The sequence below is a fragment of the Schistocerca serialis genome, chromosome 10 (genome assembly GCF_023864345.2).
Source record: "Schistocerca serialis cubense isolate TAMUIC-IGC-003099 chromosome 10, iqSchSeri2.2, whole genome shotgun sequence".
Taxonomy (NCBI): Eukaryota; Metazoa; Arthropoda; class Insecta; order Orthoptera; family Acrididae; genus Schistocerca; species Schistocerca serialis.
In genome coordinates this window covers 171,918,654-172,062,832 of record NC_064647.1, presented here as the reverse complement: position 1 = coordinate 172,062,832, position 144,179 = coordinate 171,918,654, and the positions used below count along the sequence as shown (strand labels likewise).

General features: G+C 40.9%; 1 protein-coding gene across 1 annotated transcript; it reads right to left on the bottom strand.

Moving 5' to 3' along the window:
• Positions 1-59,425: 59,425 nt before the first annotated feature.
• LOC126424920 (uncharacterized) lies at positions 59,426-143,203 on the bottom strand. The gene is made up of 12 exons (XM_050087761.1): positions 143,174-143,203; positions 137,161-137,478; positions 131,420-131,582; positions 123,148-123,353; positions 113,542-116,214; positions 96,865-97,059; positions 90,302-90,765; positions 84,741-84,968; positions 80,000-80,104; positions 77,606-77,796; positions 66,218-66,442; positions 59,426-62,450 (listed from the first exon to the last, which is right to left on the bottom strand). The coding sequence occupies exons 1-12, from the start codon at positions 143,198-143,200 to the stop codon at positions 62,359-62,361; spliced, it is 4,887 nt and encodes a 1,628-aa protein (XP_049943718.1). The 5' UTR covers positions 143,201-143,203; the 3' UTR covers positions 59,426-62,358.
• Positions 143,204-144,179: the final 976 nt, after the last annotated feature.

Below are 144,179 nucleotides of genomic sequence, written 5' to 3'. Positions count from 1 at the left end.
TAGTGGTGACTTGTTGGAACCATTTTCAATAGTCAAACGACTTTACCAAGGAGCGATTACAGGACCTGCTAGACAGCTTTTTTTGAATAGGACAATGTTCCTGTCCAATAATTTTTAGATTAGTTACAATAAGCTTACGCTGCAAGAGAACTCGCTTGTATTTTTCAATATGTGGTCTGTTGTCGGTTTGAAGGCCTTACATTGCATCGGCAACTTAGTGCAACTCCACCGAGGGCTGTCTGGAGTAGGGTGGAGATAGCAATGTGAAACTTGCGAGCTGACGAAGACGATCTTCATATTCCTAATGCGATTAGGACATCGTATACTCTTCACGACGTTTAGCACCTGTGCGGTCAGTCAACCAATTTCAGAATTCATGTTGAGTAATCCTGCTAAATTCCTATAATATTGTCTTTTTATATTGATGAGTAATATGGATAGTCGTCACGTTCATGTGCCGTCTACAACGCAAATTTAATGTTACTATCCTAGAAACTAACCTGCAATACGTTTTGTATTTCATAATCGGAACTATCTGCATTAACCGTCATCAGAGCAATGTCAGGGAACAGAATGCAGCAGTGCCTTGGTACCTACTTGGGGACCTGCTTGAGTCGTGTTCTAAGGAAAGGGTAGTTGCTGGTTCACATTATATTACACTAGCGAGAAGTACCGACTTTTCCTTTTCTCTGCAAACATCCCGAACTAAATTCAGTAACTAAATGCTAAGAATATATTTGCGTTGTGCCAACTCAAAGATCAATAGATATGGATATAGATATAGATTTTTATATTTAAAGCCATTCTCGTTCTGCGTTGGAATAAACAACATTCATTATTTCATTGTTCTTGTTACGATTGTTATTGTCATTCTCTCACTCGCAAGAGTTTTCACATTCCTATTTGGTATCGATGCACATGAAGAGTGGCTATGAAAGAAGGGAGTACTGAATGTTACGTCATGCAGAATACACTCATTTACTTCTGCTCCTCGTGATCAACGCTACAGGAGAAGTGATATACATAAAGTTGACAGTGTGAGGACAGACATGCTGGCACAACTCTGCAACTACACAGTGTTACCAGATAAAATGGTGCTGCGGAATCGAAAGTGTAGTACGGACTTTGCCACAGTAGCAGACAGCTGCTAATTTCGGACCATGACCGTGGATTACACTTCGGTCAGTGCTGGTTATGTGCAGCATATCTTTCGTGTTAACGAAAGTAATATCCCGCTTTAACTCTTCTTACGTCTCAAATGAAATGAATGCCATGAGGAATCGAATATTTGTTGACTGTGTCTCTTCTTGCTTCCATCCGTACCAACATATTTCTTCATTCTCGTGGTAATCATGACATTCTTTTTGTATGCTGCAAAAGATTGCACGTGGACAAATTCGACATCGAGGTGCAAAGCGTTTGGTATCTTACATTATATTCAATTCGAATAAGCTTCAGATGTATTTTTACTTCGTTTGTATTTTTAGATGATTACGAACGTTACGGAAAATTATCTCACATGCTTTATGTTGAATGAGAAACATTGAATGACCCGTTTTGCTTTCCCTACGTTGAAATGATATAATGTCGGTGTCAACAGCCTTCTTCCACGCCGGAAGCTGAAACTTGTATCATTCTGGATTAATGATAATTGAATGTCTCAAATGTAGACATAGCCCACAAGGCGACGTCAGAAACCATCAGGGGAGAACGCCGCATAAAAACCAAACGTGCGCGCGCGTCTCCACTCTGAAGGACCGTATCGGAGAATCACGGCAAGCATTTCGCTGAAGAGCTGCCTCGTAAGAGAACCGAGAAATGGCAGCGTCGTAGCAAGTATTTGTCAACACTCTGATAGTGCATTTACTTCCGGGTGTAGGCCGGCGTTACCTCGCTAAATTCACTTGACATTCGTTTTCCACGTAGAAGACTCGTACGATAGAATCCACTGTAAGATGAGACACTTAGAAAGTATAATTAATTTCTGGACTCCAAGAACGGCGTTCTTCACATAAGTAACACCTGTTTGTGTGTTTTAAGGTTGCGTTTTGAGGCTCAGGCAACATCGCAGTGACTATAGTCCGTCTGTGGTCGCCAGTGTGTCGTTAGCTCAGAGGTTATTCGTCATATTGTGGCTTTTCTAACGCGGGACATTCTGAATCGGAATACTCCCCTTTCATTATTAGTTCCGGGACGTGACTATTTTCCTCGGACAAAGACCAATGCTGTGAATTGGATTCGCGGACATGCCATTCACTACCTAGTTGGACAAACTGTAGACTCTGTACTCGATTTTTGGACATACCTCAACGACCGTCATTATGTCGTTGTCCGCCACCCAAAATACAGACAATTTTTCTCGAACTTCCTTGGGAGTGCTTTCCACGACCCGCCTCGCAGCTGGGATGTGTTAAGCCAAGAGTGAAGAAGGTTTCCAGTTTGAACCAATGGACATTTCTGAACTACTGAACGGAACACACCAATTTCGAGAAGACGTGACTCAACATATTACCAGCGGGGCGCAGAAGGCGTCTGATCAATTACACAACAAAAATAAACAAAACAAAAATCAAAATCAAAATAAAATTCAGAAAAAGGAAGATTTTGTTTTGTTTGTAATGGTAGCCCTAACCTTGAATTCCCATATTTCCCCTGGTATATAGGCAGCTCTTGGGGTAGGTTTAGTCAGGAGCCAACGCCTGAAGTGGGCCAGATATTTTTTTTTTTTTTTGTTATAGGATGAAAAGTGGCGGTGGCACTTAGTTTCTTTTTTTATTGCCATTTTCCTAAGGGGCTTTAAAATAAGAGAGAAGAAAAGGGTTAATCGTCAAAAAAAGTAAAAGAAAAAAAGCAAAATAAAAAAAAATAGAGGTTCCCTTGTGCGTTGCGGTGGTCATACTGTATGACATAGCAGTTCCAATCTCGGTGGAAGCCGCTGACTACAACCTTTTATTTTCCATTTTAATTAATGGAGTTGCAAACGGCTAGTAAAAATTCTTTATACGAAATCTGAAGAATGCCTTTAAACATCAATCTTCGTCCGATTCGACTTAGTAAATTAAGTTAATATCATGGATGTCTGCTTTGCAAATGCCAAGGTGCTCCACTGTAAAATAGATCCTGAAAAGATTCAAAGCGACTGTCAACGATATAAATTTGAGTTTTGTTCGTCATATAGGTCTAACATGTCAGAAGGTTGTTTATGAAGTGCACATGTTGATTAATATAGTTCCCCTCTTCTAAATTTCTGCAATAGCATTTAACTGTAGACTTTTTCTAACATCAGCGTTAGCAATTCCTTTCCGTTCTCTGAAACCTCCAAAACGACAAATTTTTCTGGTCTAAATCTGATGACCTTACGTGTCACTTCCGATCAACATTAAATACTTCATGAACCCATACATGGAACTCCAAATGTGCAGTGTTCCTGCACTGCTACAGAGCATGCATTGCAAGGTATTCACACAGTTTATCGCATAGAGTTACCATAAGGAATGAAACAAGAACTGTAATACACTTTACACCACAGACGCTCACCCCAGCTTGACGAAAACATCCGAACATTGACCAAAAGTTGCACAAATAATTGAGTTTGAAAGGAAAAGAAACGAGGTATGAAGCATTTATAAATTCATCGAATGTAGCGAGGTGGTTTAATTTCGTCCCAGTCTATAAAATTAATTTCGGGCCATACTCAGCTCTTGCCGATTAATGTAATATAATACCCGCCTACTAATCAGGGCGTCTGTCTCCGTTGCTTTTGAGCGTGAATGGAAATCGTAGAAATTTTCTGTGGAGCAACATTTAATAATAAAGCGTTTTAAATCATCAAAAGCGATGAGCGGGAGCAGGCGCTTTCGATAAAGAAAGGGGGAGTGCAGCGCTGCTGCTGTCGCCACGGCCGCTGCCGGTAGCCAGCAAATGGATCCCGGAGCTTTGCCGCATACGGCGTCCAGAGGAGGACAGTCTGCAGGAAATCTGCCGCAAAATCGTTACTGGATAAAATTTTGATATCGGTGTGTCAGAAAGCGAAATAGATTGAATCTGCGCTACCATTACATTCACGTCTTCAGCATTCAGACAGAAGAGGCTATAAAAATAATTTATGCCAGCTGCTCTCGATCCACTGACATTACGAACAGAAACAACGCACGCTACCGCTAGACCACAGGCGTAACCAGCCTAGTGTTTCTCTATCATGGGACAAGTTTTCCTCCAGGAATTGCCGCAGTCTGCAGTGTTGCCAGATTGTGCAGATAACCGGACTTAGAGAATTAGCGAGTTGGCCAGTTTTATTGTCCCATGTCGCGATCGGCGCGGACTTAGCCTCTGAAGCGGCCGGCCGCCGGTCGAGTTTTATGTCAAAGAGTGTACGTTGCAGAGGCCTGGTGCTTCTCTGCCATGGAGGTCCTGAGGGAAGCATGTGCTGTACTCAGCAAGCCCTCTTCCCAGAGGTGTGGCATGACCCCAGAAAGCTGCAGGCCTTGGTCCGGCAGAGGGGTTACTTGGACACGTACCACCACATCTACCAGGTGAACAATCCGTCATGGACAGTTGGGAGCTTTTATGGAGAAGTGGAGGTAAATTAAAGTATATCACATGTAACATGATATGTAGTGATAACTAATCTCAAAATTTCTTTCAGTGGTAAACAGCCTGCCAATGCATAACTTCTACCTGCAACTTTTGCAGGTAGAGGGTGACAATTATTGAACTATATGGGGGCAAAAACGTAAATTAGTTACAAACTACGACGTGCACACACTTTAGTCAACATGTGGACGTCACTACAGATATTCGGATTAGGTTATGACATGTTCGATATGCCTGCTGTCATTGGCGATGGTGTGGCGCAGACGAATAGCGGAATTCTGCATGGCCTGCTCAGGTCTCAGAACATCGATGCTGTCGACGACCTCCTGAATGGCTGTTGGGGTCATTGCTGGACACCTTGTCTTTGATATAGCCCCACAAAAAGGAGTCGCATGTGTTCAGATGAGCCGAATATGGCGGATAATCGACGCCTGTGCCAGTGGCCTCTGGGTACCCTAGAGCAAAAATGGGGTCCCCAAAGTGCTCCTCGAGGACATCAAACGCTCTCCTGCTACGATGGGATCGAGTTCTGTCTTTCATGAACCTCATCTTGTCGAAATCAGTGCCTCTTTGGAAAATGGGGATGAAATCATCATTCAAAATCTTCATGTACCATTCGATAGTCACCATGCCATCGAGGAATATCGCACCGTTCGTTTCGTGACTGGACATTGCACACCACACAGTCACTTGTTGAGGGTGAAGAGACTTTAAGATCGCGAAATGCGCATTCTCAGTGCCCCACATGGGAAATTTTTATTGGAGATTTGTGGTAAGCTTCTATGGGAGCAAACTGCTGAGGTCATTGGTCCCTAGGATTACACACTAATTAATGTAACTTAACCTAACTTACGCCAAGGACAACACACACACCTATGCCCGAGGGAGGACTCGAACCTCCGACGGGGGGGAGCCGCGCGAACCGTGACAAGATGCCTCAGACCGCTACCCAGCGTGACCCCAAATGGGCGAAGTTTGGTTATTGACGAACCTATCCAAATGAAAGTGGGCTTTATTGCTAAACCAGACCATACACCGCATACTAATTCCCATCACACCCCGCTGCCAACTGAGAAGTTTGAACGTCTTAACGCAACGGATTCAGAAGTTTTGACGGTTTTATTTCATATAGTTCAATAATTGTCACCCTGTGTATGCTCTACCAACTGCGCTGCCTAGGCATGTCTGATGACCCACCTTCACAACTACAATTCCTCTCTCTCATTTTCCATCTTCACAAAGTGCTCCTACATGTATTGCGGAACTAACACTATCGGAAGAGACAAAGATTCACATCAGTGTACAGTTTGGTAAAGAGTGGGAATTCATTCTGGAAACAATTCGCTGGTCTGTTGCTAAATCATTTCTCCTACAAATACGTTCTTCCGGAAGTGGTAGTACGACAAGGTATGCAGGAGAACTTCTCTGGCGTTTGGAGAGTGGGAGAGGGACAGTGGGCAGCTCAGTAGCTAAGATATTTTGTCCACAAATAGCCAAGGTTCGAGTCCCAATCCGGCACGTAGTTTTTCTACTGCCAAGAAGTTTCGACATGGCGTACACTGCAATAGTGACAATTCATTCACATAGTCACTCTTCTTGCTATGTGTTATGTGCTATTATGCCTGTACAATTAGCATGTTTCCACTCAGTTTGACCGCCCTGTAATAGTGGAATTAGAATGTGCCATTTCCGTTAAAAGGCTTGACACTGTAATAGTATGAAGGGCATTCAGATGAAACCCGATCACTGCTGTACAGTAACGGTAACGATTTTATTAACTCAAAAATGTAGTAATACAAAGTACACATACTCAAAAACAGTCGCCAAAACTGTTGGCACATTTATTCCATTGCGACACAAGCCGGTCGATTCCATCCTTGAAGAAGCTGGTAGGCTGCTGTCTGTAATGGTACTTGAATTACGTAACCATTATGGTACCTCACCTGAACCTCTCAATACCAGCAACATTTTACTGTGTTTCTATAAAGTAGTTGACATATTTCTGAGACAACATTCAGATTTGATTTCATTAAAGAAGAGGTACTTTGATACATCGATATGTTTATATTGCAATGATATTATTCTTATGTGTATTCTTTCTTTTGTCACTATGATCTTTGACGTATTTGTAACTCTGATTTTTATTAGTTGTTAGAGAGTCGGACCTTGAAAAAGTCAGGTCTTGGACGTCATGTTGGAAAGACGAATATTGTAGATGGCTTATAAAGTGTGAGGAAGATGTTTTCAAGTATGTTTTGTATTGTGAAGTGATGTTTTGTGTGTTACGTGATATCGCAACAAAAGCAATAAAAAAAAGAAGTGTAACTTAAATTCGGAGTGCTGAATATTTTTTTACATCACTATTGTGCTAACTTTGAAAGGTTTAATCTTCAAGAATGGTTTGTGAAGCGCATCTACTAATCTTTTGAATATAGCAGAATAAAACCTAGGCCTTTTTGCATCCGAGCTTGGAATCATCACCACCTAGATTTTCGACGATTGAGCCATCAGTTTACAACGAGACAAGCGTGGGAAACACGAAAAGATGAATACCTAGTTTATTCATTATTACATGAAATGACTTTATTAACTGTGCTCTAATGACACCTGCCACATAATAACTTTGTTGTTGCCCGAAAATGCAGTATTTAGCAGCGTGAGCAACACCACAATCATTATCAAATTTTGACCTTTGTTGTGGTAGGGTTGTTAGATGTCGGATCCAGGCCTGGACCCAGTCACACACTTCGTCGTCCGTTGCGAATCCATGTCCGATAATACCCAGAACCGATGGATCTCGTCCACGGTGATTCTGCGGTTCTCCAAGACTAAAGCATTTACTTCCGCAACCATTTCCGTTGTGATGACACGATGAGCCTGTCCAGGACGAGCATCGTCTTCCAGTGACTCGCGACCCTCCAGGAATCGTTTGCGCCATTCCACAACACTTGAACTACTCAAACTGTAGTCACCGTACACAGCCTTCATCCGTCGATACATTTCGCGTCCTCCAACTTCCTCCGCCGTCAAAAATCGAATCACTCCTCGTTGTTCCTGTTTACTCGCCTGCATGTTCGGTAGTGGACGATAACTTGTGTGATCACCTTCTCTTCGGCGTGAAGCCACACTGGCGCTATGCGCCATCAAACAGTGCGCACGCTTCAGTCTCTCTACCAATAGATGGCGCCACCATACCCGCAGTTACCTGGTGCCACCTTACGTGTAAGCCAAAGGTAGACGCGCTGACCTGTTTCATTTAAATTAACCTCGCAACTTCCGAAATCTGAATAAAGTCCTGCCACCGAAAATAGACACTATCTTTAGCAGTCGCTAAAAGTCCTCGTTATTTCACACTAAACCTGACTTGAAAGTATCAAAGAACAAGCGCAACTAGCCATGAATGCCCGTCTGTTGTGCAGAAATTCCTACTGTATTGCTGTTGTTGTTGTTGTGGTGTTCAGTCTTGAGACTGGTTTGATGCAGCTCTCCATGCTACTCAATCCTGTGTAAGCTTCTTCATCTCCCAGTACCAACTGCAACCTACATCCTTCTGAATCTGCTTAGTGTATTCATCTCTTGGTCTCCCTCTACGATTTTTACCCTCCACGCTGCCCTCCAATACTAAATTGGTGATCCCTTGATGCCTTAGAACATCTCCTAGCAACCGATCCCTTCTTTTAATCAAGTTGTGCCACAAACTCCTCCCCAGTTACATTCAATACCTCCTCATTAGTTACGTGATCTACCCACCTTATCTTCAGCATTCTTCTGTAGCACCACATTTCGAAAGCTTCTATTCTCTTCTTGTCCAAACTATTTATCGTCCATGTTCCACTTCAATACATGGCTACACTCCATACAAATACTTTTAGAAACGACTTCCTGTCGCTTTAAACTATACTCGATGTTGACAAAATCTCTTCTTCAGAAATGCTTTCCTTGCCATTGCCGGTCTACGTTTTATATCTTCTCTACTTCGACCATCATCAGTTATTTTGCTCCCCAAATAGCCAAACTCCTTTACTACTTTAAGTGTCTAACTTCCTGATCTAATTCCCTCAGCATCAGCCGACTTAATTCGACTACATTCGATTATCATCGTTTTGCTTTTGTTGATGTTCATCTTATATCCTCCTTTCAAGACACTGTCCATTCCGTTCAGCTGCTCTTCCAGGCCCTTTGCTGTCTCTGACAGAATTACAATGTCATCGGCAAACCACAAAGTTTTTATTTCTTCTCCATGGATTTTAATTCCTACTCCGAATTTTTCTTTTATTTCCTTTACTGCTTGGTCAATATACAGATTGAATAACATCGGGGCCGGCCAGCGTGGCCGAGCGGTTTAAATAGTTTTAAGTTCTAGGAGATTGATGACCTCAGAAGTTAAGTCCCATAGTGCTCAGAGCCATTTAAACCATTATATATATATATATATATATATATATATATATATATATATATATATATATATATATGTGTGTGTGTGTGTGTGTGTGTGTGTGTGTGTGTGTGTGTGTGTGTGTGTTATAGTTACACTGATCGGAAAACCTATTTTGTGGTATTCTGAATGAAGTGTAGCATACTAAGTTTTGGATTTTTATCGTACAGTATTCCATATGAGGCACTGAGAACCATAAAGCACATCATCGTCAATTGTGAGACTGTAGCGTGTATTCATGTCTCTGACATTTGTTGATGTTATCGTAGGTTTATCTGTTCTGTAGGCCCATATTTCACGTACATACACTATGTGATCAAAAGTATCCGGACATCTGGCTGAAAATGATTTACAATTTCGTGGCGCCTTCCATCGGTAATGCTGGAATTCAGTATGGTGTTGGCCCACCCTTCTTAGCCTTGATGACAGCTTCCACCCTCGCAGGCATACGTTCAATCAGGTGCTGCAAGGTTTCTCGGGGAATGGCAGCCCATTCTTCACGGTGTGCTGCACTGAGGAGAGGTATCAATGTCGGTCGGTGAGGCCTCGCACGAAGTCGGCGTTCCAAAACATCCCAAAGGTGTTCTATAGGATTCAGGTCAGGACTCTGTGCAGCCCAGTCCATTACAGGGATATTATTGTCGTGTAGCCACTCCGCCACAGACCGCGCATTATGAACAGGCGCCCGTTCGTGTTGAAAAACGCCCACAGTGGGAAGCAACAAGGTGCTTAAAACATCAGTGTAGGCCTGTGCTGTGATAGTGCCGAGCAACACAAGAGGTGCAAGCCCCCTCCATGAAAAACACGACCACACCATAACACCACCGCCCCCGAATTTCTCTGTTGACACTAGACACGCTGGCAGATGACGTTCATGGGGCATTCGCCATACCCACACCCCGCCATCGGATCGCCACATTGTGTACCGTGATTCGTAACTCCACAGAACGTTTTTCCACTGTTCAATCGTCCAATGTTTACGCTCCTTACACCAAGCGAGGCGTCGTTTGGCATTTGCCGGTGTGTTGTGTGGCTTATGAGCAGCCGCTCGAAATCCAAGGTTTCTCACCTCCTACATAACAGTCATAGTACTTGCAGTGGACGAATTCGGCCTGAACGCTTTTGTGCTGTACGTGTCCCTTCACGTTTCCACTTCACTATCACATCGGAAACAGTGGACATATAGATTTCGAAGTCCGTGAGTTCCGCGGAGCGTCCCATTCTGCTGTCTCACGATGTCTGATGACTACTGAGGTCGCTGATATCGAGTACCTGGCAGTAGGATGCAGCACAATGCACCTAATATGAAAAACGTATGTGTTTGGGGGTGTCCGGATACTTTTGACCACATTGTGTATGAACATTCACGAAATGCTGTCTTACTGGTTTCTCCGAGATTCACTTACATGTGGGGTAGGAGACGCTCTGCTTTTGGGCCTTAAGGTTCTCAGTACATCATTTGTCTTCTGGTGAACTGACCTTGTTGGTAAATAGTACTACCTGAATTGTAATAATTTCTGCAAACGGCAGTTTGTATTTGGATTTGGTTGTCTACAAGTTCAGCAATCCGCTTTCCTGTACTGTGTCAACATAAATTCTGTTGAACTTGTATTAAGCGCTAACAGAAAAGAAAGTTGCCAGGAAAAGTTAGCCACAGAGAAATTTGGGCCTCCCCGACCAGGTTCGTTGTCTGAGGAAGTAACGACATCAAATAAGCATGAGTACAAGCGAACATTTAACAAAGAAGTGTGTAATAACCTAAGTTCTTGTGTGAGGGAAACATAAGAATGCTTGATTTTCAGCCCAGAAGTTAATGCGTTAACTATTACATGAATTATGGCTCTTGTACATTTGCCCAAAAAAATAAAAAAGGACGAAAACACCCACTTACACAAAAATGCGAAATGCAGTAATGAAAGCTTAATCATTATTCGTTCTTCCCATTAACTGTACTTCATTATTTACAAAACTGCGTTTTCAGACAAGTTAGTTACTTTCATCTTCCATGGATCATTTTGCACGATAATTCGTCGTGATGCTAAAAGAGTCAATTTACATTCATATTTCAAATTAATTTGTACATCTATTTGTACTTTAAACATCATTTTTTATTTTTTTTTTCTCCGAAACGAAAACAAGATATGCAGATTGATTTAGCAATGCCTACCCACCACCTTTTACACATTACAAACATATAAATTCTTCTACGGAATAGAATGAGTTGACAAGCAGAAACTTTTTCAATTTGTTTTAAAATCGTACCTTGCTGTCTGTCAGATATTTTATATCACTGCGTAAGTGCTCAAAAACTTTTGTTGCGGCGTTGTGCCTCCCTTTCTGTGCCAAAAACAACCTTAACGTTGAGTAATGAAAGTCATTTTTTCTTCTAGTATTGTAGTTATGTACCTCAGTGTTCCTTTCGAATTGTAGTAGATTATTTACAACAAACTTCAGGAGGAAACAAATATACTGTGAGGCAGTAGTCAGAATGCCCAACTCCTTAAATAGCCACATCAACAAAAGTTTTGCATCACCTCGGTTCCGAGATTTCCGGAACCTGTACAGAAAATTGAAACAGAGATCAACATAAACATCATTTCCGCCCGTTTTATTGCTCTTGAAAACCACACATTGCATTTTGTACCACCATACAGTGAGACCTTCAGAGGTCGTGGTCCAGATAGCTGTACACACCTGTACCTCTAATAGCCAATAGCACATCCTCTTGCATCGATGCATGCCTGAATTCGTCGTGGCATACTATCCAGAAGTTCATCAAGGCACTGTTGGTCCAGATCGTCCCACTCCTCAACAGCGATTCGGCGTAGATCCCTCAGAGAGGTTGGTGTGTCATGTCGTCCATAAACACCCCTTTTCAACATACCCCAGGCGTGTTTGATAGAGTTCATGTCTGGAGAACATGCTGACCACTCTGCTCTAGTCGAGCGATGTCGTCATCCTGGAGGAAGTCATTGACAAGATGTGAATGGTGGGGGCGCGAATTGTTGTCCACAAAGACGAATGCCTCGCCAATATGCTTCCGATATGGTTGCACTATCGGTCAGAGGATGGCAGTCACGTATCGTACAGCCATTCCGGGCCTTCCACGATCACCAGTGGCATACGTCAGCTTCACATAATGCCACCCCCAAACAGCAGGGTTCAAATGGTTCAGAGCACTATGGGACAACATCTGAGGCCATCAGTCCCCTAGACTTAGAACTGCTTAAACCTAACTAACCTAAGGACAGCACACACATCCATGCCCGACACAGGATTCGAACCTACGACCGTAGTAGTTGCGCGGTTCCAGACTGAAGTTCCTAGAACCGCTCGGCCACAGAGGCCGACAAACAGCAGGAAACCTCCACCTTGCTGCACTCGATGGACAGTGTGTCTAAGGCGTTCAGCCTGACTGGGTTGCCTCCAAACATGTTTCCGACGATTGTCTGGTTGAAGGCACATGCGACACTCACTGGTGAAGAGGACGTGATGCCAATCCTGAGCGGTCCATTCGGCTTGTTGTTGGGCCCATCTGTACCGCTCTGCATGGTGTCGTGATTGCAAAGGTAGATCTCGCCATTGATGTCGGGAGTGAACTTGCGCATCATGCAGCCTATTGCGCACAGTTTGAGTCGTAACATGACGTGCTGTGTCTGCACGAAAAGCATTATTCAACATGGTCGCGTTGCTGTCAGGGTTCCTCCGAGCCATAATCCGTAGGTAGCAGTCATCCTGAGCGAGGCATGTCATCAACAGTTCCTGTGCCTCTGTATCTCCTCCATGTGCGAACAAGAAGCGATCGAAACGCGGTATTGATCGTCTAGGCATGGTTGAACTACAGACAACACAAGCAGTGTACCTCCTTCCTGGTGGAATGACTTGAACTGATCGGCTGTCGGACCCCCTCCGTCTAATAGGCACTGCTCAAGCATGGTTGTTTACATCTTTGGGCGGACTTAGTGACATCTTTGAACAGTCAAAGGGACTGTGTCTGTGATACAATATCCACAGTCAAAGTCTATCTTCAGGAGTTCTGGGAACCGGGTTGATGCAAAACTTTTTTTTATATGTGTAGATGTGTACAAGATGATAGGGGGTGAGCACCACATATTATTCTTACAGCACGTGTTTGGGCAATGAAAACCTTCTTTCTTAAAGTTGAGTTACTCCAGAACATTATTCCATATGAGATTACTAAATGAAAATAAACAAAATATGTCAACCTACTGCCGGCCGGAGTGGCCGAGCGGTTCTAGGTGCTACAGTTTGGAACCGTGCGACCGCTACGCTCGCTGGTTCAAATCCTGCCTCGGGCATGGATGTGTGTGATGTCCTTAGGTTAGTTAGGTTTAAGTAGTTCTAAGTTCTACGGGACTGATGACTTCAGAAGTTAAGTACCATAGTGCTCAGAGCCATTTGAACCATTTTGTCAATCCACTGATTTCTCTCCCCCCTCTCTAAATGCAAATGTAGCCGAACTAAGTTAATTTAGGAGTTCCAAAATGTATTTTTTCCAATTTAAATTCTCATCAATATGGACAACTAAGAATTTTAAAGTTTCCACCTTATGTATTATTTGGTCATCAAGTGTTACACCTATCACTGGTGCAGTACCCCTATGGGTGTAGAAATGAATATGATGTGCCTTTGTGAAATTCAGGATGGGACCATTCGCAGAAAACCACTCAATGATACTTTTGAGAACTTTATTTTTTCCATTTCTGTAAGTATACTTTGAGTGATTACAATACTAGTGTCACTGCAAAAAGAACTAATTCTGGTTGTTGTACGTTAGTTGGTAAATCATTTACATATCTGAGAAACAGTAGTGGACCTAAGACTGAGACTTGGGGAACCCCATGCGTGATTTCTCCCCAGTCAGAATCATGTCTCTGGGTTCTGTTGGTTGAATTACTGCTAAATACGACTTTCTGCATTTTTTTCGTTAAATATGACATGATCCATTGGTTGGCTATGCCATCAATTCTATAAAACTTCAATTTATCTAGGAGTACACTATGATTCACACAATCAAATTCCTTGGATAGGTTACAGAAAATACCTAGCGGTCCTATTTCGTTATTTAATGCTTGTAATATCTGGTGTGTGAACATGTAAATGGTCTTCTCAGTAGACGAACCCTTCTGAAACCCAAACTGTGATTTGCTGAGGATATTATTGTTGCCAAGGTAAGATACTGTTCTAGAATACATCACCTTCTCAAAAATTTTGGAAAATGCATCATATTATTATTATTATTATTATTATTGTCACTGTTATTGTTACTATTGGTAGTGGCTGAAGTTGTATATGTTGATAAGCATAACCGTTATACAGCAGATGTTATTAATTTCGTACTCTCCTATTTATCTGAATTTAAAAATTTGGCAGCACCCAGAAAGTATACTTAGAAGTTGCCACTGTGGCTAACGGATCTAAAATTGAAGTAGTACTAGTCATTGTATAAACGATACCATGTAATAGACAACTATCATGACCAGCAGATTCACAAACTCATAAATGAATTATTATTGCGCAAAAAGCATTACATGTGCTCGAAACAGTATTTGTTAACACATGCTTACAGAGAATATTTCCCAAAACAGGAGTCTGTGTTACCCTACATTCTTCCAGAATTCGTTATCCAAATGCAAATGTGGAGTTTGAATGAAGTGATTAAAACACAGAGGAGTGGCGCATTGTGCATACCTGACAGTGCCAACATATGGACATGCTGCATCATTCTTGGTATCTGTGTTGCAGTTGTCCAGCATAAAAAGTTATACTGTTCCCTTTACTATCCAGACCTTATCGATTTTTCCATACGAATGTGCCACACATGCCATGTCAGTTCAGAGGTTCTTTGTGATGAGTCTGGACTCAAAATTTATTTTCATTGATGGAAAAAAATGTACCCATATGAAACATCTATATAAATTGTTATTCTGCAAAGTACTGCATAATGCTGTTTTTTGTTTATCACCAGTAAGACTGCAAGATTAGATTAGGTTAGATTAGATTAATTATGCAATCGATAGACCCATAAAAGAGGGAATCCTCCTGGGTGTTGAACATGTCAAATAAACACATTACAAAAATGTAATTAAAAAATCTTGAGTTTCATTAATTTTAATGATTCTCAGTCAACAAACAGTAAAATTATGTACATGAATTACATTTAAACTTCTTATATTTACAGGTTTAATACTTAGATCTGCTTTCATTAAATCCATCATTCAGATATTTGCTAGTTTCTTGGCTATTACAACCAAGTATTGTCAAAAATTAAAGTAAATTATTCACTTCAGTGATCCTCAGTTAAGAACAGTCAGATTATGTACAAGATTTAAAATTGAACTTCCACTATTTACAGACTTAAGACTTACATCTGCTTTCCATACATCCATCATTCACACAAGTATTGTCAAAAATTAAAGTATAATAAATTTTCATTACAGTGGTCTACTGCACTTGTTGAGAAACTCATGGATGGAATAGAAGGTGTTGGCCACCAAAAATTCTTTTAAATTATGTTTAAATTGTGCCTTGTCTGAAACTAAACTCTTAATGGTTGCTGGTAAGTTATTGAAAATATGCGTTGCTGAATACTGGACTCCTTTCTGGACAAGAGTAAGTGATTTTAAAACTTTATGTATATTGTTCTTATTCCTAGTATTGATACTGTGTACTAAGCAGTTAGTTGGAAAAAGAGATGTATTATTTACAACAAACTTCATTAAGGAATAAATATACTGAGAAGCTGTGGTTAATATGCCCAGTTCGTTGAATAGGTTTTGACATGATGTTCTTGAATTTACACTACTCATTACTCTTATTATACGCTTCTTTACTCTAAAAATTTTTTTCTCTGTTTGTGGAGTTACCCCAAAATATGATACCATATGACATAATTGAGTGAAAATAAGCAAAATATCCCAGTTTTTTTACATTTATATCTCCCATATATGACATCATTCACATTGCAAACACAGACTTGTTTAGGCGCTTTGGCAGTTCGTTAGTATGTTGTTCCCAACTGAATTTATTATCAAGTTGTAATCCCAAGAATTTTACACTCTCAACTTCTCCTATTTGCATGTCATCATATTTTGTACACACACAGTTTCATTGACAAAGTCTCCTGTCTGCAGTTTGTCGCATCCTTGATCTCTGCAAACGTGCCAAGCGAGTTCCTCATGGTCGTGTTTCAAAACGCCTCGGACGAAGGCCAGGGGATGGTAAGTACGAGATTGTTTATGATGACTGTTACCTTAACTATAATGGAGGTCACACAATAAGGTACGTGGTTTGTTTTTCTTTTTTTTTTGGGTGACTGAGCGACATTGGTTATTTGCATCAGAGTGGTATTCTGATTGTGCTTTTACACTACTGATATTGCTATGTGATTGTTCATTGGTTCATACCTATCGAAAATTTATAATATTTTGTTTGGGTTTCACTATAATATGAAAGGAATTTGACTGTTGAGTTTATCTAGTGCCACCGAAGAGCCAAATTTCAGAATCTTAACTTCATCTTCAATTGATGTACAATAAAATATCAACAACAAAACGATGTTTTCTGTGCTCACTTATACTACCTAAGATGCTAGATGTGGGACTACTGAAGGACAGTATACAACACGTGGGCTTTGACCAATGACGTCAGAATTTGCCAGAGATGATTTATTACACAGATTTAACAGCAAAGACGAGTGTTCATAAAGAAAGGAATGAAGGAGAGGGAAAACAGATGGTGGACATATATCACGTGCATTAATATTTCGAACATAACGTTAAGGATATCGCTTGTTTGAGTCCTAGTACTTCCGTAAAAAAAAATAAAAAAAATAAAATAAAATAAAGAAAAAAAGGGGTAGAAGTAACGTTAGCATGGAATACCTCAGTTGACATATATACGAGTTGTATGTGGAACTTCAGTCGATTTGTATAGGTCAGCTGCACTACGGGATACAAATTTAACGGACGTCGATTTCTTCGTTTTCGTTAGCATTAATATCCTACTCTTCAGTTGACCTATATAGGTAAATGATAGCAATGCTGCATATGTCGCTTTTTTCGTCTAGGAATCACCAGTATCCCGTACTTCAGTTGACCTGCATACATCGACTGAAGTACCGAATACAAATTTTACTTATGTCGGTTTTTTCGCCTTCAGTAGTACTAGTATACACTCAAAAAAATCGTTGTGATACTAGTACTAGGAAAGGAAAAGAAAGCAACAACTGCAAAATTTGTATTCCGTACTGCTGCTGACGAACTCATACTTATCGCAGAACAATATAATACGACAAAGAAATACATCAAAATATACAAATTCAGTAAAACGAAAATAAAAGACTAAACTTAACATACGCAAACTCCTCCGCAAAGAACCAAAGCTCGCCTTGAAAGACGTCAAGGAAAATCACATACCCATATGCACAAGAAACACATCACAAAAAAACACACATACATACAAATATATAAAACGAGAAGTTCGCATCAACGAAATGAAGTAAAATAATTTTAAAAAATATCTACAGAAGAAAATTCCCTAATGTAAGTAAATGAAGAATGACGGATCAGCCCCAAAAAATTCAAATAAATATTTTAACAACCCGACCAAACACATCCTTTTCCTTCATTATCAGTTCCCCCTCCCAAACTGAAATTAACTAACAAATTTTGGAGAACCCATTTGCCCAACACCTTTTAGGAAACACTTAAACGGGCAATATGTCACGTGTACTCTACGCCTCAATGAATTTTCATCATAATGTCTCTGTAGTCTCGACAAGCGTCGTTTTCCCCTCCCTACAACAGATTTTATGACTGACCAATAACCCTCTATACTACTGGTGCAATCCCCAGTTGATGAAGATCCGAATTCAGTATTATGATTGTCGACAAGATGGTGAAAGCCCCTATTCCCCTAATCCGTATATGAAGAAAAACATCGGAAATAACTACAGAACCCTCTGCAATATGATCTTCAATTAATTTCACCCACATTTTCCTCGTTCGATTAGGAACTGCTTCAAAAACTACATCATCACATTCTGGGCCTGAAATTACAGCACACCAAATTCATAATCCCACCGCAGGTTAGCCAGCCGGAGTGGCCGAGCGGTTCTAGGCGCTACAGTCTAGAACCGCGCGACCGCTACGGTCGCAGGTTCGAATCTTGCCTCGGGCATGGATGTGTGTGATATCCTTAGGTTAGTTACGTTTAATTAATTCTAAGTTCTAGGGGACTGATGACCTCAGCTGTTAAGTCCCATAGTGCTCAGAGCCATTTGAACCACCGCAGGTTCCTCCCAGTTATACTTGGTTTTGCCAAAATGAGACTCATCGATTTCGACTATAACACCCGGCCCCCACAAAGGCCCCCTTCCCCACAAACTACCCTAACAGTCTAAAACGGTACGCTCACTCACATGACATTCGTGCACACATAAACCACACAGGATACCTCAATTGCCGGCCGGAGTGGCCGTGCGGTTCTAGGCGTTACAGTCTGGAGCCGTGCGACCGCTACGGTCGCAGGTTCGAATCCTGCCTCGGGCATGAATGTGTGTGGTGTCCTTAGGTTAGTTAGGTTTAATTAGTTCTAAGTTCTAGGCGACTGATGACCTCAGAAGTTAAGTCGCATAGTGCTCAGAGCCATTTTTGATACCACAAACAGCACGACGAGCAGACAAACTTATCATGCGCGTATGTTCGCCGCACTCACGACATCGAGCGTAATCAGCAAGAAGACCACACATTTTACAAAAATCGAATGGTTGCCATCATGTCTACGCACAAAGCCTGCTTTAAGTCTTTCATATCCATGGGAGTAGATAAATTCATACCTACAAACGAAAATCAAAAACTTAAAATTTTTGTAAATAAAAAACTATTCTCCCAAACTCAGGCTCACTAAGACTGAATTAAACGGAAAAATATTGTTGCAGTCATCAGTCCACAAATCCGCTAAAAAATCCGTTGACGGCTAAATGCAAAATTTTACCTGCTGACAGTGTGTAGAATCCGTCAAACTTAGCGGAAATTCCGCTAACTTAGCAACACTGCGCCATTGTTCGTGGATCGGACCATAGCAGCGTCTAAATAAATTGTCGTTGAAGACTGAGCAATGTCTAAAGGCCACGCGAGCGTTTGTGGAAGTTAAATTTCTGATTACCCAAATTGTGAAAGTGAGGTGAATATGATACAATTACTACAATTCTACTATACAGTTTGTATTATCTTTTTAGTATGCATCGATTGTTTGAAGGCATTTTTGCAGTTCAAGTCATTTCTTATGTGGGATGGCGGGTTACATAAATAATGTGGATGAACAAATTCAAACATGGCTGCCGAGTGATGACGGCGACGTTTTGAGCGAAAGTGAGGAAGAAGAAAGGTTCATGAAACAGAACGTCCTGCCTACGTTTCCTCACAAGTCTGATACGGAACAGGAAAGCAAGATGACAAAGATGGACGTATGGCACTGAGATCATTGGCTACTTACCAGCCTCGGAATGACACGAAATGGAGTATGCTTCCACCATTCACTCCAAGAACTAGATTTCACAACAGCTTTGCTCGTCCACCAGACCTAACACGTGTGGCTAAAGACGCTAAACCAGCTCGTCTGTCATTTCTGCTGTTTTTCGATGCTGATGTTTCGAACCCCTTGTTGATTCAACAAACATCTACACTGATAGCATTAAAAGCAAATACGAAAGAGACAGAGGTGCATCTCATACCGACCTGACAGAAGTCAAGGCCCTTCGAAGCATTTTGTTAGTAACTGGAACTGTGCTGGCCGAAGAAATCTAAAGGACTTTCGGATGAATGCGAAATGTACTATGATTCGATTAGTGTGAACACCTATGTGAAAGAGTAGATTCTTACTGTGCGCTTTGATGATGTAAGATATAGGCAGGATCGTGAAAGAATCGTCCAGTTGGCTGCAGTACGCCAGATTACTAACATTATGCTTCAGAACTGTAAGACAAATTACACTCCCAGCCAAAATACGACTGATGAACAATCAGTCGCTTTCAGTGGACTCTGTGGGGTCGTGTTCTATATGCCGAACAAGTCGCCAAAGTTCGGTATAAGGATCATTACGGTGGTGGACATAAAATATTCATATGCCTATAATCTTGAGATTTACGTATACACGCTAATAGAGGGACCATTTAGAGAATCAAATAAAGTGCCTGACAGTGTACATTGAATTTTGACTCCATTATAAGGCCTCAGATGCAATATCACTTTGGACAACTGGTTTATTAGTGTGCCTACATGCAAATAACTGTTGATTATGCCAATAGGAACACTAAAAAAGAATAAACTAGAATACCTAAATTAGTCTTCTTCTTATTCTGCTTATATGGCCTCATTGGACCACTTCAGTCATTTTCTGGTCATCTCCTTCACTAGCTTTTCTTTCTGAACTGCCCAGTATCTTTTCATTTGTTCAATTTTTTTTTTGTCGTTCCTCATCTGTAAATACCCTTTTCATTGTCTGTCGTTTGTCCATGTTTGGTTTAAATCTTATTTTTATGTTTTTCAGCTTCTTTAAATTTTCTATTTTGTTTTGCATATCGCTCAATGTTAATACTAGCTCTTCTCATATCCTCCCTGATTTTCTTTACCCATACTGCTTCATGTTCCAAAGTTTCTTTATAATTTTTCTTGACAATTTGATTTCTTGTGCCCTCACAAAGCGACCAAGAAAAGAAATCCTTGTTTTCCATATAGTATCTATAATGGGTTCCAGTTTGCTGCGCACCACTTCATTTGGTACTATCCACCATTGTCCATTTTTCGATATTACTTATTTATGCAAGTTGTTGCTATTCTTCTCCCTACTTTTAGGATTTTGTCGATTCTGTTTCCCTGGGAGATTCTGAAAAGAGTTTCACTTCTGTATGTCACCTCTGGTTGAACCATCGTCTTATTATGCTTTAATTTAGTTTTGGAAATTGGAATTTTGTGGTAAGGTCTCATGGGACCAAACTGCTGAGGTCATCGGTCCCTTTGCCTACACACTATTTAATCTAACTTAAACTAATTTACGCTATGGACAACACACACACCCTTGCCCGAGGAAGGACTCGAACCTCCGGTGCGGGCAGCCGCACGGACCGTGACAAGGCGCCTTTAGACCGCGCGGCAATTTAGTTTTGATTTATTATATATAGACAGCGTTAATTGTTTAGCTTTTATTATTATGTTAGTTCTTAGTTGCCATGCAGGTTTCTCGCCCAAGTCACATGTTAAAATTACTCCCATCTTTTTTAATTTTTTCACTACTTTTACTCTCCTGTTATTTTCTGTTATGTGCTTGATTACTAGTGGATCTGCTATCATTAACTCAGTCTTTTCAAATGACTTGCGGAGTACTGTTTTTTTGTTATACTTTATGGGCTTGTTATTTGACTTCTGGCTTTTTGAATGTTTCTGGTCTCACAGGAAAGGATCAATGCACAGACGCTAAGAAGTCTCACTCTTCTTGCACTTAAGGCGGCATTGTGCCTTTAATGCTAAGTCATCTGGGAATCACAAGCACTTTAAATTTATTTTATCTTTCTTGGCTCCAGTTCTTAAGTTTCAGTATATTCCTTGTACCATTCCCTCGTCACGTACTCTAGTACACAGTTGAAAAGTATCATCGTTAAACGATCTCCCTGTCTTAGCCCTTTTTTAACCGTAAATGGTTCAGATATTTCTCCTCTGAACTTTGTGGTTAAAATTTTTATTAATTTAGGATGGAGGCCAAAAATTGGTCAGTATCTTCCTCATTGATTGGTCGAAACAGCACGAGAACGAGAAATAAAAGAATCCATTTTCCGGTTTCAGCCAGAGCGTACACTAGTCAGTTACGTGTCTAAGCGCAATAAAGTAGTATTTTTGTTATCTACACTTAACAATCGCGCCAAAATCGATGGTGCTTATGGTGATGCCATAGGACCAGAAACCATCACATTTTATAACCACACAGAGTATGGCGCCGACATTTATGGTAAAATATACAGACAATATGACGTTACTCGAAATAGTTAACGAAGCTGTTTTTTTTTTTTTTTTCAATACGGCAGGCATAAATGGTCTTGTGGCATATATGGGATGAATGACTCTGAAACAAAAGTTGTCCGCCATCACTAACTGCAAGAAGTCAGATTAGCACTTGCAGGACGTTCTATTGACCGTCGCATACCAGAGCAAAACATTCCCACATGTATCACACTCACAGGCAGACTTCTTCTTGGACTTCCAGAACTACACCTGTAACCTATTATGCCTATACATAGGGGAGTAGGCCGTTGTTCTCTTTGGAGGAGGACTCGTGATGCCAGCACGGTAAACAACGGAACAAATGCACGAGGCGTACAGGGATGATAATGTGAAGACCTGTACTTACTTGGGAATGGTTTATTAATAAAAGGTTGGACCCACATTTGGCTGTAATACAGCTGCGATTCTTCTTGGAATATTGGCATACAATGATTGTATAGTCTGCAGTAGAATGTTATGCTACTCTTCCATCAGAACCTCTTATAACTTCTGTAGTGACGAACAAGGTGTAAGTCTGCCCCGGCGTCTACGCTCCAATACCGGCGACAAGGGTTCGATAGCCGGCCGAAGTGGCCGTGCGGTTAAAGGCGCTGCAGTCTGGAACCGCAAGACCGCTACGGTCGCAGGTTCGAATCCTGCCTCGGGCATGGATGTTTGTGATGTCCTTAGGTTAGTTAGGTTTAACTAGTTCTAAGTTCTAGGGGACTAATGACCTCAGCAGTTGAGTCCCATAGTGCTCAGAGCCATTTGAACCAAGGGTTCGATAATGTTCTAGCCCGGGGACTGTGCTGGCCAGGGAAGACGCTGCAATTCAATTGCATGCTTCTCATACCTTGTACTGTCCTGGCTGTATGAGTGGGTGCATTATCGTCCTGAAATATGGCATCATTGTTGGGGAACAACATGTGAATCATAGGGTGCAAATGACCACTTAAAATCTTCACAAAACCGTTGGCTATAACAGAGCCTTTGAGAGTAATGATGGGACAAGCTGAATACCATAATATGGTTGCCCACACCATCACACTTCCACCTCCTTGCTTAACCGTTGGAATTACGCAAACAGGACTGTAGGCTTCTTTTGGCGTTCTCAAGACGTAAACCAGGCCCGATGTTGGAAATAAAGAAAACGTTGACTCATCGGACCATATTACGTGTTTCTACTAATCAGTCGTCCAGGATTGATGCTCTTGGCACCATGTTTTACACTTCTTTGCGTTGGTTGTCGTCACTAATGGTTTCGACATAGAAGCTCGTCCATGAATGTTCGCTTTGTGGAGTTTTCAGTGGACAGTCTCGATAGATAACGGGGTCTAGAAGGTGGCTACTGAGCTCTGAAGTCACTTTAGCCGCCGTAGTTTTGTGTTGTTTTGATACAATTCGTGTTAGTGTAGGACGATCTCTGTCATTCAGTTTCAAGTGGTTCAAATGGCTCTGAGCACTATGGGACTCAACATCTGAGGTCATCAGTCCGCTAGAACTTAGAACTACTTAAACCTAACTAACCTAAGGACATCACACACATCCATGCCCGAGGCAGGATTCGAACCTACGACCGTAGCAGTCGCGCGGTTCTAGACTAAAGCGCCTAGAACCGCTCGGCCACAATGGCCGGCCATTCAGTTTTGATTTGAGCCCTCTATTACATTTACACGATGATTTCACTCCGTATTTTGCGTAGGCTTTCATGACTGTTGACACAGTTACACTTGAAACATTCAATAAGTTGGCTGTCTTGGTTACTGATGCTGCAGTTGCAGCTAATCGGTCCCCCACAATCTGCCCTCAGTGGAATTCTGTTAGGTCTTTCATTGCACGTCAATCTCGGCCTCTGAATGCAAATACGAAGTGTGTATCAATCGTAAACAACCTGCACTGATAGTGAGTCCGTACTCAACACCTACAGTCCAACGCGACACTTGCCTTACCACCGTTGTTGACCGTCTAACACAACTATCCCATTACTACCCTGTTCACATTATTTTGCCTATTCCCTGTATGTATAGCAATTTTCAGGCAGTCGTGTGTTCGAAACGCATGCCAGCAGAGTAAGGATGATTACGAAAAATTGATTATTGATTTAATTAGACGACCAGAAACCAGGAAACTAATAAGTATTACTTTCGAAATTATAAATATGTGAACATATGAACCTCATCTAAACCTGTGCTTGAACATTGCTTTTTAAAAGAGGCTTTTGTTTGTTTATAACTCAAGTTAAAAAGATTTTTTCTTTAATTTTATAGTCAAATGTGATAAAAATAAAGATGATTATACAAAGCGTTTTACTCATACACTACTGGCCATTAAAATTGCTACACCACGAAGATGACGTGCTACAGACGAGAAATTTAACCGACAGGAAGAAGATGCTGTGACATGCAAATGATTAGCTTTTCAGAGCATTCACACAAGGTTGGCGCCGGTGGCGACACCTACAACGTGCTGACATGAGGAAAGTTTCCAACCGATGTCTCATACACAAACAGCAGTTGACCGGCGTTGCCTGGTGAAACGTTGTTGTGATGCCTCGTGTAAGGAGGAGAAACGCGTACCATTACGTTTCCGACTTTGATAAAGGTCGGATTGTAGCCTATCGCGATTGCGGTTTATCGTATCTCGAGATTGCTGCTCGCGTTGGTCGAGATCCAGTGACTGTTAGCAGAGTATGCAATCGGTGGGTTCAGGAGGGTAATACGGAACGCCGTGCTGGACCCAAAGGCCTCGTATCACTAGCAGTCGAGATGACAGGCATCTTATCCCCATGGCTGTAACGGATCGTGCAGCCACGTCTCGATCTCTGAGTCAACAGATGGGGACGTTTGCAAGACAACAACCATCTGCACGAACAGTTCGACGACGTTTGCAGCAAGTGTGGACTATCAGCTCGGAGAACATGGCTGCGGTTACCCTTGACACTGCATCACAGACAGGAGCGCCTGCGATGGTGTACTCAACGACGAACCTGGGTGCACGAATGGCAAAACGTCATTTTTTCGGATGAATTCAGGTTCTGTTTACAGCATCATTATGGTCGTATCCGTGTTTGACGACATCGCGGTGAACGCACATTGGAAGCGTGTATTCGTCATCGCCTATCACCCAGCGTGATGGTATGGGGTGCCATTGGTTACACGTCTCGGTCACATCTTGTTCACATTGACGGCACTTTGAACGGTGGACGTTACATTTCAGATATGTTACGTCCCATGGCTCTACTCTTCATTCGATCCCTGCAAAACCCTTCATTTCAGCAGGATAATGCACGTCCGCATGTTGCAGGTGCGGTACTGGCCTTTCTGGATACAGAAAATGTTCGACTGCTGCCCTGCCCAGCACATTCCCCAGATCTCTCACCAATTGAAAAGCCTGGTCAATGGTGACCGAGCAACTGGCTCGTCACAATACGCCAGTGACTACTCTTGATGAACTGTGGTATCGTGTTGAAGCTGCATGGGCAGCTGTACCTGTAGACGCCATCCAAGCTCTGTTTGACTCACTGCCTAGGCGTATCAAGGCCGTTATTACGGCCAGAGGTGGTTGTTCTGGGTACTGATTTTTCAGGATCTATGCACCCAAACTGCGTGAAAATGTAATCACATGTCAGTTCTATTATAATACATTTGTCCAATGATTACCCGTTTATCATCTGCATTTCTTCTTGGTGTAGCAATTTTAATGGCCCGTAGTGTGTTATGTCCTGATTTGGGAGAAACTTAATTTCTTGTTGGGCTATGTATGTAGTTCGCATGAGCACTGTATCGGCACATATACTCTAGTATTCACAACATTGTGACAGGTGATGAAGCTGGGTTCACCATTCTGACCCAAAAACAAGAGAGCAGCGACGAAATTCCACCTCATAGGATCCCCGACGCCAAAAGAGTTCAAGATGGCGCCATCGCCAGGCCAAGTCATGCTCACAGTGTTCTGAGATGTTCAAGGTGTGGCGCATTTGGAATTCATGCCTAAAGGCATGAACTCTGCAAAGTACTGTGACGCCCTCATAAAACAAAGCACGAATTCAAAAGAGTTCATCCACACATGGAGCACTTTCTTCTTCAATATCACAGTGCCAGACCACACACGAGCTTTGCCACCAATTATTCTCCATACAGTCCCAACTTGGCCCTGTCCGATTTTCATCTGTATCCAAAACAGATAATCCTTTGGTGACTTCACTTTGATAATGATGAAGCGGAAGTGACACAATGGCTCTGTCAACAAAATCAAACTTTCTACAGTGACACTATTAACAAACCGGTCACTCGTTGGATTAATGTCTTCGCCGCCAGGGTGACTATGTTGAGATACAAGTACCTCTCATCCAGCTCACGTTGCTCTACCGATTATTCATATGATTTTGACACGCATCCCAGTTGGTTTTTGAACATTTCTGAACACGTTCTAAGTTGATTTCTGAACGAATCATAAGTTGATTTTTGAACGCGTGAATAATGTACGTGACGTCTCTGCCAGGGGAATCCCCGTTACATCTAGAAATAAAAAACTTTCCCACAGACGGAAGGAGACGGAGCTATATGAGCTGAGCCGAATAAACCGGAACGAGTGAATGCCAGTTCCGCCCGGGTTCCCGGGTTCGATTCCCGGCGGGGTCAGGGATTTTCTCTGCCTCGTGATGACTGGGTGTTGTGTGAGGTCCTTAGGTTAGTTAGGTTTAAGTACTTCTAAGTTCTAGGGGACTGATAACCATAGCTGTTAAGTCCCATAGTGCTCGGAGCCATTTTTTTTTTTTTTTTAATGCCAGTTGCTGTTTGTTTATGTGGTTGATTGGGTGAGCGAGTGATCAGCGTTAATCCATAGATTCAGATTACCAGAGTGGAAATAAACGACTAACAGGAATAACAGATAAGAAATATTACATACTATATTCTCAGTGTATCCAAGAAAATGAAATTTTGCCAGAAAATTTTTACCAGGTCGGCACACTACCAGTTGTACAGTCCTCGGTTAGCAGCCACTTGAAGTTCTATTCTAGGAACAGAAACGTGTCGTACGAACACGTAATAACTCCTAAACGGAGAATAAACGCCGGATAACTGCGATTCTGGCAGGGTTAGTGAAGTTAACAGGAGAAAAATTTTGACAATGGCAGGAATAGTTACAGAATGGGTGGTGACAAGATTTTTTTTGTTAGAATGGGGAAACAGAAGAAACGGCGACATCACACAAATTATATGGAAGAATATGACGTTTCCAAATTTATGTAAAAATTTCGTACTAATACTTTTCGATCTCATGCTTCAGAAGCTGCAGTTGATGAATTAAATGTGAAACTGTTTCCTGACATAACTTTTAGCTTGTAGTAGGCCTAATAGGCGTTTGATATTGGTATTTCGTGAATTACGTTCTGTCGTTTCATTTGTGTAAATGAGTTACGTAAAAATGACCGTTTGTGCCAAACAGTCTCGCTTATTTGGCGTGTGTTACAAATCCTGCAATATTAGAGAGGCCTAATTCGTTTTATCTAGAGCACAGTGGCAAAACAGACGTTGTTAAATCGAGAAATCACACTAGTCTTTGGTACTATTCGCATTAACAACTTTTTCAGTATTAGGAAACGACAGTTTGGTTTTTCATGTAGCAAAACGTTTAACGAACTTTAACGAGGTAATAGATTCTTTGGAAGGAAGGAAAGCTCGACGTGTAAAGCTGTAGCAAGATTAGAGAGAAAAAATGCTGGGACCTAAGGATTGAAGAAATGTGTACTGTCTTGCTTGTCTCTTGTCTTTACTGGTTTTATGTTTCCTATGTTTAATTTTATGTTACACAAAAGAAAAAGTTATTAGCTAATAGGCAATAAAGAGTGCAAATTTTCTGAAAAGTTCTTATTCTCCCTGTCACAAATAAATCCCACCCAGTATTGATTGTGAGCCTTTTTTTGTACGGAGGGTGGGACATCAGACAAGTCGACTGGGACCAGACGAGGCACCACAGGACGTTCTAGATTTCCACTGTCCTCATGGCTTCCACTACAAAGTATACACGTTTGAATTCAACAGGACAAAATACAGTGAGGTGCTATGGAACAATGCCGTGTGAAGAGGCCTGGCACTGCACTTTTAGGGGGACGCCACTATCAAGTTTTTACTCCTGTTAAGAAATATCGTAGACCCGGGGCTTGGGAGGGCATTGCTTTGGGTGTTGGCTGGAAATGTTGCATTATGTGAGCAAAAGTAACCGGACACCCCCAAAAACATACGTTTTCCACATTAGGTGGATTGTGCTGCCATCTACTGCCAGGTTCTCCATATCAGTGATCTCAGTAGCCATTAGACATCGTGAGAGAACAGAATGGGGTGCTCCGCGGAACTCACAGACTTCAAACGTGGTGAAGTGATTGGGTGTCACTTGCGTCATACGTCTGTATGCGAGATGTCCACACTCCTCAACACCCCTAGGTCCACTGTTTCTGATGTGATAGTGAAGTGGAAACGTGAAGGGACACGTACAGCACAAAAGTGTTCAGGACAACCTCATCTATTGACCGACGGAGACCGTCGACAGTTGAAGGTCGTAATGTGTAATAGGCAGACATCTATGCAAACGATCACAAAAAAATTCCAAACTACATCAGGATGCACTCCAACTACTACAACAATTACGTGGGAGGAGAGAAAACTTGGATTTTATGATCGAGCGGCTGCTCATAAACCACACATCACGCCGGTAAATGCCAAACGACGCCTCGCTTGGTGTAAGGAGCGTAAACATTGCACTATTGAACAGTGGAAAAACGTCATGTGGAGTGACGAATCACGGTACACAATGTGGCAATCCGATGGCGGGGTGTCGGGATGGCGAATGCCCAGCGATTGTCATCTGCCAGCATGTGTAGTGCCAACAGTAAAATTCGGAAGTGGTGGTGTTATGGTGTGGTCATGTTTTTCATGAAGGTATCAATCAGATCTTCGTGCAAATGTTTGTCAGGGTGTGTGTGTACTTGGCGTTATTTCCTCTGATAAGTTATTTTAAATGTTATCGGCGCACTGGCTCCGAGAGGTCAGTCGTCTCATTGGGCGACGTGTAACTGGTCCTCCGAGCGCTTCTGGGCCCCTTCAATTACCATCCATCTTGTGGAACTTGGCTCGGTACTTTCCTGGTGCAGGGATGTCGTTTAGCCAGTGGGTGTGTTTCCTCTGCATGGTTGAGCTCGAGCCTATATTTCCGCCATCGTGTGTCTGGAAATGAGTGGGAGACGCACCAGTAGTGCAGTCGCGATGGATCACCAGTTGCAGACGGACCAGCAGACAGTCGGTCGATTGTGGAGGATGAGGGAAGTTATCTACATGCGGTGCAGTCCGCTGGCAGCCAATGCGCAGTGTCAGAGCGAGCGTGGAGCTCTCCAATCACTACGAGCTTCGTGGTTCGCCGACCCAGGACGTCAAAGTTGATTAGTGGTTTCAACTACCCAACCCACATCTATTCATCTTGTGGTGGTTCGCTTCGGTGGTTTGCTGTTGGGGAGGTTTTCCAGTGAGCAACACCGTGTGGTTATACTGCTCAGATTTAGCCGCCATACGGTGCAATTAACTTTTTTGGTCGACTTCGATTTGAGTGTACCAGTGGAATTTTCTGCCTAGTTGCCTAGTGGCCGTTACTGTTCCAATTAACTGCCATGGCCACTACCGTAATTTCAGGCAGCGTCCTTTCCTCACCTCTTGTCCAACATGGTGTGTAATTTTGACAGCTAATACATACTCCATTGTCGATTTTCATGTTTGTAACATTGCCAGTTTGAGTTCTTATGTACTGATTGACGGGAAGCAAGTCGTTGTGCCGTCGGTCCGTGGCTGTCCCCTTGTTGGGTTCCGACGGATCAAGTGTAGTTGGGCTCACCACCTGTCTCGCCTAAGTGAACGAGGGCAGATCGACCTCCCTGGAGGCCTTCTGAGTGCCGCCGGTGTTTAATTATCTGTTGTCAGCTATTTTAAATTTTAGGCTTATGATTATTTGTTTGTTTTCTTAAAATTTTGCAAAATTAATTTTTAAATTTATCTTTCAAGCTTAAACACTGCGGCCTTCTGCCTTTAAATATGGTGGTAATATATTTTAAAATTTTGAAGGTTGATTGAGGCCCTCAGCCATTGGTATTGCACCTTGCATATGTTGCTTCTCTAAATTATTTTATTGCTATCTTAATTGGATTTTTATCTTGTTGATGTTTAAGATTTCTTGTTGTTAAACATGCTGGCCTTCTGCCTTTAAAGGTCTATGGTAATATATTCTGAATTTTGAAATTTAATTGTGGCCCTCAGCTATTTTTGTTGCACCTTGCATATGTTGCTTTTTTGGGTTTTAAATTATTTTATTGCTGTCTTAATTGAAATTATGTTTTTTTAAGATTTCTTGTTGGCCTTCTGCCTTTAAAGATCTATGGTAATATATTCAAAAATTTTGGAATTTAATTGCGGCCCTCAGCCATTTATATTGCACTTTGCGTATGTTGTTTTTTGAATTATTTTATTGCTGTCTTAATTGGATTTTTATCTTGTTAAGATTTCTTGTTGGAGGCCTTCAGCCCTGAAAGAGTTGCATTCGGTAAAGATTCAGGTGTGTGCTGCTTTGGTTGTAAAGGTTATTAAATCACAATAAATGACAGTAAGAAGCAGAAACTGACCTCAACCCTTGGCCTTTCCACAATCCTATTACCTGTTCTACTCAGTGGGTTTAGCGGGCATTTCACTATGGTTCTCCTTTGACTGACAGGTACTTAACCTATTGTTCTCATTTGATTGACAGGTACTTAACCAATTGTTCTGTTAAGTGGTTTTCCATGTCACTGCACTTGACCTATTGTTCCCCCACCCCCTCCCACTCCCCTCCCCCCTTAGGAAACTCCCCACTCCTCGCTGCTACAGGTACTCTTTCAGGTCTGAGTTAACGTCTTGTAGTGTTAAGTGCTTTGCCCTGTCACTCCAATTTCCTTTTGATTGGCGGGCACTTAACCTATTGTACTGCCCCCGCCCCCGCCCCTCCTCTCCCCCAATCCCCTCCCCCTCGCTGCTACAGGTACGCTTTCAGGCCTGAGTTATTGAAATAGCCTCCCCACTCTCACTCTTATCAATTTGATTGACTACTAAATTAAATTCATCAATTAATTAACCTCTCTGGTGGGAAAGTGCCACGCCCCCCTCCACTCACCCAGAAAAAATGTCAGGAAGTTCAAATTCCAACAGGATAATGCGTCATACCACGGTTATCTCTAGTAAACTAAGAGAATCGCAGAAAGATAGGCCACTAGGGCTACCTCCACTAACCTAAGTCATCCGACTGCCACCTCTTCCTAGGATGTGGCTCACAGTTTGAATACTGCCACCTCTTCGTAGGTACTGGCTGGAAAAGGACTCAGCCTGTGCTGGATAGGATGGACATAAGTCTTATTTAACCTGTTGTCCTGTTAAGTGGTATTCGATGTCACACCCATTTCCTTAAACTATTCCACCACTTTTGATACCGAATTAAGTAATTAGTTATGTCCTCCCACCATTTTCTGGTACACTTTTCGAATTTCACATGCTTTTGAACGCCATTTCTGGCGCATTCTTTTTTGTCATCCACCCTCTTAAACTATAGCAAAAAATTTTACATAAAAAATTATTCAAGTTAACTTAGTGTTCCGCACTTAACCTGCAGTTCTGCTCCATGTCACCCTCCTTAACTATTGTACCACTAACACCACATTGTTATAAGAAATTTATACAAATTAATTAAATCGATATTCTTTGCATGTATGGGGTAGTTTTCTTTAATTCGCAGCATCTTATTGGTCGGTGAAATATATGGGATACAGTTTATACAAAAGATCACTAATAAAGAACACATCCCACAAGCCTGACACCTGACACCGACGCCCGGGTCAGGGTGCACTGATGGCCCCGTGAAGCTATGATGCAACCCTTCGGGTCCGGCAAGCATGAGGCGCCAACATCTCTTTCATACTTGACACCTGAGAAATTCCTACCAAAATATGTGTTCACCCAGCTACCGTTGCTGGCGCGATGACGCATAGCTGCAATGCGGGTCCAGTGCCGAGAGATGTTGCAATGGTTTCCAGGATAGCACAGGGTGTATTCTTCCTAGCGATTGTCTCTGAATTTACCAATAAAACTTCAGCTGCTGTCGGTGTGGGAGCACCCTCTCAAATGACATTAGTGTCTGCTGAAGATGAGTGCTATTAAGTAGGTGAAGTTTAAGATGGAATATAACAATATATACGAGGGCGGTTCAGAAACTAACCTCCGATTGGTCACAGTGCGGGTTGTGGGGGGAGTAGCGACGCCATCTGTGCGTTCACGCACTCAACAGGTCAGTCGGCATCAAGCCGTGGTCGAGTGAACGTCGTACCTGCGCTAGTTTAGTTTTTGTGACAGTTTGAAATGTGTGCTGCAATAGAAAACCCCGCCAAATGTGAAGTGCGTGCTGTCATAAGGTTTTTTACAGCCAAAGGATATTCTGCAGCAGCTATTCATCGTGAGCTTTGTGCCGTGTACGGACCAAGAGTTATGAGTGAAGGAGTTGTCCATGAATGGGTACGTTTATTTAAAAGTGGATGAGAAAACGTTCATGATGAAGAGAGGAGTGGTAGACCATCATTGGTGACTGACGAACTCGTTCAGACAGTTGATGCAAAAGTTCGTGAAAATCGACGTTTCTCAATGTCGGAGTTGTCTACTGGTTTTCCACAGATTTCTAAGACTCTCTTGTACGAGATAGTGACAGCAAGATTGGGTTACCGTAAGTTCTGTGCACGATGGGTGCCCAAAATTCTTACCGACCACCACAAAACTCAAAGAATGGCCTCTGCATTAGACTTTCTGTCACGTTATGAGGACGAAGGAGAACCATTGTTAAACAGAATCGTGACCGGTGACGAAACCTGGATTAAGTACGTGAACCCTGAGACAAAAGAACAATCAAAGATGTGGGCACATTCAAATTCACCTACCAAACCAAGAAAAGCCTCGCAAGATTTTTCTGCCAGAAAACTGATGGCAACGGTGTTTTGGGATGTCAAAGGGGTGTTGTTGGTTGAATTCATGGAACGTGGTACGACCATTAATCAAGACGTGTACTGTGAAACAATAAAAAAGTTACGACGGGCTATACAGAACAAACGCCGTGGTATGCTGACTTTCGGTATCATTTTTTTGCACGATAACGCCCGTCCTCACTCTGCTCGCAGAACAACGGCCCTTCTTGAGTCCTTCAAGTGGGACGTTATCAACCATCCACCTTACAGCCCAGACCTGGCGCCAAGTGATTATCACCTCTTCATGCATTTGAAGAAATGGCTCGGGTCACAGCGGTTTGATGACGACGAAGAGCTCAAAGACGCAGTCACAGGCTGGCTCCAGGCACAAGCGGGTGATTTTTATGCAGAAGGAATTTCAAAGCTTGTGAAGAGATACGATAAGTGCCTCAATCGCTATGGAGACTATGTAGAAAAATAGTGCAAAGATGTAGTTGTAAGATGTATATATTAAAATATTTTTATTTAACTTGGTGTATTTTTTTAAATCAACCGGAGGTTACTTTCTGAACGGCCCTCGTACATAACAATTTCGTGGAATTATCCCATCATGTAGCACGAACTGGGTTATGTGAGCACAAGGCACGTGACCGTGTCCACTTCCAAAGATATTTAGCGACGCATCTAAAATTATATCTCCTGTACTTGTAGAAAACCACAGACATAGCATGTGGTTAAAAAAACTGTACACTGTCACAGTGGGAGCAGGGTTGAGAAGAACACAGAGGTTGTGAGGTAAAAATTGATTTATTTCTGATCCAACTTAAAAGTAATTTTACATTTTCATAAGCTGAGACAGCAACACTTTTTTCATACATTTTCTTGAGTCAATGGAGAGAAGAACACCCTTAGAATTCCAGGTCTTGAACAGCAGCAAACTTCAAGATTTGATGCAGCCATGAGATCTTCTCATTCCCCTTCACATAGACGATGGTATCCGTGTGATCGAATAATTTAAGCGCCATCACCATATCTTTATAGTGTATGCTAGGATCATACCAGTGAATTCCATGGTAGAAATGCGTTAACCACTTTGCACTCTTCCGTGTCTTAGCACACTTCACGTACTTGAAAGGCCTCGATGATGCAGTGTTTGCTGAGAAGTCTCCATTATTCCAGCATCTTGTGTGTATGCTACAAACGCAACATCTTTAAATATGAACTGTTCATGCTCACCATCATAGAAACCCTGAGAGTCTGCAGTGATGTTCACACCTTGAGATGCCATTGTGAAATGCTGTAGGTATGGTGCAGCACCTATTCATTTATACAGCTCGTTGCACAACACCTGTGAGCGGGCAGTATTTGGTCACACTGTCATGTAGAACTGGAGCATACACAGCAGTGTGTTATGGGAAATTTGTCAAAGATTCAAACTTAGTTCGCACACCTAGAGGTCCAGACTCAAATTATCTCGTTCTGTTTCTAGCAGTCTATTACAATGATCGGCGAAAGCTCCTCGAACTTACGTGGACTGAGTAGACACCCTTCTCCCTCTCCTTCGCCAATTTCATAGTAAGAAGCACGAAACCTTGAATACATGTCATAACTTTCGTGGACTGAGTAGACACCCTTCTCCCTCTCCTTCGCCAATTTCATAGTAAGAAGCACGAAACCTTGAATACATGTCATAAGCTAGAGTGTGCACATTCTGATTCCACTGCAGGTACAAATTGTCATATGGGTAGAATTCTGAATTAGGGTAGACTTTGGCATTAATTAACTTGCAGTTGTCGAATACGGTGGAATAATTGACTATATTACCTCTTCTATCAGTCTGAAATGCAAGTATGATGAATCTAGGTGTTTCTAGCTAGTTTAATAGCTCACGTTTGTCTGTTCACAGTCAGTAACACTGGGTTCTCGAAAACCTCCCATGAGTGAAATGTACTGGAATTCAGGACTTTTAAAAGCTTCAAACGTTCCTCATCGGATACAGTGATGTAAGGCATTTTCCATATTACCTTGCTGATTGTGATCATATTCTCCTCTTGAGCTCCTTGAATGTATGATTTATTATCCGTCGCACTTCGCACCAGAGTTTGCTCCTGTTTAGCGTTCGTAATAATCTGTCTCATGTCCTCAAAGTACCCCATAAGCATTTTTAGTGGTATGCATGCAGTAAATCGCTTGTACTTCACAACTGTTCTATCCTCTGGATTGTCTATAACCATCCCGCGTTTTCTAAACTATGCAAATCTGCAGGTGATGCAGAGACATATGTTTTAAGGGTCGATGTTATGCCAACATTGCGTGTACGGTCATTCTCAGACCCATTGAGTTCATAGCGTATCTCTTTGAACAGGAATGCTAAAGCGTTACGTGTAAGCTTGGATCCCACTGCATCGCTGCCATCGGTTTTCTTGAATGACCCTCTACATATATGAAACTCTCTCATGGAAGTGTGAGTGCATCTTGGTGCTGAATGACAATGCTAATTTCATTCTTTTTGTTAAATGTAGTAGAATCATAAGGTTTATGAGAGAAGTATTCCTGACGTATAATTCTCTCATCATATTCTACCGGACTGGTTACACTGAGTGAGGATGTCATTGCGCGGGTCAAGCCAACTACTTTAAGAAACTCGTAGTTTGCACGTGTTATCACTTTGCTGTTTGGTAGCAAACAGGCATGCTGTGGATTGTGTGCACTTGTTTTATACCGTACGCCCGTACCGCCTTAGTTGTAATCGTACAATGATCTCCTCACCGTGAAAGTCAACAAGTTGGTTATTCCGGTCCACAATATGCAGCTCCAAATAATCTAATGTCTGAGCTACCACTGGAAGGTATATTGCATTGGCAGGGGTCTCAAGAAACTTGTACCCCGTTGCAACTGAGGGGAAGAATCCGTAAATAGTATGAAAAAGACTATTGTTGAGACAGGAGTTCGTTGCAATGTTACACTCGTCTTGGACTGTGCTGACGGGAAGTATGTCCACATTCTGATCTGACCTGTAATATTTACTTGGATCCTTCTTCGAAACCTGCCCTTTCGTGAAACCCAGCAGACACCCTGTTGAACCTTTCTGGTTAAAGTCAATCGTTGCATTTACAGTCCTTATTTCAAATTTAAGTGTATTGATGTTTGCATATAATTCAATACCTTTTCCAGACTCTTTTAAGACTTCGTTTAAATCGTCAATATCGTATGCACCCGGTTCTATTCCCACAATATCTTTTTCACCATTAATATCCAGATGCAGTTTGTTGTTAGTCTCAGTGATATTTGGGATGCTGTTGTACGTCTCCAGTCTAATCAGTGCAATACTCCATTTATCAATGTTCAAATCAATTGGCGGGAAGTAATTTGCATGCAGTACAGATGACCGTTCTTTTAACGTCAAAGTGTACGACATTGCATCTGAACTCAACTGATGAAGGAATGTTTAAAGCTCCTCCTTATATAGCATGCTTCTTCTTCTTCTTTGCAAATGTCAAGAGAAACATTATGCATAGGTGTCCACAGAGTCATACACAGGGTGTCCAGAAAATGACTCTCTGATTTCAAAATTAAATATCTGGAAAACAAAGATCGGTAGAGGAATGCAGTAAACGGTATGTTTATTGTGAAAGCTGTAAGAAGTTTATACAGCAGTTTGAAATAATAGTTACAAAAGCTGCTAACAGATGGCGCTGTAATCGCCTTACGTAATGCCTAGTATAAATAGTGATCCGAAGCCCATTGCCCTGTGGAAATTTACTGCCTCACCAACACAGTTAGACCGCAATAGACCGGTCATGCTGTATTGTAACATATCACCCCGGACTACAAGTCCATTTTAAAAAAAAAAAAAAAAAAAAAAAAAGAAAAACAGAGCGATCAGTTCCACTATTGAAACGTGAAAGGAGCTTAGCGCACCGAAGGAAGAGATTAAAACCATGTACTCCATTGAACAACGCGTTTTTCTGGTGTTAGAGTACCACAGGTTAGAAGAGAGTCCTACGGCAACAGGGCGAAGTTTTCAACCACGATTTAATGTTCCAAAAGCACCCGATGCGAAAACCATTCATAGGCTCTTCGCAAAATTTCAACGAACAGGCAGCGTAACTGATGATCTAGTGGGGCATGTTGGCCGCAAGCAAACCACAGTTACGCCTGAAAATATCGCCACAGTTTCTGGAATTATTCAGCGAAATCCAATGTCATCCGTCCGTAGAATTGCATCTGAGACTGGTTTGAAGCGTTCCAGCACGCAGAAAATACTGAGAAAGAGCCTACACATGTTTCCATTCAAAATTCAAACGCACCAGGCCATACCCGTACGAGCTGTGGAACAAAGGGTTGCCTTTGCTGATCAGATGCTCACAATGATTGATAGTGAAGGATTTGATGTTGGCTCCATCTGGTTTACAGATGGAGCACACTTCCACCTGAATGGATCGTGAATAAGCAGAACTGGCGATTTTGGGGTTCCGAAAGGCCATATTGGTGTGAAGCAAAACCCCTGTATTCTCCTAAAGTTACTGTGTGGGCTGCACTATGCAGTAGAGGCATTATTGGCCCTTTTTTCATTCGAGAAACGGTCACTGGTGCACGTTACGTTGCAGTTTTGGAACAATTTGTCGCCACACAGCAAGCGTTAGAGGATCGACCAGGTACTGAATGGTTTACGCAAGATGGAGCCCGACTACATCGGACCAAACAAGTGTTTCGCTTTCTTGAGGAATACTTCGGGAATCGAGTCATTGCTTTGGAATATCCCGAATTTACTGGAGCAGGCATGGATTGGCCTCCATATTTGCCGGATTTGACTCCCTGTGACTTTTTTTTGTGGGGCACAGTGAAAGACATGGTCTACCCGAAGCATCCCGCCATGCTGGACGAGCTTGAATCGGCGATCTCTGTGGCATGTGAATCCATTTCGGTTGAGACACTACGAAATGTGATGGTGAATTTCATTCTTCGTTTGCACCATCTCTGTAGTGCCAATGGTGAACATTTTGAAAACATTGTGATGTGATTGTTTGCAAAGATTGTTTTCATATGATTATTTGACTTATGTATGCTGATATGAGCTGTTGCCATTTTTCGGGGTGCACTCAGCCTCGTGATGCCAATTGAGGAGCTACTCGACCGAATAGTAGCGGCTCTGGTCAAAGAAAACCATCATAACGACCGGGAGAGCGGTGTGCTGACCACACGCCCCTCCTATCCGCATCCTCAACTGAGCATGATGGTCCCGATGGGCCACTTGTGGCCTGAAGACGGAGTGAGTGCTGTCATACACAGGGTGGCTTATTGTCGTAATTACTTTATTTTCGTTAGGTCCACCTCTCATTCTTTATGACTCTACAATGGATGGGTTTTATATATAGTTACTTCTGTATAAGTTTTAATATAGATGTGTTTTACTTTGTTTCTTCATGAAGTCATACAACATAGAACCAGTCCCCTCCCACTATTTATTCTTAATGGATTATTTTCTACTTTTTAGACAACCTGATGATGCCCCAAAAGGGTGAAACGAGTTATTGAAATTACATAGGTTTCAATTGAGACGAACGTTATTAATATTCTGTTGCATCCAGCGAGTGGTCTAGACACTTAGTGGCATTGGAGACTGTAGAAGGTCTATCTAGTCAGCTAACTTGGTGATGACTAGCTGGAAGTTTGAAAGAGTTATGGAACTCGGTCGGCAGTTAACCAAATAAAGACAAGACTTGAATAACTAAAATCTTTAATTGCTTGATAGAGCTAGAACTGAATAATGACTCAAATGAACGTACACAACTCGTGATTGCAAAATCCCATGGAGGGAGGTGCGCAGCTAAGTATGAGTGCGAGCAAAGGCAAAGAGAATACTGAAAGTCCATACCCCGGGTCAGACCTACACGGATGTCCTCCTGGGCCGCTTTTTGTAATAAACTTTCTCATGGCCTACACTGGTCCACGTTTTATCTGTGTGGCAGTCTGTGTCACCTCTTCCATGCTGGCACTTCCAGACACTGCTGTGCAGGGCCTTGTGTGGCCATATATGGTCACCGCCGATGCATTGCTGTGCCTTGCGGCTCTCCACGTGAGTCTACGTACACTATGTGATCAAAAGTATCCGGACACCTGGCTGAAAATGACTTACAAGTTTGTGGCGCCCTCCATCGGTAATGCTGGCCCACACTTAGCACTGATGACAGCTTTCACTCTCGCAGGCATATGTTCAATCATGCACTGGAAGGTTTCTTGGGGAATGGCAGCCCATTCTTCATGAAGTGCTGCACTGAGGAGAGGTATTGATGTTGGTTGGTGAGGCCCAGCACTAGGGGGGCAAAAAGGACGCCAGGCCATTTTGTTAGAGAGGGTTGCCTACATCAGGGGCAGGTGGGCCGTGGGTCTGGAGAAAATGATTCGGAAATTAAAAAAGACGAGTTCTTTTGGTGTGTAACTTGGTAGAGGGAAGAAAATCGATTTGACGTGGCCATTGCAATGCAGGAGGACACGAGTGGTGGTGCGCAAATGTGTAGTGCATGGAGAGTGGCCCAAACATTGGACATACCTGTTAGCATGGTGCATAAAATCCTACGAAACATCCTTCTTTGCTATCCATTCAAAATTACCCGTGTGCATAAGTTGCTTCCTGTTGACCTGCCATCAAGAGAGACCTTTTCTTTAGAATTTCTTGCTCTCATGGAAGTGGACAATGGTTGGCTGTGGAAGATTTTGTGAACAGACGAAGCCCACTTCCATCTGACAGGATATGTCAATACACAGAATTGTAGTATATGGGCAATGGAAAATCCACACTCAAATCTACCAGTACCACTTCATCCTGAAAAGGTCACTGTGTGGTGCGGGTTCAGGGCATCATTTATCACATGGCCATATTGTTTCGAAGATACAGGTGCTTCTGGTCCTGTTACCTGTACTGTCACTGGGAAGCACTATGTGTGAAAAGACACTCACAGCCAGATGCACAACCACGTCATTCCAGCTGTCCAACAGTGTGTATGGGATCATTTTTATGCAAGATGGTGCATCTCCAAACACTGCAACTCCAGTTAAGCAGCTGCTGAAGCGCCATTTCGGAAATGCTAGAATTATCAGCCACCGTTTCCCTACAGTCTGGCCGGCCTGATCACCTGATCTTCATCCGTGTGACTTCTGGCTGGAGGGCTATCTGAAAGATGTGTTCAGTGTTCCGACTGCAAAATTAGCTGCACTGAAAGCATGCATCACGCAACACATTCTGAATGTGACCCCGGAAACACTTCCATCAGTTGTGGAAAGTGCTGTTTCTTGATTTCAACTTGCAGGAAATGATGGACAGCATATTGAACATGTTTTGCGCCAGTCACATGGAAATTAATATTCCGATTTGATTTTGACTGATGCTTTTTATGCAGTTTTTGCCATCAGAACAATTAAAAACTGATGTGGTTGATGCCTTTATGTGGTTTTTGGTCTGGGACAGTTAAAAACCGATTTGAGTGATGCTTTTTAGGCAGGTTTCGGCCTCAGGACAATTGAAAACTGATTTTTCCTATCTGCTTTGACATAACCTTGCCATGGTGGATGGGCTTATGTAACTAACAGTATCACACCTGTACACCTATGCACACTGTGTAGTACAGTTTGTTTAACGTGAAACGTACACCTTAGGCATTGTTGTATAATTCATTTGTCATTTGTAGTCGACCACTATTAAATTATGATGCTTACAGCGCCCTCTATTGCTACATTTTCTAACTATTTATGTTTCATCTGCCACACATTTTCCTCCTTCTCTGATAATATTCCATTGCAATTTGACGTCATTCTGACCATAGTATTATTTCTACAGCAGTTTGAAAGTTTAACCTTAATCATAATCACCCTGTATGTATCATGGGATCACTGCTGTTTGCTTTTATTACAAAGACCTTAATGAGTTTTAAAAATGATTTTACTACCTTAATGATTTACATTTTATATTTTTAGATGAGTGGCATTGAATAGGTAATGTGACACTTTTTTTCAGTCCAATTTTGGTAAAAAAAATGCAAAATTTGTTGCGGTACATCATTGAGTATTCCCACTCGTGCCCCTATAGTTTGACAAACTTCTGGTAGGTTGTGACACTATACGTAATATTCAAAATGGTATGTGTAAGGGAAGTGTGTTCAAAGCAAAACACTCTTATAAAGTTTCTTTTGGACAAAAACCAAAGCTTCAGAGATATTCATAGGCACTTGCAGCATTTCTTTGGAGACCTGGCAGTAATCAAAAGTGTGGTGAGTCATTGGGTACAGTGTCCATCTTCACGACATCAAGGTTGCACAAACCTTTCTCATCTCCCATGTGCAGACACTCTCATTCCGGGTGATCAACAGATCACAAACACCTCACTGTCCAACTGGACAGTAGCATTGACACACTTGTTCACTAGTCGAGGTACTCAAAGGTGTGTGCCTGCTGAGTTCCTTACTGCCAAACAGAAGACCATAAAGAGTAACAAATGACCATCTGTGCCAAATTGCTTGTGTGTTTCAAGGCTGATGGTGACAATTATTTGTCAAGTATCTTCACAGGTGTTGGAACTTGTGATCATCATTCCAAACTGGAAACAAAATGGCAATCCATGGAGTGATGCCACACCACCTCTTCTCTGATGAACCCTGAAGTGTATTGTTCTACCCTCAGGAAATTGAAGAAAAGACTGCAGCCTGTTTGGTGTCATAAAAGTGCAACAAACCTCTCCTCCTCCATGACAGCAACTTTGGACAGTTTATGTCTATCTTCAAGAGCTTTTCAGTTCAGTTCCTTCAGTATCTCTGTGACACTCTCCCATCAATTAAATAAACCTGTGACCATTTGTGCTGGCCTTCTCTGTACACATTCAATATCCCCTGTTACTCCTATCAGGTATGGGCCCCACACTTGAGCAATATTGTAGAATAGGTCACTCGAGTGATTTGGAAGTAGATTGAGTGCACATCCCTAGTATTCTACCAAAACTACCATCTGCTTTACCCACGACTGAACCTATTTATTATTCCATTTCATATCCCTATGTAGTGTTACACCCTGGTATATGTATGAGTTGGCTGATTCCAACAATGACCCATTGATGATAAAGACATAGGATACAATGTTTTTTCATTTTGTGAAGTGCAAAATTTTACATTTCTGAACATTTAAAGCATGTTGTCAATATCTGCACCAATTTGAAATCTTATCAAGGCCTTACTGAATATTTATGCAACTTCTTTCAGATGGAACTTCATTATAGATAAGTGCATCATATGCAAAAAGCATGATTTTAATATTAACATTGTCTACAAGGTCATTAACATACAACATGAACAGTAATGGTCCCAGCACACTTCCCTGGGGCACACCCAAAGTTACTTCTACATCTGACAATGACTCTCCATCCAAGATAACATGTTGCATCCTCTCTACCAAAAAGTGCTCAATCCAGTCACAAATTTCACCTGATATGCCATATGATCCTACTTTTGACAATAAGCATAGGTGTGGCACTGAGTAAAATGCTTTTTGGAAATCATACTTGACTGCCTCAATCCAAAGCGTTCAGTACGTCATGTGAGAAAAGTGCGAACTGGATTTCACATGATCGATGTTTTCAAAAACGGTGCTGGTTGGCATTGAGGGGGTAATTCTGTTCAAGATACCTAATTACATTTTAGCTCAGAATATGTTCTTTACAGTTTTCACATTTAAAGATTTGCTGCATTAGATGACACATGCATTTAGCACGAAGTGTAGGGAAATCTTGGTCATGCCTACATATTTCCATGTATTATGTTGTTAAGTATAGTCCGAAAAAATGTAATGAGTGTTTTGTTCATCAAATGCTGCCTGAGACCAACAGGTATGAATTGTAGATTTTTCAGTTTTACTTTCCTTAACTCACAAGTAACACTGGCGAAAATTTTTTGCTTGTTTAACATATTAATACAAGCTTTTCTCTATTTTTTCTGATTGTAGCATGTAAAGTGCATCATTTACATTGTCTGTGAGCTTTAAACCTTCTTGTTATTTTCATCATTTTTATTACCTCCAGAACAACAAACACTTGACTTCACCACTCCCATTTTTTCTATTTAAAATTTCTATGAAGGTGTTCTGAAACTGCTTTGCAGCTGTTGTTTTCATATTAAGACACAATGAGTCAAGGGAATTTTGAATTATTTTGTCTCACAGTGTATAAAATCTAATCATTTGGTTCAGGCACAGGGCGCAGTTGAAAAATTTGTAGTAAAACTTTACCACAGAACAACCTATGCTAATAACAATCAAACAATTGAAAATCCAGGATGGAATGTAATAATACGAGAGAAGGAAAGTTGCTACTCACCATATAGTGGAGATGTTGAGTCGCGATAGGCACAATAAAAAGATTCACACAATCACAGCTTTCTGCCATTAAGGACTTTGTCAGCAGTAGACACACATACACGCACGCACACACACACTCACGCAACTTGCACACATGTCTGCAGTCTCAGAGAGCTGAAACTACACTGCGAGCAGCAGCACCAGTGCATGATGGGAGTGGCGACTGGGTGGGGGTAAGGAGGAGGCTGAGGCAGGAAGGGGGGAGGGATAGTATGGTGGGAGTGGCAGACAATGAAGTGCTGCAGTTTAGATGGAGAGCAGGAGAGAAGGTGTGGAGGGGGGAGGGGGTAAGTAGCAGAAAGGACAGAAATAAAAATGGCTGGCTCTGAGCACTATGGGACTTAACTGCTGAGGTCATCAGTCCCGAAATAAAAATAATAAGAAATTAAAAGTCTGGGTATGGCAGTGAAATGATGGCTGTGTAGTGCTGGAATGGGAACAGGGAGGGGGCTGGATGGGTGAGGACAGTGACTAACGAAGGTTGAGGCCAGGAGGGTTACGGGAATGTAGGATGTATTGCAGGGAAAGCCCACCTGTGCAGTTCAGAAAAGCTGGTGTTGGTGGGAAGGATCCATATGGCACAGGCTATGAAGCAGTCATTGAGATTAGGGGTATCATGTCTGGCAGTGTGTTCAGCTACAGGGTGGTCCACTTGTTTTTTGGCCACAGTTTGTCGGTGGCCGTTCAAGTGGACAGACAGCTTGTTGGTTGTCATGCCTACATAGAATGCAGCACAGTGGTTGCAGCTTAGATTGTAAATCACATGACTGGTTTCACAGGTACCCCTGCCTTTGATGGGATAGGTGATGTTAGTGACCGGACTGGAGTAGGTGGTGGTAGGAGGATGTATGGGACAGGTCTTGCATCTAGGTCTATTACAGGGGTATGGGCCATGAGGTAAGGGATGGGGAGTGGGGGTTGTGTAGGTTCAGTGGACAGTGGAATACCAAGGTAGGAGGGGTGGGAAGGATAGTGGGCAGGACATTTCTCATTTCAGGGCATGACGAGAGGTAATTGAAACCCTGGCAGAGAATGTAATTCAATTGCTCCAGTCCCAGATGTTACTGAGTTATAAGGGGAATGCTCCTCTGTGGCCAGACTGTGGGACTTTGGGAGGTGGTGGGAGACTGGAAAGATAAGGCACGGGAGATTTGTTTTTGTACAAGGATGGGAGGATAATTATGGTCAGTGAAGGCTTCAGTGAGAGCCTCGATATATTTAGAGAGGGAGTGCTCGTCACTGCAGATGCAACGACCACAGGTGGCTAGGCAGTATGGAAGCAACTATGCTAATAACAGTATCTTAACAATATTGCAGTTCCATTATAAAAAGAAAACTAAGTTACACCATGCACAAGTGATCAGTTCATCCACCACAAATTCTTTTACCAAATAGCAGCATTTCTCCCACAGAATCTCCTGTCGCTTCATTTTTAGAAGCCCTGGCATCATATTAAGTATTTTTGCCTATTAATTTATTGTATATTGTATTTTCATCCCATAGTGCATATAATTTCAAACGGTCTGTGGGGATCATAAAATTCTTTGTTCCTCCTGTTGCATGCATGACTAAAATGATCCTCCTCAAATAATTTTTGCCTGCTGTTGAAAATTGTAATTTCATAAATGTATAAGAAGGGGACAGTTACAACTTGTTATTTCCTAAATAATGGGCAACAAGATTCTTTGAGCCATGCAGTAGACCTGTACCCGACTATTATCTTCCGCAGTGTCAGCATCCAAGGTCTGCTATTTGAACTTCCTCACAAAACAGTATCAGATCTAATGACAGATTCAAAATGATATGCTGTTTTCCATTTACTCTTCTCAGTAACATTTTTTATTATTTGCATTGCAAGTGCAAAACTGCTTAACGTATTTGACAGGAAATCAACATGTGTCTTCTAGCTTAACCGCTTGACCACAGTTGGTCCAAGGAATCTGTCAGAGTCACTACTCCCATCATTTGACTATTATGCTGTATTTTAACCTCCACACATTTTGAAATGTTCAAACAATGGAAAATCCAGGATGGAATGTAACAATATTATATATAGGGTAGTTGCTGCTCACCATATAGCAGAGATGTTGCATTGCAGATAGGCAATAGGCATATCAAAAAGACTGTCAGAAAGTGAGCTTTCAGACAACAAGACCTTCGTCGGAAATAGAAAACACACACACACACACTGAGCCAGAGACTCTGTGTGTGTGTGTGTGTGTGTGTGTGTGTGTGTGTGTGTGTGTGTTTGGTCTTTTTGCTGTCCCTAACTGTGACTCAGCACCTCTGTCACTATATGGTGAGTAGCAACTATCCTTTCCACAATAATTTTGAAATGTTCAGTTTCAGCTAATTGAATTAGAACAAGTCATCTAGGGTACAAAGAGTACTCACAATAAATCTCAGAATTTTTTCGGAATCATCAACTTCAAATAAAAAAGAAGAATTGTCTGCAAACAGAAATGATGAAGAATCTATACTTACTGGTAAGTCATTTATGTAGATAACGAAAAGACTTGTGCTAGAATGAAGCCTTGAGGCCTACCTTGTGATATCATACTGCATTTAGAATAGTAGTTTACTGAATTTGAAGTGACAGTTACACTTTGTTTTCTGTTCTGGAAGTATGCTGTAAACCATCTCAGAACATAGCCATTAAATCCAGCTTTATTTAATTTGTAGATATGCAAGATACATTTTGTTGAATAAAATGCTGTTGTAAGATCATTGACGATACTTCCAACTTTACTCCTTTGATCTAATGCTTAGCTTATCTTTTTAATAAAACTGATCACTTGATCCAGAGTGTCTTTTCCTCGATGTGCTCGCTTATAGTTAGGCCTCGAGTCACCCAGTAATTTTGCATATAACTGTAGGCATGAAGCAGTACAGACCCTACAATGTTGAAAAAGGGCAAACCCACATTAAGACTGTTTTCTCAGTGGCAGTTTAGCTCACTGAAATTTGTGACTATCACAGGGTTGAGCCATTTGGTACATGACTGAACTGTGGCAAACATTGTTTGTTGGATTCTGTTGCTTTTTGCTGCATTGCTGAAAAGGAAACACAGATGCCCCTGATGATACTGTAAGTACTAGATTCCTCATGTGGTATTTACGCCACATTGTTGGTCACCATTTGTTGTATGTATAGCATCATATTTGCCCCTATATCTGTGCAAGCTGGTAGAGAGACAGGTTACGCACTGCACAAGTGACTGATGGTCACGACACCTGGACTTGGGATTGTGCGTAAGCTCTAGCAGTAGGATGCTTTGCACTCAAGTGACGGGATGTCAGAGGAACTCCAGCATCAAAATTGGCACCAAGAAGCATCCAGTAATAATATTTGTATTTTATGTTAGACTTATTAAAAAACCAAAGTAACAATGTTGAAGTCTACACCCATGCTAAAGCATAGTAATTGCAATTTCATCTATTAAAAATCAGCCTCAAAAAGATACCAAATGAATTAGATTGCTATAGCAAATATTGGCAGAAATGGTCAAGCTGTCGTAAAAATGTGTCTTGCTTGGGCAGGCACAAAATGTTTAAGCCTATAACCTTTGCCTTTCACAGGCAAGTAATTTACCATCTGAGCTACACAAGCACGACTCACAACCCATACTCACAGCTTCAATCCCACCAGTCATCAATCAGCCATTGAGATGTGAACATTAAAGGAATCATCAGCAGCATCCAGATTTTTGTGTAATTACATATTGTTTTCCTTTGCTCCTAGGCACATTAAAATCGTAAATGTTCATGATGGTCTGTGTGTTGATATACAGAGGGGTCCAAAAAAATGTATCCACTATTTAAAAGTCCATAACTGGCAAACTAATTGACGGAGTTGTCTCATCTTTGGTAGTGTAATAGTTTGAAGTTCCACCAATTGCCACATAAGCATTGTATTGTGTTGTTTTGTTTTGTCAGATGACAGTCGCCAGATAGTCAGTGTTTTGTTCTTAGTTGCACCTAGTTACTCGAGTAAACATGGCTGACACAAGGCTTACATTCGATGAAAGGAAGTCAGTTTTGAATTGATATTTTAAGTACGAAAACATTAATGAGGTTCAACGGCAATGGCAAAATGAGTATCAAACAGAGCCACCGACACGTTTAACGATTCGTCGCATTCGAGACAAATTGGAAGCTGAAGGCTGTGTTAAAGATGTACACAAACAACAATTTGGAAGACCTGTAACAGTAACAAGTCCAGCTAACTCCCGTCGTGTGTTACAACAATTCACTCGCTCACCACAGAAGTCTGTGAGACAGTGTGCCCGTGAAACAGGAGTGAGTCGCTCAGTTGTTCGACAAATTTTGAAGACAGCAAAGTGGAAGTACTACATCCCACAATTGGTACACAGAATGAAAGAGGACGACCCAGATCATAGAATGGAGTACTGCGAGTGGTTTACTAACATTGTGCGCAACGATGAAGAGTTTGCAGAGATGATTGTATCGTATGATGAGTCGCAGTTCAAACTCAATGGTACAGTAAATAGCCACAATTGCATCTACTGGGCCACCGAAAATCCGAATGTCCATGTAGACAAAGCCGTGAATTTGCCAGGACTAAATGTGTGGTGTGGGTTGTCTTACCGGGGCTTGATTGGGCCACAGTTACCGGTGAGGTGTACCTTCAGAATCTTCAGACATCCATTTTACCTGCCATCCAAGACTTGTATGTTGATGGAAGAGTTTACTCTCAACAAGATGGTGCCCCAGCCCACTACCAAAATCATGTTAGTGTGTATCTCGACGAAAATCTACCAGGAAGATGGATAGTCCGTAGAGGTGCTGTGGAGTATTCACCACGTTCCCCAGACCTAACTCCTCTGGACTTTTACCTTTGTGGAACACTAAAGGATGTTGTTTATTAACAGAAGCCACACACATTGGATGCACTTCGAGAATCCATTGTACATTCATGTGCAAATATTCAACTGAACACGTTGCAGTCAGTAGTTCGTGCTGCAGTTCAGTGGCATTGTTTGTGTGTGGATGTTAATGGTGACCTTTTCGAACACCTACAGCGATGTCTTTAAGTTGGACTTTAAGCTACACTTTCATCAAAAATGAGGCAACTCCATCAATTAGTTTACAAGTTATAGACTTTTAAACAGTGGATACATTTTTTTGGATCCTTCTGTATTTCATATCACTACATATTTTCCCATACTTCACTATAATCACACAGTTTTGCATACTCCTCTTAAGACCAAAAATGTGCTGTGGAGGAATTATCCAAATTGGGCAGAAACTGGTAGATATGATGTACATGCACAGACAAACAAATGTTTGTGGTCTTCAGTCCTGAGACTGGTTTGATGCAGCTCTCCATGCTACTCTATCCTATGCAAGCTTCTTCATCTCCCAGTACCAACCGCAACCTACATCCTTCTGAATCTGCTGAGTGTCTTCATTTCTTGGTCTCCCTTTACAATTTCTACCCTCCACGCTGCCCTCCAATGCTAAATTTGTGATCCCTTGATGCCTCAGAACATGTCCTACCAACCGATCCCTTCTTCTAGTCAAGTTGTGCCACAAATTTTTCTTCTCCCCAATTCTGTTCAATACCTCCTCATTAGTTATGTGATCTACCCATCTCATCTTCAGCATGATTCTGTAGCACCACATTTCGAAAGCTTCTACTCTCTTCTTGTCCAAACTATTTATCGTCCATATTTCACTTCCATACATGGCTACACTCCATACAAATACTTTCAGAAATGACTTCCTGACACTTAAATCTATACTCGATGTTAACAAAGTTCTTTTCTTCAGAAACACTTTCCTTGCCATTGCCAGTCTATATTTTATATCCTTTCTACTTCGACCAACATCAGTTATTTTGCTCCCCAAATAGCAAAACTCCTTTACTATTTTAAGTGTCTCATTTCCTAATCTAATTCCCTCAGCATCACCCGACTTAATTCGACTACATTCCATTATCCTCGTTTTGCTTTTGTTGATGTTCATCTTATATCCTCCGTTCAAGACATTGTTAATTCCATTCAACTGCTCTTCTAGGTCTTTTGCTGTCTCTGACAGAATTACAATGTCATTGGCGAACCTCAAAGTTTTTATTTCTTCTCCATGGATTTTAATTCCTACTCCAAATTTTTCTTTTGTTTCCTTTACTGCTTGCTCAATATTCAGATTGAATAGCATCAGGGATAGGCTACAACCCTGCTCACTCCCTTCCCAACCACTGCTTCCCTTTCATGTCCCTCGACTCTTGTAACTGCCATCTGTTTTCTGGACAAATTGTAAATAGCCTTTCGCTCCCTGTATTTTACCCCTGCCACCTTCAGAATTTGAAAGAGAGTATTCCAATCAACATTGTCAAAAGCTTTCTCTACGTCTACAAATGCTAGAAACGTAGTTTGCCTTTCCTTAAACTATTTTCAAAGATAAATCGTATGGTCAGTATTGCATCACATTTTCCAACATTTCCACAGAATTCAAACTGATCTTCCCCAAGGTCAGCTTCTACCAGTTTCTCCGTTCGTCTGTAAAGAATTTGTGTTAGTATTTTGCAGCTGTGACTTATTAAACTGATTGTTCGGTAATTTTCACATCTGTCAACACCTACCTTTTTGGGATTGGAATTGTTATATTCTTCTTGAAGTCTGAGGGTATTTTGCCTGTCTCATCCATCTTGTTCACCAGATGGTAGAATTTTGTCAGGGCTGGCTCTCCCAAGACTATCAGTAGTTCTAATAGAATGTTGTCTACTCCCGGGGCCTTGTTTCGACTCAGGTCTTTCAGTGCTCTGTCAAACTCTTCACGCAGTATCGTATCTCCCATTTCATCTTCATCTACATTCTCTTCCATTTCCATAATATTGTCATATTGTCCTCAAGCACATCACCCTTGTATGGACTCTCTATATACTTCTTCCATCTTTCTGCTTTCTCTTCTTTGCTTAGAACTGGGTTTCCATCTGAGCTCTTGATATTCATACAAGTGGTTCTTTTTTCTCCAAATTTTCCTGTAGGCAGTATCATATGCCTCTAGTCCTTACATTTTCCTCCAGCCATTGCTGCTTAGCCATTTTGCACTTTCTGTCAATCTCATTTTTGAGACTTTTGTATTCCTTTTTGTCTGCTTCATTTACTGCATTTTTATATTTTCTCCTTCCATCAATTAAATTCAATATATCTTCTGTTGCCCAAGAATTTCTACTGGACCTCATCTTTTTACCAACTTGATCCTCTTCTGCCTTCACTATTTCATCTCTCAAAGCTACCAGTTCTTCTTGTACTGTATTTCTTGCCCCCATTCTTGTCAGTCGTTCCCTAATGCTCTCTCTGAAACTCTTTGCAATCTTTGGTTCTGTCAGTTTATCCAGGTCCCATCTTTTTGCAATTTCTTCAGTTTTAATCTGCAGTTCATGACCAATAGATTGTGGTCAGAGTCCACATCTGCCCCTGTAAATGTCTTACAATTTAGAGCCTGGTTCCTAAATCTCTGTCTTACCATTATATAATCTATCTGAAACCTTCTAGTATCTCCAGGCCTCTTCCATGTATACAACCTTCTTTCATGATTCTTGAACCAAGTGTTAGCTATGATTAAGTTATGCTCTGCACAAAATTCTACTAGGCGGCTTCCTCTTTCATTCCTTATCCCTATTCCGTATTCATCTACTACGTTTCTTCTCTTCTTTTTCCTACTATCGAATTCCAGTCACCCGTGACTATTAAATTTTCGTCTCCCTTCACTATCTGGATAATTTCTTTTATCTCATCATACAATTCATCAATCATCTATAATATATTGTATTGGAATCCCGAATAAAACCAATCTGGATTCAGGAAAAATAGTATTGCATCGCTTATTGAACATCTCTTGTAGAAATCAGTAGAAACTGCTGAGAATGTCAAATGCAAGCTGACTGACATTACAGCTGATATTGGGCACAGAACAGTGAATACATTTCACACTGTGTTGGCAACAAATCTAGGTTACTCAACATTTGCTGCAATTTGCAGTATCCTCCAAGGAAGCGAAGATGAAATTCAGGTAGGCATCTCCCCAGGAATATTTCATCTCCTAAAAGTTGCATTAATAACACCCTGTCATATGCAGATATCATTTTCCTTCCACAAAAACACTCTTTCTGATGGGTGACAGTCTGTGACTATAACACGTTTGGATAAGTTCCTGGATGTTCATAGTGCTTCAAAATTTCAGTGAAGATGGGCATTTTAGTAAACAGATATGGTCGAAAATAATTTGTTTTATTAGCACAGCAGAGACTTTCAAATTAAAAGAGTAAGTACTGTAAAATGTGGCTTCTTGATGTACTTTCCACAAGTCAGTTATGTGCAAGTGTATATCAAAATAACATAGTAGGCTGAGGACTAATTCAGAAGACGATTTCACTTGAAATTACCAGTTTTGTTAAATATTTAATAAAATATTTCTCATATATTTTATCCATTTTCTGTACATAAAAATGCAGGCTCTAGTCATGTATCATGTATGATGACATGTATCACTCATGATATAATGGGTTGGTTATTCTGAAGTAAGTAAAAGTGATATAAGCGATAATCTTGCCTCGGGAAACATTAATCTGATCTAAAACTTGCTGGACAAAAAGACAGTTAAGTTACATTTAATATTTGATATGATTATCTGACACTCTCAGTGGAAATAGTAGGTGGTCTTCTGTATTTCAGAGTCTGGTGTCCTTTCAAAGCACTTTGTTGCCTAAATTGCAATGTCTAATACGTTGCAAGTTCTGGGATTAGGGATCTGAAGATGCCCACTGAACTGGCTGAAACTGGTTATCTGCGTAACAAAACTTGTGATTTACACAATAAACTGTTCTAAAAGGATACTAGACTATCTTTAATATTTGTGGTGCTCCTTGAGATAGTATGATCAAAGCTCACACCAATACATTGATGTGTGAATTCTGAGTGACTCCTATGTAGCATTGCTTTTGTTACATAGCTAGATATAAGTGTTTTCCTATTTCACTTGGACAAATAGGTAACCTAGCTTCCCTCATACCTTTTTATTAAAGTAAAAACATGGAGTATTATTATAGAATCTGTAGTAGCAATCCCAAAAGCCACACTGAATTTCACAATTAAAAATAACAATATTATGAAAAGGAAAGTTGTTACTCACCAGTGTGGCTCCAGTAGCCAGAGACTGCAGTTGTGTGTGTGCGAGCTGTGTATACCTTTCAAAATGTTCTAACGCGTACCATTTCTGAGTTTTTAAAGGTTTTTTATTTTTCGTATTCAGTATTTCATTATTTGCTGTTCTTCTGTTTTGATGTTTAATTGTTTGTTTTTGATTTGCAGAGGGGAGCTAGAAGATCTACAGATTGTCAGTAAATGGTTGGTGTGGCAATCCAATGGTGTGAAAGAGATCCTAAGTGAGTGTTTCCTATGAAAGATAGTGGATTTGATATCTTTTTTTATCAAAAAGCATAAAATTGGTAGAATGCAGATTTCCATTGCTTTTGGTGCTCAGTTAGCTATTTTCTTCGTTTTAGCATAACTGCTGCATCGCACGTCACCAATCTTCCTTATACTGTGTCTTTAAACAAAAGTGTCCCATATTCTTATTGTAGATAGTATGGGTCAACATTAGAAAAAAGTATCAGCAGAGCCAAGCCATGCCATTCACTGTCCCGATGATGTGGTGTGAGCCTAATGACCATTATTCAGACTGTTACTTCTGTCTTACAAAAATTTCAGGACATTCAAGCAAAACTAGACATAAAATAAAGTAACCAATGTCTCTTCAGTGATGAAGGGTTGCCTGCTCCTGTCTGTAACTTAAAAGCCACGGAACCAGACACCATGTCAAGTGAATAAGAAAGTATTGCACATATAGAAGAGTACTAACCACAGTATCATGACACTTCGCCTTAGCTCTTTAATCAAAAGTTCATGATCTAAAACTTTCGAAACAGCAAGCTGAACTCTTGGGGTCAAGACTGCAACAGTGGAACCTTCTAGCTCCAGGGACAAAAACTTCCTGTTTCAGATCAAAAGGAGCTTCCTTCGCTCAATATTTCGATATGCAGAATTCAATGTGTGTATGTAGAGATGTCAAGGGTCTGATGAAGCAGCTAGGTGCACAACATAATCCACAGGAGTGGCAACTATTTATTGACTGCAATAAAACCAGCATGAAAGCGTTACTAATGCATGATGGCAATGCATTTCCATCAGTACCTTTTGCTAATGCAGTAGACGTGCAAGAAACTTATGAAACCATGGCTTTGCTGCTACAGGCAATCAAATATAAGGAATATGAATGGCAGCTTTGCTGTGATTTAAAAGTTGTTGCACTCCTTACAGGTTTACAGGCTGGATTCATGAAATACTGCTGCTTTTTGTGCCTTTGGGACAGCCGTGACACCAAGAACCACTATACAGTCAAGGAATGGCCTATAAGGAAATCATACGTTCCTGGAAACGTAAATGTTGACAATACCCCATTGGTTGAGCTCGATAACATAATTTAGCCTCCCCTTCATATCAAGTTGGGCCTTATCAAGAACTGTAAAAGTTTCCCAAATTAAGTGAGGCAAAGCTGAAAGAGGGTATATTTGCTGGACCACGAACAAGAAAATTGCTGAAAGATCCAACCTTTGACACCAAACTCACAGATATCCAATTATCTGCTTGGCCTTCTTTTAAAGCAATTGTGAAGGGCTTCTTGAGTAACAGAAAGGACAAAAACTATATTACCATTGTGAATGGTCGGTTGGACAACTATAAGAACATGGGGTGTAGAATGTCGCTTAACACTTTCGCTGTGGCTGACGCTTATAAGCATCACAACAAGCCACGAGCCAGTGCGGCTGACACTTATAAGTGTCCGCGCTCACTGTTGGATTACTCGGCCTAGTTGCAGCGTCTAAGCTAGCATCAAAGCGTGTAAACTTTTGTTTTGAGTGGTCAGTTATCAAACGTATATTGTTCGTAATGGCGGCTAATGAACCGACACCTGGTCCTTCCAATGTGATAAGGAGCAGGAAAAGTGTTAAATTGACAGAGGAACAGCTACTTAGCGTACTAAACAACAGTGATTTTCTGTGCAGTGAGGACGAGGCATTCCACAGAGCTTGTCATTCAGAGGGTGCAGAAGAATTGCAGAGTGATGATAGCGTGGAAGCACAGCTTTCGAATCTGTTTCGTGACAGTTCCGCTACTAAACTGATGACCTCTAACAGAGACAATCTTAAAAATGTGCATTTGAAGTAAATATAATTTCAAATGAATCCAGTTTCCTTTTCCCTATTTTTCCTTCATAAGAATTTGCATTTTGCAATCCAAATTTTCCCTAAATGTGGTGGATTTGGTGCTTGTTTGAATTGTATTTTTTGTTACATTATCAACAAATCACGAACATTTGAATGACCCCTATAGGTGTCAGACAGCAAACAGACTTTAAAACATGACCACAATACAGTCGAAGCATATTTGAAGTAATGCATCTAAGGTGTCATCATGAAGTCAGTGTAGAACTTGATCCTACAGATCTTACAAGGTCTTGATGTCAGGCTGTACCTCAGGCGTGCTTAGGATCGCTTCAGTGTTACCGGCCTGCACTCGCACGTTGCCGGGCCGCACTGGAGAGTTGTGCACCTGCACTGATGCCGCAGTGAAAGTGTTAAAATTCACTTTCTACTTTCTCACCTTGATTTCTTCCCAGAAAATTTGGGAGCCATAAGCGATGAGTAGGGTGAACGCTTTCACCAAGACATTCTTATCATGGAACACCTTTACCAAGGCCATTAGAACCCTTGAATGATGGGTGACTACTGCTGGGGTCTTGTTAGGGAGAGTGATGAAATGGGAAACAAGAGAGCTCAGTCGTAGCATTTTTCAAATACCAAAAACGATTAAAGGTGAATGTATCGTATGAACTAATGTGGACCTTTTTTTGGCATCGTGCCCATATATACCTACAAAATAGTATTGATTTCACACGTTCTGAATGTGTATTTTTGTTTGACTTAATTGTGTCAATTTTCACTATTACCATTTTTTATTCTGCTGTGTGTCTAGGAAATGTCACATCATAGAGAAAAACTAATTTTACTAGTGTATTCAGCACCCCAAAATTAGGTAAATCCACCCATTTACAGACCAGATGCAGAAAAAATACTTTAAATTTGTTAACTAGTGTAAGTTGTGAGATTCTTTTTGTTGTGCCTACCTGAGACTCAGCATCTCAACTATACGGTGAATAAAAATGTTCCATTTCATAATATTGTTACATTCCATCATGCATTTTCCATTGTTTGATTTTTGCCCTTAAAAATAGCTACTGTTGAAGTCTCGACATACGGAGAAGAATTCCGATGAGGAGAACAAAACAACTTTAGAAGATATGAAGTAACCAGGCCTCTTCTTGAACAAACATTGAAATGCCATGTGCAGACTGATAGTATTTACTCTAGTAGTTTATCCAGTGTAGCTGTCCATATGCAGCTTTACATGTTAACATATTTAGATGCATTAATGTACTACAGCAAGGAAGGTTCCCTGCGGTAAACTTTTTTGGTAGAAGAGACTGGGACCAGGGAAACTGCTACAACCTGGTGAGAACTTGTTGTTTGGAAGCCATAATGAATTTCAAAATTTGTGAACTACTGTAGCATATCACTGTCAGCTTTTGATGAGATAAGTTATATTTAACACAGCCCCTCTCAAGCATTTTTTATTTCATTGCTGTAATCTTTGTTTCCTGAATTGTAGGGCAATACTCTATTTCAATAATTAGGAACACTGCATCAAAATCCAGTGCAAACAAATCATACAAAATGATGATGATGTTCAATTCACATACAAACAAGAATCAATCATACAGAAAGAGAAGTAATAAAATGATACAGGGAGGCAAAAGCTCGAGTGTATGTAGGTTGCCCAAGTTACCTGTATACAGAGACGAAGAGACTCATTGGAAAGCATTCTTTGGAATGAACATTAAAACAAGAAAAAGTAGATAAAAGATGGATATCTGCAATAAAACTTGCATGCTCTTCTGCACAGCATCTGTGTCAATGTACCACCTTTTAACAAACCTTATTCCTCCTCTTGTGTGTCACTAATTTCTTAACTTGAAGTGGCACAAGCCAAACTAATTTTGGGTTCTGTAATACGTTTTCTTGCCTTCCGAATGAAGAAAGTAGTATCTGTTTCAGCAATTATACTAGGAGGAGGCACATTTGCTGAAACAACATTCATTCTCTGTTACATCACTGCTTCGGCTTTCAGAAAAATGATCAAAGAAACGGTGGTATGGTACTGGTGTGAACAGAACTTCCTTTCACTAACTGACTTTTTCTGGACAAAATAAAAAGTTGTTCCATGCTTATATCGTTTCTGATCACCAACCACTTGAGAAGGAAAATGTGTCAAGACATTTAACATTGTACAGTCTCCTCAATGGAAATCCACCAACAACAGTATGAAAACTAAAATAAAATGCCCCACAATCGTAATTCCTTGAAAACAAAGAGCTTTTTTTCCTTTTTTTTCATGTGATCAAAAGGTGAAAATAAATATCACTGTTAATGTTATACCGCCCATTTAATAATATTCCTTCCAACGTTGGTGAATGTACTGAATACTATACACTTAAGTGTGCAACATATCATTCTCTCATCCAGGAATATATGTGAATATAAACGCAAACACAAATTAGTGTAGGTGTGTGTACACATGTACCCCATCAAAACACAAAAAAACTTTATGTTCTCTAGAATGAAGAATTTAAAAGTTAGTCTGATGAACAATCCTTGTCACAGGATATTAACTATCAAGATTAAAAACCTTGAGTCTAAGCGTAGAAAACATAGTTTTAAACTGTACCTCTTGTTGTTGTTGTTGCTGTTGTTGTGTGGTCTTCAGTCCTGAGACTGGTTTGATGCAGCTCTCCACGCTACTCTATCCTGTGCAAGCTTCTTGATCTCCCAGTACCTACTGCAGCCTACATCCTTCTGAATCTGATTAGTGTATTCATCTCTTGGTCTCCCTCTACGATTTTTACCCTCCACGCTGCCCTCCAATACTAAATTGGTGATCCCTTGACGCCTCAGAACATGTCCGACCAACCCGGTCCCTTCTTGTGCCACAAGCTCCTCTTCTCCCCAATTCTATTCAATACCTCCTCATTGGTTATGTGATCTACCCATCTAATCTTCAGCATTCTTCTGTAGCACCACATCTCAAAAGCTTCTATTCTCTTCTTGTCTAACCTATTAATTGTCCACGTTTCACTTCCATACATGGCTACACTCCATACAAATACTTTCAGAAATGACTCCCTGACATTTAAATCTATACTCGATGTTAACAAATTCCTCTTCTTCACAAACGCTTTCCTTGCCATTGCCAGTCTACATTTTATATCCTCTCTACTTCGACCATCATCGTTTATTTTGCTCCCCAAATAGCAAAACTCCTTTACTACTTTAAGTGTCTCATTTCCGAATCTAATTCCCTCAGCATCACCCGACTTAATTCGACTACATTCCATTATCCTCGTTTTGCTTTTGTTGATGTTCATCTTATATTTGCCATTCAAGACACTGTCCATTCCATTCAACTGCTCTTCCAAGTCCTTTGCTGTCTCTGACAGAATTACAATCTCATCAGCAAGCCTCAAAGTTTTTATTTCTTCTCCATTGATTTCAATACCTACGCCGAACTTTTCTTTTGTTTCCTTTATTGCTTGCTCAATATACAGATTGAATAACATCGGGGAGAGGCTTCAACCCTCTCACTCCCTTCCCAACCACTGCTTCCCTTTCATGTCCCTCGACTCTTATAACTGCCATCTGGTTTCTGTACAAATTGTAAATAGCCTTTCGCTCCCTGTATTTTACGCCTGTCACCTTCAGAATTTGTAAGAGAGTATTCCAGTCAACATTGTCAAAAGCTTTCTCTAAGTCTACAAATGCTAGAAACGTAGGTTTGCCTTTCCTTAATCTATTTTCTAAGATAAGTCGTAGGATCATTATTGCCTCACGTGTTCCAACATTTCTACGGAATCCAAACTGATCTTCCCTGAGCTCAGCTTCTACCAGTTTTTTCATTCATCTGTAAAGAATTCGTGTTAGTATTTTGCAGCTGTGACTTATTACATTGATAGTTCGGTAATTTTCACATCTGTCAACACCTGCTTTCTTTGGGATTGGAATTATTATATTCTTCTTGAAGTCTGTGGGTATTTCGCCTGTCTCATACATCTTGCTCACCGGATGGTAGAGTTTTGTCAGGACTGGCTGTCCCAAGGCCGTCAGTAGTTCTAAATGTAATGTTGTCTACTCCTGTGGCCTTGTTTCGACTCAGGTCTTTCAGTACTCTGTCAAACTCTTAACGCAGTATCATATCTCCCATTTCATCTTCATCTACATCCTCTTCCATTTCCATAATATTGTCCGTAAGTACATCACCCTTGTATAGACCCTCTATATACTCCTTCCACCTTTCTGCTTTCCCTTCTTTGCTTAGAACTGGCTTTCCATCAAAGCTCTTGATATTCATGCAAGTGGTTCTCCTTTCTCCAAAGGTCTCTTTAATTTTCGTGTAGGCAGTATCTATCTTACCCCTAGTGAGATAAGCCTCTTATTCAGCAGCAAATAGTTATAATGCCTTTTGTACTATACAGGAACTCATCTGATAAAAAGTGTGTGTCACACTAACATCAAATCACTCTTAATGAAGTTGTGATAAGATCTTTTCATTCACACTTTTCATGAAGTTCATTTAAAATAATCAGTTTCCAAAAACAGTTTACTGAAAGGCAACATTTCATGAACTTTATTTTACAATGGTCTAAACTTACAGTTTAAAGATAGTGTATTAAGGAAGAGGAAAATAAAGCAGGTGAAGGGAAAGGAAGTAAAATAACAAACAAGAAACAAAACTTAAAGTAACAAATTTTATATGGCATAGTGCACGAACTTAACAGTGTTACAAAAGCAGTCTTGGCTGTGACACACAAACATGTGCAGCTTCTGGATCTGATTGAGTTTACAAGAAAGATGTGACTACTATTCATGTTTCACAGCTTCGTAAAGCTTCCATTTCCGTCACAGAAAAATATGCTCAATCTTTTAGCATTGCACTACCTTCTGAAGAACAACTTGTACTGAAAAAAACTTTAAAAAGGTTTCTTCCATGAAATCTCTGGTTTTATACAAGTTATGACCACACAACAAGTACACAAACACGTCTAACATTAATACTGGTATCTCAAAAGAGTGATTATAATTCTCTCTCTCTCTCTCTCTCTCACACACACACACACACACACACACACACACAGACACAGACACAGACAGAGAAAATCTCAAATATCATATACATGTGTAAACAGTACGGTCAGCATAAACATTTTTATAAAATAAACAAAATGTGCAGGTCCCACACTTTAGGTTAAAAGAACTATTGCCAAACATAGCCTCCCATACAGGAGAAATTATGACTGCGTATTTACAATTCATTATAACTTTCAACTGTCTCATAGGCTTGAGTGGAGTTTAACTACATGATGATCTGCTTCCACTTCTCATGAACATATAGTGAGGATGAAGTAAAAAAATAAACAGTTAAAGTGAATTACAACAAGATAAACCTCAATAGTTAATCTTTTTAAATGCAAGTGGGACCCTGCTAACAACATCTATGGGCTACAACAATGATGATGATGGTAAAATTATAATAATTATTATCAGATAAGTTACAAAAGCACCATCCAAAAAATTATCTCAAGTACAAAATATACAGATGGAAGAAACAAAAAAATATGTTTTATATATACATACACTTTTTCCTTTAAAGAATCTGGTTTCTGATCTCAAGTGTATTTGTTTTGACTATAGTGTAGCACCAATTGAAGAAGATATCCCCAGCCTGTTTCCAGGAAATACAATTTTCAACAGAACACTTATTTTTTCATTATTTGTATATCTCCACAGAAATACAATCAAAATACACACTACAACTATTTCACTTCATAAATATCCATTCTGCAGACATTATACAACATCCAGGAACTAATAATTTGTACTTACACATACATTCGTAAGCTACTGCAGGGTTTAGTATATATGTCAGGCAAATCAATAAGCTGCTCTTAAAAGATAACTGGAAAGCTTCTTCAGCATAGCTCAGAATTTCCAACTCTAGTTTGATTGCAGACATATCATCTGTCCTTGAGAATGACAGGAAGGAATACATATGCATATTTCACAGACAGCACTAACAAAACAGAAAAGTCAGACTAATTCACAAAAAAAGGCCACAGTAACTGCCACTGGACAATCTTGAGGAACTGCAGTTAGAATCAGATTTTTTTCTGTTATTAGACATCATTTTACACTTACAAAGAACATTTTAAAACTGTCATTCATTGTGAAAACTTTTTCCATTTGTGGTAATTTCATAAGGACACTTTTAGAACGTTATCTCCTGTCTTCCCAACACTTTTCAGTTTTTACAAATAAAATGGGTATGTATGCAGTTTTGTTGCCTTTATAATGCTCCACTGCATAATTTAGGATCACAGCACAAAAAACCCTGTTATAAAACAGATCTTGTTAGTGTGGTTAGCACTGGCTGAACTAGAAATACATCATCTCTAATTCTGCAGCTGCTACTGAATTTACAAATTTACAAAAGACGGCACAAAATCTGTAAAAGACTTTATTTGGTAGCGTGATAATTACCACTTTTGAAGAGTTAGGGCTCTAATGTTGAATACCTTCGCTCCAAAAATACAAACAGCACATTTATTTTGTTATTTTCCACCCCTTTCACTTTTGGAATAGCTGTACAAGTGCAAATCTTGTACACTAATGTTATGTTATTAAATGCCAATTACAAGATTATAATAGTGACTCATGTAATTCCTGCAGTCTTTACTAATTGAATAAACTATCTATCTGAACAAAACTGGAATAGCAAACACACCTACTCTGGGATTACACACACTGTTGCAGAAACTACTATCCATTCAGCATCGATAATGTATACAAAAAAGTGACACTAATAACCGTTACTTCAAGACACAGGTTGCAGAAAACAGATGATATGTGCTGCGAGCATAAACAGCAAGACTCCAACTAACACAATTAGAAACACTTGCCGACATCGATCTTACTAACACACTAAACAAATACACTACTCAACAACAAACATCACACAGAAGTGGACCATACTGTCAAATACATTAAAACTTTCCATACATTAAATTCTTTCAGTTCATCATCACACTGGGCACGTTACAAAAAAATGATAACAATGAAACCAGGCTTTTAAGATGAATTATCTAAAGAATACACACTGGTTCCAGTGTGAATAACTATTAAATCACTGGAAAATATAAACATATACATAATTCAATCTAAGCTTCTTTAATCAGGTCTCAAATGATATTAAATAAATAGCTTAATAAAAGGAACAAAATCTGGTGACTTAGCTCCACACTGTTATATATGATTTACTTTCCATATAATAATAAAAAACATACAGTGCAATTTCAGGAAATATAATCTCTGCAAATAATTTTACTAAAACATTTCATTGGGGGCAGCAGTGCTGCACAGAGATAAAACTGTACACTCAGTTTTACAATGGAACGAATAAAGCAACGAATGAATATCGTAGACATGGCAAATCACATCTGCAAATTCTAGCCTGTTCAAACTACAAATTATCCTAAAACATTTCACATTCCTGATACATTCATTAATCCACGTACCATCTTCATACAGCTACAGACACTAGCACCAGTATTTGCACAGCCCAAACTCTCCTCAAACTTCTCACAAAATCTTCTCCCAGCAGGTACTACTTACTATTTCACTAGCTTGCTTCCTGTGACAGCAATTGTGGCCAACGAAGACAGCGCAATATTGCTGAGGACGGCTGGTTCAACCACTGCCGTATCTGCAAAGAATTAGAAAACCAAAACTGCAAGTCATCATTGAAACTTTAAAGCACAAATTTAGAAAACAGTACATGTTCATGAGCAATAGGTAGCTGCTATGTTGGAGGTAAGCCACTCATCACTACAACAAAAGAAATAGAACATGTGTCGATGTACACTCAGGCTACAAAAGAAAATTTATTTTCCTACTTATAAAAGGTTAAATTTTTGGGAAAAGTAATTTTAAATTTCCTGTAACTTACCAAATGAAAGCGTTGGTATATTGATACAGACACTAACAAACACAAACACACACACAAAATTCAAGCTTTCGCAACCCACGGTTGCTTCATCAGGAAGGAGGGAAGGAGAGGAAAAGACGAAAGGATGTGGGTTTTAAGGGAGAGGGTAAGGAGTCATTCCAATCCCGGGAGCGGAAAGACTTACCTTAGGGGGAAAACAAGTCTTTCCGCTCCCGGGATTGGAATGACTCCTTACCCTCTTCCTTAAAACCCACATCCTTTTGTCTTTCCCTCTCCTTCCCTCCTTCCTGATGAAGCAACCGTGGGTTGCGAAAGCTTGAATTTTGTGTATGTGTTTGTTTCCACCTATATTTGGGTAGTCTGTTCCCCCCCCCCCTCACCCCCCTCCTCCTCCTCCTCCCCCCCCCCCCCCAACTTTCCAGTTGAGATGCGTATTATCAGACCATAGCATTGTTGCCATGTCATTCGTATTTTGTTCAACATACAGAGCTACATAAACTGTTCACTTTCTTTATTGAGCCGCATCAAGAATTCTCTGTAGCAATCACTTTCCCAGAGGTAGAAATACATTCCTTTCAGCTACAGTGCAACACTTTATTCTGTAATTTATACCTCTCATACACAAGTAGTGTTAAGAAAATAGGAATTTTGTAATTTCATGAGTTGTATTAGCCCAATTCATATGATTTCTTGTTGTTGTGTTCTGTCAGAAACATATCAATACACTGATAGTCATATTGGATGTTTAGCCTGCTGTCAATCGTCAAGGTGGTTACATGTGTTTGCTTACAAGTGGCAATTATTGGTTTGTTTTAAAAATGGTTCAGAGAATTTTGCTCTAAAGATTGAACAACATGTAATTTTTTGTTAGAAATGTTGAATATTGCTTTTGGTGAGTCCGCTATGAGTAAAACAAGGGTTTATGAGGAGTTTCCAAGTTTCCAAGCTGGATATGAAGACGTTGAATGTAACAAGTGTAACGGACACCGTAGCACAACAACAACCGATAAAAATATGGAAAAAGTGAAAGAAATGATAATGAATGAGCACCAAATCTCAATTAAAGAAGTTGCTGATGATGTTGGCCCATCACTTGGCTCATGCCATGAAATCTTTGTGGATGTTTTGTGTATGAAACATGTGACAGCAAAATTTGTGCCATGTGAATCTGCTCACACTTCATTGCTCGTTTGTGAAATTTTAGTGAAAAACAAGATTATAATTATGCTAAGGCCTGCATATTCACCAGATATGGCCCCTTGCAGATTCTTTCTGTTTCCAGTAATAAAGAGAACCTTAAAGGGCAATCATTTTACAAGCATAGCTCAGTTAAAAGCACATCACTGAAAGAGCTAAGTGCTGTCCCAAAGACAGAGTTCCGGAAGTGTTTCAAAGATTGGAAGAACTACTGGCATAAGTGTATAACATTTAACGGGGACTACTTTGAAAGCGATAACATTAATGTAGATTAATAAATGAAATTACTTCCAAAAACCAAAAAATTCCTGATACTTTCGGAACACACCTAGTATACTTTCCTCAGATTCGTCTGCACTATCAACAACAATATTAGCCTTAGCTCCAACACTTGGAAAAATCAACCATTCACAGATAGAACCAAACCAGCAGTAACAGCTTTTCGCTGCCACAACAATGTGGATATGTGCTCTGGCTTGGGTTGGGCTCATCTTCCAATCACTTGTAGAAATACTGGGATCACATTTTCCTAAACTAATGTCCCCTCCACTCTAGTGGAGAATGATGCAAGCATAATAATCTTCATTGAAACTAGGGCCGCAACTGCAATGAATTGTGCAGATGATTAATGCCACCTGCAGCCGTCATTTTTTTCTTTATTCATTGTACAATTGCACTATTTCAACATTAGACCATTATCAAGTACCCTATTGAACAGAAGCAATGACAGTGGATTAGGAATCAGTAAAAAGTTAAACGTAGTAACAGGTTATATCTCTTCATGGGACACCAACTTAATGTACTGATCATTCAGGCAGAGAGGCTTGTGCGTTCGCATAAAACTGAGGGCTATGCTGATTGTAGTACAGCTACTGACAGGGTCCCCCATGCCGGATATGCCTCAGAGGATGAAACACACTAAAAACATCCCAAAATGCCCCATCTCTCGCAAATCTACTCCCACAGTCCTTCTCATATTACCAAGATATCCTACCCAATGTGTGATGTGATTTGCACTGATGGGTGTCTGGCACATGGGAACATTAATGGAACTTCAGGGATACTGGGTGACCAGCCTGAATAATTAAGCATTACACCGCGTGGGGATCCATGGTGTCGACCAAATAAACCACCTATTCTCATGGGATCAAATCCGCTAATACTGTAATCTAACACTGCACAATTATTTTTCCTGTTCATATGCATTAACTTACTTCCTCCCACATTTATAGCAAGTTGATATTCATCACACCAAATAGAAATTCTATCCAAGTCATTCTGTATCATGCTACAGACACTTGAAAATGATACTTTCCCATATACTACACCATTATCAGCAAACTGTTGCAGATTTCTGCTTATCTTGTCCATCATATCATCTATGTATATAGAGAACAAAAATAGTTCTATCATGTAACTTCTTGGCAGATTAAAACTGTGTAATGGACAAGGACTCTAACCCGGGACTATTGCATCTGCGTGCAATTGCTCTACCAACTGAGCTACCCAAGCACAACTTACAATCCCTCCTAACAGCTTCACTTCCACTAGATCATCATCTTCCACCTTCCAAACTTCACAGGAGCTCTCCTGCGAAACTTGCAAGACTAGCATTCCTGGAAGAAAGAATATTGCGGAAACACGGTTTAGCAACAGCTTGGGGGTGTTTACAGAAATTTTCACTCTGCAGCGGAGTGTGTGCTGATATGAAACTTCTTGGCAGGTTAAAATCGTGTGCCAGACTGCATTTCAAACTCGGCTCACGAAGTGTAAAGTTCCCGAGTTCAAGTCCCAGTCCGGGACACAGTTTTAGTCTGCCGGGAGGTTTCGTATTGGCACACACACTGTTGCAGGCTGAAAATTTCATTGCAGTCTATCATATTTCCCTGGGACACCCCTGGCGATATCATTATCCCTGACGAATGCTTGCCATCGAGGACAACATACTACTTTAGAAGTCTTCGAGCCAGTCACATTCTAGGAGGCTCATCTGTCTGCTCTGACCTCCTTTAACAATCTTCGGTGTGACACCGTGTCAAATGCTTAATGGAAATCTACAAATATGGAATCTGCCTGTCGCCCTTCATTCACGGTTCACAGTATATCATTTGAAAAAAGGGCAGAGAGAGTTTTGCCATCACGACGCTTTCTAAATCTGTGTTGATTTGTGGATAAAAGCTATTCTTTCTGAACAAAATTTATTACATACAGACTTAGAATATACTCAAGAATTCTGCAGCAACCTAACCTTAAGGATATTAGTCTGCATTTTCTATAGCCCTTGTAACATACAAGTGCAGAAGTGTGAAGTGCGCCTGACTACTCACCCCTGAGTATGCGCACATTGTCAGAGTCGAGCCTAGTGATGCTCTGTTTGCGGGCCTTCCGCTTCTGGCTACCGACAAGCTGCCGTGACGCGTCTGCCGCACTACCCACCGCAGACGCCGAGGTCACTCCCCCTGCACTCTGCAGGTGTGCCGTCGAACACAGCTGGCTTCCATCAGAGGAGGTGACCACTGCTGTCGCTTCCACAGTCAGTGTGACTCTGTTCCCTGTCGAACACAGAAACACACTAATGTGGGACTGTAAAACAAAACCTAGAAAGTATAAAGATATGAAACAAATACTAACAAAGAGAGAGAGGGGCTGGCCAGTACTTACCTCAACTCAGTACAGCCGATAGATACACATAAAACAGAACTGAAAATTTACATTCCTAGCTTTCGGAACTTTGTTCCTTCATCAGGGAGGAGAGAGGGGAAAAAAGGGAAGAAGGGAAAGTGGATTCAGTTACTCACAACCCAGGTTATGAAGCAACAGGGAAAGGTAAACAGGGAGGGTAGCAAGGATGGAGGCATGGTTGTCAGAGGGAAGCCAAAGATATTCTACTGTAAGTACTGTGCCAGCTTCAAACCAAAGAGGATGCATACAGAAGTAAATGTACCCTAATCCTATACCACATTATTTACATTCATTCCGGAAACATGCATTCACCGTAGCCAAACTGCAATCCCATATACTTTTCCTCCAGTCCTGCTTAACCTTTGGAATTACCCCTAAAGGGCTTACCTTAAAAGTTCCCATCTCCGGGTGCAATTCCTCCTTCCACCAGTCTCTCCTGGACTTCCAGAACCTTCAATCCTTAGCCCTTACCCAACTTGTCCTGAATCTCTACACTACTTCATGTAACCACCACTCTCAACAGCTCCTATCTCTCTTCAAAGTCCTCCACCTCTCAAACCCTTGCTTGGAGAACACACTGAGGAACATCATCCTAGAAGCCAGCTGCAAACTTGAGTTCCATGCCACACACCACCTGAAAAAACTATCCACAGTGCTAGTGCAACACCTAAGAAGTGGGGTCCCTCTCCCTATCCCTCACAAACACCAACCACAACAGAACCTTCAACAAACCCCCCCTCATAGCCAACAAACCTAGCCTAGCCACCCTACTCAATCTCCCCATCCCAGCACATACCCCACACAGACCAAATCTCAACTATAACCACAGTCAAATGCCACATATCACCAGTCCCAATTCAGTCCTAAACCTCTCATCCAGATCCCTCTCTCCTACAGAGACATCTGTTCTATCAAAAGGCTTAACCTTTAGCCCCACACCTAAATTCAACCACACTGCCCTGGTTAAAGATCTCCTCTCATTCACCCGGAACCTCAACTGGAAATATCACTTCACTACCCAAACACAGCCCCCAAGTACTAGACCCAGTGTTGAACCCTGTCTAGAACAGTTCCGACTGCCTTCTCAAAGGGATCCTCCTCCCCTCCCCCAAAACCATCCCTTGCAGACATTTCAGGAATTCCTCACATCCAGTGTTGCCTCCCAGTCCTTCTTGAAGAACATCCCGACAACCCCCAACATCACCCCAGCTGAATCCCATGCCATTAAGGAGCTGAAAATAGACCGCTCTATTGTCATCCTCCCGGCGGATAAAGGCTCCACAACTGTCGTACTTGACCGTGTGGAGTATGTGGCAGAAGGACTGCGTCAACTCTCTGACACCTCAACCTACAAAGCTGTTACCCAGGATCCCATTCCCTCCATCCAGACTGAGCTGCAAAAAATCCTAAAAATCCAAGGTCCCTCACAATGCCTCACAACGGCTTCCATAGACTTACTCACTCCACCTGAGCCACGTACCCCTACCTTCTACCTATTACCCAAAATCCACAAAGAGAACCATCCTGGCCGTCCCATTGTAGCAGGCTTCAAATCCCCAACCGAACGTATCTCAGCTCTGGTAGACCAGCACCTACAACCTATCACCCGCAGACTCCCATCCTACATCAAAGACACAAACCACTTCCTAGAACGCCTCAAATCCATTCCCACTCCTCTCCCACCTGAAACCTTTCTTGTCACCATAGATGCTACATCCCTTTACACAAACATCCCACATACCCATGGTCTCTCTGCCCTTGAGCACTACCTCTCCCAACGCCCACCCGAAGATCTTCCAAAAACCTCATTCCTTATCACACTTACCAACTTCATCCTCACCCATAATTACTTCACTTTTGAAGGCCAGACCTACAAACAAATCAGGGGAACGGCCATGGGAACCAGGATGGCTCCCTCCTATGCCAACCTCTTCATGGGCCGCATGGAGGAGGCTTTCCTGAAGACCCAACAGCTGCTTCCCCTGGCCTGGTATAGGTTTATAGATGACATCTTTGTGGTCTGGACTCATGGAGAAGAAACACTCCTTAATTTCCTCCATAACCTCAACTCCTTTTCGAATCTGAATTTCACCTGGTCCTTCTCCAAAACCCAAGCCACCTTCCTGGATGTTGACCTTCATCTTGTTGAAGCTCACATCCACACCTCTGTCCATATCAAACCCACAAACAAACAACAGTACCTTCACTTTGATAGCTGCCATCCTTTCCACATCAAACGCTCCCTTCCCTACAGCCTAAGTATTCGTGGCAAACGTATCTGCTCCAGTGACGAATCCCTCAACAACTACACCAATAACCTGACCAGTGCTTTCCTCTCCCGCAACTATCCTGCAGACCTTGTCCACAAACAGATTTCCCGAGCAATACATTCCTCCCCGTCCAACAACAATGTTCCTACGCCCAGACCACACAGAAGCATCCCCCTTGTCACCCAATATTATCCTGGCCTCGAAAACATCAACAAATTACTCCGCCAGGGATATGACTTTCTCAAGTCAACCCCTGAAATGAGATCATCCTTTGACAAAATTCTCCCCACACCACCCAGAGTTGCCTTTCGTCGTCCCCCTAACCTCCGTAACATCCTTGTTAAACCCTACAATATTCCCAGACTACCTTCTCTACCCAGCGGTTCCTACCCCTGTAACCGACCCCGCTGCAAAACCTGCCCCATGCATCCCCTTACAACCACCTACTCCAGCCCCGCTACTGGTAAAACATACACAATTCAAGGCAGGGCTACGTGTGAAACTACACATGTCATTTATCAACTGATATGCCTGCACTGCACAGCCTTTTACATCGGCATGACAACAACCAAACTGGCTGAGCGCATGAACGGACACAGACGAACTGTCCGCCTAGGAGATGCCCAATACCCAGTAGCAGAGCATGCCCTCCAGCATAATTCTAGGGACCTAGGAACCTGCTACACCGTATGTGCCATTTGGCTTCTCCCACCCAACACCAGTCCCTCTGAACTGCGGAGAAGGGAACTTGCACTCCAACACATCCTTTCATCCCGCCATCCCCCTGGACTGAACCTACGTTAAACAACCTCACTCCCATTCACTCTTCAGTCTTCTCCTCTTTCCCTTTCCTCTTTAGCCATTCACGCATCTTTTCATCCTACTAGTTGTGTTTATCTTTATACTATATACCTCTTTACTTCTGTATGCATCCTCTTTGGTTTGAAGCTGGCACAGTACTTACAGTAGAATATCTTTGGCTTCCCTCTGACAACCATGCCTCCATCCTTGCTACCCTCCCTATTTACCTTTCCCTGTTGCTTCATAACCTGGGTTGTGAGTAACTGAATCCGCTTTCCCTTCTTCCCTTTTTTCCCCTCTCTCCTCCCTGATGAAGGAACAAAGTTCCGAAAGCTAGGAATGTAAATTTTCAGTTCTGTTTTATGTGTATCTATCGGCTGTACTGAGCTGAGGTATGTACTGGCCAGCCCCTCTATCTCTTTGTTAGTAAAAGTATAAAGATAATCACACAACACACAAGGAGGTTAAAGAACAACTTTAATGTAATGCTTAGCTTAGCTTTTCTGAACTCTGGAGACTGGGTATTCCTCTCCAACAATCCCTTGCAGCCCACCACTCTCCTAGATTCAGTCTCTGTCAACATGCCTCCCCTTTCCCTTTTTTTACTGATGATTATCCTCTCAATACCTCTTCCTCTTTTTATCTTCATCTACCCCCTTCTCCCGCCCCCACCATCTCTCCATTTTTTGTTTTGTTTTCCCCCTTCTTTTTCTGATTTGCTCTTACAAGAATGGCTTAGAGACGCGACTCTTCAATTTTGTTCATACTTTCAGGATTTAGAGGGCGATGCCTGGACATCAATGTCCTAAAGTAATGCAATGAAATTTTGCAAAAAACTTGAAAAAAAAAATTATATTTGAAGATTTCCAAGCACCATTAAAACCTTTGTGAAGAAGCAGCCGGGCTGCAACACTGCATTCAAAGGAATACATCTGAGTATATCTCACCCCACTGCTTGAGAAACCTATTGCTTGAAAACTGGATTGATTTCATATGAGAACAATGTATGGACTTACTACTACCTGTCCCTTGACAGATGCTGCCTTGTGTTGTCCATTTATGAACTTACTTTGAAAGAAGCAGCAGGAAACTTTAATGCGACATCTTCGTAAATGACTGACACACACAGTGTGCTTTCTTTGTAATGAGATTCTTGCATCTATTTAGTTAGGTACATCCATTTGCTTTAATTCTGCTACAAATGTATCAGATTTGTTGTGTACAAAATTTTGGAAGCTCCAGAGTAAGAACTCAATGATTCTGGACTGGAGGAAGAAATATCTCAATGGGAACAGCCTGAAGTATATTTATATTCAGGAAGGCTGTAGTCTGCTACAATTTCTCATTGCTAATATTGTTGCTGGATACACCGCTACTGTAATTATGATTTAGTTTTTGATGAAGCAACATCCAATAAAAGTTTCCAAGATTTTTATTTTGGATAAGATGAAGCTATCTACTGGCAAAGCAAGGAGCTAAGAAACAAGCTGATATTGGCCTGACTGCAACATACTTCGCTGTGCGCCAGAATGCATCAGACTTTTTCAAGCAAAAGTCAATTATGTTTGAAATTGCTCAAGAACTCATGCAGCACCTTTTTTCTCACAAAGTTCATTATACTTTGTGTCATCATTATTGTTAAATTTGTAATCTATCACACAACTAAAATAATTCTAAAAAATAAACCTCGGTCTTTTTCAGTTGGCGTGCTCTACCCTTTAAGATATGTGAAACACAAATATGCCAGTAAATTGTGGCTTAAATGGCTGATTTTCTGGACGCAAAATTTTTCTCAGTAGCTGAACCTGAAAATATTAAGTACTAGACATTTCTAGATTCATCGGTACCTGTCTGTGTAGTGTAACAGATTTGTAACTGTTAAGCTGATGCTTCAAATCTCACCAGTAGCAACTTCTTTTTTTTTTCCTTTTATTTAAAATCCATGTTTGTTATCAAAAACATAAATAAACAAACAATGAATGATAGTTTCTTGAAATAGATAACATCTTTTTGTTTTTAATTACTGGTCATATGAAAACATATTAAAATTTGATAGACATGTGAAGTGCTTTTTGTAAAACGATAAAAATTATTTAAGTCAATGATCTGTTTTATCTCTAAAAATAAATAAGTATTTTCATTTCTATTTAATATTTCACATTTGTGTACCAAAATTTAATTTATTGCGATTACTCATACTTTTATGCAAATAGTAATTTAAAATAAAAATGTTAATTTTATTAAGAAACGATGATTCAATATTTGTTCATTTCTTTATTTCTCAATAAATATTGAATTAAATAAAAGTAAAACATAAATAGTCTACTAGCGAGTTTCAATTGCAAATATGTTAAGCATCGCATTCATCTGCACTTTGTTATGTTCTCGTTTTTAAGCCTTTAACCGTTGGGTTGGTTAGCAGCAGCTCACCACGCTTTTCTATCTTCTGTTTTCCTGTCGAGTGAGGCATAGGTGGTATCTTGACGATTTGGTTGATGTATTCCAGACTCAGTCTGCCTCTTGTGTTGTTCCCTTCTCCTATCCCTTCAATAATACATTCAATGACACCATCATGTCTCAGCAGATGGCTGGCCCACATGTCCCTTCTGTGTTGGAAAAGCTTCCAAACACGCCGCTTCTCTGCCTCCACTCTGTGGAGCTGCTCTTCATCTGACACCTCACCTACCCAGGCAATATTAAGCAGTTTGCAGTAGCACTTCATCTCAAAAGCTACTATTTTGCATTATTCTGCTTCTCTGAGTACCAAAGTTTCGCTTCCACACGGCAGCATACTCCTAACAACTGTTTTTGTCTGGTAGATTCAGCTTGCAGTTTACTCCTACATCTGATGTAATTTTACTCCCTAGGTAGGCTTCACAATGATAACACTCCCTGTGCAGTGTGCATACAGTCTGCTCCCGCCGACAGAGCTGTCTCAGTCTCTCATCCTTAGTACCTCAGTATGTCGCATCGGGACTCAGTTTGCATTGCACCTCAATATGTCACACTGTGCTCTAGCCTTCCACAGTGACAGTTGTCATCTTGCACCTTAGCTAGCTGTGAGGGGACATTAGTCATTACACACAATTAAAAAAAAAGCTTTGCATCACCTCGGTTCCGAGAGTTCCGGAAACTGTACAGAAAATTGGAATAGAGGTCAACACAAACATTATTTCCGTCCTTTTTATTGCTCACGAAATCCATACATTGCATGTTCTACCACCATACAATGAGATCTTCAGAGGTGGTGGTCCAGATTGCTGTACACGCTGATATCTCTAATACCCAGTAGCACGTCCTCTTGCACTGATGCATTCCTGTATTCGTCATGGCATACTATCCACAAGTTCATCAAGGCGGGTTGGTCCAGATTGTCCCGCTCCTCAACAGCAATTCGGTGTAGATCCCTCGGAGTAGTTGGTAGTTCACGTCACCCATAAACAGCCCTTTTTGGGTAATGTTGTCCGTAAACAGCCCTTTTTGGGTAATGTTGTCCGTAAACAGCCCTTTTCAATCCATGCCAGGCATGTTCAATAGGGTTCATGTCTGTAGAACATGCTGGCCACTCTAGTCAAGTGATATTGTCATCCTGAAGGAAGTCATTCACAAGATGCGCACAATGGAAACGTCAATTGCCATCCATGAAGACGAATGCCTCGTCAATATGCTGCCAATATGGTTGCACTATCGGTCGGATGATGGCATTCATGTATCGTACAGCCATTACGGTACCTTCCATGACCATCAGTGGCATACATCAGCCCCACATAATGCCAACCCAAAACAGCAGAGAACCTCCACCTTGCTGCACTCACTGGGCATTATGTCTAAGGCGTTCAGTGTGATTGGGTTGCCTCCAAACAAGTCTCCAACAATTGCCTGGTTGAAGGCATATGCGACACTCATCAGTGAAGAGAATGTGATGCCAGTCCTGAGCAGTCCATTCTGCATGTTGTTGGGCCTATCTGTACCGCACTGCATGGTGTCATGGTTGCAAAGATGGACCTCACCATGGATGTCGGAAGTGAAGTTGTGCATCAAGCAACCTATTGCGCACAGTTTGAGTCGCAACATGACATCCTGTGGCTACACGAAAAGCATTATTCAACATGGCGGCGTTGCTATCAGGGTTCTTCCGAGCCATAATCTGTAGGTAGAGGTCATCCACACAGTAGTAGCCCTTGGGCGGCCTGAGTGAGGCATGTCATCAACTGTTCCTGTCTCTGTATCTCCTCCATGTCCGAATAACATCGCTTTGGTTCACTCTGAGACGCCTGGACACTTCTCTTGTCGAGAGCCCTTCCTGGCACAAAGTAACAATGCAGATGCGATCGAACTGTGGCATTGACCATCTAGGCATGGTTGAACTACAGACAACACAAGCTGTTTACCTCCTTGCTGGTGGAATGACTGGAACTGAGTGGCTGTTGGACCCCCTCCGTCTAATAGGTGCTACTCAAGCATGGTTGTTTACATCTTTGGGCAAGTTTAGTGACATCTCTGAACAGTCAAAGGGACTGTGTCCACGATACAAAATCCATAGTTAACGTCTGTCTTCAGGAGTTATGAGAACTGGGGTGATGCAAAACTTTTCATGGTGTGTGTGTGTGTGTGTGTGTGTGTGTGTGTGTGTGTGATATGGACATAGATAAGGTTCATGAATTAGTACATGTTATTTGATTGCCGTTAACAACAGAACTTCAGATTGGACATCACTAACATTACGTAGCCAATTGGTTCCTGTAATAAAGTGTATTTTAAACATGTGTGCATTTTGTTTTGTAGTGAGAGGAAACCAACCACCCACCTATCATACCACCCTCTCCTCATCCTCTCCCCACGACCGCCCCACTCAGCCACCACAACGAGCGCACACACAGACACACAGAAAGCCTTTTAACCAAGTAGTCACCCCTATAAATCTAGTCAAGCCTTGCCGTCACTGTTTTGCTAGCCATAAGCGACAAGACTGCCCCTCGTGCAACGCGACATGTTACTCGTGTGGTAAGAAAAGTCATGTCCAGGCAGTTTGCTCACATTGGAAAAAGAATGCCAATTCTGCCCACTCTTGCAATAACAGGTCTCGTGCACATTCTGTGAATGCAGTGTTTTCAAAACCGACTATAAGTTTTAGCAGTAATTCAAGTATGGCTGTGTCCTCATCTGGCCCCAGATGCAGTGCAACGCCATTCCAACAAACTATTTGTATCACTACAAACTGCTGGCTGTCATGTTGACTTTTAATTGGACACAGGTGTTTCTGTAACTTTGCTTAATTGTGCGATGTACAAATGGTTAAGTCTCACTATCCCTGTCAAAATCTAGCACACAGCTCACTGCATACAACGGACAGGAAATCCCAGTACTTGCACGATGTAGTTTGCCACGTACTAGAGGTAGCTGTGGAGATCAAACACTGTAGACGTAGACAGAAATTGGAATACATCCAGCAAATAATTGAGGACATTGGTTCCAGGTGCTACTATGAGATGAATAGATTGGCAGAGGAGTGGAATTTGTGGTGGGCTCCATCAAACCAGTCAGAAGACTAATGGCTCAAAAAGGTAGCACAAAACACTGCAGCATTGATTGTTGCACCATGAGGGAGTAAATTCAACAGAATAACCCCATCAGTCCCAGAGGACTACTCCCATCATGTTACCAGCTGAGGGTGCAACTTCGAATTGTCTCTTTGGAGAAGTGGTGGTGCAGCACCACTCCACGGATTGCTGTGTTGTTTCCATTTCGAAGTAATGAACCAGTGTTTCACTACCTGTAATGACATTTGACAACAAATTGTCACAATCAGCCTCATAACGTACATACAGCACAGATGGTCCTTTGTTGCTCTTTGTGGTCTTGTTTAGGCAGCAACAAACCCAGTGAGCACACACCTTTTGAGTACTCCAACATGTAGACGAGTGTGTCAGCACTGCCAAGAAACGTCATGTTGTGAAGCGAGGTGTTTGATTGTGATTCACCTCAAACAGAGTGTCTGTACATTCCGACACTGCAGGGGCCAGAAATTTACGCGGCCAGCCGGCATGCAGGAGACTGGACAGGTTTGCACGACCTTGTTGCAACATGTGTTTGCTCACTGCCAGTTCTTCAGACATTCTGCAAGCATTTACGAATATCTGCAAATCTCTGGTTTTCCACAGAAAGAAACTCAATGATAATTCTCCATTAGAGACACCATTTTGACTGCTACGTGTAATGTCACCACCAATCAGAATTTCATGAATCTATAGGGACTGAAGCAGGTATATTCCACAATGTACCATTGCACACTTTTCCAACTGAAATAGGCCAAAAAAAAGAGGGTAGCATTACTTATTGAACACCCTTCATAAATAATTACAGCATTAAATCATGAAATACATTGGATGATTGTTGTAAATGCATAGGTCTTACAACTTTTATTTGTCGTCTTAACTCAAGCCCACTTGAAATTGGCTGCATAAACAAAACTATCAATAGTTGTATAAATAAACACTAACCCAAGCAAATATGGTCCTGCCAGAAATCATGCCATTCTTCAAACAATTTTTAATAATTGTGGCATCAAACTGGTGTGTGTGTGTGTGTGTGTGTGTGTGTGTGTGTGTGTGTGTGTGTGTGTGTGGGAGGGGGGGGGGGGGATTGGAATGGAAAAACTGTTGCATTGAAATCAAATCTCTGTCATTATTGAATCTCAATACGATGGGAAGATTCTAATCTTTTCAGACTGCATTTAGTAGTCATTCCTCAGGCAATGTTCTGTCACAGCTGATTTGTTAATTCCACATGTTTTACTTGGTATGTGTTTTAAGTACAATGGAGAGGATTACAATATGGCCTCATCATACACTTCTTTCTCCCTTAGCAAACACCTTCTGTAGCAAATGTCAAAAAGGCTGCCAGCAGTAAATTGGAAATATCAAAACATTGAAAACGAAAGTAAAAGGATTCCTCATTAGCTACTCCTACTGTAGTAGCCACCAGAAAGATCGCGGGAGGCGCACATTGGCACGGCGCGTCACGGACGGTAGTTGCCGCAAGTAGAGTCCCGTCCACCAGAGGGCACGCGAGAATTCGGACGCGACCTCTGCCGGCATGACAACAACAACAACCACCCAATTGTGTAATAACACTGTTCACGTTTACGTCGCACTTCACTTAGTGTAGACCGGGACTGTGTCCTAGGCATGCCCGATGTTAACTGACTGGGCACGGCTCGTGCTGCCGGAGTTGTTGTTGTTGTTGTTGTTGTTGTCATGCCGGCAGAGGTCGCGTCCCAATTCTCGCGTGCCCTCTGGTGGACGGGACTCTACTTGCGGCAACTACCGTCCGTGACGCGCCGTGCCAATGTGCGCCTCCCGCGATCTTTCTGGTGGCTACTACACCTACAATGTATCAGAATATTGGGACTGAGAGGTTCATATTGCAGTTAACACCACTGTTTAATATGAGCAAGTTTTGATTTATCAATATATTGAAAGCTAATACTCAAAAGAGGCAACCTTCATCACTTGTAGTATCTATTTTGCTGTAACTGTTTCAGTTTTACATGTTTTGTTTATTTCTCTCCAGAAATTGTTGACATTGGATATAGTGTTAGTACTAACAATTAATATGTTCAATGCAGATTTTATCATGAAGTGCATGATGAAAATGAGTTACATATGGGTACTGATCATTGTTGGTCGGCTTACTACTTCCCAGGTGGCCGAGCTGACCGTTCACTTTCCATTCGACTGACTAACCTTTGTGAGCAAGTGTAATTTCAGCTCACCTCTGGAGGGTTCTCTACTGCTTTGTCAAACCAACAGAGGACAAAACAATAGTCCCAGTTGTCAGGAGCTCTACTCTCGGTGACAGCCATCTAGCACTCAAGGACTTATCAGATTTGATACACTTAAAACTCTGCGAGGATTCCATTCGAGCGTACCTAAGTCTGAGACAACAGGGACAGATCGTTACCTGCAATGTTGCTGCCTTCAGTGCTGTCTGGAGAAACTGCCGGTGAGGGAACTGTCTGTTTCGTAGGCAGCCTGGAGTCTGGAGGTGGCAGAGGAGGGGCGACTTTCCTCTTGCGAGCCTTCTTCTTCATCTGGAACTCCTCCAGGCTGAGGGAGGGCAGCGCCTCAATCTTCTCTTCCAGATTGAAATCCCTACAAGTAAAGTTCATACCCAACAGTTCTTCCTCAGTGACAAGGGAAAGTCGTGGAGCAGCTGCAGAAGAATTCCTCTCTGCATATTGCACTACAGAAAAATAATAAATACACCAACATCTGCAGACAAAGTAACACCTCAAAAAATTTGTGTAAGTAAAGATATTCATCATATAGCCACTAAATATATTTACTTGCAAGTCATTTTGGAGCATTTATAGCTCCTTTTTCAATGCAAAAAATTCATCTAGGATTTAATAATACCCATCTTATCTTTCTAAATAAAGCTCTCTGTACAGCCCTTGAAACTACAATTTATTTTGCCTTCGCTCAAATACTGTCAAGCACCATGAGAGGGAAAGTGCTGCAAAAATACTATCAGTTAAGGTGTCTTGACTTTTACTTAACATTAGGGCATAATTTACCAGTCTGTCAGGGAAAGAAGACTGACAAGTGATAGGATTGCCTTTTAAAGTATCCACACGGTACTGTTGGTTAAGGTCCAGGTATTACATCCTACAACCATTCACCCTGGTGTGCCCTCAATTGCAAGTAATCAATTAAAAAAAATTTCATAATACAGCATACCATTCTACAACTTTGAAAAAGAAATGTTATACAGAATAGCTGTGTAGCATAATGCTTGTAACACCAGCCTCATAAGCAGGAATTAGAATTATATTAATACAGTCAGCTGCTCACGGGCGTTGACATATATCAACGGCGACATGTGAAAATGTGTGCCCGACCGGGACTCGAACCTGAGATCTCCTGCTTACACGACAGACGCTCTATCCATCTGAGCCACCAAGGGCACAGAGGATAGTGCGACTGCAGGGACTATCTCGCGCACACCTCCTGCAAGACTCTCATTCTCACCTTGTATGTCCGCACACTACATTCGTAGTGTCCCACCCCAACACACTCATTACTCGTGGAAGACACTCTTACCAAGTCCCATAAGAGTTCGGGGAATATGTGTGCATCCTCACAGAAGAAGGAGGTCATGGCCGGTATTGCCAGAATTATATACTTATTTGGATATGGTGCCTGTTCTTCCGGACATGTCCGAAGTCATAAGCAGGAGGTTGTGGGTTGATGTCTGATCAAGTGCTGTGAAATTTATTTTTATTTTTAAATTTTTTCTCACCAATTACTTGCTTTAAATGTAATCTCTTATTTATATTCCTTTGTCACTTCATTTTAATCACCATATTAACTTTTTCAATTGCTCTCATTTTTTCCTTCCCAGCATAATTTTTCTAGTCGGAATCTTTGTGCATGTGAATTTGATTATTTTTACTTATCTTTCATAATATTTAAAAATTTGAGAATGCTGACCAATTAAATGAAAAAAAAAATGAATGCAGTGGTATCAAAAATATTATTTTCATTACAAGACGCACATTTTCTTGGATGGTAAAAGTGATACAAACATCTGAAACATAAACTCTTATTGCAATATGGACAAAATAACACAGATGAAGTTTTAAGCAAAAAAGAAAAAAAAGAAAAGAAAAGAAAGAAAGTAAAACGAAATTCAAGTAAAACGAGGACTAGAAATAATGAATGCAATAACATGGACAAAAATATAGAGTAATGAAACTGAAGAAATTAAATCAATGTTAATATTGGAAATAATTAAAATCACACATACACAGCAATTCCAAGTGCAAAAAGAATTATACAAAGAAATAATGAGACCAACTGAAAAAGCTAATATGGTGATTAAAATGATGTGACAAAAGAACAGAAATAAAGAAGTACATTTAAACCAATTAATTGAATAAAATTATTGATCAAAGTCATTTTGATAAAGATATAAAAATAAAAAAAATTCGAAGCCACTTCCTAGTGTGTACAAGGTCTGTACAATAAACACTACGTTACGCAATCAGTTTGTACATTATATCTTTTTTAAAGCTGTAGAGCAACAAGTTAAAATTGAAAATTTTTTCATCAATTACTCGAAAACAAGGGCCCACCAGGACTAATGGCTGTAGGATGTGATAGCTCGGACCTTAACTTTCAATACCATATAGATGGTTTCAAGAAGTTGATCCCATCCCTGGGGACCTCTCCTAGTAAGTAAAACAAACTTCTGGTCATATTGTTACTAAATTAATCCTAAGTACTGAGGAATTTTAAATTTGTGCCATCTTTATTCTCATACATTAAATGAGAGAATATTTCTATTACTTACGCAGCACGGAATCTCTTTTTAGCAGGTGAGTCCGGCATGCTGTCTTCCAGGACATCTTTCCCGGGCTTCTCAAATTTAGATTTTACGGTGTATATCCTCTGCAAGCTGGATGACATAAGAAAAGGAAAATAAGATCTGTCGGATTGAGGAAAGCCTCATTTTCACTAAGAAAGTGGATGATTTTTAAGTTACATTTTAAGTTACATTTTAAGTTACATACTACTGAATTGCACTGCAATTAGAGTAGTGTGCAGGTACAAAAGGAAAGTGGAATGGATAAGCACAGTAGAAAACAAAGAGTTTTGCAGGACAAAACTGCTGACTGTCATTTAACTTATTGTGTGCATTTCAGTAGTGTCACTGCAGAGACTGGAATTCGATAGTAGGAAAAGGAAGAGAAAGAAAAGAAGTAGTTGAATATGGAATGGGGGTAAGGAACGAAATAGGAAGCCGGCTGGTAGAATTTTACACAGAGCATAACTTAATCATAGCTAACACTTGTTTCAAGAATCATGAAAGAAGGTTGTATACATGGAAGAGGCCTGGAGACACTAGAAGGCTTCAGATAGATTATATAATGGTAAGACAGAGATTTACGAACCAGGCTTTAAATTGTAAGGCATTTCAAGTGGCAGATGTGGAATCTGACCACAATCTATTGGTTATGAACTGTAGATTAAAACTTAAGAAACTGCAAAAAGGTTTGAATTTGAGGAGATGGGACATGGATAAACTAAAAGAACCAGGGGTTGTAGAGACTTTCAGAGAAAGCATTAAAGAACAATTGACAAGAACAGGGTAAAGAAATAAAGTAGAAGAAGAATGGGTAGCATTGAGGGACGAAGTAGTGAAGGCAGCAGAGGATCAAGCAGGTAAAAAGACGAGGGCTAGTAGAAATCCTTGGCCAGCAGAAGAGATATTGAATTTAATTCATGAAAGGAGAAAATATAAAAATGCAGTAAATGAAGCAGGCATAAAGGAATGCAAACGTCTCAAAAATGAGATTGACAGGAAGTGCAAAATGGCTAAGCAGGAATGGCTGGAGGACAAATGTAAGGATGTAGAGGAGTATATCACTAGGTGTAAGATAGATACTGCCTACAGGAAAATTTGGAGAAAAGAGAACCACTTGTATGAATATCAAGAGCTTATATGGAAACCCAGTTCTAAGCAAAGAAGAGGAAGCAGAAAGGTGGAAGGAGTACATACAGGGTCTATACAAGAGTGATATACTTGATGGCAATATTATGGAAATGGAAGAGTACGTAGATGAAAATGAAATGGGAGGTATGATGTAGACAACATTCCATTAGAACTACTGATAGCCTTGGGAGCACCAGCCATGGCTCTACCAACTGGTGAGCAAGATGTATGGGATAGGCAAAATACCTTCAGACTTCAAGACGAAAATAATAATTCCAATCCCAATAAAGGCAGGTGTTGACAGATGTGAAAATTACCGAACTATAAGTTTAATAAGTCACAGCTGCAAAATACTTGCATGAATTCTTTACAGACGAACGGAAAAACTGGTAGAAGCTGACCTCGGGGGAAGATCAGTTTGGATTCTGTAGAAATGTTGGAAGACGTAAGGCAATACTGACACTACAACTTATCTTAGAAGATAGATTAAGAAAAGGCAAGCTTACGGTTCTAGCACTTGTAGACTTAGAGAAAGCTTTTGACAATGTTAACTGGAATACTCTCTTTCAAATTCTGAAGGTGGCAGTGGTAAAATACAGGGAGCAAAAGGCTACTTACAATTTATACAGAAACCAGATGGCAGTTATAAGAGTTGAGGGGCATGAAAGAGAAGCAGTGGTTGGGAAGGGAGTGAGACAGTCTTGTAGCATATCCCCAATGTTATTCAATCTATATATTGAGCAAGCAGTGAAGGAAACGAAGGAAAAATTTGGAGTAGGAATTAAAATCCCTTGAGAAGAAATAAAAATTTTGAGGTTTGCCGATGACATTGTAATTCTGCCAGAGACAGCAAAGGACCTGGAAGAGAAGTTGAACGGAATGGACAGTGTCTTGAAAAGCGGATATAAGATGAACATCAACAAAAGAAATATGATGATAATGGAATGCTAAGGGAATTAGATTAGGAAATGAGACACTTAAAGTAGTAAAGGAGTTTTGCTATTTGGGGAGCAAAACAACTGATGAATGTCAAAGTAGAAAGGATATAAAATGTAGTGTGACTAAGGCAAGGAAAGAGTTTCTGAAGAAGAGAAATTTGTTTACATCAAGTATAGATTTAACAGCTAGGAAGTGTCTTCTAGAAGTATTTGTATGGAGTATAGCTATGTATGGATGTGAAACACAGACAATAAATAGTTTAGACAAGAAGAGAAGCTTTTGAAATGTGGTGCTACAGAAGAATGCTGAAGATTAGATGGGTAGATCACCAAGTAATGACGAGGTACTGAATAGAATTGGAGAGAAGAGGAATGTGTGGCACAACTTGACTAGAAGAAGGGATCAGTTGGTAGGACATGTTCTGAGGCATCAAGGGATCACGACTGAGTACTGGAAGGCAATGTGGAGGGTAAAAATTATAGAGGGAGACCACGAGATGTATACACTGATCAGATTCAGAAGGATGTAGGTTGCAGTAGGTTCTCGAGGATGAAGAAGGTGGTACAGGATAGAGTAGCAAGGAGAGCTGCATCAAACCAGCCTGTGGACTGAAGACCACATCATCAACTGACAATCACCAGGGAAAGTAGTCGATGAATAACAGGATTGTCAATGGATATGATAAAGTGACCCAAAGACTTGGAAACAAAAAAAAGTACTTTTAACGTTAAAAATAAAATGATAGGAAGAAAAATGACTGAAGTACAAATTAGTCTACATTTGGCTGTTGTATTTAAAAAATCATCTGCTGCAAATATTGTGTATTACTGAACAAACATACATTGTAAAGTCTGAAATATTTCACATCAAATAACTCTTGACTCATTAAAGGTATCTGTAATCTTTTTCTCACCTATATCAATCTTTTGCAGGTCTGACAAGAAAGTCCAGAGTACAAATATGAGGAGAAGTCAAAAAGTTAAGAGACTTATGAAAAAAGAAATATTTATTATAATGATAGAAAACTGAAACAAACGTAATTTTTCTATGTAACCTCCCTGCACTCCAACACACTTTGACCAACATTTCACAAGTTTTTTGATTCTGTTGGAAAAGAAGTTTTTTGGTTGCACATGTAACCAGTTTTGCACTACATCATTGACTTCTGCATTGGTTGCAAATCTTCTTCCCTTGGGTGCTTCCTTCCATATCACTTGAAGCCAAGTCTGGACTGTATGACGGGCACTAAGCAATTCGAATACCAACTCTTCTATTGTTTCGGATGTCCATTTGGCAGAATGTGGATGAGCATTATCGCTACAGAATGACACCTTTTTGCAGTTTTCACGAAGTTTGAATCTGATTGCAGGTTTCAGTTTAGTTCGCAACACATCACAATAGTTCTCACTGTTCACAGTTTCGCCTCTTGGGGTGAAATGAACGGCTACCATGCCTTTCATGTTCCAGAATAGTGTTAACATGATCTTACCAGCTAAATTTGATGTTTAAATTTCTTTACTTCTGGTGATGATGGGTGTTTCCAAACCTTGCTTGCAGCCGTACTTTTTGGTTCGTGATGATGCACCCACATTTTGTCTACAGTAACAATTTGCTGTAAAAATGCAACTCCCAAATGTTTACGAGACATGTCCATAATTTGTGCTTTAAGCTGTGCTGAGAATTCTTCTGGAACCCACCTTGCACACACTTTCCAAAAAATTTGTCTGTAATGTAAGATGGAGTATGCTGAACTATGATGGATATGTAAAGTATTGGAAAATTTTTCCACTCTGATTCGTTTGTTTACCATCACCATGCCCGCCAATGGCTTCCAAATTGTCCTCGGTTGTTGATCTCAATGGCCTGCCTGATCTTTCCCCATCACATAGAGAAGTTCTCCTCTGTTTTAAGTGCCCTATCCATTCATAGATCTTGCTTCACAATAAACAGCTGTCACCATACTGCACTTGCGTTCAACAAATCATCTACACAGGTTTAACACCTTCCACAAATAGAAAGCAATTCATTGGTGCAGATCAACACTGGAGCTGCCACGTTTCACAGTCTGCTACAATATGACGACTAAAGCAGTAATAAGAGTGGCAATGTGTTATATAGAATTGTTGCAGATGACAATACTTCAGCCCTGGATACTAGCAGTGTTACCGAGCCTTATGGTGAGAAATTGCAAACTCCTCATATTAAAATGTGAGGGTTTCTGATCTTTTGTTGTGGTTGTTTAAATAGCGACTGACGAAAAGTGTACACCATTTTCCACGAAAACCAGCATCACTGAGGGAAAGTGATGAGTGTTGTTTATGCCACTCTCAGCAGAGTTGATAGTGAAGTAAACTCCCAATCGGCATGCCATTTGAACAGCACAAAAATCCCTACACTCGGTTTACATTTACTCTGCAATTTCTTATCACACATACAAGTGGGCTATTCACTGAATTCCTGCCTTACAGATCTGCTATTGTTGCATACAAAAATACCACGGGACCACTTAAAACGACAAAGTATTGGCAGCATCTCTATGATTAATGAATGTATTATTATGACATAAATGACCATCAGTCATATTATTCTAACTACTAGTTTTTGTTGGTAAGAACTGTTCCATTTTTCACTACATAGAGTATGGCTGCACAGAACTTACTTGTCTGGACTGCTAAAACGGTTCCTCATTTCCAACGGCATGTCCATTTCGGCATCAGAACGGTCACTGCCTGACGAGACATCTCTGCTGCTGCTGCTCAATGCATTTGAGCTTCCTACAGGTGGAACTGCGACTGAAGGAAGTGCACAAGTCACATCCGAAGGTGATGTCACAGGAACCGAAGCAAGCACACCTGCACTGTGCACTGCAAGAGCACAGCTGTTGGACCTACATAACAAAACAATCACAACACGGGGCCATTAGTACAGCACTCCTGTGTTTGTGGAATACTGGCATTTTGAAAACTGATTATTGTTGCTAAACTGTAACCACACAGTATCTTCATACAAGGCATATTCAAAAAGCAGGTCATTTGCTTGTATTTAAACATTAACAGCTCACGATAAAGTTGTACAAACGAAGTGGCATCTACTGACTGTTTACAAAGCCACAGAAGCCTTTGTTTTCATTCAGTGAGTGAAAGTACACACAATAATCACTTCGAAAATCACTGGTCCCACTGGTTGTGAAGTGTGTTCTATAATTCAATTTTTGTGTTCAAGAGGATGTAAGCTGCTCAGATTCATCAGGAGTAGTATATAGCTTACAGGCCTGGAAGTGAGTGAAGGACATGTTAAACTATGGAGCCGACTCTTTAGAAATGTTCATATGAATTTAGTGATTGGAGTGACAGCCTCAACATCCAAAACACTGAAACTTTTCAATAAGTGCACCTAAAGCTGTGCTGTAACTGACAATATGTGCTCTAGCTGATTAATTTCCTCATGATGGCTGCACGACTATTTACACAACTAACATGAGTTCAGATACGACAGATTATGTGCAATGTGGGTTCCAAAAATTCTTACCAACACACACAAAGAGAATAAAATATCAAGTGAATCAGTGTTTTTAGACCACTATCAACAAGATGGAGATGATTTTCCCCATATTATTATGGGCAATGAAATGTGAATATACACCAACAACACCAACAAAGGGTCGAAGTAACAGTCAATGCAGTCAACTTATCTCCTTACTTTGGTCGAGAAATGATGGCTGCCATTCTCTGCGGGAGGGAGGGGGGGGGGGGGTGAAAATGTATTCTTTCATCTCATTTCATGGAATGGGCGTGAACAATTACAGCTGACGCTTACTGCGAAACACTCACGAAACTGAGATGCGCCATCCAAAAGCTGTAAACTGTGGCTCGTGACAGCCCACCTCCAACACAGCATGCACCCACACATCACCGCCCGTACTGACGATAAGATTCAGCATGTCCACTGGGGACTTTTTGACCATCCACGTTACAGCCCAATCTTAACATCCAGCCACTTTTGCCTCTCCCTGCACTAGAAACAAAGGCTTCGTACACAACGGTCTGAAGGTGACAAACTCAGTACTGTCAGCTGGTTCAGTTCCCAGGCAGAGAAGTTCTATGCAGGGGGGTCGAAGAAGCTGGTGCAACATTATGAAAAGTCGTGTTGTTCTCCACAGGGAAAATTATATGAAAAAATAAAGTAAGATGAAAGGAGAAAATATAAAAATGCAGTAAATGAAGCAGGCAAAAAGGAATACAAACGTCTCAAAAATGAGATCAACAGAAAGTGCAAAATGGCTAAAGGACAAATGTAAGGCTGTAGAGGCTTATCTCACTAGGGGTAAGATAGATACTGCCTACAGGAAAATTAAAGAGACCTTTGGAGAAAAGAGAACCACTTGTATGAATATCAAGAGCTCAGATGGAAGCCCAGTTCTAAGCAAAGAAAGGAAAGCAGAAAGGTGGAAGGAGTATATAGAGGGTCTATACAAGCGCTATGTACTTGAGGACAATATTATGGAAATGGAAGAGGATATAGATGAAGATGAAATGGGAGATACGATACTGCGGGAAGAGTTTGACAGCGTACTGAAAGACCTAAGTCGAAACAAGGCCCCGGGAGTAGACAACATTCCATTAGAACTAATGATAGTCTTGGGAGAGTCAGCCCTGACAAAACTCTACCATCTGGTGAGCAAGATGTATGAGACAGGCGAAATACTCTCAGACTTCAAGAAGAATATAATAATTCCAATCCCAAAGAAAGCAAGTGTTGACAGATGTGAAAATTACCGAACTATCAGTTTAATAAGTCACAGCTGCAAAATACTAATGCGAATTCTTTACAGACGAACGGAAAAACTGGTAGAAGCTGACCTCTGGGAAGATCAGTTTGGACTCTGTAGCAATATTGGAACACATGAGGCAATACTGACTCTACGACTTATCTTAGAAGAAAGATTAAGGAAAGGCGAACCTACGTTTCTAGCATTTGTAGACTTAGAGAAAGCTTTTGACAATGTTGACTGGAATACTCTCTTTCAAATTCTAAAGGTGGCAGGGGTAAAATAAAGGAAGCGAAAGGCTATTTACAATATGTACAGAAATCAGGTGGCAATTATAAGAGTCGAGGGTCATGAAAGGGAAGCAGTGGTTGGGAAGGAAGTGAGACAGGGTTGTAGCCTCTCCCCAATGTTATTCAATCTGTATATTGAGCAAGTAGTAAAGGAAACAAAAGAAAAAAAATCGGGATAGGTATTAAAATTCTTGGAGAAGAAATATAAACTTTGAGGTTTGCCGATGACATTGTAATTCTGTCAGAGACAGCAAAGGACTTGGAAGAGCAGTTGAATGGAATGTACAGTGTCTTGAATGGCAAATATAAGATGAACATCAACAAAAGCAAAACGAGGATAATGGAATGTAGTCGAATTAAGTCGGGTGATGCTGAGGGAATTAGATTAGGAAATGAGACAGTTAAAGTAGTAAAGGGGTTTTGCTATTTGGGGAGCAAAATCACTGATGATGTTCAAAGTAGAGAGGATATAAAATGTAGACTGGCAATGGCAAGGAAAGCGTTTCTGAAGAAGAGAAATTTGTTAACATCGAGTATAGATTTAAATGTCTGGAAGTCATTTCTGAAAGTATTTGTATGAAGTGTAGCCATGTATGGAAGTGGAACATGGACAATAAATAGTTTGGACAAGAAGAGAATAGAAGCTTTTGATATGTGGTGCTACAGAAGAATGCTGAAGATTAGATGGGTAGATTACATAACTAATGAATGGAATTGGGAAGAAGAGGAGTTTGCAGCACAACTTAACAAGAAGAAGGGACCGGTTGGTAGTACATATTCTGAGGCATCAAGGGATCACCAATTTAACATTGGAGGGCAGCATGGAGGATAAAGGTCGTAGAAGGAGACCACGAGATGAATACACTAAGCAGATTCAAAAGGATGTAGGTTGCAGTAAGTACTGGGAAATGATGAAGCTTGCACATGATAGAGTAGCATGGAGAGCTGCATCAAACCAGTCTCAGGACTGAAGACAACAACAACAACAGGTTTATAGGAGACAAACTGTTATACCATCTCAGACAATAAGTCATTGTGCTTAGAGCTTTGATTCTGAAGAAGCCAAATTGCTTTTTGTTTCCTTAGAGTAGCTGTTCAAAGTTAATGTTGCAATTGAAAATCCTGACAAATGTGAAATCCATTCTGTAATACAGCTTCAAGTGGCAAACAATCCCACAGCTGTTGAAATTTATGTTGTACACTGACAATATGTGATGATCGGGGTTAGGATTTTAGGTGCATATTTCAGATGAAAAAAAGGAAGTTAAAAGGTACTGCAGTGAGGTAAAAAAAAGGGATAAACGGTGTGGTTCATTCAACTAATTTACCAATTTCTCTTTCCTCTATTATAGTTTATTGAATGACAAATGTGTACATCACATTATCAAAACACGTACATCAAAGAAGGAAAAAACATGTACCTCAGGACATCAAGCATACCTACATTCTTTTAAAATAAGTCTGTTTCTATTAGGAGATAGAATGTCTTTGTAGATGCTAAAGCTTCTTTCAACATCCACAGAAACCAGTGGGGCAAACCTTGTATTCACTCAAAATGGCCATTCTACAGATGTGGCGAATTCCTCAATGTCTAGATTCTTCTGAAGATTAGACTCAAGTTTGTCTTTGGCAAAGCCATTTAACTGCCCCCTCACAGAAGTAAAAATATCCCATTGGTTTTCCATTCCCAGACTTTTTCTTCTAATTATTTAATAGCTGCAGTCAGGTACTTTTAACTATGGATGAAATACAGTTGTCTCTGCAAATTATGTATTTTCTCCGTTAACAGAAGTTGCTGTGCCTTGGAAATTACACCTGCATTGGCTGGATCCAAAGAAAGCAAAAACTCTCTAATTATTCTCACACAACATAGCAGCACAGTAATGGCTGAGAAATTTGGAGGGGGCAGGCCAATGGTTTCCCTGTGGGCAACAACATGTCTTGGGGCTTTCAGAAGACTCTTCTTCATGGCAGAGACGAACTGATCTACAAGGCTGTATTCATTCCTTAAGGATTCACAAACGCTGAGATGCACATGAACCAAGCATGTCACATGCTTCAAGTTAGAAAGTAAAGGTTTCAATTGGTTAACAACTGAAACCATGTATGGAACACATATTGCTTTGTTGGGGGGTGGGAAGCAGGCACTGAATGAAGGTTGATCAATTCTGAAGCCTACCATTAGGCATTAAGGTTCATCAAAGAGGCATTCAGAGCAAGCAGTGTGATGTGTGTGACATTTCTGCATTACACTGCTCAGCCACACTCAACCCATCGAACATGAGAATTGTTGCATGCAGTTTAACTGGGGCACTTTTTCACAACCACCCAATAGACGAGACTTTGCTCCAAGTGATTGTCATCTATTTACATCCACAGTAAAACACCTTGGTTCCCAAAGCTCAACTGCGAGGAACTTTGAGATTATGTCGCAGGCTGCCTGCAATAATACGTGGCAGAATTTTATGCAGAGAGAATTTATCTACTCCTAAGAGACATGACAAATACTTACATCTGAATGATGATGATCTAGGAAAGTAATATAAAGGTGTAGTTTAAGAAAGTTCTAACAAATCTGCTTCAACTATTCAAGTATTTTAGTTGCATCAAAGAGAGACCTGATTTGAGGAAACTCAGCAGCATCCCCTTGGCACCCAGGACCTCACTTCCCTCAAATGTTTCAATACATTACCCCACCAAGGTTGTGACTTTCTCAAGTCGATCCACAAGTCAGATCATTTCTCCCCGACATCCTCCCCACTCAACCTACTGTTGCCCTTCTAACCACTGTAACGTCCCTGTCGAATCATACTATATTCCCATACAATTATCTCTACTCTGAGATTCCTAGCTGTGCAATCATTCTCACAGGAAAACTTGTCACATGCATGCATCCACTGCCATATACACCAATCCCATTACAGGCAAATCCTACACTGCCAAGGTAGAATAACGTGTTTACCAACTAACTTGTGACCACCACATGGCATTTTATTTTGGAATGACCACCACTAAACAGGCTGATCACGTGAATGGGCACAGAAGATACCCAGTACTCAGTTGCTGAACATACACCACAGTACGACTCGAGGGACCTGAATGCCACCCAGCACTTATTTCCCTGATTTGTGGAACAAACAGGATACATACCACCATGCTTACCTCAGCACCTTTCCTCCTTTCTCAGATGAGCCACGAGAGAGTGGCCGACGATGGCCTTTCTTGAGACGGCCTTCTACCATGAACTGGTGGTACCGAAGACCTTTGCATGTTCTCGTCGATTTCCTCCTCACCGCATTCAACTCCCCGTCATAATTCTCTTCACTCTTCTGGATTGAAACAGAAAAATCAGCAGACTCGTCCATTACTGGAAGACATTTGCCAGCACCAGTCAGTGGGATCTGTGTTTCAGAAACTGCTCCAGACGTACTGCCGCCCACAGACGGACTCTCTCCATCATTCACTGCAGCACTGTTAGGTCCCGCATCACTCGCCTCCAATGGTACAGCTTCTGTAATATTTGTGGCTGTTGTGACAATCTCTTCAGACATCGATTCTCTACTGTCTTCACTTTCATTGCTGGACGTGTCCTTGTCAACGGCAGACAGAACACCACCTCCGACAATCTGTCGACAAATATTTCTCTGTACAATAATGGAAATGAGAATGACACGCATTGTTACACTGTAGAAAGCTACCAAATACAGAGAGATGGTCCTACCACCAATTCTTTTTACATTACACAAAGTATGCCATTCTATGTGGCTAAGACAAAATAGATCACAAAAGAAAAAAGATTAAAAGAAAACGAAAAATACAGTTACTGGAAATAAAATAAAAATAACACAGAATTAATAGTTTTTATTCTACATAATAAGAGATTTTTGAGTAGAATATTTGCTTCTGCAAAAGCTTAAACAGCTTTTTCCAAAATAGTCTTTGCCTGTTCTTTTCTTTGCTCTTTGTTTAAGCTTCCAGCAAGTGATTGCTTCTGTTGAGAAGCAGCAGCATTTTCTCACCTCTGAACAGACAGCTTCTTTAATGCAATGTGTTTCTCAGCATCCAGCCAGTTCAGTAATCATAAAATCTGCAGGACACCTATTTCAAATTTGTAGTGTATAAGCCCTAGTTGCATGTTTCAGAGCCCTTTTGTCGGACATTTGACCCATACTTGACAATGCTAAGATAGGCAGTTTGAGTGGAAGTAGAACCGAAAATAACTCTATTCGCACTATACGGGAAGACTTTCAGTGTGGTTACTTTAATGCGATCAGCCGCCAGCTGCAAGCATAAGCAAATTATATCTGTGAACACTGAACAGCTGAGGAATGGTGCAGGGGAAGTAAGTCCAACCAACCTCTCTCAGGACAGCCACCTTACAACCATGATCTACGTTTCTGCAAAACCAGAATTGACGTTCGGATGCCGATTCCTTCTGGTGTCGCGAGAGTCATGCTCGAACCTCGTGATAGACCTCCATCAGTCTCACCACTCATTTCAAAATAAGAAAAGAAAACAACAAGCAACACACAATGTAATATAATGTTGAGTGCCCAAAACATTTGGTAACAGCTATTCCACAATTACTTTTTAAGGTTGGCAACATTGTAAACGAGGCAGTTCAACTTCTACCAGTACCAGGGATAAACATTAGTTGTCTGAGTGTGCAAGCACACGTGAATCATTAAGCCTCTACAGGTGGCACAGCAATCGAGTCACATCTTGAACAGCACATTCACTGCCACTATCTGAGCATAAAAAAGTAACAATGAGTGAGACATTTATATTTCAAGTGGACATTGTATGTAAACATGGGTAAATGTATGGATGTTACAGACTGGCAAAAAGAGGCAACAGTGTTTGGCTATGCCCACAGCTGTACAGTGTGCGAAGTTGCTGTATTTGTTACTATTTCACAGTGTCTGTCTAACATATGTACAAGCAACGGTGTTCCACTGTCCCTCTTTACACCACCTCAAGTGTCGCTTAGCATTCACTACAGAAATACGTGGCTTATGGTGAGCTTCTGAACCATTGTACCCTATTCTCCATAACTCCCTATGCACAGTCATTGTGCTACCTGCTTCTAACACTTCGGAACTTACAAGTGATTCATTCTGCTGATTTCAACACACATGGCCACGAAACACTTTAGAATTGCGATTGGAAAAAGATCCTGACTGAGAGGGACTGGAGACATGTTTCACAGCTTGTGAATCAAAATCCCTTCCAAACCCAACAGCATTTGCTGCAGGCAGTGAGTGAAGGTCCAGCCTCACCAGTTAGAGAGAGAACATTGCGACGGGAACTGTATGCAGTGAAGATTTGGAGTCGGTCATTTCACCAGAGACCATTGCTCACACAGGTGAATAAAGCTTCAACGAGCTAGAAATCATCGAACGTGGACAGTAGCTAACTCGCGGAACAGAAGGTGGTCTGCGAATCATGTTTTTACCTTTATTCAAATTACACACATTGTTAAGTGTGATGAAGGCCATTTGAAGCATTTCATCCTAAATGTGTGCAAGGTCAGGTTCCTGCCAGTGGTGGGTCTGTGACATTTTGAAGATATTTTTTGTATCACTGAAGTGACCATTAATAGGAACCAGCATGTTTATTTAAAAATTATAAATGGTCAGACATTGCCTTTCAGTCAACATCTGCATGATGAGTAAGCTCTTGAGCTCAGTGACTTTGAACATGGATGTCACATGAGTAACAAATCCATTAAGGACATTTTTTCAACCTTCCCACTGCTCAAGTCAATTGTTGGTGAAGAGATTGTGAACTGGAAGCACAAAGAGAAAACCACTGCTAGATCATGACCAGGACACTTCACGTACAGACAGACAGCGGTCACTGAGCACTGCGAAGGGTGGTTGTTAAAAATCACCTGAAATCGGCAAAATGAATCGCTTTTAAGTTCCTAAGTATTAGAAGCACGCCAGGTGGCACAATGACTCTGCATACGAAGTTAAGGAGAATAGGGTAAAATGGTTCAGAAGCTCACCATAAGCCACATATTTCTGTAGTGAATGCCAAGCGACACTTGAGGTGGTGTAAAGAGGGACTCCACTGAACAGTGGATGATCAGAAATGATTGATGAATCAAGCAATATCCTATGGTAATGTCATGGAAGTGTTTGGGTTGTACAATGCTACCTGCCACCATGTGTAGGGCCAACAGAAATAAAGATGAGGTGGTCCTAGGGTACAAGAGTGCTTTCCTTTGAGAGGGGTGGGGGTTGGTCCCTTACTGTGCTTAAGAAAATGCAAACTGCAGAGCGGTATGAATACATTTTACAGCACTGTGTACTAGGTAGAGTAGAGGAACTTTATGAACACTATGTTTCCATCAGCATGACAAAACCACCCTGTCATAAAGCACCATCTTTAAGGCAACTGTTTTGTGGACAACATTCCTGAAATGGACTGGTCTGCCAAGAGTTCCAACCTGAACTCAACTGAATAACTTTAGGATGAGTTAGAACTTAGCTTCAGATCACAGATTCCAACACCAGCTCTATAGGAACGATGGGCTGCTTTTCCTCCAGTTTCAGACTCTTCTAAGAGGGGTCCATATACTTTTTGAGAGGAAAGAATATTTAATGGAGACGTGTTTTGTGAGAGAATACGTCACACAGCACTGGATACCAATGATGAGTTATATCAGTTTCTTCATTCTCTGAACTGCAAACATACTTTTCATTTATTTATGAACAGTTTTGGAGGACCTCAAAATGCATAGAAACTGTTTTATTCCTTTATCATACTGTAAGGAGTATGACGATGGGAACACTGCGAAGTAACAACTTAAATTTAAAATGGGACCATGTGCCTAGTGGTACTATTGTTAACCTGTGGCACAGATATGATAACAAAACTGCAGTGTTCCAAACCAGTTATACAAATGGCATTCTACACAAATTTTGCCATGCAAGCGCTTTTTGATATTGATAGTTCCCACTAATTACTAGCCTCTCTGGCCACAGTAGCTTTTCAAGTGGTTTGTCACCTGTAAAGGGTAGGTCCGTGGACCAGCATTTAAGTGCTGTTGCGGCCAGAAGGCAATCTTGAACTGATGGTCGGCTGAGTGGTTTATTGCACAGTGGCTGGAGTAAACGCCGTGACAACGTGGCTGACAGTATCCTCGACCCGTGTTTTTGGTTGCTGCGGGTTCAGTGAGTGTCAGCTGAGGCTGTGAAAATTGCTTGTTGAAAAAGCTATCTTCGCACAATTTGTGGAACCCGATTTGTTCTTGGCATGTGAATTTGCAAGAAGCCTGTGTCAACTGTGGTGCCAGGCTGAGTTCTTGTCTGCCAGTTTTGAGAATCGGGTGCAGAGGTGTCTGCTGCATAGCATCTGGTGATTCCCGATTCTTAGTATAACACCTACTTGATGGCAGTCCTTGGTCGAGTGGTTCTCAACTTACGCTTCGATTTGCAAGAAATTATGGTGAGCATCTGACTACCGTCTGCACAATTATGTTGTCGCACAGCGGCTATTCTAACTGCCAACCTCGCTACACATTGTGACATGTCAACGTTTTCGTTCACACTCAAGTTATGTTTTTGTGAATGGGTGTGACTAAGCTAGTGGTGCTTGAGCTGTCTGATTAAGTTTGGCCATACTATAAATGAAATTTTTTGTTTGTTTATTTTGGAACCAGGTACTTCATGCATGACATTTGTCTTTTTCAAGTGTATTTACAGTGACTATTTGTGTTGTAAACACAAATTGCTAATTAGTGGTTCATCCTTATATATAAAATTCTCGTGTCATGCTCCTCGTGCCATACTCCTCCGAAATGGCTCGATCGATTCTGATGAAATTTTACATGTATATTTGGTAGGTCTGAGAATTGGTTGTAATCTATTTTTTATACCCCTAAGTGATAAGGGTGGTCCACCCCAAAAAAAATTTTTCTTATTTTTGGGACAGAACTTTTTATTTTTATTTTTTATGGTGTGGCATTAAAAAATACACACAACCCTAAATTTTCCCCTCCTACCACCAACCCCTATTTTTAAAAAGCGATTTTAATAACTTAATAATGTTCAACCCTGGTCAATAACTGATAAATTATCACTTGATCAGTTATTCCTGCCAGGTGTCTACTGGTGATAGTCTCACTATTTGGTAGATATTTAATTGAAGAAAACTTACCAAAAGCAACGACTCTAATATCCCTCTTTGAATCAATGTAACTAGACCAAGAAGTTTAACTAAGTAGCATGTGTCATTCGCCAAACCTACATTTAGGCCTAGCGCACACGCATCGATTTTTACTGTACAGAAACATACCGTACGATCAAATTCTTTTAGTGGAACAAAGAAGTTCCTATGCTCTCCTTTGTTCCTCTAAAAGAATTTAATCGTACAACATTTTTACGTACAATAAAAATCTAAGAGTGTGCACTTGGCTTTATTCATAATGCTGGCAAACACGTTTCGACACGAAATTGCCTATGTTTGTACACACATGGATGAGCCGTGTATCAGCTGCAATTGCTAAATCCATGCAATCTACTGTAAAAACGCTAGAACTAATAGTAGCTGATACTGCTGGACTTTCTCCTAAGCCTTTTCTCACTCCCTACACAGTTTTCGGCCATTATTAGTTTGTGTCACGAGCTCCCGCCAACAACGGCTACTGTGTTACACGTATGCATTGTGTTACACGTATACATTATTCTTATAAACTAGAGATAATTCATACGGCAAAACAACGTTTGCCAGGTCAGCTACAACATATAAAGATTTTCAGACGTGGAACGAAGTTCACTAGGTATAGTTAGTATGTTATAAGATAGTTTGACGTATCTGTCGTTTATATTTTGGGTCCACGTAAAGTGGCCTGGGTACGATAAATGCCTTTACTGAGGGTGTTTATACTGGTAATCGCCATCCACACTTAAATGAAGAAAGAGAAATGGATTGTCTCTGCAACTCCCACTTGTATCAATCATACTCTTAATTTAATGTTGTCAGGTTATTCTGCTTGCTTGGACCAGTGGTCTTCCTTCTAATTATATGTAAACAGCCACAAGATTGTGAATGGCTGATGTTATTAGTCTATTAGCTATTTTCAATATGTTTCTGAAACTTGTAATGTGCAATACGCAGGTTAATTTTACCCGATTAGACTTCTGTGCTAAACATCTATCAATTTTCTTTAACTTAATGTTGTTTTCAAAACAAGCAAAATATTTTCTTTATTATTCCAGTCAGTCATTTCTGAAAGTTATGTAATATCTACCATCAGTTTCGTTGTTGAAAATTAATTTAATTAATGCTCTGGGAGCTGCTCATATTGTCCTGCATTATTTTCTAAATATGTTTGTGTTTTTAATAAATTATAAATTAATTTATACATTTGTGGCACAGTATCCTTCCACTCAACATCAGCTCCCTATGAAGAGAATCTTAACTGACAATAAATAAGTTAAAATAACCTTTATGATCCAGAGAGCCAAAAAACTATTATAATTTACGAGGCCTACAGATACCAAGATAATGCCACATTTATAAAAAATGACAGTGTCATGCTGAGAAGGCACATCACCCCAGCACCATTAACAGCCAGGAAGTTACATATCGTGCACACGATTTGACTGTTCTGACAGATGCCAGTGCAACTTTAGTCCCAGGCAGTCTAGTGCCCAGCATTGGCAGTATCAAAATAAGATCAGCCTCACACGCCGGAAACTTTCAGCTCTGCTTACCGAGCAAGCAGCAGTGTCCCGCGATTCGACATCCGTGAGCGTCTGGCTGGCAGCTTCCAGACACTCCACAGCAGCTGGCTGCACCGCGACAACAGCTGGCTGTGGTTCGGACAGAAGTGGAGGGAGCACTAGCTCATCATCCACTGGTAAGGTGAGGACGACAACGCCATCCTTAGCGGCAAGGTCTGCAAGTCCCTGCAAAACAAAATCCAGTATGCTTCTAAACGGAGAGTTAATACTGTGCATATTGACAGGAAAAATCACTAGAGAAATGTTCAAAACTACAAAGAGACTGTGCTTACCTTCATGATGCATGATTAGTACTGCTGACACACACACACACACACACACACACACACACACACACATACAAACACAAAAGTAGATGACACACTAAATATATTGTGGGTTGTGGGGGTTGAAGGGACCATACTACAAAGGCCATCAGTCTATCAAAGGTATTCAAAGTTGTAAATATGAACAACTGTCAGCTGTATAAGGGGATGACGACAAAGAAAATATGCACTGGACTGGGACTCAAACTCTGATTTCTTGCTTTACGTGAATGTTCGTTTTAACCGCTTTTGCTATCCATGCATGACCCTGGACAGACCCAAACTTCCATACATTGTCAATCCTACATCACAGCCTGTACTCCTACACACATTATATAGTTCCCCTTTATGGGAAAGACATTGTAATTGAAAGTTGCTGCCTGGTATCAGCAGATAAATACAATACTGCCGTGCCTTTGTTGTTAAGAAGAACAATGCAATGTTCCTTCAAGTCCCAGTCCGGCAGAAATTTTCACTGTCATTGCTCCCTCATACAGCTGACTGTTGATCATGTTTGCAACTGTGAATACATTTCATTTATTTCATAACAGCTGTAGTCGCCACAGTGCCTGTTCCATCGGACATGCACGAACGTGCGAAGGAACACTGCATCACTCTTCTCAGCAACAAAGGCATTGCAATATCATATTTATCTGCTGATACTGGGCAGCGACTTTCAATTAAAATGTCCCTTCCTGTACAGGAATTACATAATGTGTGTACGAGTAGAGGTTGTGACACTGGAATGATGACATAGGGAAGTTTGAGTTCTGGCCATGGGTCATGCGCGAATAGCCACAGCGGTTAAGGCAACTGCACATGTAAAATGGGAAATCCAGGTTCGAGTCCCAGTCCAGCACGAATTTTCATTGTCGTTGTTCCCTTGTACAGGTGATGGTTGCTCGTATTTGCAACTGTGAATAGATTTCATGTATTTTGTAAGGGCTGTAGTCACTGCAGTGCCTGTTCCTTTGGACATCAATGCATGTCCAAAGGAACATTGCATTGTTCTTCCTAACACAGGCACTGCAATGTCGTAAACTACATTTTGAAACAATGGAAAATCCAGGATGGAATGCAACAATAGTATGAAAAGGAAAGTTGCTACTTACCATATAGCGGAGATACTGATTGTGGATAGGCACAACAAAACGACTGTCAAAATATAAGCTTTAGACCATCAAGGCATTTGTCGAAAATAGACAACAGACACACACAATCACATACACAAACGCAACTCATACACAGTGTGGCTTCAGCTACCAGAGGCTGCAGTCGTGTGTGTGTGTGTGTGTGTGTGTGTGTGTGTGTGTGTGTGTGTGTGTGTGTGTGTGGGGGGGGGGGTCTATTTTCAACAAAGGCCTGGATTGCCAAAAGCTTATATTGTGACAGGCTTTTTGCTGTGCCTATCTGCGACTCAGCATCTCCACTATGTGGTGAGAAGCAACTTTCCTTTTCACAATATTGTAAACTCAACTTCCCTAGATTTCAGTAGTATTATTTCTTCCAGAAATAATTTTTACTCTGCTGCACAGTGTGCCCAGAATGAAACTTCCTTGCAGATTAAAACTGTGCGGCATACTGGGATTCGAACCTGGAGCCATTACCTTCCATGGACAAACGGTCCCCGGCTGAGCTATCTGGGCACTATTGACATTTCCCAACCCCATTTCATAGTAGAACCAGCCAGAAGCTCCTCTCCTACCTTCCAAATGTAATGGTACAGGCTAAGACAGGAGCCCAATGCCATATTCAGAGTGAGAGCCAAACCCAGCCGATGCAGCATTTTGTCATACTGGCAGCTTCCTGGATAGGAACACCATTCTCTAAGAAACAACTAGCCATAGGAAGTTTCAACAGCACTGAAGTATGGGGGTAGTATGTGCCTTCTACATTAGAAAGGCATTCTGATGTATACACGGTGGTTTACCCGAAGAAACTGAACTAATTTTTTGGTGGGCAGAGCTGTTGTAGTACCATGTTTTGCTGCTGAGAGCACATAACGTGAATACTTCAGAGCCAATAAGCAGAGTGCTATCACTGAGGAGTGTCGGAACTAGTTTCAGAAGAGTTTATAGCGACAACTGTTTTTTTGTGTGACTTACTTTTTCAATGGCTGATTTTTCTGAACAGCACGCTCTGGTGAAATTCTGCTTTCTGCTCGGAAAAGATGGAACAGAAACTCTTGAAATGTTAAAAATGACATACAAGGATGACGCTATGGGAAAACTCTAGTGTTTGGGCGTTTTTCCTCTTTCAACAATGGTGAAATGTCAACTGATGACAAACCTCGCTCTGGTTGTCACATGAAAATGTTGAAAACATCCGCGTAATCATCAATAAAGATCAACTATGGGCCACTGAAAAAACTGTGGAACTGTTGGGAGTGACTTTGAGTATAGTTCAACGAACTGTCATTGAAGATTTTGGAATGAAAAGGGTGGCTCCCAAATTCGTATAACTGCTGCCTAAAAACAATGTTGCATGAAAGCAAGGTTGCATGAAGAGTCCTGAAATGATCCAAACTTTTTTTTTTAATTGTCACAAGTGATGAAGCTTGGTGTTATTTTTACAATCCTGAATCAAAGCTACAATCAAGCCAGTGGAAGAATTCAAGAAACTCATCAGATGAAATTATACATTAAAACAATGTCGATTTGTTTTTATGTGAGAGAAGTTGTTCATTCAGAGATTTTTCCCCACAGGGCCAGCCTTAACCAGCCTTGACTTGGAAGTCTTGAAAAGATTGCACAACAGCGGCCTGATATGCAGCAGTCAGGCGACTGTTTCTTCCATCATGACAATGCCCCTGCTCACACAGCCCCTTGTGTATGAGAATTCTTGACCAAAACTATTATGGCTGTTCCTCATCCCTCATCCCCCACATACTCAACCAACCTTGCTCCGTGCGACTTCTTCTTCTTCTTCTTCTTCTCCCCCCCCCCCCCCCCTCCCCAAACCCCAAGAATGAAAGGAAATGTGGAAGGAAAGCGCTTCAATGATGTTGCTGAGGTAAAGAAAAAAATTAAGATGGCAATATCAAGCATGACAAAAGATGAATTTAAACAATGTTTTGAAAAATGGAATACAAGATTAGCCAAGCGTTTTAGTGGACTGGAGAACACCTTGAAGGGAATTGAAGCTTAGTGCTTAAAACGTGAATAAATAAGTTAAAAAAAGTTTAGTTTCTTTTGTGTACCCCCTTGTACACACCCAGACCTTCCGAGAAGGACACTGGCACAGCCAGGCTAAGGATTGGTCTCTACCGAGGGGTCATTGACACTCTCCAGACACAGCTATCACAGATGCAACCCACTCCAGCGCATTCTCCACGTGAATTCCTGCCAGGGGTCCAAACAACATCTCAAAGTCCGAGGTAAGAACCGTACACCTTCCAATCTCAAATCACTGGGGTCCACTGATGCCAGCCGATGACCTCCAGCCACCAATATGGTGTTTTACACTGGGCAATGCCACCAACTACCACTGACACCGAATATCAATTCACTCCACCTGCAGCCGTGGGAGGTGAGGCACTACAACTTGACTCAGAATTGTGGGGCAGCTGCTAGCCAGACAGCAGCAGAGCCACACAGGTGAGAGGTACCGAGACCAGCACGCCAATGTCAGCCTACCCTGGCCTGAGGTTTGTTGCCTGCAGCTCGACACCTGTCACCAGTGGGCAAGTACAGGAAAAGGAAGTTCGTATCTGAAGAACACTCTTCGCATGCGCTACAAATCTGAAGAGAGTGGGTGGTACGTTCATCACGGGATTGGCCTTTAGGAATTCAGTTGATACGGACTGCTTCTTGGGAGCTGCCAGTGTGCTCTGTACGTGAGAATTTTACAAAAACAGTGGTTTGGCAATTGTAGTGTGGGGGAAATTTTGCAGTGATTGTGGACTGTATAATGTAAATGATGCTCCAAGCGTTCCCCTTACCTGAAAATGGATCACAACATTTGAGGAGACCGGTTGAACACCAACCAAACTGAAATCTGGGCGAACAAGGTCATCAGGCACAAGCAGATACTTGGAAACTATAAATCGGTGTGTACCTGACAATCCTAACCTCTCCAATCGTAAGTGTGCAAGTTCTTTGAATGTACATAGCTCATCACTGCATCAAATTCTGCAAAAAGACCTTAAACTACACCCTTACAAAATCTAATTGCTGCAAGAATTAAAGCCTCAAGTTGCCAGACATAGATTGCACTTAGTTAATGATGTGACAGTGCCCTTCATTTAACAATGTCTCATTTTCTGACGAGGCTCATTTTCACCTGAATGCTCATGCTAGTAAGCAAAACTACCACCACTGGAGTACAATGAACCCCAAACAGAAGCACGAGAAACTTGATGACTCGCCAAAAATTACTGTACAGACCGCGATGTCGGCTCGAGAAATAATTGATCCGGACTTTTCGGAGGATGAGAGTGGTCGTCCAGTGACAGTGAATTCAGAATGTTGTGAGACAATGTTAAATGACTTTTTGGTGCCCTAATTGCAAAACTTTCCTGGTTATAACCAAAGAACACACTTTCAACAAGACGGAGCAACAGCTCACACGTCCAGCACATCTAGTTCGTGAAATTTTCACTGGAAATTTAATCTCCACGAGGGGTGACATAAAATGGCTCCCAGGCAGTCCTATTTCTGCTCCATGAAGTTGTCCTTATGGGGATATGTCAAATTTAAAATGTATGTCAAAAATCCGACTTCTCTGGAGAAACTGAAAGACAATATCCGTAGCAAAATGGCAGCCATCCCAGTGTCCACAAGCCAAGGCGCCATGCAAAATTTTGTTCATTGTTTGAGTGCTGCAGACAAGTTATTGCATTTAAATGATTTTTTAAAAAGTAAATTCCTGAACTGCATTCTTCAATAATAAATAAAGATTTTGTTGATAGCCTTCAACCTCTATTTTATTTTGACACATCAAATATGAACTTACTTTCAAGCCACTCTATTGTTTCTACACCTGTTTATTAGAGAATGAATGAATGTTTCATCAACTATTGGCTGTCCACTCTACCACTCCACTCTTCCGGAGAACCACACCATTACACAAATTGCACAGAAGTTGTCCTGTATATTTTGCAGGGCTACACCAATTCAAGGGATAGGGTGGATTACACTAGAAAGGAGCAGTAGATCATTCAGACCCCAAGGTCAAGAGGGACAGGCCTATTGTAAGCATTATTTTACAAAAATGACGTAACCTGTGAAGAACAAAACTCACGATAACAAAAACCCAAATCTATTGACATTTCTAAGAATGCTTGTCAGTATAGTAACTGAAGCGCCAGCTTTAACTAATGATTGTAAACAACAGATGTGCATTTGACAAGTCAGCTGTGAGCAGGCAATATTACGTAGTGGGCATGCAGCCACAGTGTGTCAATGTCTTTGTGTCACAAAACACAATGGAGCAATGAGCAATCATTCAATTTCATGTTTTACATCTACACTTTGTAAACCACCATGATGTGCATGGCAGAGGGCACATCCCACTGTGCCAGTCGTTAGGGTTTCTCTCCGTTCCATTCACATGTTGGGTGTGGGAAGAATGATTGTTTGAATGTTTCTGTGCATGCAGTAGTTATACTAATCTTACCCTCACTATTCCTTTGTGAGCAGCACATAGGGGGTTGTAGTATATACCTAGAGTAATCATTTAAAGCCAGTTCTTGAATCTCTGTCAATAGACTTTCTCAGGATAGTTTACATTGATCTTCAAGAATCTTCCAGTTCAGTTCCTTCAATATCTCTGTAGAACTGGGAACCATCTTTTGTTCAAAGGATCTATGACAGATTTTAGTTGGAAGTTTTGCTAGGTGAAACGGCTACATAGACATTCAAGTGAAAAATGCTTGCATGAAAATAGTTTAATTCGTGCATAAGTGTATGAGGGGTTTTAAACATTTTAAAGGACAGGTGTCTCTTGATGACAATGATAGGTCAGGGATTTCTACCCAAGTTCATCCCATGAAAACATTAAGAAAATTTGTGATCTTTTGAAAACTGACTGTCATCTATTGTGGAGAGCTAAGCTGAAGACAGCCACTGCTATTGCTGAATGTCCGTGAATCAAGTGTTCAAGACATTCTCCAGAATACTTTGAGGAACAGAAAGTGTGTGTGAAGTTTATCCCACCACCTTTGACAACAACAAGGGGTGCGGCAACTAAATCAAAATGAAAAACATGGACTATTCGTTTCTGAAAAATCCACCATGGTGAAGGAAGAGGGATGAAAGGAAAGGACTGGTGATGTTTAGGAAATGGGGAGAGTTACAGAAAAGTCATCCAGATACCCAGGTCTGGGAGGACTTACTGGACAGGACGAGAACGAAAGACTCTGTCCCTTCCTTTCCTTTCTTTCCTTTCCATCTCATCCCCTCCAGTAAATCTTCCCTCACCTGTAGTACTGGGCAACTTTCTGTATTTCTCCCTACTTCCTGAACCTCACCTATCCTTTTCGTTCATCTCTCTTCCTTTCCCTTCAACCCTTCTGCCAGAACAAGGAGCCATTGCCCCCACAAGCATAAGCTCCTATTACAGGATGTGCGTAAATCGTACAGCCATGCACCAGTGCCCCAAGGGTGCGTATCTGTAACTACAGGCTGGTTCACGTAGACCTATTACACCATCCTTGTGGGATATACCTGGCGAACATGAGCAATAGACAGTGACAATGCGCGAAACGCAAACAGAACAGTCTGATTTCTTGTAGAGGTGTTTGTCCTACCGTGTGAAACCCAATGGGGACTGTGCAACATATTGGAAGATCATTCGTTCAAATTATTTGTGTGAATCAAGGTTCCTATTTAATAATAAATTATTTTTATCATTATTTATTAAGTAATTGTTATTCTCTTATGTAGGTTACTACTGTTCTGAATTACGTACTCAACAGTTAGTTTTATATTACGACACTTGGTTACACAGGTACATGTATTTATACAGCAATTTGCAAATTCAGGACCCCTTTTGTTTTTGGAGCTATTGCCCTGGCAGTGACAGTAAATCTTTGGATTATGGCAGAACGATGAAGAAAACAAAAAGCCAGATGTTATTGAGTTTGACCATATCTGAAAAGAAGGGACAAAGGCAGTGATTATATTCACTGCTTATGAAAGAATTGATGCTCTAAGATCCATATGAATTTTGGAGCTTCATGAGGATGGACGTGGACTGTTGCGAGAAGTTGCCGTCTGTGGTAGAAGACGGAATTAGCAAGTGTCACACAGTCATGAAGGAGGTTGTCTCACGTTCTCGAAAGTAAGAATTACATCATATGTTTATATATTTTGTGATCACACCAGTCAAGACCATGAATAAAATACCAGTAAATACCCTGTTGCATCGCAGGCTGGTTGTAACATTACATTTCCTGGCCAATGGGGCATCTTAAGAGTCTGGCTTTTAGCCACAGAATAGCACAGCCCACCATTTCAAAAGCAGTTGTGGATATATGCACTGCAATTTGCAATACTATAAAGGATTAATACTGAAAGGTGCACTAGTGTTATTTTTCCAAGTTTGGACTATATATATGCGCTACTCAGAGCTTTGCAGTCCTCGTCTGTTGCACTGAGCCAATCTGCACGAATGCAAGGACTTTCTCCCCTACCACAGCCAGTTTCTCTTTTCTGGCATGCTGAAATAAAACAAGAGATGCAATCAAATCAAACATGAACTTTCGGAAACTAAGGCATTACGATACAAACTGAAAATCACCGTATAACGTTGTATGCATATTACTCAGAAAGAAACATTTGCCAATGTACCTTATTGCGATACAGCAGTCATAAGTACACCTTCCCTCACTGTATGCCCAATTTAAGATGCTTAATGCCTCTTTGCTCCATTTCATTTCTAGAATACGAAGCAATCAACAAGAAAAATGCTTTCACAAACAGCTAGTATAAAAAAGTTACTCCAAAAAAAAAAAAAAGTTTTTTTTTCTGCATTTATAAAACCAAGTTACTGGGTGGGTGGGTGGGTGGGGGGTGTGTGTGTGTGTGGGGGGGTTGGGGGGGGGGGGGGATTGCGGGAAAATCCCCAACACGAAAATCTGAAATTGGTCACTAGTCACCACACAATAAGCAAATAACAAGCAGAAAGCATTGTGGTACACCCTTCTGCGCTTGAGCAAGTTATTGTTATTGCTGCCTACTGTGCACAAGCAGACTGACAGCAGTCCAGAACTGCTCTCTATTCTGGCACGCGAATAATGTGTCTGCTAATTTTCATAGTTTCACCCATTCTACTATTAGATGGTGGTCGAGCTAGACCAGTACCATTCACAGCAGATCTTTGTGCAATACCCACATTACGCATTTCCGTACCTTTTAAATGGGTTTTTGCCTGTTGCTGCTTGGTGAATAGACTTCTTTATCTATGCGATTATATTATACGAGGTGCTATCCAAAATTCAGGACTGGTGCTGCCACCTGTTGAAAACCTTACCAGTCACTGTACTGTCTGCCATCAGGTTCCCCTAAATGGCAGGCAGCACCGCATAACAGCCACGCTATGAGGGAAACAAACCAACAGCCAAACAGGCGAAGACATCAGGTAAACACACCGAAGATTCCAGTCGATTAATAGGAACCTTTCCTTGCAGAGGTCGCCACGACATATCCAGCCACGGATTCCTACGTCGGGTTTCTATTGGCGCCAGCTCACTATATAGTCCCGGTCGGTCAAAGGTAGGCCAGTCTTCGTCCGCTGCTAATGGCAATCGCTATAGCAGAGTCTCCGAGAAGATATCACCGAAGCCGTTGTACTGCACCGCCGATCGAAGTACCAGCTGACCGAGAGGAACCACATCTCCGGCTAGATCGACAGACACCTACATCTATTGTACAGCCAGCTATTGTATTGTAGCAGAAGTTACGTTCAATAAACTGTTGGAGGATACAACAGTCACCATCACCCTCGAAGTAGTTCCCATCCGCACATACATACCGGTCCCAGTGCTTCTGCCACTGGTCAAACGTTTTCTGGAAGTCCTGTTCTTTCAGGGTGTTCATCACCGCCAGCGATGTTTCTTGAATCCTCTCTAGTGGTGAACCGACGGCCTTTCTACTTGTGTTTCAGTTTTAAGAATAGTGCGAAGTCGCATGGTGCCAAATCTGGCGAGTATGGTCGTTGGGTACAGCCGCCATGCTGTTTTTGCCAAAAAGGTCCTCGTGAGCAAGGACGTGTGACAGGATGCGTTGTCGTGATGCAGCAGCCAGTTCCCTTGACACCAAAGTTCGGGCTGTCGCCGCCACACATTTTCACAGTGCTGTCACAAACGTCACAGTAGTACGAGGAATTCACTGTTTGGTTGGGTGGGATGGATTCTGTGTGGCGTTGTGCAGATAATGGGCCTTCCATTGTGAGCACCATCTTCAACATCTGTACGGCCAGCCCTGAACCAAGCACGTCACTCAAACACACGCGTACAGCTCCTGCTCTGTCCCCAAACACTTGTTGAACCATTGCAAGGGGCTCCATAGCACTTTTCCCAAGATTCACACAGAATATGATACACACGTGCTGTTCTGTTCAGGGATCCATCGTAAAATTGCCACAAACCAAACACAGAGTATTACAGAAATCACTGTGGACATGCAACCCTTCCTCCCAGCTGAATGCCACTCCGCACACTGACTGATCACATATATGGCTCTCGCCACCCAGCAGTGCAAAGATCTACTACTCCTACTTTCCAGATGGCAGCACCGGTCCCAAAAATTTTGGATTCCACCTCGTATAATCAAACCTTATGATATCCTCAAACCATTATCCCTATCACAAGGATCCTCACAATGCATTCTCCCTGCTGTCAAAACTGCCTCACCCAACAATCACTACCCCATACGCCAGCCCCACCACTGGTAAATCCTCCAGTATCAAAGGCAGAGAAGCTTGCAAAACCTCACATATTGTTTTTCAGCTAACACAAGTTCACTGCACAGTGTTTTAGGTAGATATGACAACAACTAACTGTGTGCCTCAAGACACCAGTACCCAATCACTGAACAATTGCATTATTCATCTCTCTTACCCCTAAAGGCATCACAGGATGAGAAAATGCTCACGGGTAAAGAGCTGGTCAAGTTTTGTGATGTCACACTGTGGCCTTTTCCGTTCCACAACATTCTGTAGCATGAAACACTGAGTAAAACATTTCAGATTTTGGCTTTGCAGAGAGGAATGTGACCAATGAAATGCAAGATCATGTTATATGTCACAAGCAGAACTTGGGATACGCCACAATGGATATTGTCATTTTCAGTTGAAGCCCATATTTAGTTTTATATTATAACTTATGTCCTACAAATACATGCCGTTTTGAAGTGCCAGCCGATTGACAATGTACTGAATACACGTCATTACTGGTGCAATTCATCGTCTGAAGAATTATCAAAAATACATTTTTCTTGGTACATTACATATATAAAAGCCATCAAGGAGATCCTAGTATTAAAGACCTGGACACGTGTTACAGAAATTCAGCATAGTGTAGTGGACAGAGATGCAGAGTTATGGAGTCGAGTGTAGTTGATTCACGTCCTGCTATATCCAAATAATTTTACTCATCTTTGCATTTTCAGATGGTCCTGGATCTTCTTATTTCTCCCATAGAAGTATGTTCTGTAATATTCATTGCCATGTAAATACAAGCGTGCTCCCTGTCAGAGTGAGTGTGTTTGATTTTCTGAATTATGCTAGGGAACATGCACCAACAAATTGCGAGATTGCTTTCTACACTATTGCCTGCTTTGATTGCAATTCAGTATTCTCCCCAGTAAACCATTCATTCTTTAAAGAATCGACCTCCCATGAATACAACAGCTTCAAATGTGTGATTACATTGCAAATGAGTTATTGTGTTAACTACTTGATATTAAGCAAGTAACCGAGTAATCGATAAAAAGTTCAGAAAAGGTTTAAAATTGTGCTTAAAGTTTGCTGGAAGTTGCTAAGTGCTATGAAACATTGTATGAATACATTCTGGGCAATTTGTGCTGCTTTTTAAGCAAAAGCAAGTTTTTTCTACACCTGAATGTTTATGCCACCATATCTCCAGAACTTATATTTTCATGACACTGTATCAGCATGGGGTCAATCTACAACAGTCTGGACTCTGAAGAAACTTTCGAACTCCAAGATAGCTAGTATAGTATTTATCAGATTTAGACAACAGGTTTTGACAAGAATATGCTGCCATCTTTGGAGCTTCTGAACTATGTATCATATACTGGTATCATTTAGCAGGTACACTCAGTGGTGCCTTTTTATGTGGATATTGTCGGCAAATTCCATTGTGGATAGAGTTGGTACTAAAGAAGTAATAATTTGTAAGTCATGCCAGAGGCTGACTTCTAGTGCATGAGCAGTAAAAATGTAGTGATAAGCTTTTCCCTTTCATCATTTTGTTGGGGATTCAGTGAGAAAATGTTTCGAAAAGGTTTGAAATTATGTGCAAAGTTTTTTGGAAATCACTTTGTGCTCTCATTCTCAAATACTGAATGAATAAAGTCTGCGTATTTGCATGCCATGTTACACTACCTCAGAACAAACCCATAGGTTCTAGCTGTAATGCTTGGGTTACTGCATTAAGCTTTTAACATAGGAGTATACTATGACAGCACTGTTAATTTTTAAATTCGGTCAATAATTACTTGGAATAGTGAGCGTTAAATTTTTGGTGCTCCTGGAAACCGTTAGATAGGCAACTTCCAACAGGCGCTGGGCTCAGGGATGGTCAGTTATTGACATAGATGACACTTTTATTAAAATCATACAATGTAAACTCCAAGTAGGAATTCATCAATGTAGGAAGTCTCTTGTAAATTGATATCACACTATTTTTAACGTAACTTTTATAAGCTGATGTCCTTACTGACTGGATGCAGACGTTTCCTTTTTGTCAAATTACATTTTCAGGGATACTGAAGATTTTACTTATGTATACTACAGACAGAACATCATCACTAGCATTTGCACAAGGGAGAAAATGTAAATATTAACAGAGCTAATGAAGAAATTTTATACCTGTCCATTCTGATAAACAGAATGTATGATATGTAAGCCAGAAACAGCAGACAACTGCCATTGAAGAGCGATGTAGGAGGGCTAGCTCCAGAGACTCTTGTCACCCCATCATCGCATGTGAAAATTTCGAGCCGCCCCCCCCCCCCCCTCCCCCCCACCCCCACCACACTTCCTGTCTCCTTGCATTTTCAGATAAAGTCCACTTTTTTCACAAAGTCACCCATCCAAGACTTCTTCTTTCCACACAGCATACTTACTCACACACCCTTTTGATGTGAATATGTAGGACTTAAGATCAACTACAACATAAGGGATAGATAACATTCCATCAGAATTTCTAAAATCATTGGGGGGGAAGTGGCAACAAAACGACTATTCACATTGGTATGTAGAATGTATGGGTCTGGCGACATACCGTCTGACTTTCAGAAAAAATATCATCCACACAATTCCGAAGACTGCAAGAGCTGGCAAGTGTGAGAATTATCGGACAATCAGCTTAACAGCTCATGCATCCATGCTGCTGACAAGAATAACATACAGAAGAATGGAAAAGAAGATTGAGTATCTGCTGGATGATGATCAGTTTGGGTTTAGAAAAGGTAAAGGCAGCAAAGAGGCAATTCTAATGTTGCAGCTGATAATGGAAGCAAGACTGAAGAAAAATCAAGACATGTTCATAGAATTTGTTGACCTGGAAAAAGTCTTTGACAACGTAAAATGATGCAAGATGTTCAAAATTCTGAGAAAATAGGGGTAAGCTATAGGGAGAAATGGGTAATATACAATATGTACAAGAGCCAAGAGGGAATAATAAGAGCAGACAACCAAGAACGAAGTGTTCGGATTAAAAAGGGTGTAAGACAGGGATGTAATCTTTCCCCACTACTGGTTCAATCTGTACATTGAAGGACCAATGATCGAAATAAAAGAAAGGTTCAGGAGTTGAATTAAAATTAAAGGTGGAAGGATATTAATGATAGGATTCACCAATGACATCGCTATCCTGAGTGAAAGTGAAGAAGAATTACATGATCTGCTGAATGGAATGAACAGTCTAATGAGTACAGAATATGGACAGAGTAAATCAAAGAAAGACTAAAGGAATGAGATGCAGCAGAAATGAGAACAGCGAGAAACTTAACATCAGGATTGATGGTCACGAAGTAGATGAAGTTAAGGAATTCTGCTACCTTGGGAGTAAAATAACCTATGATGGACAGAGCAAGGACGACATCAAAAGCAGACTAGCAATGGCAAAAAGGGTGTTCTTGGCCAAGAGAAGTTTACTAGTATCAAACATAGGCCTTAATTTGAGGAAGAAATTTCTAAGAACATATGTCGGGAGTACAGCATTGTATGCTAGTGAACATGGGCTGTGAAAAACCGGAACAGAAGAGAATTGAAGTATTTGAGATGTGGCGCTAGAGACGAATGTTGAAAACTGGGTGGACTGATAAGATAAGGAATGCGGAGGCAGAGGCACTATGCAGAACCTGAGAGGAAAGCAAGAGGTGGAGAACACAGACAAGAAGAAAGGACAGGATGATAGGAGAACAATTATGACATTAGGGAATGACTTCCATGGTACTAGAGGGAACTGTAGAGTGGCAAACACTGTAGAGGAAGACAGAGACTGAAATACACATCCACCAAATAATTGAGGACGTGGGTTGCAAGTGCTACTCTGAGACGAAGAGGTTGGCACAGGAGAGGAATTCATGGCGGGCCACATCAAACCAGTCAGACGACTGATGACCCAAAAAAAAAAAAAAGAGAGAGAGAGAGAGAGAGAGAGAGAGAGAGAGAGAGAGAGAGAGAGAGAGAGAGAGAGACCAGAGCTAGGTATGGGGCACATCTACGTATTTATTTCTTAAGGCAAGGAACACATTCTCCCAATGAGACACACCAGTAGGATATTTGACCTTGTAGATGGTGCCACAGACTCACTTCCACTTTGACTGCTTAATTACCATCAAAGTGAAATCATCAAAGATGTTCTTTAAGTTGTGGTGACATGAAAATCAGATGGGGCCGTGTTGGGACTCTATGGAAGATGATCAATGACAGTGAACCCAAAGCATTGAACTGTTGCAGGTATCACAGCACTCACGTGTGGTCTAAAATAGTCGCACTGAACAAGAGATTACTCCCTGTGGGGATGAAGTTTTCTGCTGTTAGAAACTCGATTACAGCACACTGTTGCTCCTGCCCCACCAGTTATATTACACGCTATCACATTACACACTACAATTCACAGCCCTTCAGCGGCAGAAGGTTGCAATCTGCATCAGCAAAGCAAGAAAGTCGACCGAGTAATATGTATGGCTTGTAACACCACAACTGATATTGGCCACAGAATAAAAAAAATCAGAGACATTACTTTTCAGTACACCTCCGCATAAAGTTTTTCGACTCTCTTGGCTGACTTGGGTACATTTCAAGTGTTGTGTAGATGCAGGGTAGAAATTCAGCTGGCAACACTGCCAGTAGTAAGCTTTGCCATTTTGAAAGATGCAACCAAGATGACCAAATCCACTGCTTCATTTGCAACCTGTTTCACAGTAGTGTAAATAATTTCTTTGTGGAACATGAAAGGAAATGACTAGTAGTGCTACAGGGTACCCTCTGCCACACACCATAACGTGGCTGGCAGAGTACATCTGCAAATGAAGACTGCTTAATGTATCTTTACACATCACTCAGACCTCAGCTCTCGACTGTAGATGGCTTAGTACCATCTCTGACGTCTCCCCTTTCAGCTTTATCAATGCCGTTCCTCACTACGAACAGGTACTTCTTATTTTGGGACCTCAATGACTGGCCCTTTCTTTTTCACCTTTCCCCATTCTATCCTTCTCTCCTATCCAAGGAAGGAACGGATAGTCGTAAAAGCCAGGATAATGTTATCACCTTTACTTTTGTATGCACTATTATATTACACTAATGCTCCCCACGACTCTGCTGATACACACTCGTTATTTCAATTAATTGTTCCATAACATTTTGTCACACCTGCACTTCTACTTCTGAAATAACTACACAATGAATTACGGCCTTGTGGTCTGGAAGTGATCATAGTTTGTTCACACACACACACACACACACACACACACACACACACACACACGATTTCAAACAGCCCCACAGAAAAAAAAATACTTTGCATCAAACCACAAGTCTGGGTGGCTGATTCATGTCACCATTGCAAGAAATCATCGGGCCAAGGATCCTCTCTTGCAACAAGTCCATTGTTGCAATCCAGATGTCACATATTGCAGCCATCAACATGTGACATACTGTGCCATATTGTTTAAAATAATGTGTCTCACCATTCACATGATCCAGTTCAGACCACAAAACCCTGTAAGTACCATATTGCAATAAGTTTCATAGTCCACAATTAATGCGTTTCTGACCCTATCTTCCAATACATACAGCCCAATTACACTCTTCAGCCGAAATGCCACACCACAAAGTCACTCACTGTGGACGTAGTGGCTTCTCCGTAATTATTACCAAGAGTTTTCAGTGCCCCAAATCTTACAATTTTGATTGTTCATGAAGCCCTTCAACAGAAAGTCTCTCTCATCAATGAACATTATTTTCTTAATGATTGTTGTTCACTCTTTGTTTCGCAAGCACCTGATGGGGAAATACTCAGTGCTTTTTGTGATCGTATGGGCCTCGGTGCATCAGTTGGATTTTATAAGTCCCAAGGTGCACATCATCTTTTGGAATTCATTATGTGCTGGCTCTTGGAATATTTGATTGTTGTAAAGGTCGGGGAATAGATTGCACCAGGCTTTCTCCAGCATTATCACCCATGATAGTAATGTTTGGTGATGTTTTCTACATAACTACACTAGAATGTCCCAGGAGTTTAATGTTCACAACTGAACCAGTTTTCTCAAATTTAGCAATTAGTCGCATCACAGCCAACTTATTTGGCATATTACTTTGACCAAACATTCCACACCATTTGTGAACAGACCTACACAATATTCACTATGTTTGTAATAAGTTTTCATTATGACAATACACCATTCCTTCATGGCATGCTCCATTAATAACCACAATGAAAATAGTGCAACATTCAGTGCTGCTAACTTACTAGAACAGAAATGGCAGACATTTCAAACGTTGCGTTCTTTATGGAACACCCCCTCACTAGCGTACTGAAGCATGAAGAATGCAAGAGATGGCTTTTCAGGCCTATATCTACCACAATGACAAATCTAAAAGTAAATAAATTAAAATTAAAGAAAAGAACTTACAGTGTTCTTACCTGTGGGCTCAGTCGTGTTTGTGTCAGGTCCAGATCGATGTCAAGAATGACAGATGATGAAGTGGCAGTCAATTCACTGATGATGGATTCTTCCACTACACTAATATTACTACCCTCATATGACTCCACAGGCACAGAAGTCCGTACTAATTTTGAGCTGGTATTGGGAGCACTTTCATCACATGTCTTTTCATCTGCACTGTTAATAATTTGGTCCATACCACAAATGTTCACCAGTTCTACATTATCAGTGTTATCTGGATTTTCTTCTGTCCTTGTCATTTCTGCAAGCTCATCACGAGTTCCAAATGCTTCTCGCACACTCGGTATTGTAGATTCACACATTTGAAATGCACTGTTATTCTCTACATCGGTGCTCAACTCGCTACTTACAGAATGAAATGGCACCTCACACAAAACCTTTTCTTCTCGACTGATATTATCTTTATTTGCATCGGCAGAGCAAATGGTACTACCGGCACTTTTAAAGTTTTCAGAACCGTAAACAACAGTTTCTTTATGGTCACCTTTCTGGGCAGTACTGTATACCTTGAGATCCAGACACTTGTTTGATGTTTCACTACCAGTAGCTTGCTTTTGGTCATCCAGATGGAAGCCTCTTCCTTCTGAAATGATATGAGGTAGCACAACACCAGCACCTTCCGTGAATCCTTTGCTCGTGCTTTCTACCATGGGCACATTTTTTGTTTGTAAGTTGCGTGGAATTTTGTTGTCCATTTTCATTCTTTTAAAATGTTTTCCAGGCTGAATTTTCGACATTTCAGATCCAGTAGACACAAGGAAGTGTTCACGTTTCCTGCTGGCACCTCTCAATTTCCCTGGCTTTTTCAAAATTGAATGATTCAAAATGTTAGCTGGAGAAGCTTTATTTGCTGTTTTAACTTTTACCTCTCCACTGTACTTTGTGACACACTCACCGTTACAGTCTGCAGATTTTAGAGGGGGGAAAATACCAGTGTCATTTGTATGACAAATAATGGTGGCAAGTCCTTCAGTTTTCCCACTGTCTTTTCCCTCCGTATCGTCCACCACATGCCGATATTTCAATAATGCTGTCGAACAGTCATTTTTTATCTTACTGCACTCATTCTTCGATGTCTTACTGACAAAGACATGGGTGTACGTGCCTCCATCAAACTGTGTTGCACTTTCTACAGTCCTTACAGATGGCTTCACCTGCAGAAGTTTCCGCTCTGGTTTCTTCCCTTGTATCTTTACCGTTTCTTCTACATCCGGTGCTCTGCACAAAACATCGCTACTGACATGCTCCTTCAACTTTGAGCCTGAAAAATTGTCTGTGGATTCCTTCGAACAAATGTCCATAGCATGTGAAACAGTCAATTCTCTTCTCTGTTCTTCAGTTGAGACCAATGGCACTCCTGGACAGTCTACACATTTTAATAGATCACTTGCATTTTGTACATTATCTACTGATTCAGAATGGTGCAATTTCTTTACTTTAGGACACAAATGACCTCTTTTCCCGATAGGCTTTGCATTGGGAAGACACCCAGAGGCAGCTGTCGACGGTCGGACAGAGTTGTCACCTTCTAGCAAACTAGTCACTGCAAGAATTGGTCCCACATATTCCACATTTTTTGTTGCTACAGAATTGTTTGATGTATCTTGTGAGGGAGACAACTGTGTGATACAATCATTGCTGGTATACTTGTCAGTGAGCAAAGAGCATTCCTCTGACGGACACTCAAAACTCGTAGGATTTCCACCTGGTGAACCAGGGATTCTTTGTCGTTCAGCATTTCTGGAGTGTTGCTGCGGACATTCTACCCCCTTATCCTGAGGAGAGGCAGAGAAAGGTTGTGTACAATTACTGGAAGAACTACAGAGATCTTTGGATACTTTGGTCTTTGTTTCAGGTTCCATTTTCTCCCCAGAAGTGATGCTCTCTTCGCTGACAGAACTCTCTCTAGTCGAACTACATCCAACTTCCCCAATTGAAGTACAAGATGCCATGATGCTGTCCTCTATTGTTTCATAGCTTTTCTTCGGAAATTCTTTCAAGCTCGCTTTAGTCTTCTTGAGGTTAAGGCAATCTACAGTGCTGTTAACAGTTCCTAGTTCACAACCAGACCTAAAACTAGACAATGCGCTTTCTCTCTCAGCAACAGAAAAGTCCTTTAACTCATCCGCCAATTTCCCTCCAGCCACGACTGCACCAACAGGAAAGTTAGCATAATCCTCGCTATCGTTTCGCACAGTAGACGATCCCTTCAATCTTATAGGAGAATCTTCAAACCCTGGTGGCACAACTATACCATCTTCCCCATCACTCATTTCTCCAGCAACTTCGAGGGCACTATTTTCTTCAACTGGCGGTCCAGGACTGCCACTGCTGCGAAACAAACTCTTGTGGGACTGGGCACCAGTGCAGCAGCGGGACTCTACGTCGCCGACCAGCGACCTCTCTCTAGAGCACGGATACTGTGCATCATTATTGTTATCCAACAGCTTCGACCCAATGCCTTCACTGTCCGAAAGACGGCACATCCGGTCGACAACCCTGTCGATGATGTCCTGCTGGGACGTCTTCAGCGTTGTGCCTTCACCAAGAACGCCGCCTTGTTGTGGCAGAGCAGACGACGGTCTCAACTGCCTGAATGGTGATCGGCTTTCTGTAGTCCTGTCAGTTTCCTGTCAACAGAGAAATCACACTAAGGCAAATGACAGGGCTTAAACATGTTGTTTTTCACTGTGAACCACAACAGAATTAAAACTCAGCCTAACTGATTGTTGAAAAGCTGCTCATGGAAATCTGTCGACCTCAGAAATTAATAATCACAGAACTGTGAGAAACAAGCATGTTACTGTATGAGCCCCTAATGCTCCCCCTCCCCCTCCCCTTTTTCACAAAGAGCAGCTAAAGGCTATTTCACAATGTTACAACAAGGTGGTGATGCACTGATCATACACATCCAAGGGTTTTTATTTTTCAACTAAAGATGTTATTACTAAACACAGCACAGAACTTTGGAACTAATATAACTATCTCAAGAAACACACATGATCACAATCTACAAAAATTACTGCAGGCTTCATTTTTCTGGAAAAGGGTAGTTTCCCCCATCTCAAGCATTGGTTCAGTTCGTAGGACAGACTGTAATATTTACTGGTAACTTTTCTTCCCCTTGCATATATTATTTGCACAAAACAAGTATTATTTATTAGCTTTGGTACGCAATCAACAACAGCTGTGAAGCAAACCTCTATTTTACAACAAGCTTCAGTCTCATAATTTGATCACCATCAGGTTTTTAAAGAAAGGTAAATCTGAAGCAATGTAACACCAGTCATAATGAACCAAAAGGACTAACACAAATATTGTCATAAGTTGTGCTTCAGTCCTCCTAGTACATTTACTTTTTACGCATATATCTGATGACAGTCAAACTCTAAGAGCGAATCACGTTGTAAAATAGAGGTTTGCAGCACATTATCTGTTGCACGTAATGGGAAAAAAAAGCACATAAGTAAAATACAGTGATGGACCACAGCCTGATTTCATTTCTCAACAGTTGTAAAAACAGTTGTGGATGTCACTAAAGTGATTACTTTTAAGAAGGAAATGAAGCCAGTTAATATTTTTTACTATCAAAAATCCATTCCATCAGTCTCTAGTCACAATTCTTGTTAACCCACTTTATTTGTTAGATAACAGTCTGAAAAGTTATAGGGGGACGAAATGTAACCACTCATCACATTCTCTGGTACTGAGTGGTTGAGAGGCACCTAAATAAGGTTTTCCAAAAGCTAAGCAACAATTACAATTACTTCAGAGCTAATGAAGTAAAAAACACACTGCAGCCAGATTGAGGCGACGGATCATATTGGATAGGAAGACAAAACAGATAGAAGAGGGAGACAACAGAGAGAACAGTGCAGATGTAAGTTAATAGGTGAATTTAGCAAAAAGAAAATGGGAGCATGAGTAGGGAGAAATGAGGGATGAGGATAGGGACTGCAAGGTGTGAGGATAGGAGGAGGAGGAGGAGGAGGAGGAGGAGGAGGAGGAGGATGATGACGATGATTGGTTTGTGGGGCACTCAACTGCACGGCCATGAGTGGTCTCACAAATCTTGCTATCACATTCTTCAATAGTTCCCAAAAATTGACCTCAATAAGTGGATATGTTGGGCACTTGACTGAAGAGCTACATTTGGGCTCTCAAACACAGGCATAAAACTTGAAAGGAAAAGACATAAAGATTTACGTAAATTTGATGACAGAAACATGAACACTCATTCCTCACGTGATAAAGCATGGTCCACAGTGTCAATGGTTTTCTGTAAAACTGATGATTGGGTTTTTCTTTTAAGTGAGGAGTGTGGTGAAATCTTATCACAGTGCTTGGACTTGTGATATGAAGTAGACGCATCTACATTTTGAGTATGTTTTGGAATTTTATAATTCTTCGAAGTTTCCACTTCAGAATCCTTACTTACAATTTCACTCTTGAACAAACTAACCAAAGGGTCCCACTGCTCCAAAATCCTACCCAAACATCTTTTCAACGATAACCATCGTGTAGGCACATGTTTCAAAATTTTCCTCATTTCTGTGTCATGTAAAGTTTGAAACTTTACAAATTTTTCTTTCCTCTTTGCACTCCTTTCCAAATAATAAAATATGTCAATAATATGTTCTTCAATGTTTAAAGGCAAACATGCCGCCCCCTTCTCAGCAGCAAGATTAATTAGGTGACAAGAACGGCCTACAATGACGACATTAGCAATTTCTTGCTCCAAACATCCTGCCACACCCTTTTTTAGCCCAACCATTACAGGAGCATTATCGGTGCCATAAGACAGACAGTTTTTAATGGAATTCGGAATTCCCATAACGTTGAAAGTAGAAGATCAGCAATATTAGCTCCAGTGACATCCCCTTTTAAATTAGGCACAGAGAGTAGGCAATTTTGAATTTCACGGAGTTCAGGGCTGAAGAACAATACGGTAATAGGATATAACAAAGTCCGTTTTATTACTACCATCGGTAGCAACAGCGAATGGACTCGACTGCAAGTGCATAATAACTTTCGCTTTTTCTTCCATGCACATTTCCGTAAGGGTAGCGCTCATTTTTGTTCTGGCGCACCCATATCATTTCGCAATTTCAGAATCGGGGAAACATTTTGCGAAACAAATGCCCAGCGTGGTTAACACAGTTTATAGGCAAGTTATGCTCTACAATAAATACGGTAAATAAAGCCTCGACATTCGTCACAGAATCTACATTTTGGGGTTTACACGAGAAGTTAAGTTTCTGGTTCCGTTCTACATAATGGACACTCTCCTGGTGTTTTTCAGTTTGCATATGTTTAAAAATGCCGCATTTCCCACCATGAGATGCTGAAAAGTCACATCTACATACACTACAAAATGCGCAAGTTTGTCCCTTCCTCGATTCACTTAAACACAGAAACTCTTCCTTATATACGTTTCTGAACACTGCATCATATTTCTTCGCCATTCTGTACAAAAAATAATCAACACCTCCAAGATATGCAGCCAACAACTACTACTGAGTACACAAATCGCGCAACAGAACTGAGAACACAATGATCCTACGTTCTATACAATGGTCTTGTGGCAGTGATGCCAACCCTCGCGCACCATTTCCCCCTATATTGCACTTCAAATTCCCCTAAATAATTTATCACACCGTCGGGTAAGCAAGCAGGGTAGTGGGATGGTAAAAGGGAATCAAGAATGAAACTGTCGAGCGGAGGGGAGGGGAGGGGAGGGGAGGGGAGGGGAGGGGAGGGGAGGGGAGGCGAGGCGAGGCGAGGCGAGGCGAGGCGAGGCGAGGCGAGGCGAGGCGAGGCGAGGCGAGGCGAGGGGAGGGGAGGGGAGGGGAGGGGAGGGGAGGGGAGGGGAGGGGAGGGGTGGGGAGGGGAGGGGAGGGGAGGGGGGGTAGTAATCCTAAATATTTTTCCCCCTGAAACATTTATCTCTCTAACTTCCCCCTAGGCAGCTTAATTCCCCCTAAATTTAGGGGGAAATCCCCTAACTTGGAAACACTGCCTTTTAGACACAACAACGCTAATCACTTCGCTTGGAACAACTATTGACTACTCCTTGTCTATGATAATTTTACGATTGTGCTGGTGCTACCAGAAGTGGAGGAAATTGGCACTAGTTGAAAGACATTCATTTGTCTCTGAACGCTGCCAACGATAAGTTCCTTACTTCCTTGTAGATACAAAGCGCGAGCTATGCGTACTGCCACTCCCGACAGCCACCGCAGCAATCTACCAAGTTAACATAGACAAGTAGCAGTCATACCTTGTCATCCATCAATATATTAAAGGTGCAGGATTTTCAAATAATAAGGGAAGTATTGAAACTGCTCTGAAAATTGGGAGATCGGTCTTCACTGTCGGGAGATCTGGAGGATGAAGGAAAAATCTGGAGTCTCCCACTTAAATCAGGAAAGTTGGCACGTCTGCTAACATACAAACCCCAGGAGAAGAAAAACCCAGGACAACAAAGGCAAAATAAGGGACAAAAAGAAGAAAGGGAGACAGAGGAAGATAGGCAGGTAAAGTCCCCCATCTACGGAGCAGCCAGAAGCCTCTGAAAGCAGAGAAGCATATTACATTAATCTTTTCTACAAATTTCACCCTAATTCCTACCTGAAATAGTGACAGAGCACCTTGGCTACAAAAAAGTGTGTTATTGGCAGACGGCTAACACTATGACAGATGCCTGTAAAATGAAGTGGATGGGGGCTGCTCCTCAATTTTTGTCCAAATATGAGAATGCTGCTGATGAATTTTTCATCCGCATCGTAATGAGAAATGGAACTTGGGTTTCAGATACGGATCCAGAGAACAACCGTCTATCTATGGAACAGAGAGAGAGAGAGAGAGAGAGAGAGAGAGAGAGAGAGAGAGAGAGAGAGAGACACCAAATCTCAACTCCAGAAAAGAGTTTTTCTGGACCTAAAGGGTTTGATCCATGTGGAGTTCACCTACAGGAAAAACAAACAATTCAGAAGCCCATCGTGAAACTCTTCAACAGTTTTGGCGTGCCACCTCATACAAGAGATATGGAATGTTGTCAGCAATGGTGTTTTTGATTCATGACAATGCATGCCCTCATCCATCAGCATGAACACACCAAAGACTTCAATTTATTAGAGGGAAGTTTTTGGACACACTGCCTAGAGCTCAGAGTTGGCACCAATTGATTTTCACTTATTCCCAATTATTGAGTGGAAAACAGTCTGCAAACAATGACGATCTTAAACAAGCCGTGACATCGTGGCTCAAATCTTTGCAGAAAAACAGTACATCATAGGAACGAAAAAAATCGGCCCCACATTGCAGTAAGTGCCTTCACAGCTATAGCGACTATCTTGAAAACAGAGTAAGGTACTGTAACATTTTTTGCAAAATTGTGTGTTTATATCTTTCATTTAATTATGCCAAAGTGTTCTTTACTTTCTGGACGACCCTCTTATATGGCTGCACCATTACACCGAACAATGACATTGTCACTTTGCAACCAAACTATCACCTTCGAATCTATCCTTGATCTCGAGCTGTGCTGCAAAATAGTGCCAACACAATCTACATAAAAAAAATGGGAGGGCAACATCAATGGTTTAAGTGGAACAGCATTATGACAAGCTTCACTGCGGCCTCTTTTACAGCTGTCTTTCTTGTTAACATTTACTTACTGAGGCAGTTTAGTTCCACAAGCGACTGGACAAATTTCAACAAAAATGTATGTTTCAATCATCTTATGATGAAGGATTATCCACTCAAAACTAGTTATGAGTTTTCAGTAAACGACAACAAGAAACCAAATGTCATGTAGTTATGATGAAAAATCTTGAAACATATTTCAGTGCTTCAGTCAGCAGCATGTGTCATACTGAAACAAAAATTGTAATATTGTGAATTGTAACTTGTCAGTGGACTAATTGCCTTATGAACATGCAATGTGTTCAAGTTTTTAGTAAAATTGCCCACTCCATTTTGTATACATTATTTTAATCACTGACATACCTAATAAAATATTCTCGGGTTTCAAGCCGCACCAAGTGGTTAACTGTCCACGTGTTTTCGGCAGAGATCTCCTCTGCCACTGTCAAATGGTTAACTGTCATCTGAATGCCACTGGCACATTTATACAGCTGTGCTGCCATTAGTGACGTCATTGGTGCCTAGCCCCGTGCCACATGTGGCAATGTTTTGGTGGCGTGACAACTGCGCCCCCCTCAGGGAGCTGAAGGGGATGCAATGGTTGCGCCACCAAAACATTGCCACATGTGGCGCGGGGCTAGGCACCAGTGACATAACTGACAGCGATGGAGCTATATAAGCACTGCAGCAGCATTTAGATGACAGTCAACCACTTGACAGTGGCAGAGGAGATCTCCGCCGAAAGCCCATGGACAGTTTACCACTTGACACGGCTTGAAACCCAAGAATATTTTATTGATGGATATCAACTGCAAAAGCATGCATTCATACTGACGTAGCTTTCTTCTCCAGGTATTGCATACAATGGTCTCCAATGAACTCACTGCCTCGAAGCCAACCAGACAGAGGTATAATTCATGTTGTACCTCCACTTACAGCCAAAATCAGTTCCTGGGACCGTGATGCTCTACAAAATGTTACATTTTCTACCCACCAACACAAATTACAGCTTGTACTTTTATGATTGACGTCTTTTATATATGAAATGCTCCATCTCTCATAATCTTTGCTTCAATGGTGCAGATAAGGTTCTCACAGGAAATTATGTGCAGAAACGTTGCATTGGATAGAAGATGGTAAGACATTCTTGAACACAATTATCTTCAGCAATGAGTAACATTTCATATCAATGGCAAGGTGAACACCCACAAATGCAAAATATGGGGCAGCAAAAAATCCACAAGCAGCCCTGAAACACACTCAATACAGACCCAAAGTTAATGTGTTTTGTGCCCTTTGCAAATTGAAAGTGTACTGTCCTTTCTTCTTCATGGAGAAAACTGTCGCTGGTATTGTGTATCTGGATATGCTTGAAAATGTTTTAATTCCACAGATCGATGAAGATGACCGAAATTGTACGAATTACTACCAGCAAGATGGTGCATCACCCCATTCTCATGTAAGTTCTAGGTTTACTCAACCATTTCCCACGTAGGTGGATTCGCCGTGAAAGGCTAATCATTTGCCCACCTCACTCCTCATACTTGACTTACGCAACTGGGTTTCTTTTTCTGGAGTTTCGTGAAACACCACGTGTAACTTCCTCGCCTCCAAACAATTTACTTGGCCTGAAAAACTGAATCTATGCAGCTGTTACACAAATTATGCCCAATCTACTGCAAAGAGCGTGGAAAAAATTGATTACCGGTGGGACGTTTGCCACTTCACAAATTATAGTCACATTGAACCAAATGATGTGAAACTTGAGTCTGTTTGCTCCAAACTGCCACATCTATTGATTCTTCAAGTTATCTCAATTACTTTCTACAGTACTCCAATGTTAAAAAGTCCTTTTCATGTCACACTGTATACAGTAGGGGTAACGAACTACACTGTCAAAAATCAAACTGTCTGACCTCGGACGCCGCCATCCTGAGGCGGTAAACTGGAGGCATCGGCAGAACGTGCTGTGCCTCCCCAGCTCCCAGCTCCTGCAAGTAGCGCTTCTTCGGCGGTTTTGGTGGTCCAGTAGCCGGAGGGACCGGGGGCGGCGTCAAGGGGGCGGGGCCGGGGGGCGGCAGTGACGCCAGCAGGCTGCTCAAGCTCCCCATCTGCGTCTCGTCTGCAAGCATCGTCACAGCATTTAAATCGGGCACCTGTAAAATGTCTGTTAGATACTAGATATGGCACCTACTCATTACTTTTATGGTACACTTGTTATCCAGTTGAAGAGTTCATAGTGTTTTCATTTTGGATGTTGGTATTCCAGCTGCTATGGGTTTATTTACCAATGTCATTTTTATTTGCAGTTCACAGTTACTATTTGAGTTTACATTTTGTCATTTGGAGGTAGTGAGTGGAGCTATGGATGCTAGAAAATGGAGTGCCAAGTGGAGAAATCTAAACATTTCTGACATTCTTCTGTCGGAGTTCAATAGAGGGTGACAGCAGCGGAGGCAACAAGAAAGATTTGCCCTGCAAATGAGGATAATGCCACGGGACAGAGCACGGCAAGAAAATAGTTTTCGGGTTTTGATATTAGTGATTCCACATTCAGGAAGCACTTTGGGGTTTGATGAAGATCACTTAAACGCATTAATCCACAATAATCAACATCAGTGTATATGATAACTGGGAAAAGTGATGAAGTGTGATCAATGTACCATCTTGAGACATTTACATGCATTGGGGGTATGTCTCAAGATGGTACCACTTGATCTATGCCAAAATCACAAAAATCAGTAGGTGGCTGTATGTGCATCCCTGCTTGCTCATCATCAATTGGCTTGTGAACAACACCAACCACTCTTATCCTTTATCATTACTGGTGACAGGAAATGGTGTCCTTATGCTAACATAAAGAAAGGAAAGGAATGGTTGAGCCCAAAACAAAGCAGCAACTTCTTGTACAAACACCTGTGCGCATCCACGAAAGATAATGTTACGCATCTGGAGGATCAGCGACAGTGTGGTGTACTATGAAATGCTTCCCTGAGGTGTAACCATCACTGCTGACATCTACTGTCAACAACTGAGATGCTTTGCAGATGGAAACCAAGAACGATGATGAGGAAGACCGCATGAAGTGATGCTACTCCATGGTAACACCCAACCCGATTCTGCTAGACTGCCAAAAACACTTTACAGGAGATGGGTTGGGAAGCCATTCCGCGACCACCTTATTCACCTGATCTTGCACCATCAGATATTCACCTTTTCTGTTCTCTGTCAACTAAATTTCAAGGAACTTCCTTTCCAGATGAAAATGCACTCCAAACATGGCTCAGCAAGTTCTTCACCTCAAAACCATGTGATTTCTACAGTCATGGAATAAAAAGGTTACCCCAGCATTAGCAGACTGTTGTAAATAGTGCAGGAGACTATATTATTGATGACTAAAGTCTCTGTTAATATGCATTTATGTGTTTATTAAATTTAAGGAAAAACACTATGAAGTTAGGCACCAACCTAATACATCTGTTGTGCTTTTTATTCAGATAAGTCATTGTTTTCACATACTTCTACAGACGCTACATATTTTTAAAATCATTAATTCGACCTAAAATTTTATTCTTAAGAAGTACATCAAAGGTTACCTGCGTAGTTTACTTGCAAAATGAGTGCACTTAAGTTGCTGGACAAGTTAGTGACATCACTGTGGAAACTCTCAAAAATACAAATTTAAAAATTTAGAAGGTCCGGATTGTTTCATTTTATGATACTAGGTACAATGGGAACCATACAGGCAACCAGACGCACATTTAAAGTTTATTCAAAACTTATCTAGGTTTTGACAGATATAAACCTGTCTTCTTCCTAAAAATAGGATACATTGCAAGCAGTACATGGAAGATATAATGTGCAGCAAAAATAAACATAAAAATTACATACAGTGTAAATATACAGAAACGAAGTCATAGGGCTTAGTAAACAATAAAATAATCCACATAAATGCTGTGGCATAGCCACATGACTTACTCAACAGTAAATTGTTCCAAGTAAAATCTAAGTTAGATGTGCATCATACACACATACATACAACTGGCATGACAGAGCGGACAAGCTAGCAGGAAAATTACAACAATGAGGTGTTCACACAAGAAGTGGTGCCAACCACAAAAAACACCTGAAATTGAAATGACATTACAGAAACAGTAATCTAACAAAAATTATAAAAAAGCAAATAAACTTATGCAAATGGTGAACAAAACCACGAAGCACATTAAAGTAGCATAATGACAAATAGCATCTTTGAGAAAAGCAGCATCTCAAAACAGAGCGGAAACCAGATGCAGCTGCTATGTCTGTCTAAGAACAGGCCGAAAGCCATCAGAAGAGTTATGCTTTCAAGCAAACTCTTAGCACAGTTTTAATTATAGGGGATTTATCCTTAATGAACAATTACAATCAGGCAAAAATCTTCTTTTTAGGTTGGTTGGTAAAAATAGGACTCATAGCGTTTGCAGCAGCTGTATTGCACACTGATGGGGGTAGCGACTTCTGCAACAAATGGTAAGTACTGAACAGAATAGACAACAAGTCAGTTGTCAGTGGGCAATTCGAATGCTCACTCATAATTTTCTATAGTTCATAAATAAATTTAGCTGGTATTTTGTTCTATTAGGTTGAAATTTAATGACACCATCACAATTTTTGCCAAAATCAAAAAGGAGGCATACAAGTAGGTTACTGCAGTGGTAAATGTGTATCTCAGATTGCACTACACATCAACCAGTTATGGCAATCCTATTTTTGAGTTGAAATGCTGACTGAGCTGCACACTGCCACATTCCAACTTAACCTAGCCCTCGGCTATGCTACAGACCAGTCTGTCAGCATATCTAGTGTTCTTCCATTTATTTTCATTGGCTTTGTAAACTCGCAACCAAACCGTCAAATTTTATCCTAACCTAGGCTAGGTCTCAGGGTACCTTACAGGCAACTTTGTCAGCACATCTAGTTTTCTTCCATTCACATCGATTGCCTTCACCAATCACAATCAAATTGTCACATTCCAAACTAACGTAGGCCTACGACTTCATTGCAGGTCAGTTAGTCAGTGAACATGTATTGTTTTTTTTCCCATTCATCAAGGGATTTTCTCTGCCTGAGGACTGGATGTCTGTGCTATCACCACCACCACCACCACCACCACCACCTGTGACAGTGGCTAGATTGGACTGTGTAAAAATTGGGACTTTGTACGGGCGCTGATGCCTGCGCAGTTGAGCACCTCACAAACCAATCAGCATCATCCATTCATCAAATAAATATGAAAGACAGAAGCCAACCTCCAAACCCACAATAACCAGATCAGTGAAATTTGCGCTGGCACTCTCTATACCAGAAACAAAAGTAATCAATTGGTTTAGTTGCATACAGGCACAATTAAAAGTGTCTCTTAATTGTACATATCTGCAACTAGACGTGCCTTCTTTGCGGTTAGCAGCAATCTGCCTTTCCCTACATTGCCGATATTCCTACCAGCAGTTTCTGTTGTTTAATCAACTAGTTTCTTCTGCGTAAAGAAATCTTTACATTCCGCTATTCTCACCGCCTAACATATTCTATTACCTGATTGGCTATGACCAATGTCAACAAATTTTCATCATCACGCAAAGCAAGAGCCAATGACATCATGTGCACTTCAGCTGAGTGTTCTATTAAACTGAGAAGTAACCAACAGGGTAGGCGAAAGAAGTGCTAAGTAACAAGAGTGACTTTTTCTTATGAATTTTATGTAATATATTCAGTTAATTTCAAAGACAAGGTTATAAATACAGGAAGACAATAATTCATATAGAAGTGAATTCTAGCTGTCCATATGTAGCTAGAAGTTACTAGAAGGTTGTGTATTTGAAAATTTAGCTGGTAAGATCATAATTCCAATCTTAACTAAACTTAGATTTAGCACTTCCTTCTGTTGATGGACACCATTTCATCTCCAGACCCACAATACATTATTATCGATATTTATTCTGCTGTATTAAGAGTCTTGAGTTTTCTCTGAGTAACAGGGAAATGGTGTGGACCCGGTGTCACTAACCTGTGAAGTTTGGACAGTGGCTGCTGGTCACTCTCAAGTGGTTGAATGGAGGTCTCCAAAGAACAGACAAAACAGAATGTAACATTGACACTGACTGAAAGTCATTTTAATGTACCAATTTTTTCAGTTAGTGCTCTCAAAGACCTCGTGTAAACTCCACGATGATATTAACAAATCAGCATTGACTTATTTTGGAGTCTGCCACTGACATCCTAGGTTCATCACAAAGAAATATCTGACTTACAGAAAACCAAACCTCAAGTAACTGAGGAATATTTCGCAATGCAGGCTTTCCTCAAAGCTAACCAGTCTGAAAATAAATGTATCATCAGTTATTTTAGCATGCAAATCTTTCTCCTGTGCTGTTTTCTTTATTTTCAGAAACAAATTAAAAATCCACACATGCTTTCCTCAGTATCAGACGAGGATGAAAATGTTTATAAAGTTTTCCACTTCAGCTACTTGTGTCTGATGGTGAATGAAAGCCAATGACATAACTGTCAACTTCTTGCCCAACTTGCTACTTGAATAGCACAATAACTGACACACCTGCTTCCAATCCTCATGAAACAGTCCAAAATGCACTAAGAAGGAAGCAAAGTTAAGAGATAGCAAAATATACATAGGACAAACAATACACATGCCCAACAAAGCTACAATGGCCGAACAAAGTCGTATTTCCTCTGGCCACACCATGAATTACAGGAAAACAGAGAAACTGCCCACAGCCTCAGGCCCTTAGGATACAGTGGTCAAAGAAGTTGTGGAAAAGCAACTACCGAGCAGCCTGCTCAACCAAGAACAGTGTTTTCAGCTCGACAAGGAAATCACTCATTTCATGTCTAGACTCCCAGAGTAATTATTGTTCCGAGTCTTCATTGTCCAGTCTTCCAACACATAGCATCCAGTTTAATAAATAACCACAATTTATTACCATTGTGAATTTGCTGACTAGCCACTTGCTATGTTTTATTCTTAGATGTACGAAGTTTTATCTAAGACCGTCTCTCATGTTCCAACTGTCATATCACTGACACAAATGCGAATATTCCACAGAACACGGTGGGCATAAGGACATTTCCCTAATTACAAAAATTTATTTCCAAGGAACCACTCTAGATACAGTTACATGGTTTGATGCTACTGACAGTCGAATTTCAATCGTGGGCAGTGATTCAACAAGAGGAAGCATCACCACAATGCAAATCATTTATTCACCACTTATTGGGTAAAACCTTGCTGGACAGATGCAGTGATAGATACATTCCAACACATGGCCACCACGTTCACCAGAGAGAACCATTCTTGACTTGTTTTATGGGGTTCTGTTAAGGATGAAATGCTCAGTTTAACAAGTCATGGTGTGTGAACTCATGGCATGAATACTAGACTCTGTAGAGAGGCTCAATAATAGCTGGTGAATAGAAACCCATGAGAGGAAAACAAACTCACCTTGTGACCCAATCTATGGGAAGCACAGAGTACGAACCCATGTAGAGACGAGCACAGGAACAACACAGCACATGACGGGTGCAGATGGCTAATGGCTAAACAATCTGCAACAACACACAACGCTATGTGCAAGGGGAGATCCACGGTGGTTGAACTCTGCCACCCGGATGTAAATACCTCTGCCAATGAGTCTGCCCACACTATGCATCACGTGCGCCCTCTATGGCAGGTCTCTGCACTATCCACACCAATCTGGCTGCCTCTATGATGACTTCTGATGGCAGGGATACTAAACCACCATTTGCAACAAACAGAGTGAAAAATACATTCTAGGAACAACCCCCCAGCTGTGGCTAAGCCATGTCTCCTCAATATCCTTTCTTTCAGGAGTGCTAGTTATGCAAGGTTCACAGGAGAGCTTCTGTGAAGTTTGGAAGGTAGGAGACGAGGTACTGGCGGATTTAAAGCTGTGAGAACAGGGTGTGAGTCATGCTTGGCTAGCTCAGTGGTAGAGCACTTGCCCGCGAAAGGCAAAGGTCCCGAGTTCGAGTCTCAGTCCGGCACACAGTTTTAATCTGCCAGTAAGTTTCAGTATATATACATATCATAATCCTCTATAAATACAACTTTGTTATCGGGGAACACTCACCCTGTATGTCATTGCAACAAGTGGTTTTAAATCAGTTACCAACTCACACTGACAATATCTATAGAGTTGTCAACCAAAACAACACCAGTCCCAAATGCATGCCTAAAGATGATGGAACAACAGACACTTTTTATTTTGAGGTTTGTGTAGTGTGAATACACCTCCATTTGAAGGTAAAGACAACATTCCTTTCCATTTGGTAGACAGCCAAAATGTATCAACCTTCAGGAAAAATGTTAGCACAAAACTACACAGGGGATAGTGATCTTGGCACCGCCATGGGCAAACACAAATGGTCATTCTTGACAACCAAGTCCCAGTACAACAATAACATGCCAGAGCACTGCAACAGAATCATCTGCCGCGAGTAGTAGCCCGAGATGAGAAAGTCACTCATACAACAAGAACTTAGCATGATGCCTCTGTAGATAATTAAACAAATAGTTTTGTGCTGTGGGCAACCACAGCTGAAGTAATCCATATACGAGGTGTGATAAAGTAATGAGATTTATGTGGGGGGAGGGGGGGCAGGGGGGGGAGAAAAAAAAAGAAAAATGATGCTTACAGTTTTAGTCAAGTTTAGTGTTTTCTCCTTCGAAGCAGTTCCCTTCTGATTGCACACACTTTTTCCAGTGCCTCTGCCATTGACGGTAACATTTCTGGAACTCATCTTCTGTAATATCCTCCAAGACCCTTGTCACAGCTTTGTGTTGTTTGAAAATGGTGTCCTTTGACGACCATTTTGACTCTTGGAAATAGAAAAAAATTGCATGGGGCGATATCTGGTGAATAAGGTGGCTGTGGTAGTACTGAAATTTGTTTTGAGGTTAAAAATTGCTGTACTGACAGAGCAATATGGCATGGCACATTATCATGATGCAGAATCCAAATATCAGCAATGTTGGCATGGACAGGAGGCACCCACTCTTTATGAACAATTCCCTTGAAATCAAAGAAGCACATAAGCATGCATTTCACTTTTGATTTTGACATGCGAGCCTTTTTTGGTCAGGGTGATCCCTTTGAGCACCATTGCGAGCTTTGGCATTTTGTCTCTGGATCGTATTGAAAAAAACCAACTTTCATTACCAGTGATAACACAACTCAACAATTCTGGATTGATTTCTGTTTGCTCTAACAGATTGGCTGCCACATTTTTCCGTGTTTCTCGCTGTTGTGGTGTGAGATTTTTGGGGACCATTTTTGCACAAATCTTTCTCATACCAAGATCTTCAGTTATTACTAGATGAACCATTTCTCGATTGATGTTCAGTTCTTCTGCAATCATTTTCACGGATAATCTTCAATCAGATCGTACGAGTTAACGCACCCTGGCCAAGTTGACATCCGTCCGTGAGGTTGATGGTCGTCCACTGCGGTCTTCATCTTCAATATTCGTTCTGCCTTCACTAAACGTTTTATGCCAACGAAAAACTTGAGCTCTTGACATAACCTCCTCTCCAAAAGCCTTCTGAAGCTTATCGTAAGTTGTCGTCACATTTTCACCCAGTTCAACGCAAAAAGAAATGGCATACTGTTGTGCAATATTATGCGGTTCCATTCCTGTGACAAGAGACACAAACACGTGTTAACTTATTACAGCACAACTCACAATTGAGCAGTTGCATCGATGCGCTGCTTGGACTAGAAGCAGCTTATAGACCGTCAAAGATATTGTGCCTACGCAAGCCTGCAGGGTTGCCACATCTTGCAAAGAAAATCAGTCTCATTACTTTATTGTCACACCATGTATGACACACAAACTGCTTCCAGCTGCATATGAACCTTACTTTATAGAAACAAGACCAGTTCCGCAAATGAAATTGCATTGTCAAGTGTACACACCCAAAACAATAAGCCCATTGTGTGAGAAAGAGGTGGACTCAGCCTTCTCCTAACAAAATTCTGTTACCTGCAACACACAGTGTGTATGTACACCTTGTGATACGAGTGATATCACAAAACTGGTTGCGTTCCAATAAACAGGTTCATAGACAGATAATTAAAATCGGCAGTGACAAGAGAGACTACTGTACCCTACCTGCCAGCTTTCCAGGAGTAATGGGACCACCGCACGCCGTGTCACACTCCAGTTTTAGGGGTCTTGTCTGGTTGGACGGTCTCGTCACCAGGGTGCGCAGTGGCGGAGCGGGCAACTTGTACCACTTGAAGTCTGGATTCGCTTGTAGAAATGCCTCTTTATACTGAAACAATGATCACGCATTTTTTAAAATTTTTTTATCATTCACTACAGTATTAGTAATTTAGTCGTACAATGATACCAAATTTGTCAACTTAATAGAAAGAAAAACAGAAGTCATACACATACAGGTGTATTTAACAAGGAGAGGACAGGTATGCAGAAGGAACCATCACCAGCATTTGCCTGAAGTGGCTTACAAAAATTGCAGAAAAACTACATCTGGATTGTCACGCGAGAGCAGAAATGTACCGAGTGTATTGCAGCAGCTGTCGATTCCTGTGAGATCTGCACGCATTGCTGGTGACAAGCAGGACCCTTTCTGACCCAGAGAAATCTTGGGCAGTGCCCCTAGAGATAGCTGCAGCTGGAGAAATGGAAGTGTCCATAGAGAAGAAAGAAAGCAGTCGCCAAAGTGAGCGAAAGTAAGTAACACGGTGTAGTGTGGAACCAAATTAGCGGCGAGTGTGCTTGGCTTCCGGCACGCCGACCAAGTTTCCCCCTTGCTGATGCGATGCTTGTGGACCGAGGAGAGCATGAGGCTGTGGCAAGCTGCCTTCCACTGTTTCCGTTACTGAGTGTGGACAGAAGCGAGAAGTGAAGGGGGTGGGGGTGGGGGTAGCTAGTGGATAGTGGTGAATTTCACTAGCGAGAATACTAAATCTGACAAATCAGTGGCTGTCTGCCATCTCAAAGTACTATGGGTATTTTGTTGGAGCAATGCACTTAGCAATGACAGGTTATGTTAGACAGTGTTGCACTGAATTATTCAATCTGATTAAGTCAAGGTGTTTGGCACAGCTGTGAGTCGGAACTGCCTGCTGGTAAACACTTGTGCAGATATTCAGATATTTGTTTATTGAAGGTCACAGTGTCAAACTGTTTCTGCCTAACAATTCCAGTTGAGCTTAATTTGATTCCATCTGATTGTGCTGCATAACAGGTTATTGGTTCCATGAACCTATCCTGTGGCACATTAAGATTAAAGGATTTTTTTATGAATTTGTGACTGATGTGTAACAGGTTCTACCCTGATGGACGAAGGAAATTATTGTTAACCTGTTCCGAGGCACATTAACATTAGGAGACTTGTGTATATGTTGCTGTCAAGGTACGTTTACACTGGGATACATGTATCGCGACATGTATGAGCGACATGTCAATTTGACATGTCGCGATACATCACCTCATACAAAAATTCACGGAACTTGTATGCGGACCCTCCAGCTCATACATGTCGCGTATACATTTTGTATATCGCTTTTTGGCCATATACGCGACATGTATGAGCGACATTTGAAGAACTCGCGCATGCGCAGTACTATCATTTCCTGTCGTCTTGTCGACTGCCGCTTATTTCGACGATTAGCGCATGCGTAGTACCAGGCTCTTTCGCGGCTGTTTGAGTTTTGAAGGTGCCGACTGTCGTTTCGACGTTAATGTATCTGCATAGAATATCAAAAAGTGCCATATGCAACATTATTCTTCGTGTGTTTGCGAGGCCATAGTGCAAGTTTTATCCCAAGAAGTGAAGGTAAAAGTTTTTTATATATCAGAGTATGTAATACATTATACAATTTTTTCATGCATCTGGCACGTATATCAATGTTTTGCTATTATTCCGGCGGCCTCGCGTGATAATGTTGACAACGGATGCCGACAATCGTGTGTGAGACGTTGGCATTAGCAATCGCGCGACAATGCAAATGTTTTGTAATGAAATCTTCGTTTTACGAGGAATCCCCAGTGGCTAAAAAACGGAGCGTTACTGCCAACTGATCCTCTGGTGGAATCGCTTCCCGAAAGTTTGTGTTGGTTTTGGACACAAGAGGAGCCACAAGTGATAACAAACCGCGGAAATCCTCCATACTCATCCTAACATAATTTCTAAAATATGCGCCATCCTCTAGCGTTAATTCGCGAGAAACTCTCTGTGCCACCATCTACGCTTCCTCCGCCTTTTCTTCCTATCATCTTCCAAAAGAGCAAGTGTATCAGCACATAAAAACGTGAAATCTTCCAAATCGTCGTCGGAAGCTATCGCACAGTGATACATATCAACCAGTGTAAACGCACGCTCATACATGTATGAGGTTGATACTTGTCAACTCATACAAGTCGCGATACATGTCGCAAAGTCGCATATACATGTATCTCATACATGTGCCGATACAAATCGCAGTGTAAACGCACCTTCAGGTGTAACAGGTTCTCTCCTGTTGGAAGTAGTCATTTATTGTGACTGCTGAGGGGCACATTTAGAACTAAGCCTTCCAATAAAGAGTTTAGTTACTTCTGAATTATGATGACTGTTGGGCAAATAATAGTTGTACAGAACTAAACACATTTAGTAACTGTGTGAATCCTGTTATTATACTTTAACATTACCTCTCATGGCCGTTTGATTGGGTTAACAAAAAAAAAAAAATGTGCGAACAAAGCAAACTGTGGTTCACATCATGAAGGAAAATATTTTGCTACTATTGATTCATGTTACTGATGTACTTGTGTATGCATTTCTCTTATGTACTCTGAAGGCAGGTTAGCAGTATGACCGGATTAATGTATACGTGTTTCTTAGAACGCTCCATGCAAGTGGAGCATAATCCACTATTTGGCACATTTACTTGTTGTTAATTGAACTGATTAAACAGCTCTGTTGAGGAAGATAAATTGATTATTGTATAACATGATCTATTTTGAACTATCAACACAGTTGTTCATAACAACAAAAACAATCAATTACTGACAAAATTATTTAATTGGGTCGATAAAAAAACTACTCACCAAGCGGCGGCAGAACACACACGTAATTGGCAAGCTTTCGGAGCCAGTGGCTCCTCCTTCAGGCAGAAGGGTCGAAAGGGAAGGAAGAGGGGTGAAGGAAAAGGATTGGAGAGGTCTAAGGAAAGGGGTAGATTTCGGGAAAGTCACCCAGAACTGCATGTCACGGGAGACTTACCGCACGAGATGAGAAGGAAAGACTGATTGTTGGATACTGCATCGGACAAGATTTGAAAATCTTAAGAGCTTAAAGGTGGAAGAAAAGGTAATATGCAGACATAGATTACTGCTTAAACATCACGCGTGAGTTGATAAGCGTGAAAAGCTAAGTGCATCACACTTAACAAGAGGTGGGAGGGGGGTGGGGGGCGAAAAATAGATAGGACGAGCATCTTTCATTGCAGTTCTGGGTGACTTTCCCGAAATCTACGCCTTTACCTAGACCTCTCGAGTCCTTTTCCATCACCCCTCTTCCTTCCCCTTCAACCCTTCTGCCTGAAGAAGGAGCCACTGGCTTTGAACACTTGCCAATTACAACAGTCTTATGTGTGTGTGCTGCCATTGCTTGCTGAGTAGATTTTTTATCTATCCAATTAAATTGCTACATTATGATAATTTAACATTATTAAATTTCTGTTAATGGGTTTCAATGCTTAACAGAGTGGAGAGTAAATTTTAATTTATACACTGTGAATAAATTTTGTCATCTGTAATTATTGTGCTGTCAAAACACCCAGCACACACCGCACCTTCACTTTGCGGCTTGCTGTCCCACCTACATCCTCCTGAATCACACGCCAGTGTGCTAACAAGTGCACTAAATCGTTCTGTTACATCTAGCATGTATGTACATATGTATGTATGAATGATGATGATGCACACTAGCACATGGCCTTAGGACCAAGCCCACGCTGCCCTGTCTCTGTTCCATCTCTACGTCTTTCTTCTGCCCATCTTAAAAACCGAGTGACCATTCCCTGATGATGAGCGAGATACTGAGCTTAGAAAAACTGTGTGACAGAAGTATTATGCACTACCAATCTTGGGTGCACAATTTTCTTGTACTTTCTGAACGAAACAGACACATGAGTATGGTAAGAAGTGGCACTGGGTGAACAATATTTGCATTCTAATGGGCCCCAATATTCCCAGCGGCATCACGGAGGTTGACAAGTCATGAAGTGCTGCTCAACAATCACATGACACAAATGCACAATGTGTGCCAGTAATAAATGGAAGAGTTTCAAACCATCACTCTGCTTAAAAACTGACAATTTCATGAACAACTGCATTAACTCCTGCCCTCCACACCTCCAATATACATAGTACAAACATGCAATAAGTGTCTTCATGCAGGATATATGCAACACCATCCATTAATCTGTCTTATTTGATTTTATGCAGAACAGTAAAGAAATTTTGTTGATGTAGCAAAGGAGGCAGGTGGGAGGGAGGGGGGGGGGGGGAGAGAGAGAGAGAGAGAGAGAGAGAGAGAGAGAGAGAGAGAGAGAGTGTGTGTGTGTGTGTGTGTGTGTGTGTGTGTGTGTGTGTGTGTGCGTGTGTGTGTAGGAGGGGGTGGGGGGTAGTGTCGCCCTTGGAAAACCATTGTGTAGGCTAGCATCGCAGGTACACCGCACTGCAGCCATACGTCTTGGTGGCCCCTCATTTGCGAGTCATCTACAATATAAATAAAATTTCTAGTGATTCACTACAACCATTATGAAAGCACTCATTTGAAAATGGCACTGTAGCTTAGCTGTTAAAGTATTTGATAAATATGCTGCAGGTTTTGGGATCAAATTCCATTGGGCACAATCAACTTTCTTTTTATATACCTTTATCGAAATGACTGATCATTATTTCTGGACAATTAATTGAAGTATAATTTTTTCATTTGTATCGTTTACAGCATGTTTTTAATCATCACAGTAACTTTCTATTGGGTCCCTTTTTTTACTCCATTTTATTCTTTTGTTCACTTGGAATATTTACCCATGTGAATTTAATCAATCTTATGTATTTACTTTGATTTAATTGCTTGCTTTTTGTGATTCAATATTTTCATCCACCTTATTGCAATCACTATATCTGTTACTCATTTTACTCAAATTTCATTTTGCATATAAAACCTGCTTTCATTTAATCTTCACCTGCACTATTTCACCCATGGTGCACAAATAATCTACGTTTTAAATTTCTGCGTGACAACTACCACAGGAAAAAAAAGAATATCTTTGAAACAAAAATAATTTTTTTACCACACTGAACAGCCAATAGAAACAGATCATTTCACCTTTTATTTTTTTATTCAATAAATTTGCACTTCAAAAAATGCAAGTACCATGAGAGATAAATAAGATTATAAATAATCTTATGGAACAAGATTCCATATGAAAAAAGAATAAAAGGAAGAAAAAAATGAGAATAAATGATGCAGCAAATGATTAAAACTGAGAAGTTAAATTTAAACCAATTAACTGAATAAAAATTATGAACACAATGATTCTGACAGAGACTTTTTCTAAAAAGTGGATTGCATTTATGGTATTCAAAACCACAACCTTCTGCATACCAGCCAAATAACTTAACTGCTCAGGTACCATGCTGTTTTGAAATAAGGGCCAATTTCAAGGTCCCAGGGAACCACAAGGAATTCCAAGCTTACTTTCTGTTAACTACTTGCAAATGAGGGCTCGTACAGATTGTTTTGAAAGGTCGATCTGCCCGTGGAGACCTCTTCCACATTAGACAATTTGTCGTATTTTACAGAACACAATAGGCTACAAGCCACGACGAACCTGCTTGGCTAGTTCTGTGTAGGAGGCCTTCTCCCGAGCCTCGAGGTTCGCCCACCACTCCCCAAGTATCTTGGTGACCGAGCGGTTCTCCAGGTGTGGAAAACGATCACGAACGACACCGCGGTGACGCTTGCAGAAGATGAGGAATGCATTCATGGGCCGCCGGGCATGGTGCGGTGGCTCCGGACCTCTGGCACTCTCCGGCTGCTTCCGGATCCCCTCCTCACACTCCGCCTCGTCAGACTGCGACGCTTCTCGCTGCTCCGCCTGAACTCGGTGTGCATTTCCTTTAGCTGTGTTTTGTTCCTTGGCTACTCCCTGCATAAACAGATCACAATATTACAACATACTACCCATATGCGTGTGGCTCGAAGACTAAGTAAGAGAAACCAGTATGTTGCCTGGACAGTGAGTGTACCGTTAGAAGTGCCGAAGGGAAGTGCTCTCTACATACATAAATTATCTGATGGATGGGGTGAATACCAATCTGCAGCTATATCCTAAGAACACTCGGGTTTAAGGGATAGTGTCATCTTGAAGAGACTGTAGGATGATACAGAATGTTTTTGAGAGAATTTCTATTTAGCGAAATGCATAGCAGCTTGCTCTAAAGGTGGAAAAATTTAAGTCAACGCAAATGAGCACAAAAAACAATCCTGTAATGTTCAAATACACTATTAGAGGTGTGCTGCTTGACACATTCACGTCGATTCAGTAGCTGAACGTAACGTTTCGGGTCAATTCAGTACCTGGACATAATGTTACAAAGTGACATAAAATGGAATGAGCTGGGGAAGGTGAAGGGTAGACTTTGGTTTAGGTAAAGCGTAGCTCATTTATAAAGGAGACTGCATGCAGAGCACTACAGTGATCCATTCCTAAGTATTTGAGATCTCCACCTGGCAGGATTTAAGGAAACAATTTTGAAGTGTGCTGCTGGGTCTGTTGTCAGTAGGTTCATTCACCACACAATTGCTACACAGAGTGGTCAATCCAAATGAAGTGGTCCAATAAAAATTAAGTTGGTTGCTTGACCATTTTTAAATATTTTATATGTGATTACCCTATAATTGAGAAGCTCAAAACAAGTTTTTTAAAAAAATTTACCTTTCACCTTTACTGAATGGCGGCCATTTTCATTTGTAAGCGCACGATGATTTTTCAGTTCAGAGACGTTATCAAAAATATGAATAGCTCTGCACTGGGTTAAGTTACAACATTGCAACTGAAATGATTGTTTTTAGAAAAGTGTCCTCTACAACATTGTATATTACACAAAATACCCTAAATTCAAAAATAACCAGTCAAAATGACCTCCAAAGTTTGTTATCCAAATTTTCAAAAATTTGCTTTTTAGGCCCAAAAATAATTATGAGAGTCTATTTTTTTCCTATACTTAGATATCATACACTACTAGCCTCCTGTAGAGCAAGAACACTTACAAATGTTTCCTTAATTTTTTGATTAATTTTTGAAATTTGAAAATTTTCATTTTTTTGTAAAGTTTGGGGTTAGTTATCTCAGGTGGGACTGAATATAAAAATATGATTTTTCCACAAAATGAGGAGATAATTCACATTACTCTGCAACTGATCTTATGGCTGTTGCCTATTCATGTGTGATATTGGTGGGATATAATTAATTATTATTCAAGTAATGTACTGAATTATATACAAAAAGTGAAAACATCACTGAAATTAACATTTATATTATTTTGACATACTTAAAATAAATATTTTCAATTAATATCCTTCGAAATGCGGCTGTTCCTAAACCTGAAATATTTTCAATTAACATCCTTCGAGATGCGACTGTTCCTAAACCTGGTGGTGAATGTTAAGAACACTTATTTCTTCAGACAGCTTCTGTGATATAGAACAAGACCTCCCAGTTGCTGTCATAAGTTCAAGGACTGAAAGTTTCCTTAAAACATTTTTCATTGGTATCCAAACTTTGTCACTAGTAGATTTCTTGAATGATGTTCTTGGGCCAGCAGGGTGGTAAAAATGCATAAAAACAATACTGTTTTCCAAACTTATTCTTTCAACCCCTGCAAGCCACTACTGTCCATCATACACACATGCCACCATGTCATTCAATGTTAAAGACAGTGATGTAATTTTACTGACACAATGATCCTCGTAAATTTCGGCTTCTGATGTTACATAGCATCCAACAAAGTTTTCTGCAATGCCAAGGAATTTGTGGAAATGCATTGTTCCTTTTATTGCTATACAGTTTTCAAAACTGGTCTGATGTGTTGTTTTCATATGCAGAACCACTTCTTTCTTGATCAGAAAATAGGTAATGCCTTTAATATTATCCTTGCAAAAGACATACATGTCCTGTACTGTGAGAATTTGGTTTGTGGTTAGTCTTTGTAGGTTGGCTTTACTTTGCGTTTTGTTGTACCTCCTACTTCATCACATGCATCTTATTATGGCAAGATGAAAAAAAGTGCCATTCAGCCTCCAACCCAAAGTCTACTTTGTGGTTGCACAGATTTGAAAAATTCTTTTTGTTCTTATCCTGACTACCACTTCCTTCTGAAACGTATATCAGCTTCTCAACCTTGGGAAAATTTTCTTCAAAAGTATGTAATTTATTACATACTTTTGTAACGCATGTACAGCCAAAGTGTTGTGATACAAATAGTTGCTTACAATGCAAATTGAAGAACTGCAAACTTCATCTTTCTCATTTTTAAAATAGAGAATAAATGGATGCACTGTTGCCTGGTCATTGACCCAATGGTACCCTTGTATATCATCCTTAATTATAAATGTAAAATTTTCTGCATTATCAGCTAACACTATGCATTCAGTTTCATTATGACATGTTTTATTGTTTTAAGCTGTAGAAAGTCCAATAGTTGTAATTGGTTTTCCACATTTTTCTGCAGATCTGAAGACGATTATTGCTAACCAAAATCGGTAATCAGAGGACAAAAAATTTCCTTATTTCAGAAGACAATTAGGGTCGACAGAAGCGTCCGATTCCACGCGTCGGCTTTGACCCGTGACGTAAGGGTGTTGTCGTATGTGACGTCATGATGGCACGGAGTTTGGTTTGAGTTTGGCTGTCTCCAGTTCTGTTTTATCTTATTTTATTTACTTTTCTGATCTGCTCGTTTTATCTCGTGAGATATTTTTTTTTTATTTAAAAACACTTATTACTTATTTTAATTATCTGTTTCCTCGAATTTCTGTTTTAGTTTATTATATTTATCTTTCTGATCTGTTCGTTCTATCCCGTGAGATTTTTTTTTTAAAAAAAGACAAAAAACACTAATCAGCTACTGAAGCATCTTTATCTTCTATGGGTTGCAGGGGTTACGACCCCTGGGGAGGTGGGTGGGTATTCATGCATGGCTGTCTTCACTTACACGTTGTAACTACGCAAGGCGTCTAAATTTGTTTATATTTAGTTTGCCCCCCCCCCCCCCCCACCCAAAACACCTCATTTCCTGCGCTTGTCCCGTTAGTGTCATTAGGCTTCTTGTGGAAAGTGTGTTTGTTTGTTTTTGTTTCCGCCATATTTGTGACGTCATGGGTCAAAGCAGACGGGCGGGATCGGATGCTTCCGTATTTCCGACAATTACTCTTTTTCTATTAGAATTCGGAAGCTTTTGAAAAGAAGGCACACTGAAATAAAAGGAAGGAAGATTAGGATTTAAAATCAAGCAACAAGGTCATTACAGACTGACCCCAATTTTGCTTTAGGGAATGAATGGGCTCCTTTTAAAAGGAGCCACCCAGGCATCTCCTTTTAGTGATTTGGAAAAATAAAGAAAAAAAACTAAACCTGTTTGAGTGACCAGGGATTTGATCCTCCATCCTCTCAAATGCATGGCCTCTGTCTAACTATTGTGTCAACTCCTCTGCAGTACAATGATCTGCTTTTTAATCTTGGTATTGGAGTATTTCACAGACATATATGAGAAATGAGCAGCAAATTCTCCAGTTCTGGCTTTTGAAGCAGCTCTTTCTCGGCCATGGGTTCCATACTTTGCTTTTAGTTCCACATGGGCATTATCAGTTTCACAACATCTGCAAACCTATGTATTTTGAGAACTGTTATACACCACAAATATTGTAGTGAAGAATAGCTCATTCTGAACTCCTGAAACCCAGGCCACCAAATATACTTCTTTTATAAGTATATGGTATGTAAATTACACTCTGGCTGCTGTAAAGGAAATGCTTTAATTTGCACAATCAACTGTGTTAAAAGCTTTTTCTTAACAGCAGCACAAGTAGTGATTTGTGTATATTTGTACCTTAAAGTATCAACAGGTGTGGCAGCACAGTATGAATCATGCTCAAAATTATGTCATGCTCACTTCTTCATTGCGTTTGAAGTGTGAGCACTGACATATGAGTCCAGATAAAATTAGATGTCAAATCATTCATTCTATTTACACAAACTTAACACAATTATTTTTGATCTAGTATGTGTGTGTGGGCATAAGTATAGCTATCTATAATCCGACTTTTCCCACAGCACTGTATAAAACTGTGGAAGTATAAATAAATAGTATAGCATAAATCAGTATTCTAAAATGTTGGCCTGAGTTTCTTACTAACTACAGCTCCTTTCCCACTACCCGATTTCGAATTCTCTTTCCTTTCCCTTTTTATTTCTACATTATCTTCATTCATTTTCAGCTCGATGTAGTATGTCAATTTTATATAATTATTATTTTTCACAGCTGACGTACATTTCGACCTCTTCCTCCCTTCGGATTTTCCTGCTTTTTATGTTGTTAGGTTCATTTTACTATCTTTCGGCGTAAGGCCTCTTATTTCGTTCCTAACAATTTTAATCACGAAGATTTAGTAATGTATTCTCCCGAATCTTGTCCATAACATTTTCCAATATCTTGGAAAGAACTGATGATGGATATGGTGTTCCTACAACCGGTCAGATGAAAATGTTTCGTCTATTATGTAGCATCTCGGCTATCCTGTCAATGTTTTCGATGGGTATTTCAAATGCCCTACACATCGAGAAATTTAATATTATGCTATTTTAGTAAGTCATTTCCTTGTATCAATGACTAACACAATAACTCGTAGAACTGGAGTTACGCTACTATTAATATCTTTCATCTGCATAACGGTGCGAAATCACCAGGTCTGAACGTAAGAATGAATTGCGCAATTCCTCGCAAAACACAGGCGGCCATGTATGAGACGGCGTACGTTAATGTCACAATCTGCATACATGGTCAAGTAACATTAATATTATTTTAAAACTTTTACTTTCCGCTGGAGTGTTTCAGCTGATGACATTTATGGACCAAAATTTACTACCCATGCCAATGGAGGGTCACGTAAGGTCATGTTTATACTTTCTTAACCGTACAATGGCTTCCAAGTCATTTTGAAAGAAGATAATCACGTCAAGGATTTCAATAAAAGGCACCAATACAAAAAGACACCGCGTAAATTAGATGTGTACCTAACACAGCGCTGACAAAACATACTTTGCGTGATGGATGTTTTGACGTCTGTCAGTGCAAATCATTTTACGCACACGCACCTGGTCCTACCTCAAATTATTGAATTTTATAGCATTAGAATGACTGAAATATGCCCTTCGACATCGCTACCTTACACAATGCGAAGCAAATACCTTCCTTTAAAATTTTATTGCTCTTACTATATGACATGACAGATGTTTCTAAAATTAGAGTTCTTACCTGGCCAATCTTAATGACTTCAAATTATCACACTATATGATATAAATTCTGTGTTTACAATTTTTCTGTTACGCACAATTTCATTGTGAAACACTGCTGTCCAATATCATGAAACCGCTTTCAAGGTTATTTCATCTTTACACCACGAAAGTTGCACACTGTGCTTTATATGAGTATTTCTAAATGAAATTTTAATTTACGTGTGAGAAATAATCCACATTACAACAACCTGCACTTTGCTCTATCATCTCAACAACATGTATCTGTACTGACATTCTTACTACACCGCAAAAAGCGTAAAATACTCACAGTCGTCTTTAAAGCGTCGCTCGCCATATCGGAACATAATGCTGTGACGTCACATTTGCATTCAATCGACATGCCGAAAACTTGGCAACACGCCTCCTCTCGTAGAAATGTGACCGTGACTCAATAAACATTAATCCATACGTATTGTATGATCTTAAAGCTCCCATTATAGATTTCTATTTGAGGTACGAAACTATATTTTGACGTTTAAAATTGGTAAGCTCCGACACAGACAATGTTGTCCGTGATCAGCTGGTAAACTTGACGCCTGATGTGTCCAATCAACGAGCAACTGTATTTGAATTTAGCGGAACTTTGCAAGCGAAAATTTGCAAGTGTATTATGACAGTAGGTTTGTTTATAAGGACAGTAATGGCCTTTACGACAGGACAATAACAAACGCGTAATAGTAAAAGAACATAACGTGATCTGTACAACAAACTGGAGGCGACGATTGTGTGTATTACGCTCATGTCGAATGTGAAGACAATTATAATACCATTCCCTAATTATACGTCACCATAGTCAATGACAGGACTTTTTTTTTTTTTGACAATGCAGGAACTGAACATCTGTTTATTCTCTCAACAAATTCATACATGTATATAAAGCTGAATCAGTTTCTTGTTACAGTTACATACAACGCGCAATGTTCGTCAGAGTGCGAAATCCGCTGTTTAAAAGTCTTCACAGAATCCACAAATGTCATAGTAATCAATTCATAAAACTATGACAGTATCACTACTGGATTTTTTCATAGGTGCAGGTTTGATAATTTGAGAAATTATGTAACTTAAAAACGCGTTGGCCATATTCACTTGTACTGTCGTGCAATTTGAATGTGACCATCCGCAGAAACGAATTTCGGTGGAATCGCCACCATGATAACCTTGTAGCTTGTACCGGCTAAAACACTTTCTCTTGCCGCTTATGTGACAATGACCTCCATTCGGCTCAAGGACACACAAAGATCTCGCTTATTAGCACAAGGGATGGTCTGTATTTG

What these genes read in the sequence shown, in the direction of transcription:
- LOC126424920 (XM_050087761.1), bottom strand. Translation starts at nt 143,200, where the DNA reads ATGGCGAGCGACGCTTTAAAGACGACT. An exon ending in ACACAGAACTAGCCAAGCAG is followed by an intron (nt 131,583 to 137,160) that starts GTTCGTCGTGGC and finishes TCATTGTTTCAG; the next exon opens with TATAAAGAGGCATTTCTACA. An exon ending in CAATGTGCGCATACTCAGGG is followed by an intron (nt 62,451 to 66,217) that starts GTGAGTAGTCAG and finishes AATTCTTTGCAG; the next exon opens with ATACGGCAGTGGTTGAACCA.